This window comes from Prionailurus bengalensis, chromosome B1, assembly GCF_016509475.1.
Source record: "Prionailurus bengalensis isolate Pbe53 chromosome B1, Fcat_Pben_1.1_paternal_pri, whole genome shotgun sequence".
Lineage (NCBI taxonomy): Eukaryota > Metazoa > Chordata > Mammalia > Carnivora > Felidae > Prionailurus > Prionailurus bengalensis.
This window is the reverse complement of record NC_057344.1, coordinates 69503115-69647293: the sequence shown is the minus strand read 5'-3', so window position 1 is coordinate 69647293 and position 144179 is coordinate 69503115. Positions and strand designations below refer to the sequence as shown.

Sequence of the window (144179 nt, the reverse complement as noted above, 5' to 3'; positions counted from 1 at the left end):
TTCACTAGGCAATTTGAGTTACAAGAATATTAAAATCATTTATAAAAAAAACATTAAAAGCTATTTCAACAGGTTTAACATGATGCTACATGCTCATTTCCAATAAAATATATGATTTCTCAGAGTTGTAGAAAATTACATCACAGAACCCGGACATGTTTTCTTATTTTTAATATTTAAGCCATGCTTAATACTTGCTATAAAGAACAAGACAAGAAGGAAATCTCACCTTAGGCACCGAACTTAATACTTATGCTCTGAGATACTCATAACAACAGTTGAGTTCATTTGCAAATATTAAATTCAGCTTCTGAGATGCAGGTGTGGCAAATACATGAATCTAACAATAGGGAAAAGAATTGCTATATAATAAACAGTGCAGGCAGACGATGGTCTCTGCGATCAAACAGCTTGTATAAAATGGTGCGTTTTTTACAGATTCACCTTAAACAAGTACTCTGTGGGACAGCAGTATTTTCAAAGTTGCTGCCATGTCCTGATACATTTGCAGACTCCAAAGAGCTGAGAAAGGACAAAGCAAAGTGGACATAGTGCACAGTTCACGTTGCTACAGGCACAAGACCAGCTGTACAACTGTGCAAGGCCCAGTGCACAACAAAAATGTGGGTGTCCTTTTTTTTTTTTTTAATTTTTTTTTCAACGTTTATTTATTTTTTTGGGACAGAGAGAGACAGAGCATGAACGGGGGAGGGGCAGAGAGAGAGGGAGACACAGAATCGGAAACAGGCTCCAGGCTCTGAGCCATCAGCCCAGAGCCTGACGCGGGGCTCGAACTCACGGACCGCGAGATCGTGACCTGGCTGAAGTCGGACGCTTAACCGACTGCGCCACCCAGGCGCCCCTGGGTATCCTTTTTTTTAAAAAAAAAAAAAAAAAAAAAAAAGGAGAGGAAACTGCCATTAAAAGTATGGAAGTATAAACCCTTTTCTTTTTTCCCATGGTTTGTATTTCTCTCTCCCGACTTATCACAGTGTTTTTTATTTCCTATTTAATATCGTTCTAAGTAAAGAGAAATTAAAATTTTAAATTATCAGCATGAATTTTTCTGTCCACATTTACCTTGTGCGATGCTGGTTTTCAGTGCAACTATAAGAACATTTAACTTGGGGGCGTCCAGGTGGCTCATTGAAGCATCCAACTCTTGACATCAGCTCAAGGTCTTGATCTCAGGGTCGTGAGTTCAAGCCCCGCATTGGGCTCTGTGCCAAAAGAAAGAGAGAGAGCCAGAGTGAGAGAAAGAAAAAAAAGGAAGGAAGGAAGGAGCACTTAACTTATATACAAAATCATCAAACTTATATGATTTGTATTCTGTAGCTCAAACATTAATACTTCATGAAACAGTGGAAACACGGCACAGAGCTAACTTAACTCGTCATGTCACTTCTTGACACAGGACCTTCTGCAATACTCTCTGCCTCTGGCTTACTAAAAATCCGAAGGGGCTGAAAAGAAAAGGAACTCTGAGTCACTCTATTTTTCACTCTCTTTCTGTGTCATGTTCTCCGGGTGAATGGTTAGCTAGTGTATGGAAGTAACAGCAGGAAACAAGGAAGCAAGGATATGCTAGGGCCCCTAGGGCACTGGTGTTTTTGAGAAGCCATTGCCTGCTTTTAGAGCAAGTCTGGTTGGAAAGGAAAGTGAGTCCTTTGGGGCGTTCAGTGCAGCCCCTCCTTAGCCATAGATGTGACATGCTTGTTCTGTACTCCCTTGAGTCTTGCTCAACTTCCTTTCCCTAAAGAATGACCAAATCTTTCTGTTCCCAGTCTCAATTTTACCAGGGGAGAAAGAGATTAGAGATTAGATTTTAGAAACTTCTCAAAAAAAAAAAAAAAAAAAAGAACCTGCTATTGTGACAATCCAGGAAATACTAGAGTTCCAGCAGTCCCTGAGGGAAACGTAGGGAAAGCAGCCACTCTAGACCAGAAGAGGGACTTAGCTTAAGTTTCCAGGGAGAGGTTTGGCTTCTGCAAGACTAGGAGGTCCACAGGATGGCAGGCTCTGTAAGTGCTGAGTCTGCACCCAGCTCATCAGCAATATTTCAAAGGGGAAGAAAAGTTCTCATGCAGAAAGTGGAGAGCTGGGTTCTGAGCCTTACACACCTGGCTTAGAAGGTAAGGGCAAACGTCCACTGTGTTTGACCTTATAGAGGAGCCAGGCTCTGAAAACAGCATCACTGTCTCAAGCGACAGGGCTGCAAAGTTGTTGACATCTACAATCACATATCAAAAAACCAATGGTAACTATGGCGACCACCCTGGACATCCAGGGTCCAGGATTCCTGTGTCATCCAATGAAGAGAAGAATGGAGCCAGGTGGGTGTGGGTGTAGAATCATATTTAATGTATTTAGAAAAGTGAAGAAAATTTAACATTTCCTGCATTGGTCTCATAACCACTTCTTACTTGAGCTCAAGAAAAAATACACCCAGTCTATTCTTTTTGACTGAGATATAATTTACATAGAACATTGTTACACACCTTACAGTTTAAGTTGTACATGTTGATTTGATACGTATTGCCGTATAATTACCATTGTAACTTTAGCTAACACTTCTTTCCTATCACATAATTAACATCTCTTTTTTATGGTGAGAACAGACAAGATCTAGTCTCTTAGAAATTTTCAAGTACATAATACAGTATTATTGACTATAGTAACCATGCTGCGCATTAGATCTCCAGAACTCTTCATCTTCTAGTTTCAAGTTTATGCCCTTAAACAATAACTTCCTGATTCCTCTACCACCCTCAAAGCCCCCAGTAATCACCCTTCTACTCCCTGGTTCTACCAGTTCAGCTTTTTTAGATTCCACATATAAATATCATAACATTATTTGTCTTTATTTATTTTTACCTTTTCACATTAGATCATTTCCACTTAAATCCAAGTTACACAATTTTTTATAAATGCAAAATTCTGAAACCTCTTTTAAATAAGATGGGTAGGCATTTAAATTAAAATGCAGAACTCAACAAAACAAACCCTCTTCCACACTAGACATTCGTAACTATTACTTACATCATTTGCTTCTAAAGAAAGAAAATCTGTTCAGCTGGTAACCACAGCCTGCTTACTTATACAACTGAAGTCACTTTTAGCTCAGTGGGAGAACCCATACATAACCTTGGAGATTCTTTAAGAACTGTGTGTATTTTTTCAATGAAGTAAATCAGTTAATGTAAATTAGTTCAGGAAATATTTCATCAGGTTGTAATATGGCATTTGGCAATAATCTTTATTCCTACAGCTATCAAAGTCACAATTACATTTGCTTCACTGCACTTAAAATGGCAACGTGATCTATGAACAGGTGTTTCACTTGGAATTAGATACAGCAGGCCCAAGTTTGGTTCCAATAATAGAGCTTGACTTTTGCGGGTGCCTGGGTAGTTCAGTCTGTTGAGTGTCTGACTTCAGCTCAGGTCATGATATCGGGGTTCATGAGTTTGAGCCTCATATCGGGCTCTGGGCTGACAGTTCAGAGCCTGGAGCCTGCCTTGGATTCTGTGTCTCCCTCTCTCTGTCCCTTCCCTGCTTGTGCTCTGTCTCTCAATAATCAATAAGCATTGAAAAAAAAATTGTTTTAAATAGAGCTTGGCTTTAGGTCTTCATAAGAGAACTTTCTAAAATTACTGGGCCTCACATGGGCTATTTAAAATACAAGATTTTTTTTGTCCCTATCAAAAGCAGGCTATGTAAAACCAGTTGCTTATATACATTTCCCCCGTTGCTTCCTACATTATTAAGAGAACATTTAACATTCTTTTTTTTTTAAGTTTATTTATTTATCTAGAGACAGATCGAGAGCAAGAGTGAGAGCAAGGGGCAGAGAGAGAGAATCCCAAGCAGACTCTGCACCAACAGTGCAGAGCCCCATGCAGGGCTTGAACCCATAAACCATGAGATCTTGACTGAGCAGAAGTCGGAAACTTAACCAACTGAGCCACACAGGAGCCCCAAACATTTAATGTTCTTAAAATTCCTTCATAGGTTCCTAAGACATATTTTCAAAAATAAACAATTAACAGATAAAATAGTTTTTATTTCAAGCCACTGATTGGTCTTCTAGACTACCATCATTTTAATTTTTAACCACTTTCAAAAATGCATTTTTCTGGAAATTAAGTAAACATAATTTTCCCTGAAATCTTCCTGCATTGTTATTGTGGCTTGTTTTCCACATTGCCAACTTGAAAAGTCGCCATAAAAGGAACTCTCATTGTTTTTGTTTAATGATCTGTGCTGATGGGTATTCTTGAGCAATGTGGTTTTACCCATTCAAATGAGTGGGACTTCTACTTGAGGACAAAAATTCGTCACTGTTTTTTCATGGGTCAAATGAGACAACACAGATCTCACACCTTCTAGACCAACATTTCTCGAACCTAAGTGTGTATCACAATCACTTAGAAAGCTTGTTAAACCACAGGTGAGTGGGCTCCACCCCTGAATTTATGAATCAGTAGAAAGGACTGGAGAATTCGTGTTTGTAACCACTTCTCAGGTCCACACTATGAAAAACCACTGTTAGAGACTGTCCTAGAGGTCCGAAAAGAAACAAAAAGTGTTTACAAAACACCTTTAAAATACTACTGAAGAAAATTAAAACATTCATACTTCTGATTCTAAAATGTATCAACCTCATAATATTTCTTAAAAGAATTTTAGTAAATAATATTATAAATATCCATTCTTTCAAATAAAAATATGTCTAAAATTATTATACTGTATTTATTTATTTTTATTTTTTATTTTTTTAATTTACATCCGAATTACTTAACATATAGTGCAACAATGATTTCAGGAGTAGATTCCTTAATGCCCCTTACCCATGTAGCCCATCCCCCCTCCCACAACCTCTCCAGTAACCCTCAGTTTGTTCTCCATATTTATGAGTCTCTTATGTTTTGTCCGCCTCCCTGTTTTTATATTCTTTTTGTTTCCCTTCCCTTATGTTCATCTGTTTTGTCTCTTAAAGTCTTCATATGAGTGAAGTCATAGGATTTTTGTCTTTCTCTGACTAATTTCACTTAGCATAATACCCTCCAGTTCCATCCACATACTTGCAAATGGAAAGATTTCATTCTTTTTGATTGCTGAGTAATACTCCATTGTATATATATACCACATTTTCTTTATCCATTCATCCATCAATGGACATTTGGGCTCTGTCCATACTTTGGCTATTGTTGATAGTGCTGCTATAAACATGGGGGTTCATGTGTCCCTTTGAAAAAATATAACTGTATCCCGTGGATAAATGCCTAGTAGTGCAATTGCTGGGTCATAGGGTAGTACTATTTTGTTTTTTGAGGAACCTCCATACTGTTTTCCACAGGGGCTGCATCAGCTTGCATTCCCACCAACAGTGCAAAAGAGATCCTCTTTCTCTGCATCCTCGCCAACATCTGTTGTTGCCTGAGTTGTTAATGTTAGCCATTCTGACAGGTGTAAGGTGGTTTCTCATTGTGGTTTTGATTTGTATTTCCCTGATGATGAGTGATGTTGAGCATTTTTCATGTGTTGGTTGGCCATCTGGATGTCTTCTTTGGAGAAGTGTCTATTCATGTCATTTGCCCATTTTTTCACTGGGTTATTTGTTTTTTGGGAGTTGAGTTTTATAAGTTCTTTATAGATTTTGGATACTAACCCTTTATCTGATATGTCATTTGCAAATATCTTCTCCCATTCCATTAGTTGCCTTTTAGTTTTGCTAATTGTTTCCTTCGCTGTGCAGAAGCTTTTTGTTTTGGTGAGGTCCCAGTAGTTCATTTTTGCTTTTGTTTCCCTTCCCTCTGGAGACGTGTTGAGTAAGAAGTTGCTGCAGCTAAGATCAAAGAGGTTTTTGCCTGCTTTCTCCTCAAGGATTTTGATGGCTTCCTGTCTTACATTTAGGGCTTTAATCCACTTTGAGTTTATTTTTGTGTTTGGTGTAAGAAAGTGGTCCAGGTTCATTGTTCTGCATCTCACTGTCCAGTTTTCCCAGCACCACTTGCTGAAGAGACTGTCTTTATTCCATTGGATATTCTTTCCTGCTCTGTCAAAGATTAGTTGCCCATACCTTTGTGGTTCCATTCCTGGGTTCTCTTTTCAGTTCCATTGATCTGAGTGTCTGTTCTTGAGCCAGTACCATACTGTCTTGATGATTACAGCTCTGTAGTATAGCTTGAAGCCTGGGATTGTGATGCCTCCTGCTTTGGTTTTCTTTTTCCAGATCACTTTGGCTATTCGGGGTCTTTTCTGGTTCCATACAAATTTTAGGTTTATTTGTTCTAGCTCTGTGAAGAATGCTGATATTATTTTGATAGGGACTGCACTAAATATATAGATTGCTTTGAGTACTTTTGACATTTTAACAATATTTGTTCTTCCTATCCAGGAGCATGGAATCTTTTTCCATTTTTTTGTGTCTTCTTCAGTTTCTTTCATAAGCTTTCTATAGTTTTCAGCATATAGATTTTTCACCTCTTTGGTTAGATTCATTCCTAGGTATTTTATGGTTTTTGGTGCAACTGTAAATGGGATCAATTCCTTGAATTCTCTTTCTGTCGCTTCATTATTGGTGTATAGGAATGCAACCAATTTTCGTGCATTGATTTTATATCCTGCAACTTTGCTGAATTTGTGAATCAGTTCTAGCAGTTTTTTGGTGGATTCTTTTGGGTTTTCCATATAGAGTATCATGTCATCTGCGAAGAGTGAAAGTTTGACCTCCTCCTGGCCGATTTGAATGCCTTTTCTTTCTTTGTGTTGTCTGATTGCAGAGACTAAGACTTCCAATACTATGTTGGATAACAGTGGCGAGAGTGGACATCCCTGTCTTGTTCCTGACCTTAGGGGGAAAGCTCTCAGTTTTTCCCCACTGAGGATGATATTAGCATTGGGTTGTTCATATATGGCTTTTATGATCTCAAGGTATGCTCCTTCTATCCCTACTTTCTAGAGAGTTTTTATCAAGAAAGGATGCTTTATTTTGTCAAATGCTTTCTCTGCATCTATTGAGAGGATCATATGGTTCTTGTCCTTTCTTTTATTGATGTGATGAATCACGTTAATTATTTTGCAGATATTGAAACTGCATCCCAGGTATAAATCCCGCTTGGTGGTGGTAAATAACTTTTTTAATGTATTGTTGGAGCCGGTTGGCTAATATCTTGTTGAGGATTTTTGCATCCATGTTCATCAGGAAATTGGTCTATAGTTCTCCTTTTTAGTGGGGTCTCTGGTTTTGGAATTAAGGTAATGTGGCTTCATAGAAAGAGTTTGGAAGTTTTCCTTCCATTTCTATTTTTTGGAAAAGCTTCAAGAGAATAGGTGTTAACTCTTCCTTAAATGTTTGGTAGAATTCCCCTGGAAATCCATCTGGCCCTGGACTTTGGTTTTTTGGCAGATTTTTGATTTCTAATTTGATTTCCTTACTGGTTATGGGTCTGTTCAAATTTTTTATTTCTTCCTGTTTCAGTTTTGGTAGTGTATATGTTTCTAGGAATTTGTCCATTTCTTCCAGATTGCCCATTTTATTGGCATATAATTGCTCATAATATTCTCATATTATTGTTTTTTATTTCTGTTGTGTTGGTTCTGATCTCTCCTCTTTCATTCTTGATTTTATTTATTTGGGTCCTTTCCTTTTTCTTTTTCATCAAACTGGCTAGTGGTTTATCAGTTTTGTTAATTCTTTGGAAGAACCAGCTTCTAGTTTCCCTGATCTGTTCTACTGTTTTGTTGGTTTTTTTGTTTTTGTTTTTGTTTTTTGGTTTTGATAGCAATTTCTGCTCTAATCTTTATTATTTCCTCTCTTCTGCTGGTTTTGGGTTTTATTAGTTGTTCTTTTTCCAACTTCTTAAGGCATAAGGTTAGGTTGTGTGAGATTTTCTTCCTTCTTTAGGAAGGCCTGGATTGCTATATACTTACCTTTTATGACCGCCTTTGCTGCATCCCTGAGGTTTTGAGTTGTAGTGTTATCATTTTCATTGACTTCCATATACTTTTTAATTTCCTCTTTAACTTCTTGGTTAACCCATTCATTCTTTAGTAGGATGTTCCTCAATCCCCAAGTGGCTGATTTTGAGTTTCATAGCATTGTGGTCTGAAAATATGCACGGTGGGGCGCCTGGGTGGCGCAGTCGGTTAAGCATCCGACTTCAGCCAGGTCACGATCTCGCGGTCAGTGAGTTCGAGCCCCGCGTCAGGCTCTGGGCTGATGGCTCAGAGCCTGGAGCCTGTTTCCGATTCTGTGTCTCCCTTTCTCTCTGCCCCTCCCCCGTTCATGTTCTGCTCTCTCTGTCCCAAAAATAAATAAACGTTGAAAAAAAAATTTTTTTGAAAATATGCATGGTATGATCTTGATCCTTCTGTATGTACTTATGGCTGATTTGTGTCCCAGTATGTGGTCTATTCTGGAGAATGTTCCATGTTTCCTGGAGAAGAATGTATATTCTACTGCTTTAGCATGAAATGTTCTGAATATATCTGTTGAGTCCATCTGGTCCAGTGTGTCATTCAAAGCCATTGTTTCCTTGTTGATTTTTTTTATTAGATGATGTGTCCATTGCTGTGAGTGGGGTGTTGAAGTCTCCTATTATGGTATTACTATTGATGAGTTTCTTTTTCTTTTTAAAATTTTTTTTTAATGTTTATTTATTTTTGAGAGAGACAGAGACAGAATGCAAGTGGGTTGGGGCATAGAGAGAGGGAGGCACAGAATCTGAAGCAGGCTCCAGGCTCCAAGCTGTCAGCACAGAGCCTGACATGGGGCTCAAATTCACGAGCTGTGAGATCATGACCTGAGCCAAAGTCAGATGCTCAACTGAGCCACCCAGGCGCCCCTTGAAGAGTTTCTTTATATTTGTGGTTCTTTGATTTATATATTTGTGTCCTTTCACATTTGGTGCATAAATGTTTACAGTTGTTAGGACTTCTTGGTGGATAGACCCCTTGATTATTATACAATGCCCTTCTGCATCTCTTGATACAATATTTATTTTAAAGTCTAGATTGTCTGATATAAGTATGGCTACTCTGGCTTTCTTTTGTTGACCATTAGCATGATAGATGATTCTCCATCCCCTTATTTTCAATTTGAAGTATCTTTAGGTCTAAAGTGGGTCTCTTGTAAACAGCATATAGATGGATCTTGTTTTCTTATCCATTCTGTTACCCTATGTCTTTTGATTGGAGCTTCAAGTCCATTGATGTTTAGAGTGAGTAGTGAAAGATATGAATTTATTGCCATTAGGATGCTTATAGAGTTGGAGTTTCTGGTGGTGTTCTCTGGTCCTTTCTAATCTTTTGTTACTTTTGATATATATTTTTTTTTTCTTTTTCATCTTTTCTCCCCTCAAAAAGTCCCCCTAAAAATTTCTTGCAGGGCTGGTTTAGTGGTCACAAACTCCTTTAATTTTCCTTTTTCTGGGAAACTTTTTATCTCTCCTTCTATTTTGAATGACAGCCTTGCTGGATAAAGAAATCTTGGCTGCATATTTTTCTGATTCAGCACACTGAATATATCCCGCCACTCCTTTCTGGTCTGCCAAGTTTCTGTGGCTAGGTCTGCTGCAAACCTGATCTGTCTTCCCTTGTAGGTTAGGGACCTTTTTTTTCCCTTGCTGCTTTCATGATTCTCTCCTTGCCTGAGTTTTTGTGAATTTGACTATGATATGCCTTGTTGATGGTCAGTTTTTGTTGAATCTAATGGGGGTCCTCTGTGCTTCCTGGATTTTGATGTCTGTGTCTTTCCCCGGGTTAGGAAAGTTTTCCACTCTGATTTGCTCACATAACCTTTCTACCCCTATTTCTCTCTCTTCCTCTTCTGGGACCCCTATGATTCTGATGTTGTTCATTTTTAATGAGTCACTAATTTCTCTAATTCTTAAATCGTGCTCTTTTGCCTTCATCTCCCTCTTTTTTTTCTGCTTCATTATTCTCTATAAGTTTGTCCTCTATATCACTGATTCTGTGTTCTGCCTCATCCATCCTTGCCACCACTGCATCCATCTGTGATTGCAGCTCAGTTATAACATTTTTAATTTCATTCTATTTTTTACTTCTTTTATCTCTGCAGAAAGGCATTCTAATCTATTTTTGACTTCAGCTAGTATTCTTATCATCATGATTCTAAATTTTAGTTGAGACCTCTTGCTTGTATCTGTGTTGGTTAAATCCATGGCTGTCGTTTCTTTGTGCTCTTTATTTTGGGGTGAATTCCTTCATTTTGTCATTTTGAAGGGAGAAAAGGAATTAATGAGGTAGAAAAATGGAAAGAAAAAAATTAAAATTAAAAAATATTAAAATTAAAAAATTAAAAACACACACACATAAAAATATAATAAATGATGCTATATCCTAGGTGTGTTTTGGTCTGGGTGTTGAAAGTGGTTTGGCAGATTAGAGGGAAAAAAGGTGGGGGAAGAAAGGGAAAAAAAGGAAATCATTTGAGAATTTGAAAAAATGAATACAGTGAAGTAGACTAAAATGAGACGATGGGAGTGAAACAGAATTTGAAAAAGTATACACAAAAGTAAAGAATATAGTAGAAAAAAATTAAAGAAAAATATTTTTTTTTAATTTTTTTTTTCAACGTTTATTTATTTTTGGGACAGAGAGAGACAGAGCATGAACGGGGGAGGGTCAGAGAGAGAGGGAGACACAGCATCGGAACCAGGCTCCAGGCTCTGAGCCATCAGCCCAGAGCCTGACGCGGGGCTCGAACTCACGGACCGCGAGATCGTGACCTGGCTGAAGTCGGACGCTTAACCGACTGCGCCACCCAGGCGCCCCAAGAAAAATATTTTTAATAAAAATTAAAAATACAAATGAATTTTTTTCTTTTCTGTATTCAAGAAAAAGAAAAGAGGGCACCTGGGTGGCGCAGTCGGTTGAGCGTCTGACTTCAGCCAGGTCACGATCTCACGGTCCGTGAGTTCGAGCCCCGCGTCAGGCTCTGGGCTGATGGCTCGGAGCCTGGAGCCTGTTTCCGATTCTGTGTCTCCCTCTCTCTCTGCCCCTCCCCTGTTCATGCTCTGTCTCTCTCTCTGTCCCAAAAAAAAAATAAATAAACGTTGAAAAAAAAAATTTTTTTTTAAAAAAAGAAAAAGAAAAGAAACAAAAAAGAGAAAAAGGAAAAAAAGAAAATTATTCAAAAATTTGAAAAAGTGAATACACTGTCATAGACTAAAATAAAATGATGGAAGTAAAATAGAATTTGAAAAAATTTACATAAAAGCAAAAAATATAGTAAAAAATTAAAGAAAAATATTTTTAATAGAAATTGAAAGTAAAAATGAAGTTTTTCTCTTTCTGCATTCAAGAAAAAGAGAAGGAAATCATTTGAAAATTTGAAAAGGTGAATACACTGAAGTAGACTAAAATAAAATGATGGAAGTATTATAGAATTTGAAAAAATTTACACAAAAGTAAAAAATATAGTAATAAAAATTAAAGAAAAATATTTTTAATAAAAATTAAAAATAAAAATGATTTTTTTTTCTTTCTGTAATCAAGAAAAAGAAAAGAAGTATAAAAGAGAAAAAGAAAGAAAGAAAGAAAACTGAATTGATGGACCTGCTAACAGATTGAAGTAGGACTGAAATTACTTCGTTTTCCCCATAGGGGAAAAGTCATAGAAGTCAGACTATGTAGCACTTTATAGTCCATAAACTAAGCAGGCAGTGAGACTTGTGTTCTTGAAGAGCAAGGTTGGCCCAGTTGGGCGGGGCTCAGTGTAAAGACTCCGTTCTCCACTAGATGGCGCTGCTAGTCTACTGGGGTGGAGTGTTGTGGGGCCCATAGGTGAAAAAGGCACCACCCAGCTATCCAGTCTGTTCTCCCGGATCAGCAGTTGCACACCTGTCCTCTGTCTTCAGCTCTTGTCCACTACCCGCTTTTTCACTGTCCGTGACCAGGCCCCAGGCAGTACCTCTCTCCTGAGTTTTGTCTCAGATGCAACTGTTTTCCCTGGCCCCTTACTTCTGAAGGACTGCGGCTTTGGCCCGTTCCGCCCCTCTGAGGGAAGGTCTCACGGAGCAATGGCCGGATGAGTAATGGCTGAATGTCGGCTGCACCCAGGAACGCTTGCCGGACCCTGCTTCTGCTGGTGCCCCGAGACTGCGGCCAGGTGCCAGGCCGCCCCGGAAAAAGTTCGCGAGATAGTGTAGCAGCAGCTTTTCAGGGATTATGGAAAATCACAACACACATCTGGCACCGGGCTTCACCCTTAATGACCTTGTTCCAGCACCAGCGAACGTGGCCATTTTCTGGGGTCTGCTGGGACAAGGTGGCTTCAACAGTCTCTACCAAATGTCCTTACAGCAGTGGAGCCGCTTTTCCCCGTGTGGCCTGAGTACCTCCCAGACCCCACTCTGTTCCTGGAGATTCGCGCTTCCCACCAGAGCACCACAAGGTATGGAGCTGCGGATTTGCAGCCTTTGTGCTCCCCTTGTTTACAGTCTTAATGGAATTTAAATCGTTTCCTTTCTCCTTTCTCCCTTTTTAGCTTAGTCCCTGCGGCTGTTTCCAATTTTCCACTTTCTCTGCAGCTGCTTTTGGGGAGGGGTGCTTTTCCCATATTCTCCGCCCCCCCCCAGTCCTCTCTCTGCTCGCAAAAACACCTCCCTTACCGCTCCCCAAGTTAAGCTTTCCGCTCCGCGTACCTGCTGAATTCTGTGGTTCAGGTTGTGAAGATTGTTGTGTTAATCCTCCAGTCAGTTTTCTAGGTGTGTAGGATGGTTTAGTGTTGCTTGGCTGTCTTTCATGGACGTGAGACACACGAAAGATTTCCATGCTGTTCCGCCATCTTGGCTCCTCCCCTCTACCATATTTTTAAGTTTAAGCACAACAATTTATTTTACCTCAGTTTTTAGACAGTTTCCAAAGAACAAACGTATTTTTCATTTCAGAATAATACAAAGTTAAAGACACTGTATAATTCTTAAAAAACAGCTTAATTAACTGAGTTAAAATTGACTCCACATGTTTACAGATCTTCCAAAAGTTACAAAGCAAACTCTAACTACATGTAAAGTAAAATTTTTCTAAAGGTGTACATGATTATGGGTGTGGTTTGCTACCAATTATTTGTACCTCTTTTTAAAACAAAGTCACTTTTTTTTTCATTTCCAGTTTGTGCAGTGTATTCTGTCACCAATTATGTGATAATGTAAGAAATGGAATTTAATCAAAAAATCAACATACCTTAGCATCCTAAATGCACATCATATGTTAGAGAATAAGTAAGTGTAGCCCTTGTAAAAAATTACTGCCCCACATCAGTTTCCTGAATCTTATGGTGTAACTTAATGTCTAAAGGAAATATTTTTCATTCAGTAATGATTTGAAACTTCACATTATTAAATATGTGTGCCTAAGAACTGGATTTTAGTTGACTTTACGCCCTGTGTATTTTCATGTTAATTTGAAGCACTTTTTAAAGCTAACAAGTTTATTGACTGCCTCTCACTGTCTAGCTCTCTGAAAACTAACCGCTCTGCTGCACATTGACTAGGGCAGGTAAAGAGAATTTTGTGGCGAGGATAACTTCAAGGTGACAAGTTTACTTCTCAGGACTTTGTATTGCTTTTCTTATTGTGTCATTTAATAATCAAGTGTGGTCTTAATAACAACCTTCTCGAGAAGCTCATTTTAATGATGCTAAGAACACCAGTTCTCCCAGCCTTTCCAAAGGAAGGGACTTACTACTATGATGTGGAGACTTATAAAGTCTAAATTCTAAATTAACTTATAAAGTTAAATTAACTTTAAAATTAAGAAAGATGAGAGGCTCCTGGGTGGCTCAGTAGGTTAAGCATACGACTTTGGCTCAGGTCATGATCTTAAGGTTCGTGGGTTCGAGTTCTGCGTCGGGCTCTGTGCCGACAGCTCAGAGCCTGGAGCCTGCTTCAGAATCTGTGTTTCCCTCTCTCTCTCTGCCCCTCCCCTGCTCACTCTCTGTCTCTCTCTGTCTCTCTCTCAAAAATAAAATTTATTTTTACTTAACAAAGATGAGTAAATTGCCGGAGGTAAAGAATAGTTACTACTTATCTTAGAGAAAGAAAAAAAAGGGGCGCCTGGGTGGCTCAGTCGGTTAAGCGTCCGACTTCGGCTCAGGTCATGAGTTTGAGCCCCGTGTCAGGCTCTGTGCTCACCACTCAGAGCCTGGAGCCTGTTTCAGATTCTGTGTCTCCCTGTCTCTGACCCTCCCCCATTCATGCTCTGTCTCTCTGTCTCAAAAATAAATAAACATTAAAAAAATTTTTTTAAATAAAAAAAGAAAAAAGATGAATCCAATAACAATCATCAAAGATATGCGAGAAAATAAAGGTAACAATCAATTGACTAATTTGACATAACACACCTGGATTCATTGTCTCTTCAGCCCTATTCTACCCAATCCTTTAGTGCATCACTATTTTCTCAAGCTTCTCTCCAGGAAATCACCAGGAATCAGGTACCAGACATATACCGGTATCAACAACAAAGTCTAAAGTGTCCCATCTCCTCACTAATAATAGCCTCTGAGGCAAGAGGTCCATCCTACAAGGTTGACTCATTAAGCATCTACTTCCAGAACCTCGTTCTCCTCCCACCTGCCTTTTTTTCCTATTTATTCATTGTTAGTGCCCAATAATTGTTAGTACCTTAACTTTTTTTAAGTACCTGTTTGATTCTTGGTACTTGCGGTGTGAATTTTCATGATTCCCCTTAGCTTCAGTCCACAATTTGTCCCCCTATGCCAGGATTGAAGCTGTTGTTTCTCTAGTACCTCCTTGCCACCTCCCCCTTGGTTCCAACAAGTACACATGTACCACAATATTCCACCCAGAAAATTCCTGACTTCCCTACAGCAGATTTGGTATGGCATTTGACCCTTATAAATGTATGCCTATTTGATATATTTACAGATTGGCACATTGTGGAGAAAACCCAACTTCACATTTCAAAATGAAATAGCAAGCTATAAACATGTAAGGAATCAGGAGCTGCCAAAAAATGTCTTCATTAAGATTTTTACCCCCAGACCCAAGTTCGATTAGTTTCTAGAAGGGGGAATAGCTGAGAAATTCCCTGAAGCTATTTCATGACAAGCTAACACGGGCCTGGAACATAAATTAGAAATCCCAGTTGACCTCTAGTAATTCTAAAAGAAGATTAAACGAGAAATAGGAGACACATTTTTGTTTTCACAACTAGGATTTCTTATTCCAACACCTTCTTACTTTAGTCACACAGCCTGAAGAGTGTTATCTCACCAGGAGAAGAGAAATATGACAGAACTGATCTGTCTTCACATAGCAAAATCATAAACTTAATTGCATAATTATATGTTACTTTTTTAATATTTGCTTTTATGACTATTGTGACAATTACTTTTCATGATCTCCATGATACACCAACTCAAAAAACCTGACAACATTCTCACTCAGTTTAGTTACTGATCCATTTTAGTTACCATCTGTAAATTATTTACCATCTGTCTTTATCTTTGTCAATTTTTCTTTTTCTCAGTCTTCACCCCCAACACTTGCCCCATTTTCTTCTTACTTATACTATCTCTGAACATCTCCTAAACATTTTCAGCCTTGGTACTACTTCCTTCTATACTTACTGGCAGAGGAAAGTTCTGGATTGTGGTAGACTGTGTATCTGCTCACCAATCCTACCCATCTTCTATCTTCTGATAATGTGTACTACACTACCTTCTAATCATAAAGTAAATGCAAAACCTAGTCTCAGATAATTATAAGGTTATTTTCTCATAGACACAATGCTTAATTCATGGCCAAACATGTAACCTAAAAGTAGAGACCTGCACCAACAATTCTTTAATTAGACAAGGAGATGTTTCCTTGCTTTGAGGATCATGGACCAGAAAAGATAAGAGCCAGAGATTAACAACAGCCATTATGTCAACCACACAGAGAAAATCTATCTAAAGTAATAAAGCATAGAGAAGCAGAGATAAAAAATAGAGAAAGGAGGAAGAGACCTATGGAAATAGACAAAGAGACTTGATGAACTTGACTGAGTTGGATTTCTGTCATCTGCACTCCAGGGAATTCTGATGAATACAAAAATGGGAAGTGGATTGTCATAAATAAGAAAAGCTAAAATGCAGGCATAACTGATAATTGATAAGGGTAGAAAGCAATAATAATTCTTCCATCCCAGACTGGGAAATTGGCAACTTAGTCATTCAATATAAAATCATGCGATTAAAACTATCACCTGTCATGTCTTAGGACAAGAGTATGGCACGCCACTTTCCCTTTTTCCTACCACAACAATTGTGGAAATATGTATCAAGACAGAATATTGTCAGGTCCCTGAGTGATCATAATGTGAGAAATAAACTTCCATAGGAGATGTTTCTTACTGCAGCCCCCCCACACACCTAGCATATACTGGCTGATTCAGAAATTGGTAACTAGACATGGTGTGCTGTCATAACAAAAAGAGAACATATGGCATTAACTTAAAGGCCAGGTGGCACATAGGAAAGAAACTGTTGTCAAAGCTTTAAGGATAGTTATCCATGTTGCATAGTGACAAAGCATTTAGTAATATCGTCACCATTGATAACCTGGCAAGCAGATGGTGTACCTAAAGAATTTATAATCCTAGGACAAGAGATTATAGAAATTTAGTTGTTGCTGTTGCTGGGTGTCATTTTCTATGTTTCATAAGATTTTATAGAAAGCAAATAAACTTAGCAGACAATTGTCCAGTTTGGGGAAAAAAAGAAAAGAAAAGAAAAAGAAATAGAATCCAGAAATTCAGCCCTTGAAGGATTGGGAGAACTGTGTGCTTTTCATCCACGACCAGTAAAAAATATAATTGAAAGAGCAAAGACCCAACAAACTGTGGTTCAGTAAAGTCTTTCAGTGTGACCAAATAGCTCTGGGAGAAGACAGGAAGTGGCTGCCCCAACAAAACTTAATGGACTCAAGTTACTTGAAATTACATCATTAAATACAAAGAGATACATAGGTATGGGGGCAAAGAAAGTAGCATGGTAAATCAGGAAATTGTGTCCACAAAACTTTTCTGGGAAAAGAACTATTGAGGTGGCCATCAACACATGAAGTTAATTGGAATCAAATAAATAAGGACACAATAAGTCCTTTAGAGAGATGGACTTCTACAAAGACTATCAACCTCAGGTTAAAAGCAAAAATGGTGATTGTTCTATTTATGAAACAACCTTGGATACCCAACCATCTGAAAGGAAAAAAAGAAGATGTATAGGGGCACCTGGGTGGCTCAGTTGGTTAAGCATCAGACTTTGGCTCATGGTTCATGGGTTCAAGCCCATGTTGGGCTCTGTGCTGACAGCTCAGAGCCTCGAGCCTGCTTCAGAATCTGTGTCTCCCTCTCTCTCTGCCCCTCCCCTGCTCGGTCACTTGGTCTCTCTCTCTCTCAAAAATAAACATTAAAAATTTTTTTAAAAAAGGAAGCTGTGTATTCTGTTCAGCCCCCAACTCTAATGCGGAAGAACATATTCTTCAACATGGAAAATCATATAATACAAAGGAAGGACCCTCCAGTGTGCAGACCGAGGGCCACAGTGAACAATGGACAGGGGAGCCCCTTCCAGGGAGTAGACTCAGCCAATTAACAAATATTCCCCATCCTCAGGGTAAGGAGCCTCACCTCATCTGCCCAGCAGAATTTCAAAATTGCTACCCACAACTATCTATAGGGTTTCTCCTCACCTTCTGCTTTCTAGTAAGAATATTCATTGTGATTATCTTGTCCCTGTTCCACCACTGCATATTGGGGGAGGACAGTGTGTCTTTTTAGTTCGTATATGATTAGTCAAGAGAAGCCACAGATAGATATCATGTCAGAAGTACCCATTTTATATGTCATTCAGAGATCCTGATCTGTGGGCTTGATATTGTGACTAGATTTGACTTCTGGAATGTCTGCCTTAGAAAAGAGATTAGTGTATTATGCTTACCGGTATTCAGAAAAGCAGATTGAAGCTGTCATTAGTGCTGTTCATCATACTATTTCTGTTCCTCTTCTTCCAGGCACATAGTTGAATTGTCCCTTCCCTTATCATTTTGAAATTAGGCCAATGAAATGTGAGCAGATATGATGTATATCACTTTCAGGTAGAATCTTTAAAAGCCAGTGTGCAATTTACCATGTTACTTTCTTCCTGCCCTGATGATCATGGATGCCTGTGTCATTATGAAACCTCCATCAGCCCGATACCTGAGAGACCATAATGACCAGAGCCTCCTACTGACCCAAGATGGTCATGTAGAGTGAGAAACAAATGTCTGTTGATTTGAGCAACTAATATTTTTGTGGTTGTATTTTATAACAGCATAATCTAGTGGATATTGACTGAGAGACCTTTAGGAAAAAAGAAAAAAAAAAGTAAGAAAGGCCTTTTCTACAAAGATCACTTTTAGGTCAGATGATGATTTCTTTACAGCACTGTAAAAGTCCAATTACATACCCAAATCAAAAATTAGGGTCCAGACTAGGAAGAGGAATACTTAGAAGGAGCCAAAGAAATAAGGAAACCCTAGCTTCCCAACCTTTCTCCAAAATGCCCCACAGGATCACCTCTGAGTTACAGGGGTAACAATACCTCCCTTCATTAAGCACCAATCACTAGAATCTATCCTGGCATTAGATGAAAGATTAGCTCTGCCACATGGACCCATATATTATTCTCCTTGCTTTGAAGCAGAAGCCAAGTTAGCTGCCATTAAAACAGGGTTAGGAACTCCAGCATATACTAAAAGGAAGACCTACAAAGGCAGCCCCTAGATTGATTGATCCAGACTCTAAAAACTTTGGTTAACTGCTGAGTGCCCCAAAATCAAAGGCACTAGCAGTCTACCAGGGTTTTAAAGGACTTGAGCTACCACACAGATTCTGAGCCTAGACTAGATCAGTAGTTCCTAAATTATGGTCCACAGATAGGATCTGGAGAAGTCATTACTGATTTGCAATGAAACAAGAAAAATAAATACAATGTCATCATGTTTTATGAAGCTAATTGTGTTTAGTTTAAAGGACTGTTTTGTGTTTGAACATTGTATTTTCCCTAATTGTGCAGTAACCAAACGTCCTCAGATTCATAAAATGATGGCCAAAAAATGGTAAGTAAGGCTTTTGTTGCTGTTAATTTTTTTACTTGATAAAACTGGTTGGTAACCTTATGTTGTTCCCATTGTTTTTGTTAAAATTCTACTTACTTATAAAATGATTATTTTTATTTGCTCTTAAGATCTAAAAACTTCTGATGGGATCTTAAAGAAAACCTCTTGTGTCCTCCTCCACTGTCCTCATTGGAGCTGCACTGTCCAATATGATAGCCACTAACCACACATGGTTACTGAGTACTTGAAATGTGGCTAGCCCAAACTGAGATGTGCTGTGTGTGTAACACACATATACCAGATTTCAAAGATAGTAAAAATTTTTAAAAGGACTTAAATACCCATTAATAATTCTCATACTGATTCCACGTTGAAGTGGTAATATAGTGGATATATTGAGTTAAATAAAATGTATTATTAAAATTAATTTTACCTATTTCCTTTTACTTTCTTAATGTGGCTACTAGAAAATTTTGAATTGCACACGTGGCTCATTTTTTACTTCCATTGGACATCCCTCATCTAAAGTCAAAGTCTGAACAAAATAAATAGGTAAACAAATAGTCAAAGTCTGTTCATAATCAACCATAATTAGAACAGTTTTCTTTCTGGCAGCGGCTGATGTTTGCAGCCTTTGCAGTGACACCAAACCCGAATAGCTGACTTACATCTGTTACACAACAGCCTCATCTCTGTAGCTAAAGTCTGTTCTTTCTCATCTTTTGCATCACACGGTCATGAGACTAGTCGTCTTTATTAGTCTTTTTTTTATTATATCAATTTACTGCTCAGAAATTGATATCAACTTTTATATCCTACTTTTTGTTATCTAGTCAACCTCATGTCTGACACTTTCCAACAAGTGATTAATTACTCCATAACTTTACAATAGCATTTCTTGGTTATATTTTGGCCTAGACCCATCCAGATCTGCTGTTTGCACATGTTTACACGCACTTGTTTTTGAAGTAAAATGTTGTTTCTATGACTCCCTGTCAGCCCATGACTTTCTTTGTCTTCCATATTCACTACACAGATTTTCTTCCCTAAAGGATCATCCATAATTGACCCCACCTAGTTGTCTGTACCAGCCACCTTGACACCTTCTCATACCTTCTTTACAACACTATACTCATGGCAACAATTTACATTTGTTGAAAAATCTGGTAAAAATATATTTTAGGTAATTCATATGTATGAATTCTGTCTCCATAATAATTTGTTTTTTTTCTTTTTTTAAATTTTTTTAATGTTTATTTATTTTTGAAGAGAGAGAGAAAGCACATGGGGGAGGTGCAGAGAGAGAGAGGGAGACACAGAATCTGAAGCAGGCTCCAGGCTCTGAGCTGTCAGCGCAGAGCCGATGCAGGGCTCAAACCCACAAACCCCGGGATCATGACCTGAGCCAAAGTCGGATGCTTAACCAACTGAGCCACCCAGGCGCCCCAATTTATCATTTTTTCTGAAGCAGATTATTATATTTCATAAAATTACAGAGTTATAACTCCTCTAAAAGATCAATTGTTGGGATGCCTGGCTGTCTCCATCAGTAGAGCGTGCGACTCTTGATCTGGGGATTGTGAGTTTAAGCCCCATGTTGGGTGTAGAGATTACTTAATAAATAAATTACTTAAATAAATAAATCTTTAACAAAATAAATAAATGAAAGATCAACTATTGATTTCACAGGTGAGACAACCGAGAACCAGGGCATTTAAGTGACTTATCAGAGGTTACATATCTAATCAGTGGCAAAACTGGGAGCGTAACTTGCCATCCTCTACTGACACTACTGGAACAAGCCATCTTTACTTTTCTGATTTAAGTTTTCTTCCAGCATGTAGGAGATGCCCCTTGCATAGATCAGGCAGTCTTGGGTGAGCCATGCAGAGGCATCAGCAGCAGATTGGCAGTGCATTAAAGGGAGAACACTGGGATTAGGAAGCTAGAGCTAAGAGCAGTAAATCTCCTGTAGGGTCAACCCCATGGAGTGAAGAACAAGCTAAATCATAGGCAAGTGAGCTGGGATTAGAGGCAAGGCAGCATGGATGCCGAAGCTCCAGCTAGGAACCTGAAGCAGCTGAAGCTTATCACGACTGAGCAGGAACAATGGGCATGTGCAGAAGAAGGGACAGAGATGGCTGCTCAGAGAGCATGCAGGCTGCTAGATATGAACCAGCAGGTTTAGTTTCCAGACCCCATCTACTGGCTCAAGCAACAGACTTTATTTCTCCTTTTATACTGTTGGTCTTGAACTAGTTAGGCTCAATCTTGATACAAGGAGCCTGAAACTTGAAGGTCATCAATTACAATTGTTTGAGGAAACTAAGTAAGGCAAGGTTAGTAATACTAAATTATGCACATAATTTTCACTTAACAAAAACCATCAACTGATATCTACTGCATAAGGTGATGATTGATAGATAGACAAACAGATAGATACATACATGGATAGATGGTGTTGAGCTTGTTAACCATGTCCTCGCCGTCTTCACACCATCGGTTTCACAGAGGATTACTCAATTCTGTCACACCCCTATTATAACCATCAAGGCAACACACAAATCCACATGGGATTTGGTTTACATTTAATGGTTGATTTTCTGCTAAAATGACATAATAGCTTCCATCTAGAGTGAAATTGTTTAGATTCCGTATAAAATGTCTCTTGAAATACCTGTACCTCTTCATTGCTCTGTCCCAGTGCACATCTTACTTCATATCATTCTCCAGGAGTCATTTCATTTCAGAATTGTGTAATTAATGCTAAATTGAGATAGCTAAAATTGCCTTGGTATGACTTAGAAATGATGAGTATCTCAAGAGTATTGCCTGGTTGACAGCTGTCAATTAGGAATGGATCCATGGGATCCATGCATTTGACAGCATGCATTTTAGCTCCGGGATCACACTTAGTCTTGATTCAAGAGTTGGTTTACTAGTGCCCGAATATCTTTGAATCATGAGGCTCTGATTGAGATCTTACCAATCTCTTTCATTGAGACTTTCCCAGGTCTGCAATCAAACAAACATTTAGGGGAGCCTGAGTGGCTCAATTGGCTAAGTGTCCAGCTTCGGCTCAGGTCATGATCTCATGGTTCATGAGTTTGAGCCCCGCAACCGGCTCTCTATTATCAGCCCGGAGCCCACTTTGGATACTCTATTCCCCTCTCTCTCTCTGCTCCTCGCCCACTGGTTCTCACTCTCTTTCAAAAATAAGTAAGTAAACTTTAAAAAAAAATTAAAAACACATTAAGCAAAATGGTTCTTTCTACTGTTGGAAATGATGGTGGCAAATAGGTTGAGACACACAGACAAAAAACCTTTGAGTATCATTACAAATTTTAAAATATGATGCTAAAAATGTACTAGAATAGTTCAGTGGTAGTGGGAAGGAAAAACCACAGATTAGAAATTTGAATCTATACAGTGCACACAGGTTGATAATGCTTATCTGGCTTGACTCTAGGTTGTTCTGAGAAGTAATTTTCAAATACAAAGTTTTGTGATTATTCAGAGAGTCTCAATAAGATTTTAAAAGAGACTCCAAGGTAAGAAAGGGTGTTAACTGTTAGCCTGAATCGCCACCAAATCTGATGTGGAAAACCATGAAGTAAATACTCACAAACAGAGGGAATGACGTCACAGATCCTATCAGACCCATAATGTAAGCTTGGAATTGAACGATATGAGCAGGAAGAGAAGGCTAGGAACATACACCATCTCTTTTTAAAACTCTTTAATGTATGTCTTTAAATTGCAAAACAACAAAAGAAGAAAACACATTTTAATTAGAAGTTTGAGAAGAATTCTACTTTAATTATTAAGTAAAAATCAATAGTTAAACATTGTTCAGGCAGGGCTTTGTCTACAATGCAGTTGTCAATCAGGAGCAAGTTTGCCCCCCAGGGAACGTTTGCATAAGTTTGGAGACATGTTTAATTGTCCCAACTAGAGAGTGCTATTGACATCTAGTGGGTAGAGGACAGGGATGCTGCTGAATATTCTACAATGCAAAGGATAGCACCTCACAATAATTTTCTGGTCCAAAATCCCAATAGTGCCTGCTGCACTGTATGGTAAGGGTACTTTTTTTTCACTCCTGGGTTTTTTCCACCAATATACCTATATGAAACTAATACTCCAGATTCGTTGTATTGGCTTAAAATAAGAAAGAAGTGATATTCTATTTTTTAAAAAAAGCCTTAAATTGTTCCTCCAGATAAATATCCATTTTAGTAAAATATACTACAATCTTAGTGAAATGAGAAATTATTTTGAAGTTTAGCATGGATAATTTGAGATTAAAAATACAATGCATGTATATATTGTTAAAAGTACTTCCTGACTACTGGTCCACTAATTGTATCATCAGCTCAGACAAAATGCTCAAAGCTAACAAAATAACATCAGGATTACTTTGAAAACAACTTTCTGCTGGAAGATTCCCAAAGCAAGTGCCTCAGCTTTACTGTTGAGAAGCTTCCTATGGGCTTCCCTTCAGATATTGCCCTAATATGCCCCTTAGCATCCTTCTAGGAAACACTGTTTCTAAAATAAATTAAAAAATCGTTAATCACTTAAGTCATTTCAAGTATTATTATAAACAATAAACACTGAATGAACACTTACTGATCATTAAATGAGCATTCAAATTCAGTTAACCATAAACATTTCTACTAAAATAACAGTGTCTTCATTGAATAAATCTGATAAATAAAGGACTTATAAAGATTCCTATACCTCATTTCTCCTTTCATGGTATTAATTACTTCTACAGGAAAAAAGAAAAGTAGTGTTAATATAACCTTTTAGCCACATTTTAGAAATAAGCTTCCTAAAAGAAAGAAAGAAAGAAAGAAAGAAAGAAAGAAAGAAAGAAAGAAAGAAAGAAAGAAAAAAGAAAGAGGCTTCCTGTGATGAAATAAATGATATCGTGATGTGTAACTTACAGAGTCTATATGTAGAGAGAGATTAGGAGGCATTAACCTCATGAGCAAATTTCTCATGGCAAGGTGCTGCCCATTGCTTTAGCAATAAATTAGGAAACTGAAAAATAAGAATGATATAGCCTGGTTAAAAGAAGAAAGCACTGCATGGAAATGTTTTTCCTTGTTTTCATTTCCTTTTTTTTTCCTACTTATACAAGTCATCATCATATGAATGGCTGCCTTTTGGTAACCACCTACTATGCCCTAGAACCTATGCCAGATATTCAGTATGCACTATGCTGATCATCCCAGCCACCTTGCCTTTTTCCTCCAAATTTCTCCAGAAAACCAAAGGTCAGCCATGAGCAAGCAACTACACAACTATAGTTTGAATCAGACCATGATTCAAACCCAGGAAGGCTTTACTCCACAACCAATGACTTGTCGTGCTCTCTCCACTGCAGTCAAATTCATAGGCTCAAGAAAATTTAAGATTTGTTTTTTATTCCTTTGTATTTTTCTGTAAACAATATCCTATCATTCAAATGCCTAAACTCAGATCACAAAAGAATGCTACAGTTACATTTTAATCCTTGCCTTATAGTTAATTCCACAAAGGCATTTTGCCCCGTGTAGTTCTGTTTTTTTCCTAGTCCCAAGTCACTGAGGAGAAAAAATAGTTTTCATTTGTAATGTATCTCTAGCTCAGTTTCTTTCTAGTAGTGTGACTTTGATCAGCTCAGACATTTGTCAGTTCACACACACTCTCATTTGTACACTGCGGCAGGACATAGAAACAAGATGTTTAGAGTCAAGAAGAGCTTGTATGTTCTCTGTCTGAAACTTTGGCTCACTGCTCAGCTTTGTGTTCCCTCTTTTGTGTGTGTGTGTGTGTGTGTGTGTGTGTGTGTGTGTATGTGTGTGTGTGTGTGTGTGTGTGTGTGTGTGCGCGCGCGCGCGTGCGCACACACGTCTGCTGGGGGGGTGTGTGTGGAGAGGGTGTAAAGAAGGATATTAAGACTTTTTGCAAAGGAGGGTGGGAGGAGAGATTCTGAGAAACAGAAAGGAAGAAAGAAAAGAAAAGGGAATGGAAAGAGAGGGAGAGGAAATGAGAGAGGAAGGAGGGTGAACTGCTTTGTAGCTGCTAAGATTGCAGACAGAAATAGCACACAACCACCGTGAGCTGTGTGCGACTCAGAAACCAAGACCAAATTGTATTCACTTTTATTAATCAGTTGCTCAGAAAGAAGGAAATGACATCTGGTCCTGTCTTCTTCTACATCTTAATTTTGGGTAAATATTGTAAGTATGCTCAGTATTTAATTTTATATACCTTAATAATATTGTATGAACTAATCACAATTACAAATGTTTATTACTTACATTTATGCTTTTGAGATAATTTTTTTTTCTGATAAAATTGTAATCTCACTTCAGAATTATTCTTAAGTCATTTCTGGTATTTATATTAGAAACTGGACTATCCTGGCAGAGTCAATAGTTGAGCAAGATTAACGTGACATACAAACCTATGCTTCATAAAAACCAATTTGTTTAAGCAATAATTATTTTATAAGTAATTTTATAGTGTTTCAAGAGAAGCAGTCCTTAAAGAGATCGTGTTCAAGTAAGATGCCCATTGAAATATTCTGGGAAAGACTTTACGTGTATTCAGCTTTCTGTGTAGTTTTAACACTTTGTGGTCCCGGTCCTTTGTGATTTGATATCACAGGTGTGCCTTCTCACTGAGAAATGTATTCATAAAATCTTTTTTATTCAACAAGATCTCTTGCTATGCCTTGGAAAAAAAAAAAAAAGGAAAAGCACAAAGCAGTGAAAGGCACAGACACACCAGGAGCCCAGATGGGCATTTTTACTTTTGTTACTATGACAATTTTTGCTTTCTCCATGTATGCTGTAGTTTATTTTTCAGAAAAAAAAAATTTTTTTTAATCAAAGGAGAGGCATTCTGCATTACACCCTCTTTAAATTATATTATGTAAGTAGAAATAAAATGTTTATGTCTCTTAGGTACTAAATTATGAGACAGTCCAAGGAAATCAAGAAAGAAAACTTTCTGGGTGTCTTTAACACCTTCTGATTCTGGGAATGACAAACTTTAACACATTTAGAATTCACATGCATGTTTACACTCCTCCATGTCTTCAAAGTTTGCAGAAGGTGGTTTTCACTGAGATATTCTATTGAGAATATCTCCAAGTAAATTTCAATCCTAACTTTCCCAGTTCCGATGGCCTGTACTGCATCAAAGTGATTTTTTTTTTCCTTTCCTCTCTTGGTCTCCGGTATACCTTACTTTTAATGGTCAGAGGGTGGGAGACAGCATTGAAACCGAGGAAACAGTTCAGAATCCTGGAAAAGCATCCTACTTCTTAGCTCTCTCTATCTCTAATCTTGGTAGCTGTACTCCATTTTTCATTCCAGTTTTGTTGAGAAATACCTGACATACATCTCTGTGTAAGTTTAAGTCCTACAGAACGATGGTTTGATTTATATATATTGTGAAATGATGACACCATAGGTTCAGCTAACATCCATATTATATAAATACAGTATAAAAGAAAAGAAAGAAGAAAAGAAATATGGGTAAAAATTGTTTCCTTGTGATGAGAACTCTTAGGATTTACTCTTTTAACAATTGTCCTGTACATCATACAGCACCTTCCTCCACCTCCCACCATTATTTCTGGCAACCACAAATTTTATCTCTTTTTCCATGAGTTTTGAGACTTTCCTTTTGTTGTAGAGATTCCAGATATAAGTGAGATCATACAGTATTTGTCTTTCTCTGTCTACCTTATTTCACTTAGCATAATGCGTTCAAGGTCCATCCATGTTTTGCAAATGGTAGAATTTCTTGTTGTTGTTTTTAATCACTGAATACTACTCCATTGCATATATAGGCCACAACTTCTTTATTCTCTCATTTACTGACAGACATTTAGCTTGTTTTCATGTCTTGACTATTGTAAGTAATGCTGCTATGAATACAGGGGTATGTATCTTTTTCTGAGTTAGTGTTTTTATTACCTTTGGATATACTCCCAGAAGTGCAATTGCTGGGTCATATGGTAGTTGTATTTTTAACATTTTGAGGGTCCTTCTTTAGTGAGTATACCAATTTCCAGTTCCAATTCCATCAACAGTGTGCAAGGGTTCCCTTTCCTCCACATCCATGCCAGCTTTCTTACCCTTGTCCTTTTAATGATAGCCATTCTAAAAAGTGTGAGCTGATATCTTATTGTGGTTTTGATTTACCTTTCCCTCGTGCATGACTGGTGATGTTGAGCATCTTTTCATGCACCTGTTGGCCCTGTTGAAATATGTCTTCTTTGGAGAAACATCTATTCAGGTCCTTTGCCCATCTTTTAATTGGGTTATTTGGTTTTTTGCCACTGAATTGCATGGGTTCTTTTTATGTTTTTGGATATTAACCCCACATCACATATATGATTTGGAAATATTTTTCTGTATGTTTTCTTTTCACTTTTTTGATGGTTTTCTTTGGTGTGCAGAAGCTTGTTAGTTTGGGGCAGTCCCACTGGTTTATTTTGTATTGTGTTGCTTGTGTATCAGGTGCCATATCCAAAAAATCACGAACAAAATCCATGTCAAAGAGCTTTGTTCTATGTCTTCTCCCAGAAGTTCCATGGTTTCAGTTCCTACATTTAAGACCCATTACCCATTTTATTAATTAGAGGACCAAAAAACAAATTGCAAACCACCACCAAAAATGGAATGTTTCTCACTATAATCCAAGTATTTAAGCTACCCGAGTTTTTGACATTTGTAGCCAACATCCTCATAAATCAATAACATATTTTACCATCTCCTATTCCATTTCAATGAAATGAATAGATTAAATAGGCCAAAAAGATACTTCCAATTAGAATTAGACATTCTAATATGAGGAATTCAAGGGTATGTAAAAGGTGTTGAGGGCAGGGGTGCCTGAGTGGCTCAGTCTGTTAAGTGTCCAGCTCTTGATTTGGCTCAGGTCATAATCTCATGTTTCATGACTTTGAGCCCCACTTTGGCCTCTGTATTGACAGTGTGGAGCCTACTTGGAATTCTCTGTCTCTCTTCTTCTCTCTCTCTGCCCCTCCTGTGCACCCTCTCTCTCAAAATAAATAATAAATAAACTTTAAAAAAAAAAAAAAAAGGTGATCAGAGCAAGTTGAAAAGCAACTTTGGCTAATGTGTTTCCAGCCAATTCAGGTTAGTAAAAAATTTCCATGTTTACATATTCTCTTTTGTTAAAAAAAAATTATTTCATGAGCAGAAAATAAAAGTAGATGGTGATGATGATGATGTCAAAACCCTCCAACTTTTTAAAAATGTTTATTTATTTTTGAGAGACAGAACGTGATCTGAAGCAGGCTCCAGGCTCTGAGCTGTCGGCACAGAGCTCAACATGGGGCTTGAACTCACAAGCCATGAGATCAAGACCTGAGCCGAAGTCAGACACTTAACTGACTGAGCCACCCAGGCACCCCCCTCCAACTTTTTAAATTTAAGTTTATTTTGTGATTTAAAAAATTAAGTTTAATTTGTGATTTAAAAACAAATTTTGACAATGTACTGTGAATACTTAAGGGCTCCAATTTCTCATCCCTCCATGCCTTCAGCAAGGGATGAGGATATAAACATCTGATGCAGTTTGGCAAGCAACATTCCTCGCTATAGGGTGTCAACGGAATGGGGAGGGTGAACGGGCATTTGGCAGGGACCTCTAAAATAGCACCCCACACCCATGATTGACCTTCTAGTTTATCTCATCATCCAGCTCCACTAAGAGAGGGTTTCCTATGCACTTAGCAAAAGAAGTCAACAACTACATAAGAACAAAATCTTAAATCTCTGTAACTTCCCTGTGGTGGTGGTTGTTTGTTTGTTTGTTTGTTTCTTTCTTTCTTTCTTTGTTTTTTTAATCTACTCTTCCAGTGGCCTGGAAAAGACAATGTGCTATCATGGAAGGCTGCTGGTCTAAGGTGCTTAGCAGCACTTTATGTATCCGCTCTAAGATTTGAAGCAATGACTGACCTTCCCTGAGCCTTAGTTTGTAAAATGGCAATAAAATCATTGACCCTTAGTTTATAAAATGGCAATAAAATATTTTACCCTAACCACATCCCAAGCCCTTATGTTTGCTTCTTTTTTACATAAATTACCTCCTTGAATTTTACAACAACTCTATTATGTAGATGTAATGAAATACGTGAGGAAGGCAAGACCCAAGGACATTCAGTACCTTGTCACAAGACTCAAGCTAATAAATACCAGGATTTGAATGTTTTTCAAGTCTATACTCTTTCCCCTAGACCATGAACATTCTGAGAGATAATGTGTATAAAGACCTAAGCAATTATTAGTCACCTTGTTAACCAAAAATACTTTTTGAATGCCAATGACCTTAATAAGCAATAAGACTAAGGGGTGACTAAAGCATGATCCCTGCTCTGAAGGGGTAGAGTGGAGAAGACAGAAAGTTAATCTAGGATTCCCAAACAGTGAGACGGGCAAAAACCTAGGTGCACACAGACAGGGGCAACATTTAGATATAGAAAAGGTTTTCTTTGACCCTTGAGAATTTCTAATTCTTTAAAAATTCCTCTGTCTTGGGGCGCCTGGGTGGCTCAGTTGGTTAAGCGTCTGACTTCAGCTCAGGTTGTGATCTCCCAGTCCATGAGTTCAAGCCCCGCGTCGGGCTCTGTACTGACAACTCAGAGCCTGGAGCTGTTTCAGATTCTGTGTCTCCCTCTTTCTCTCTCCTCCCCCATGCATGCTCTGTCTCTCTCTTCTCAAAAATAAATAAACGTTAAAAAAATAATAATAATAATAAATAATAAAAATTCCTCTGTGTATAGTCTAGTTAGTTGTATCATGCCATTGTTGATTTATTAGTTCAGTAATGTACTATGATTATACAAGATTTTACCATTGGGGAAACTGGGTGAAGGGTATATAGGACTTCTCTGTGCTATTTTTGCAACTTCTTTTGAGTCCATAATATTTTGAAATTAAAAGTTAAAAAACAATCCCCAGGAAGAATTGTATCTTAAGTCCTTATCAGCAAATGCTTTACTTATTACTTAACCAGTATCATTAAACAAAAACAATCATTTCACTCAATACTTTGGATAGACGGAGAACAAGTGAGGAAATAGGAAATAGAAGAGGCCCAAACATAAACTTGATCCACTGAAGTATTTTGCCAAGAGCTGGCACAGCTGGGAACGTCCTCATTTTCTTTTTTTTTTTTTTTTTAACTTTTTTAAATGTTTATTTATTTTTGGGAGGGAGAGAGAGACAAAGTGTGATGCAGAGAGAGAGAGGGAGACACAGAATCTGAAGCAGGCTCTAGGCTCCAAGCTGTCAGCACAGAGCCCGACATGGGGCTGGAACTCACAGACCGTGAGATCATGACCGGAGCCAAAGTCGGACACTCAACCGACTAAGCCACTTAGATGCACCACGTCCTCACTTTTCAATTCCGAATGGTTACTTACAAGACCATCTGAGCTTTGCCTTAAGTCCTACGACAGGCGTACCTTCTAATATTTTTTTCTCAAACCATTCAGAAGAAGAAAGGAAAGGGTTTTCCCAGAACTGACCATTAGTATATAAAAAAAAGAGAATACTGGCATATTTACCCATATCCAAAAGATGAGAGAATAAACTTTCCAATGTGCACACTACAGAAGTATCTATTATGCCGCCCTATGTTTTTGAAGGTTACTAATAATTTTTTATTGTTCTTGCTGTGAGTTTGGAATAATATTTTTAAGTTTCAAATAGGAAGAAAATTAACAGATCTGTGCAAATACATCATCATAATCTGCACCAAGGAAACACATGATTATATTTGTGAACTAAGTATTTGTGAACAAAACTAAATAGTTTTGCAAGCATAATTTCGCACATTAGGACAAACTTGTTTGCAAAGTGAAGTGCAAAGTGAAATGCTTGGAATGGGGTATTCTAGTTAGGTGTGTTTTTTTGTTCTTTGTTTTGTCTGAAAAACTATAAGCATTCATACCATTTGATTTCAAGGACTATGATTGTGGTTATAGATGTGGTTGTTTTTATATTTACCACTTATTGAGAATTTCCCATGAACCACAAACTATGTACTAAGTGCTTTATAAACATTATCTGATTTTACCCCTATAAAAACACAAAGAGATATTCTCATTTAGCAAAAGAAGAAACAGAAAATGAGAAATATTAAGTAGTATGCCTGGCACTATTCCCTAGTAATTATTGCAAAAGAGATTTGATTCCAAGCCTGTCTCCCTGAAAAGCCTATGCTAGCAAAACATGATTCAGTTCTAATATTTTCTAATACCATAATATATGAGAATTAAAGGGTAATTTTAACAGATCCTCTAATCTAGCCCATTGGCCTACAGGCAAATCAGATATTTCTCCATTTCAGAGATTAAGCAAAAAAGAACTATTGACCATCCCAGAGTCATAAAACTAGTAAATCCAAACAACACCAGGTTGCACATCCCCAGGTGAGGCCCTCTCCATCCCAGGGAAGTTGAAGAAATCCATTCCCATTATTTATGGCTCTCCTCCTATGAGCTGGTGCCATCTGCTCTACGTATATCTCTCAGTGTCCCCCAACTGAGGAATTAGGATACACAAGTAAATAATTCGAATGAATAGAAAATTAGACTCCACTTGTATTGATCTTAGGATTTTTCTTAGAAAGCACTTTTGTTTGTACCTCATGACATGGAACTATACACATTAGAAGTACCAATAAATATTTACTCCATTCCTATGTCAGTTTACCTCCCCCTCCTCCTGGGTATATTCTCCCCTCAATATCCTCACAACCTCAGTAGCTCTACTTCTTGTACATACTCATCCAATACTCTCTCATCCTTTTTGCACCTTCACCCATCACCCTGATCAGAACAACCAAAAGCTTTGTCCTTCTTTGAAGATAAGCAGGGGCTGGCACGTCATGTATATTTCAAATTTAGGTTTTGTTCTCTGTTACAGCAAAGCTAGAAGTCAAGTTAAAAAAAAAAAAACCATAGTAAAAAGTGAGGTCTCCTGTTACTTGTGTTAGAAACTGATACTTTCCAGGGCGCCTGGGTGGCGCAGTCGGTTAAGCGTCCGACTTCAGCCAGGTCACAATCTCGCGGTCCGTGAGTTCGAGCCCTGCGTCGGGCTCTGGGCTGATGGCTCAGAGCCTGGAGCCTGTTTCCGATTCTGTGTCTCCTTCTCTCTCTGCCCCTCCCCCGTTCATGCTCTGTCTCTCTCTGTCCCAAAAATAAATAAACGTTGAAAAAAAAAAAAATTTTAAAAACAAAAACAAAAACATACTTTCCTGCTAAATAGTTGTAGTTTATAGTAATTTGTTTGATTTTTTTTTTTTTGCTAAGTAGATTCATTTTATAATTATTTCAGTATTACCTCAATTTACTAGGGTCACCTTATTTCTTAAATCCCCCATAATAATGAATATATCTTTTTTTTAATAATCAATACTCTCAAAAAAAAAAAAAACCTCCAAGGATTATCCTTTGTGAGGAGGACTCTCAGGGCCGTTGCACTGGATGCTCTAGGCCTTACCTCTGACAACTACACCAGTTCCTCTCTCCACCTCTCTCTCTCCATCATTCCTCCTCAACCTATCACCCCACCCTGATATTGTCTCTGGAACTCAAGTTCTCCTCCATAGTGAAGAACAACATAGGAGCACCTGGGGGCTCAGTCGGTTAAGCATCGAACTCTTTGTTCCTCTCAGGTCATATTCCCAGGGTCGTGGGATCAAGCCCTGCATCAGGCTCTGCTCTGATAGCATAGAGCCTGCTTGGGATTCTCTCCTGTCTCTCTGCCCCTCTCCCACTCATGCAAGAGCTCTCTCTCGCTCTCTCTCTCTCTCTCTCTCTCTCTCCCCCAAATAAATATTTAACACACACACACAGCTCTCTGGCCTGAGCCCCTGTCTCCAAACTCAACTCCAGGTCCACCTTTGGTCAAGGTGCTCTGTTGAGCCAAAATGTCACCACATGATTAGCTACAAAAAGGAACGCAGACAATCTGATACAATCTTTAATAGTAAGATTCACCCTTCTTTTTTTTTTAATTTTTTTTAACGTTTATTTATTATTGAGAGACAGAGAGACACAGAGCATGAGCATGGGAGGGGCCAAGAGACAGGGAGACACAGAATCCTAAGCAAGCTCCAGGCTCTGATCTGTCAGCACAGAGCCCAACACGAGGCTCAAACCCACAGACTGCGAGATCATGTCCTGAGGCGAAGTTGGACGCTTCACTGACTGAGCCACTCATGCGCCCCAAGATTCACCCTTCTTAAAAGGCAACTAACATTTAAAATTTTTTTTTGTTTTTATTAGAGGATTGAATATGCACTTGAACTGAAAGGCCATCCAATTATATGAGCTAATTAATTGATTAAAACATCTAATTACACTGCTGTCCCCTAATCATTTCTCTTAATTCTTATCTAATATATTTAAAGAAAAATAGTAAGTTTTTTCTGTTTCCAGCATCTGAATCTTTAGTGAATTACTATCTAGTTAGACAGTTTCATCTTCTGTCTCTCAAGTACTTTTTTAATTTAAGTCTCATAAAATCAGACTTTTGAGTTCAGGGGAAAGTCAAAAACTTATAGAGTACAACACCCTCATTTTTTACATAGCAAGAAACTGAGGCCATATAGCTGTGTTCCCTTTTGTCATCAGTTGTATTATTCTCTACTTACTCTTAAAAATGGGCCTCCAATTTCATATGCAGGGCAAGAAGGGCAGGAAATGTAGAAGGGTAGAATGTCACCTTAAAGTAGAGGGAACCTACAATGATGTTATTAAAACAAATTTATTATCACCCAAAATCCTAGCCTTAAAGATTAAGATTTTGCCAATACACTAAGCTTAGTATAATCATTATTCACATACCTGCCTAGTAGATAAACATTTTAAATCATTCTCACAGCCAGTGAGAGAATGAGCAGGGAGAGAAGGGTCTGATCACACTTCTCCAAGTCCATGCTTGCAGTCAGGCCCAGAGGAACTTTAACGAAAGGGGCTTTTATAAATCTCCAAGTGATTAAGATCCAGTGGATGTTTTCATTATCTCTATTCCCTCTCCAGTCCATACTCCCATGCTATCCCTCAGGCAACTACATTTTCCTTAAAGATACAGCCCTTTCCATCCCATGCTCCTCAGGTACTGAATTTGGCCCTCTAAGGTGGAGGAGTCTTTTTTTTTTTTTAATTTTTTTTTCAACGTTTTTAATTTATTTTTGGGACAGAGAGAGACAGAGCATGAATGGGGGAGGGGCAGAGAGAGAGGGAGACACAGAATCGGAAACAGGCTCCAGGCTCTGAGCCATCAGCCCAGAGCCCGACGCGGGGCTCGAACTCACAGACCGCGAGATCGTGACCTGGCTGAAGTCTGACGCTTAACCGACTGCGCCACCCAGGCGCCCCTAAGGTGGAGGAGTCTTGATATGCTGTAGGAAACCTGAGGCTGAAGATTGCTATACCGGTGTCAGGTGAAGCCACAGTGGAAGAAACTTTGTCAACTTCTCAGGAGTAATTTGTAAACTACCAGGATCTGCCCAACACTTCTTTTTTTTTGTTTTGTTTTTAAGTTTATTTAATTATTTTGAGAGAGAGAGAGAGAGAGAGAGAAAACAGCAGGGGAGGGCCAGAGAGAGAGGGAGAGAGAGAGAATCTCCACACTGTCAGCACAAAGCTTGACACGAGGCTGGAACTCACAGCCGTGAGATCGTGACCTGAGCTGAAATCAAGAGTCAGCTACTTAATCTACTGAGCCACGAAAGCGACCCACTTCCTGACACTTCTAGTTTCAGACAGATGCTTTCTTTTCTCCAGGTAACCCTAAATAGCTTGGTTGCCAAATACCTACACACTTGACCTCTCCCATCACCTCTCCCCCAAAAAAGAATACCGTGTCTTCTGTCATTCTGCCTGTGCCGAGGCTGGTGCCCAGAGAAGGGAGATACATTTGAGACCGTGTTCATACAGAGTCACCCTAACTTGCTCCTTCCTCCCTCGCCCTGCCTCAGCACACACACGCAATTCCCTGAGATGGTAGCCACACGTCTCCCAACTTCAAGGAGATGGCAGAGACACGTAGAGAAGCAATGCAACACATCCTCACTGCTGTGCGAAGCTACCCAAAGGCATTAACAATTCATGATTTGGTAGCAAATACATCCCACACTGGTAATAAGCTGTCTATTACCATGCCAGGCTGATTTCCTCTTTATCCTGTGAGGGGAGGCAGGCTTTGCATTGAGATGAAGTGGGTATGCCGACACTGAACACGTCTCCTTGGCCACTTTCCCACCTCCTTCAGGCTTTGATCCTGCTGCGTGCTCAGTTTCTCCTCTTTTTCATCTCCCCCACATTCAGGCTGCTTAGTGCCAAGTGGAATCAGCAGCATTTCCTTCCCTGACTTCCAAGAGGCCCAGATATCGATTTCTAATTCTGATCAACAGGCTCTTCTGCACCCTCGCTACCACCTGATTTCTCCCTTTTCATCCTAACCATTCTCTCCATTCCTCAGACTCACCATACCTCGTGACGAAACACACACAAAGGGAAACTCTCGTCTCTTGGTCGCACATCTTGCAACCAGAACTCTTAGTTCTACCCACCTCTTATCCTTAATATCCCCCCTCGTGAGTTAGGACCTTCATGAAGGATAGTTCCCTATTAAACAGGTTTTCGACAGATCACATATGCACAATCCATTCTGCAGCTACCTGCATTCATGGACATTCTGGCTCATTTTTGAAGCATTTAGTAAGATGGTGCCCCCATCTGATCCTCACGGTATAAGGGAATTATCACCCTACAGGTTCCTGTGTTGTAGCCATTCAAGCAGATAAATCTTACTTCATAGATTCGAAATTGAAATGTTATAGGATAAAACATGCTGATGGACATGAAATGTGCATGCCTGGATCTGAGAGAAATCACGTAAGTTACCACACAAAGCTGTTTTGATAAAGCTTTTGTCCAGGTTCCATGGTGCAGGTATAAATTAAGGGAAAGAACTGATTAAGCTCTCGGGTGCATCAGGCACTAGCTTCTGAGACAGAACACAACTGGCACCACTACCTCGGTCACTCGCAAAACCTCTGGTCCTTGTCTTTCCTTTTCAGCCTCTGCCCTCATCTTCCTGCTCACCCCCAGCCTTTGGATATTTAAATAGGCTTTTCCCAGCGCAGGCTAGAAATGTTTGACTCATTTTCAATGGTCCAGAAGATTTGCTCTCCTGGTTGTGGCTGATTTATTGGACACCGCAAAACTGCTTCATGGTTTATAAATGTTTCTACTTTCTCACACGTTTCCAGCTTGGACAAGAAGACGTCATCGGTCATACTTTCTGTTCGATTCTCCTAACCTCCACTTAACCTCCTTCTTTGTGGTAAAATCAGGAGAGCTGGCTAGTTTAGCTAAGTTAAATTTAGATTTTTGTTTCTTCCCTTCTGCCTGCAGCCCTTACCCCCGATCTTGAGTGCCCACAGCACAACAGTGCGGGCTCCCTGGAAAGAGGGATTGTTTTTATTTGTTGAAACCCCATAACTTTTCTCAGCAACTGAGCATTCGCCCCCAGTGTTGACCTGAAATAATGGAGCAAATCATTTGTCCATCAAATCCACTTTAGTGGCAAAAAATCTATACAAATCTTTTTGTCGTGCTCCTGGCTCTTAGGCATCTTTTTCAAAGTTTCTATACTGGTAATATACAGTGGCTTCAATATTATTCTCATGGTCCATTGTAGTCATTACCTAGGAGGAGCTGCATGAAGAAATTAAACAGACTCATTCCCTTCTCTCTAGGAGTTTACAACCTATGACAGCTTTAATGCCTGTTGTATAAGATGGATACAAATAGACACAGGCTAGAATTATCAACTTAAGATGTGAACAGATAGGTCAAGGCCAAATGGTTTGTCCTGATTAAATCCCCTCCACATTTTGCTTATGGTACAGCTATAATGAATACCTGAACAGATAACTGAGGAGTGAATGTGGTAGTGATCAAGAAGAATGGAACCTGACAAGGCAGTGTGTTGTGGAGGAATGAAAGCAAGAATGATGCCATGTCATATGCAATAAATATAAGTAGTGTTTGCAGATGGACAGTAAGTTTTAAGACATTAAAGAATTCAGTGAAATCACCCAGCAGTCTGTGACATAGAGGCAGGATAAGGAACTAATGGAGGCATTTATGTGTTGGTGGTGGTGTTAGTAACAGCGTAAACTTTATTATATGTGATCCAATCCCAGAATGGGTTCACATTTAATGACACTCATACAGAACAAGGGCGTTCCCTTTATTCATGCCTCCGAAAAATTTAGACTCCTCCATTGTATGCAATCTACACGAATCCTACTGAAGTCCCATGGCCTCTCTTCTCTATTACTCTTCAATCTCCAAGAACTTTTTGACTCCTCTCCCCAGATTTCTTTCTTGGATGCAAGACTGCATGGCCTCCCTTCAGCCTCCTGCCCCCCATCACTCAACCCTCATTCCTAACACACTCCTGACACAGCACACTCCTCTGCCACACGGTCTCCTTGGGCACAAAATGTGTTTTCTAGTCTACTTTTTTCAGGAAAATTCACCTCTCGTGTTTTTTTCCCCTCAGAAAACACAGGGTAGGGGAGAAGTTCAGAGAAGAAGGTTAAAAGGCAATGCCAACATTCTGGTCATAAAATTTAAGGGTGCAGGGAAAGGTTGTAAACTATTACACACACACACACACACACACACACACACACACACACACACAGAATAATAGCTTTGTCCGATCATTAATATTAAGTATATATCAAAACCAGACATAGTATATAATACACAAGTTTTCAATTTTAGGCCACAAATCTCAGATGCATAAAAGTGAAATTTTGTTTCTGTGACTAAACTCAGAGCTCGTGACTCCTACATAAAATGATAAACATTTAAATTTGCTAATTCAAAGTAGCTTGGTTTAAAAATTAGGAACTTTAAGGTCACCTAGGTGGCTCCATCAATTAAGCAAGCGTCCAACTTTGGCTCAGGTCATGATTTCACGGTTCGTGAGTTCAAGCCCTGCCTTGGGCTCTGTGCTGACAGTGTAAAGCCTGCTTGGGATTCTCTCTCCCTACCTCCCTCTCTGGCCCTCCCCCACTCACCTTCTGTCTGTCTCTCTGTCTCTCTCTCTCAAAATTAAATAAACATTAAAATAAAATTTTTTTAAAGATACAATCTTAATCACCTAAGAATTCTTATCCACTCCACCCATTTTCCCCTTCTGCCCAATAGCATCTAGGCTCAGAGGCAGCTTCTGAAACATGAAAGTGGAGGACAGGCGGAGAGATGAACATCTACAGTAACTTCGTCAGTCCTGTGTGAGGTTTAGCTCCTCTGTTGGATTTTGGCATCAGCACTCACCAAAGCACTCAAACACTTTCATGTTCTCCAGCTACCAGATAATCCACATGCTTCTCACCCAGCAACAATGCCCACCTACATTGACTGCTCATAGCCAGCCTTCTCGGAACAGCATAAGAAATCCTCAAATGTCCTTCATCTGCCAGGAACCCTGGGGCGATCTGAGGTTGACTCAGACCCTGTTCTGACTTACCTCTGTGCCACAGCTCCCCCGGCCCCTCACATCACTCAGGGCACATGGCTTCTGCTAGAGACTTGCCCTTTCCTTGGACTGCATATTTGGATTTGGGACAAGAATCACCTCTGTTTGGGCAATCCCCCAAGCTCCCTCAGTGATTTTCGCCTTCCCCCTTCCCCAACGGAGTTTTGGATTCCAAGTTGACAGGGTGCTTCATCCTCCCATTTGGTTCCCCCCAAGTTAAAAAAAAAACTGCTTTAAGGACATCACACATGCTTACTCACCTCTATAGGTTGGGGAAAACCTCAGTGCTCTGAGTCCTTCAGTATTTATTTATTTTCACTTTCAAGAAAATTCTAAAGAAAAATCAGAATATTCACAACTTAATGGTGGGTAGGGTTATTCACTTTATCAAAGGAATATCTTCATTTGGTGGTTTTGTTGTTTTTTAAGTCACATGAAAATGTGCCCATCCTATTTGGATCCTAATTCAAATATCATGACACAAATCTTATATTCTTTCTGGTACCATCTCCTTCCACTCTTTCATTCTGTTGCCCAAACTGGTTTCTCTTATTTCACTTACACCTACCTTTTCTGTAATTTTTATTTTTAATCTCTCTTCCCTACATTTTATTGTATGCTTTCTTTTCCTGTTCTAACAACACAATATTATAATATTGTACATTATTATAGATGAAAACACCAAAACATAAAAGTTTTATTCAGATTGTGAAAAATCGCAAATCATTGTGTCTATCTATTATCTTTCTTCCAGAATTTGTGAGGGGCACCTGGGTGGCTCAGTCCATTAAGCATCAGACTCTTGGTTTCGGCTCAGATCATGATGGGTTTGGTTCATGGTATCGAGCCCTCTCTCTATCCCTCCCCTTCTCTCTCTCTCTCTCTCTCTCTCTGTCTCAAAATAAATAAATAAGCTTAAAAAAATAAGAATCTGTAAAACAATAGAGTTTCTGATAAATATTAGGAAGGAACAAAGAGTGGTCTGACATGATGCTCTCCTCCACCAGAAGCTGTGCTATCACACATCCTCCAATCAGTCTCCAGGAATCTACACTAGTTGTAAATTTATTCCAGGGTAATTGTTGCAAAAGTTTAATATATATTATAATGTGCTGTCTTAGATACACAAAATGTACTAGACCAAAGCTACCATATTCTGATTATTAACATGAATTATTTATATTGCTGAAGTTGTAATTAGAGTCAGTTACATTATTGAAGTTCTGGTTGAAGATAAACACGTCAGGGTGTTGTCTAATTAAATCCTCACATGAACCTTGAAGGGTAATGTATTCTCCTCTCTCTACATGAGGGACTGCCTCAGATTTAGAAACTTGCTAAGATCACCAGCTCGTAAGTGCTTAATTTAGAACTTGAACTCGGGTTTATCTGGCACCCAAGTCTGAGTTCTTTCCACTCATCATACAAGCACCAAAGTCATGATACTTAATTATGGTATATTATCTCTCATTTTATAGGACAAATATTTTTATTCCCATTTACAGATAAGCAAACTGATCAAGCAATCTGAACTCAATTCAGATCTACCACTTACTGTTTCGTGGGGAAAAAAAGAGAAAGCACTGGCAGGAACAGGTAGAGTGTGGGCAGGAAATGGCATGGCAGGTTTAGGAAATGATGGGAAGTTTGGGTGGCTTAAGAAATAGGGCTAAAGCAAGTGCTTGGAGTTAGAGAAGCTAGAAGATCTTTGGAACCAGATTATGTAGTCTTTGTAAACCACGCTCAACAATGGACTTCGTCATATATGCACAGAATGATATAAAGAGATTTATCTTTTAGGAAGTTATCCCAGCAGCTTACCAAAAGTGGTTTCTAGATCACTGAGCCGTTGAAAACAACCCTTAAAGGAAGTGTCCACTGCACTCGAGTCACTAGAGAAGACTGTGACCAAGTCAAGTTAGCTGCTGGGTTTTACATTGTTTTCATAGGACCTTGATACATTTTTAATGTATTTTCTCCCTGTTCAGTACCTATAAAATACACAAAATATGTGTGGAATACAAGACAGACTTTTTGTCTACTACACTGAATATGATAATATTGGCCTTTTGTGACATTGCGCTCCACAAAAATCCAACTGTTATCTCTACTTCTAGTTCCCAAAACTCTTTTGATCCACTCTGTGCCTGTATTTACATGTTTCTTGTTTTTCATGTGTTATTTTCTCACTGTTTTCTTTAACTGCATAAAGTTTGGGATCCAATTTGAAAATAAGTCAGAAGACAAAACATAATAGAAAACATTGTTAACAAAAGTACATACGATAATGGACAATAGGTGGCCACAGTGTTTATTTGAATCAAATGGAAGGTACTATCTAGAAGTACAATCTCTACTCTTTAATCAATGAGTAACTTGGCAGCACAAAGCTGTTACTAAGAAAGTATCAGTAAACAAACTTCAGGGATTTTACTCAGCAACTCACAATACTCAGTGACCTCACCATAGTGAAAAAACAGTATTTATATAAATAACTTAAAATATTGTGTTCATAGGGCCAAGGCATAATATCTGTATGATATAATTTTACCCTTTGCTTTAATATGTTCATGTTTTAATTGATAACACTACTTGTGATAAGTTTTAGGCCCAAGTATACATTCATTACTTTATTTCTTAAAGTTTCCTTGATGAAGGGCACAGTAAGAATGGGGTGAAATGGTGCTGAAAGTTTATGGCACAAATACTGACCATGCATCAGAGAGGCCCTTGACCCTCAGCATACTTCTAATCTCCCTAAAAATTGCACATTCATGGTCATGCTATCTAGAAAAGTAGCTTGTCCAGAACATCTTCAAAATAATAGCATATTATAGTATTCCTGCAAGTTACTATTAACTCAAGCATTAAACTAAAGGAGCTACATGAGTGAGTTGGCCAGTTAGCTTAGTTGGTTAGATCATGGTGCTAAAAAGAGACACATGACTGAAAATGGGCTCTTTGGGGAAATATTGTAAACATTATGTAAAAACCATTGCTAATGGCTTCTAATATGATTAGAAATGTTACAACTACTAGTCATAGAAAACTAACAAGTAGTTTCAATACATTTACCAAAAAAAAACAAGACATTTGCTTTCAGCTGAACAAATCCTTCCACTGGATAAATTACTTTCTGGTGTAAATTAAATGCATATTTGGAAAATATATTAACTCTTAAAATAACACAGAGGGCACCTGGGTGGCTCAGTAGGTTGCATGCCCGACTCTTGATTTTGGCTCAGGTCATGACTTCATGGTCATGAGATAGAGCACCACATTGGGCTCCATGCTGAGGGTGGAGCCTGCTTGGGATTTTCTCTCTCCCTCACTCTCTCTCTCTCTGCCTCTCCCCCACTCATGCACATGTGCTCTCTCACTCTCTTTCAAAATAAATATATAAACATTTTTTAAAAATAACAGACTCAAAAAATCATATACATTCCAGAGTTGCAATATTGATGTACTATTTAGGGTTTACAGTGGTGAGCGAAGAATTCCACACGTATAGAATGCACAAAGTTCTGTTTATGGTTTTCCTTAAAAAAGTAAATTCCATGCCAATTTGTCAATTCATGAAAACCTAGCTAATATAGGAAAATTGATTTGTGTTCACTTGATTATAGTGATTATATTATTTGTTCACTTACAGATATATATTCTAGATTCTAAATCTAAAATCCAACCTGTCTTTAGGATTTTTACTATCATGGGATGACAGAATACAGCTGGAGTAAACATGGTGTTATTCCACCACTAGCTATACTGAAGAGCTAGTCCTAATTTTAAATATTTCTCTTTGCATCTCTTTCTTCCCTTAATTTTCTCTTCCGTTCCTCCCCTTGCCCCAAAAATACAACTAAGTTTCCTTTATCTAGTTGTTTCATAGACAAAACTCTGTGGTCCCTAGAGTTGTTATAGGTCTGGTAAAGGGCCTTATGTCCTTTGAGGAAACAAAGACTTCGTGGCCAACTACACTAACATCAGGCCCGGGATGTGTTTGGAGAATATTTATAGAAATTGGACCCTAACTAGCTCAAGTCAGAGTCTGGAAGAAAAGCCCAGGCCACAGCCTTTAAAGAGATCTTCAAGGCACCACCATTTTAAAATACTATTTCAAATGTTTCAAATTCATAGGCAATTATTCATTCTTCCTTTCCTTTGACTAATATTTTTTTGAGTTCTTACAATATGTCTAGCACTGATACAGGCATCAGAAATTAATGGTGGACAAAACAAGAAAGATCCCTTGCCTATGAGAATTTATATTCTGGGAGCAATATTCAAATAACGAAACAATAAACTAATAAATAAAATGTCCCTGATAGAAATAAGTGTTGTGAAGAAGAAGAAGGGCGGGGAGGGAACCAATAGTGTAATAGGAGAGTAACCAGCTAGGAATGTGGAGGGACTTGAGATAGGTGACCCCAGTTTTTGTAAGGCAGGGATATTTATGCTGAGACCTGAATAATGAGGAATAATCAGCCATGACCCAGGGGAAGAACAGTCCAGGCATCCAGGTTGTTGGAACAGCTAACTCAAAGACCCTAAAGTAAGAACAAACAGCCCATCTAGAGGACAGTCAATATGGATGAAATTAAGTGAAGCAGGAAAAGTGGAAAGAAACCAAATCAGTGAATAGGAAAGGTTCACTCAAGTAAGGTCAGAAGGGGAGGATAGAAAGTTTGGATTTTTATCCTAAGAACAATGGGGTGACATTATAAATTTTGAAAGAGGATATTTTTGTGATGTGATTTATTTTTGAAAGATCCCTCTGGCTGCTATATGGAGAACAGGTTGAAAAGAGAAGCAGGAAGTCCAAGTGAGAGACAACTACAGCTAAGAAAAGACAGTGACTGACCCTATAAGGAAAGAAAAAAGCCAAGAGGAGAAGACATTGGCACATTCAGGATAGCTATAAAGAGAGTCACCAGCCCTTGCTAAAGGATCACAGGTGAGAAGTGAGGGCAGAGAGAAAGCCATTCCTTTATCCCTGAAAGGTGAGAAAAGGCAAAAGGAATTTTAAGGGTCAGAGAGAAGCTAAAGGAATTTTCTTTTAAAGGAGAGAAGAATATGTAGGAAAATGGCCATATAATCTACAGCTTCTCTACTTAATAATTCAATTCTGGAGGAATGGTGCTTCCCCTTACCTGCCACAGATGAGCATCCAACCCATTTATTGGTCTAATGAGCTGGGTACAGATGAGCAGGTCAGCAGGCAGACACTCGGAGGGACCCCAGCTGGCAAAAGCCATGCTAGAATATGACCAAAGAAGATGAATTCTTCCTCACTGCTTAACCTGGTGACCTGAATTAGCAACCATCTCCCAGTATAGGCTTCAGCTTAATCTGAGATGGCAATTTAGACAGAAATAGGAAGTCAGTCAACAACACAAATAAGTACCCACAGATAGCTATGTTCATTAGAAATCAATCATGAAAGGTTTGAGGGTGAGGGTGCCCTACAAAAGATTAAGGAGAATATTAACTAATTCTCAGTAGACATCAGTAAGAAGAGAGAGGTATAGGCAATATCTACTTGGTATCAGAGGGGGTCTTAGCATCAAAGTGGGCTACATGTGACTCTTAGCATCTCAGCCAATATTCAGCCCATTATGCTTACAATTTCATGGGTCAATGATTGATTAGAGGGAATGGATTCTATTAAATATGTTCATGGGATGCCTGGGTGGCTCAGGCAGTTAAGCATCCAACTCTTGATTTTGGCTCTGATCATGATTTCACAGTCGTAAGATGGAGCCCAGTGTCTGCCTCTGTGCTGGACATGGGGTCTGCTTAAGATTCTGTCTCTGCCCCTCCCCTACTCATGCTCACGCATGCTCTCTCTTTCTCACAATAGAAATACTCTAGAAATTAAAAACAATGGACGTAGAAGGGAAATTCGCACGTACTACATGTGATCTCTGTGAAAGGCAGTGAGAGACTCTTTCACATCCATTAGCTTCATCTAATCATACCAAAAAACCTGGAAGGAAGATTTACTAACCCCTGTGTTCTAGAAGAGGAAATTGAGAAGTTATGAAACCTGCACAAAAAATCCACAATGGCATAACTGGGAACTCCCAACAATAACTCTCCCTGCCCTGCAGCAGCCACACTTAGCCTACACTGAGGACGTGCGGTGCTGGTGTGTGGAGCGAGTCTTGAGGATTGCTATTGTCTGAGGCTGTGATAATTCCAAGAAAAGGCAAAAGCAGGAAAATACAGTATTCAAATTTAAATAAACCTCTTTGATTTTTCTGAATAATAAGTAGTTATATGGAAAAGCATTAAAATTAAGTCCATGACAGATGTTATTAACAAAATAATAGCCATCCTGGAAATTCTAAAAAGGAAGCAATGGCATTTAACCTGTAGCCTGTGGACATGCAGTCAGTCAATAGTCAGTGGTGCCTGAAGCAGACCCTTAATGTTATTCAGAGTCTTGCTTATTGTATTTCCCCCTCAGGTATAATATCCCTACTCTGTACCTTGAGACATCTATGTCACATCAGATAAAATCTTGTGCAACTCTCATAGGGTATAAATGCCTTTGAAATTGTCCTTTGGGTTTAAGATAGGGGGAATAACTACAAACTCCATGGGGCGCCTGGGTGGCGCAGTCGGTTGAGCGTCCGACTTCAGCCAGGTCACGATCTCGCGGTCCGTGAGTTCGAGCCCCGCGTCGGGCTCTGGGCTGATGGCTCAGAGCCTGGAGCCTGTTTCCGATTCTGTGTCTCCCTCTCTCTCTGCCCCTCCCCGTTCATGCTCTGTCTCTCTCTGTCCCAAAAATAAATAAACGTTGAAAAAAAAAAATCAAACTCCAAGTCATGAAAACACAGATAATATGGAAGGACATCTCTTATAAATAATGTCTGGCATTTAAAGCTATTTGTGTCTCACACACATAATTCTCAGAAATCTTACAGTGTACATATATTACACACACACATACATACATAGTGTCCAGATAACTTCATGTTTATTCAAAAATTGTTGGGGCGCCTGGGTGGCGCAGTCGGTTAAGCGTCCGACTTCAGCCAGGTCACGATCTCACGGTCTGTGAGTTCGAGCCCCGCGTCAGGCTCTGGGCTGATGGCTCAGAGCCTGGAGCCTGTTTCCGATTCTGTGTCTCCCTCTCTCTCTGCCCCTCCCCCGTTCATGCTCTGTCTCTCTCTGTCCCAAAAATAAATAAACATTGAAAAAAAAAAATTGTGTGGGTTATGTGCCCATACACCAGATAGAGGAGAGGTTAAATATTTTTCAAATAATAAAACTTTTAAAACCTGGAAACTTTACAAAGCTTTTCAGCTATAGTAGGTTTAATAGATTACATATTTACTAAACTTTCTTAAATTTTATGTTGAAAAATTTTAAACCTATAAGACATTACAAAAGTGGTAGACAAACACCCACATACCTTTCACCTGGACCACCTGTTGTTAATGTTGTCCCACACTTGCTTTCTGTCTCTCACCAATCATACAAACTTACACATTTTTTTTCTTGCTGAATGATTTGAGAATAAGTTGCAGACATCATGATCCTTCATTCCTAAATGCTTCAAGCTGTATCTCCTAAGAATTACATTTTTTTAGCCCCCATATGATGATTAAATTCAGAAAAATCTAACATTGATAAAATCATACTATAAAGTCCATATTCGTATTTCATCAACTGTCCTAATTTTTCTTTAAAGAAAAAATTATTTTTTTTCTAATCCAAGCTCCAATCCAGGATCACACCTTGCATTCACCAACCACAGCTCTGGAGTCTCCTTTAATTTGAAGACAATGACATGAATTTTGAAGAATGTTGTTATGTAATACATTCTCAGTTTGGGTTTGTCTGATTCAAGGGTATTCTTTTATAAATACCTAAAATAATGCCTTCTGCGAACACAAGACTGTTAACAAAAGTTGTCATAGAAATATTCCAGAGGAAGCCTACATGGAGGCCGATCTCCTGTTAAAGTTCCTCTTCATATTACATCATTTTTTTGTTTCAGATAGGACTCACAGAACTCCCTGTTTCCATGTCTCATTTGTTCTTTTCATTGTCACACTTATCTATCCTAACTTTTAAGGTCATTTCTGGAGCCTTCACCGTAAACGCACACTTTGCCTTCACCTGTTGGCAATCATTTTCATTTTCCTACCTTCCTTTACCTGCCTACGCTCATAGTTCTCCTACTCCCCTCCAGGGAAGGGAGTCTGTATCATTATTTACATAAATCCCCTCTGTATTCAAAATGCATTCTAGGTGCCGCAAAGAGAAGGACCAAGCAACAGTGGCTTAAACAAATGAGAGTTTGTTTTCTCAGATGAACACTATCCAGAAGTAAGTGCTTGCTGGCACTGGATCAGCTGTTTAGGCATTCCATTAGGATCCTAGGCTCTATCTTTCACTCCACCATCTTTTGTGCATTGGTTATTGTGTTAAACACTTATCTCCTGATGAATGCAAAGATGACGACTGTAGCATCAGATCATTTTTTAAGTAATTTTTTGTTAATTTTATTTATTTATTTATTTTGAGAGAGAGAGAGAGAGAGAGAGAGAGAGAGAGAATCCCAAGCAGGCCCCTCACCATCAGCATAGAGCCAGATGTGGGGCTCAAATTCACAAACCATGAGATCATGACCTGATCCGAAACCACGAGTTGGATGCTTAACTGACTGAGCCACCCAGGCATCCCTGTAGCACCTGATATTAAGTCCATGTTCAAAGCAGGAAGAAAAGAAAAACTGACATGAAGCTCCATTTTTTCCCTTTTTATCAGGAAGGCAATAGCTTTTCCAGAAATTCCCCAAGAAGACTTCTACTTCTTAGATCTCATTGGTAGGTATTTGGTCACATAGCCCGCCTAACTGCCAAGGAAGCAGGGAACACAGGAAATTATTGTTGAGGCCTGTCATCTCATCTTCCAGTACTGACCACATTTTCACCACAAAAAAAGGGAGGCAGGATTCCATTATGAAAGGGAGAGGAAGAAATAAATAATAAGCAGGCAACTAGAAGTTCCTCTGTCTCCTCCCAATCACTATTTAACTGTATCCATTCTCTACTTCTCAATTTCATTCAATATTTCTTCCCTATTTTTCTTCATGTATCTTCTCTTCCTAGTACTTCCCCTTAAAAGATGAACTTTCAAATATTTTTATTAACACTTTATCTTCCACCCAGAATCAAATAACATTACAAGAGCTGGTACTGTCTCCTCTCCCAATATTGGAGGAAACCTCACATCCAGCAAGATGAAGTGACTTGCCCAAATTTGCCCATCAATTTAGAGGCATAGCCAAGAATAAAACATAAGTCTGCTGGACATCAGTATTTACTGTGAATATCAGAATGTATGGTGCATACTAGTCCACTTTGTTCTGCCTGGTCCCTTTTGCCCATACCTTGGCCACTGAAATATAATGTTCTCCACAAGGATTTATCAATTCAGTTGTTTATTTCTGGAGACCTCTCTAAAGAGGAAAGATAATGAGAATTGTGTTTTCCCCCTTTTTAATTTTTTTTTTTACTCTCTAAATATGAGTAAATATAAGTAAGGGGAAACCATGGGAAGAAATCCTTATCTTCACTAGAATCATTGTTCCATATGAGCCATGAGTCTGAATTCATAAACCCGCCATCTCCAATACCATCTGCCAAGAAACAATAAGAAAATGTCTGTTTAGATGCATTATGTTTGTCTTTGACCTTTGGGGAAATATCTTAGAACATCCAGGGAAACACAAATACAAAATACCCTGATAAAGCAATATCTCATCCTTGCACTGAAAGATTTCAAAAGAAAGACATTTCACCCAGAATAGAAATCCAAAAGGAAGTCAGTCAGAAAGGATAATTGATCATGAAAGGTAAGATTTAGAAAAAGAAGAAATGTGGGGACACCATCATATGGCAAAAAAGGAAGGCCAAAATCTGAAAATTTTTCAGGGGCTCATGAGCAGGTTAATATGGGGGGAATGAGTAGAGGCACCATGGTTAAGAACGCATGCTCTGGAATGAGTTGGCTGTGAGTCTGAATCAGTTTTGCCACTTACCAGTTCTTGGATCCCAAGCAACTTACTCCTCTATGCCTTCCCTTCTAAGTCTTAAAGTCAGGTAATATTGATAATTATTTAATGGAATTATTATGAGGATAAAATGAAGCAAGGCATGCAAAATGCTTAGCCTAGGGCCTAACATAAGTGCTAAAAAACATGAAAGAAAGAACTGCTGATCAGAGCAAAAGTTAAAGTAATGGATTTTTAGGTTTTAAAAAGCAGGTTATGGTGAGTTGGGGCCGTTTGACTATAAGGCTAAAGTGCGATCAAAAAAGAAACCATTAAAAATTTATTACCTGGACAGGGTATCATACGGATTGAAATAAGTTGAGACAGTAGGAATGGAAATAAGGCACTGAATGGAAGAGCTATTAAGAAATACAACTGCCCTTGATTTAAGATCTCTATTTCTTGGCTGCGCTACTAGAGTAATCAATAAAGCTTACTGCTGTTGTACTGGTGAGTAGGAATAAAATGTGATGGTTGCATAGTCAAGAAAAACAGTTTTGTCATAGTTTGAGAAATATGCTAAAAATGCATAAATAGAAAATTCAGAAATCTTGGCTGCTCTCTGTGTTGGGAAATATGTGCATCCATTCAATAAATTCTTACTGAATGCTTATTATGGCAGAATACTAAGCTCTAAAAAATGTTTACAATAACATCGCACCCAATTGTAGATCACATATCCTAGAACCCAAAAAAATTTCATTCTTGAGGCACCTGGCTGGCTCACTGGTGTGCTGACAATGCAGAGCTGCTTGGAATTCTCTCTCTTTCTCTCTCTCTGCTCCTTCCCTATTTGCTCTCTCTCTTTCTCTCTCTCAACATAGGAAAACATTTAAAAAATTTTTTTTAATTTGATTCTTAAAAACCATTAAAAAACAAAAGAAGAAGAAAAAGAATTTTGTCCTTTTCAGGATCTCATTCATAGCGTATTGACTCATTCTTTACACAGAAGTTTACCATGTCTGAGTATCTGCATTTGTAGCTACATCCAGTTCAAGTAAAAAATTAAAAATAGTAATGAAGATACTGAGACTACAGAGGCAAACAAATTAATGATGGGTGATGCAATACCTGGTGAAGAATTTTGGAGAAAAACTATACAAAGTTGACAACTCAAAGCGCAGGAGTCTGTGGTCAAATTTATAGGACACAAATTCCCTCAAAGTGCCTTAAAGGCATTCTTGTACTGTTCAACATGATAACCTAAATTCACAAAGGAAGATTAATATTGTATTCAATAGCTTCCCAACACTTTAGAGGTAAAGCTAAACACAAAAGTTATATCACAAATACCAGTATAGAAAAATTTTGACAAGTTTTGCTAAAAGGGGAAGACAAAACTGGAAATGGGACTAGTATGGGAAATGGGATCACAAAATTCTTTCTCTCTTGCTTTGTTCTGTTTTGTTTTGTTTTTAAGAAGGGAGATGTAAAAAAGAAAAAGAAGGGAGAGGTAACGGCATGTTTTCAGACTGTTGAGAATGAGCCAGGTGAGAAGTAAAATTTGATAATGCTTAGCACGAGGAAGGAACCACTGAAATGTGTCCTGAGTAGGATGGAGGAGGTGGTGCCTGGAGCTCAGAGAATGGGCCAACTTTCAGCAAGAGCACAGAGGGTTCATCCATAACAAGGGCGAAGAACATATGAGGGCGATCTGTGGGGAGACACAGCGGGAGGACCAGTGGGGCTCCTCTTAGCAGCTTTAAGAGCCCCCCAACATTTGGGTCCTGTTATGAAATGAATCATGTTCTTTTCTCTTGTCAAGTTTAGCCACAACAGTGCAGGTCTAAGAGAAACAGAATTGGATAGAACTGAAGTTACAGCTTTGCCATAAAAGTAAATCTAGAGGGGATATATTTTAAATGCTGCAAATCAACAACAGCCAAATTCATGAATCTCAACTACTCTGTTTAAAGGGCTACTACTTATTCCCTCAATGACAATTTTTCAAATGCTTCCCAGGAAGAGCCCATCACTGAGCATGCGGAATAAACCAAGCAGCTCTTTCCCAGAGATGCCAGATGAGCTAATCCTACACACTTTTCTTAAGGAGCTACCTTCTTCCAGAAAGGATTTGCGTGGCAGAACCTTGGTAGCCTTTGAGTAGATAAACATTGGTATTCTTCTCAGTGATTCTGTAATTCTGGAAAGAACCCATTTTAAATATATTTTGAACTCCACAATGCTTGATTTAAATAAGTTTTTTAAAATGCACACACAATAGAATATGCCATTTTTTTAATGTGCTCTAACTCTACAATTTAGACACAAGTAAAACAGAAGCAGTACAACTCCTTTTAGAAACTTAAGGGCAGAATAATGGAAATTCATTTCTCAGTAAATGAAATTAATCTGAATGTCCACTCCTGCATATGACAGAAAACCTAACGTACTTCCAGGTAATCCAATCACTTATTTTCTTCTCACTACTTTTTCCCTTCAGTATCTTTTGGGTAAACATTTTGCCAATTCAAAGCTCTCTACCTTCTCGTCTTCTTCTCTTCTCTCTTTTCCAGGAGTGACCAAAGCTGGGCCATAGTTTTTGTGTCATCTAGACTGTGGTGGGAGGAGCCTCTGCTTTTGGTCCTATGGTCCACTGCTGGATCATTCGCCCGGGGAATCACACCACCCGTGCTTAGTTCCTGGTCCCCTGGCTCTGTCATATCTGGTGTAGAGGCATCTGCTTCCCCACACCGTCCTGCAGTCGGCTTCACATTGGTCAGTCTGCATTATCCTCCTCCTGCTCGTCAGACCTCTCCCAGTTGGCTAGCTTCTTGGCTACTTCTGTCCCCTCTGGGGAACACTGTAAACATCAGGACACTGTTCTGTTCCAGTCTAGATTTTCATAAAATAAGAGACTGTAAAAAGGAGGCCTTGGGTCTCTGTCCTTAAATGCATCACATCTCCTTTTTATTCTACTGTGGCTTACACCGTGTGGTGGGGGATGAAAAAGGTCCATTGAGATTTGTGATCCCTTCACTCACCCAGGGCACGATTTCCTATTTTTTTAAAGGTTTTGTGGGGCTTTTTTACGTTTTTTTTTAATTTTTTTTTTTTTTTAATTTACATCCAAATTAGTTAGCATATAGTGCAACAATGATCTCAGGAGTAGATTCCTTAGTGCCCCTTACCCATTTAGCCCATCTCCCCTCCCACACCCCCTCTAGTAACCCTCTGTTTGTTCTCCATATTTATGAGTCTCTTATGTTTTGTTCCCCTCCCTGTTTTTATATTATTTTTGTTTCCCTTCCCTTATGTTCATCTGTTTTGTCTCTTAAAGTCCTCATATGAGTGAAGTCATAAGATATTTGTCTTTCTCTGACTGACTAATTTCACTTAGCATAATACCCTCCAGTTCCATCCACATAGTTGCAAATGGCAAGATTTCATTCTTTTTGATTGCAGAGTAATACTCCATTGTGTGTGTATATATATGTATATATATATGTGTGTGTATATATATGTATATATGTGTATATATACACACACACTCCATTGTGTGTGTATATATATGTATATATATATGTGTGTGTATATATATGTATATATATGTATATGTATATATGTGTGTATATATATATATATATATATAGTGTGTGTATATATATGTGTATATATATATGGAGGGTTTTTTTATGTTTATTTACTTACTTTTGTGAGAGAGAGAGCAGGGGGAGGGACAGAGAGAATCCTAAACAGGCTTCATGCTGTCAGCACAGAGCCCAATGTGGGACTTGAACTCATGAACTATGAGATCATGACCTGAGCTGAAATCTGATGCTTAAACAACTGAGCCACCCAGACATTCCTCCCACTACTTGTTGATCCTCCTTCCAGACTGTTGTTTGGTCCCAGCCCAGGGAATGGAGGTTCCCTGCAATCCATTTCCTCCTGCCTTCTGACAAATTCTTATATCTTTAGGAGGCAGGAAAATTGCCCCATCACATGCTGAATCAATCAAGGTTCTTTCAAAGAAAAAGAAGCAGTAAGATATATATTATTTTCATTTTGATCTATCTATCCATATATATACATACATATATGTGGTGATTCTTATTTTTATATTATTTGCATATATACTCATATATATATATATATATATGCACACATATATAGATTGATAGATATAGATACATAGTGATTTATTTCAGTGAACTGGTTTGCTCAGTTGTGGCATCTGTCTGGGCAAGTCTGAAATCCATAAGGCTAGAAACTCTTAGGATGGACCTAACACTGTGATCCACAGGTAGAATTTCTTCCTCAGAGAAACCTCAATTTCTGCTCTTAAGGCCTTCAACTGATTGGATGAGACCCACCCACATTATCAATCTCTTTTACTTACAGTAAAGCTTTTGTGGACATTAAACACATTTACATAATGCCTTCACAGTAATGCCTAGATTAGTACCGGAATGAAAAACTGGCTACAATGACCTAGCCACATTAACACATAAAACTAACCATCACCTATGGGTTCTCACTCTGTGGTTTATGTATAAACTCCATGTTCTAAGTCCTCCACACAAATCAGCCTTTGGAACTTAAAGGAAAAGACACTTTCTTTTCAAAATTTTGGCTCTTACAATGGAAACCCAGGCTGTCAATAATAATGCTTCATCTAGGGGCAACTGGGTGGCGTAGTTGGTTAAGCCCCTGACTCTTGATTTCAGCTCAGGTCATGTCCTCACAGTGGTGAGATCAAGCCCCACATCAGGCTCTGTGCTGAATGTGGAACCTGCCTAAGATTCTCTCTCTCCCTCTGCCCCTCCCCCACTTGCACACAGTCTCCCTCCCTTCTCTCTCTAAAAGAAAAATAATAATTCATCTAAAAATATATAAGATGATTGCAGTAGTAATGTCCTCCTTTGTTCTCAGTTATACTTGCCCACCTCATGAAGCAATGAATATCACTGAAATGGATGAAGAGCCCATGCAACAAAAAAATTTCAGGAAAGAAAAAAAAACTTCAGTCACTATTTTTAAAGGTTATCTCACCAATTTATAAGACCCCACAAATAAGCCAAGATTGTTTTCTCTTTCTCCAAATTTTTATTTAAATTCAAGTTAGTTAACATGCAGTGTATTATTAGTTTCAGGTAGAGAATTTAATGATTCATCACTTACATACAACACCCGGTGCTCATCACTGTAAGTGCCCTCCTTAATGCCCATCACTCATCTCACCCATCACCTTGTCCACCTCCCCTCTGGCAACCATCAGTTTGTTCTCTATGGTTAAGAGTCTGTTTCTTGGTTTGCCTCTCTCTCTTTTTCCACCTTTGCTCATTTGCTTTGTTTCTTAAATTCCACATATGAGTGAAATCATATGGTATTTGTCTTTCTCTGACTAACTTATTTCACTTAGCATAATACTCTCTAGCTTCCATGCCATTGTTAACCAACTGAGCCACCCAGGCAGCCCTTAAAATGTTGTTTTTTTTAACGTTTATTTATTTTTGAGAGACAGAGAACGAGCAGGGGAGGAACAGTCCACATCATTGCAAATGGCAAGATTTCATTCTTTTTTATGACTAATATTCCGTTTTATATATATATATATATATATATATATATATATGTATATACATACACACACACACACACACACACACACACACATATATATATATATATATATATATATATATATATATATATATATAGGCGTTTGGGCTCTTTCCATAATTTGGCTATTGTTGATGGTGCTGTTATAAACATCACGGTGAATGTATCCCTTTGAATCAGCATTTTTGTATCCTTTGTATAAATACCTACTAGTGCAATTGCTGGGTTTTAACTTTCTGAGGAAGCTCCATACTGTTTTCCAGAGTGGCTGCAGCAGTTTGCGTTCCCACCAGCAGCACAAGAAGGTTCCCCTTTCTCCACATCCTTGTCAACATCTGTTGTTTCATAAGTTGTTAATTTTAGCTATTCTGACAGGTGTGAAGTAATATCTCATTGTAGTTTTGATTTGTATTTCCCTGATTATGAGTGATGTTGAGCATCTTTTCATGTGTCTATTAGCCATCTATATGGCCTCTTTGAAAAAAATGTCTATTCATGTCTTCTGTCCATTTCTTCACTGGATTATTTGTTTTTTGGGTGTTGAGTTTGGTAAGTTCTTTATAGACTTTGGAGACTAACCCTTTATCAGATATTTTATTTGCAACTATCTTCTCCCATTCCACTGGCTGCCTTTTAATTTGATTGTTTCCTCTGCTGTGCAGAAGGTTTTATCTTGATGAAATCCCAATAGTTCATTTTTGCTTTTGTTTCCTTTGCCTCGGGAGACATATCTGGTAAGAAGCTGCTACATAAGCCAAGATTTTTAAAAACCATATCAAATCTAATGGAAAGATATGAAAGATATGAACTTAATAAAAATTTAACATATTTTTCCTAGCTTTTCTCAGTTTTTTTAATTTTGGTTTTTATAGGAAATTAGTTGTAACAGGCATGTTCTTATGCTCTCCTAGGCTAATGATATAGGGAGAATATGAGTGAAATAGGACATGGACTATTACGCTGGTGACAGTGAGTAGATAAGGCTAATGAAAATTCAGTCCATCTCCAGTTAATTCAGTTCACCACATATCTTTCATTCTAATTCATTCATTTATTCATTCATTCACAAATATTTATTGCCATCTTATACTATAATGTTAAGCACAGAGAATATGACCATGATTTGAGACATGGTCTGTCTGCCCTCAAAAAGCTGGGGCACCTGGGTGGCTCAGTCTGTTAAGGGTCCAACTTCGGCCCAGGTCATGATCTCACAGTTTGTGGGTTCAAGCCCCGCATCAGGTTCTGTGCTGACAACTCAGAGCCTGGAGCCTGTTTCACACTCTGCGTCTCCCTCTCTCTCTGCCCCTCCCCCACTAGCACTCTGTCTCCCCGTCTCAAAAATAAATAAACATTAAAAATTTTTTTTAAAAAAAGAAAGCTTACAGAAGAGACATGTGGGCAGCAATTACAGTATAGTGCAACAGAGGCCATTGGAATGAGATAGGTTCAGAATGCTAAGAAAATGGAGAGTAGGTATACAACCCAGCCTAAAGAACTAGATGCTTTCAGAACAAGGTAATACCTGAATCCTAAAGAAAGCACAGGATATTGGCAAGTAAATGAAGAAATCCCAGTGCCTAGGTACTGTCATTTTATTGGTAGGTAACAGCAATGTGCATGACACATTTGGGGACTGCAAACAGTCAGTCAGTTCTATGTGAGGTTTTAAGTCAAACTGGAATCAGGACAGGCAATGATAAAGTCATATTTTTTGTTATTGTTGGTGGAAGAATGGTTTCTTTGTGTTTGTTGCAGAATGTTATTTAATTGATTTATTCAATTGTAATTAGCCTACAGTGTTATATTAGTTTCAGGTGTACCCTATAGTGATTCAACAATCCATGCATTACTCAGTGCTCTTTACGAGAAGTGTACTCTTAATCCTCTTCTTCTAGAGAAAGGCCTATTTCTTGGGAAACCAAGTGTTTAATTTATCTGGAGGAGCATAAGTTATGAGAAAGATCATCATACAATATTTATAATGAGAAACTGGGCTGAAGCACTAAAATTCAGAGATATTTGTCAGGACAAATGAATTTTTTTGGCTAATTTTTAAGCTCTCTTGAGGTAGAGATGATTGAATTTTTGTCAATATTTTTTATGTGTACAGAGTACACACATCTCAAACTCTCAGATTTGAAGTCTAAAACGTTCTTTTTAAATAATATCTTCCTTAAAACATCTGTTTTGCTATTCAAAGATTCATGGAACTCGTTCAAGAGGCCTGAAAATAGTCTGTGGCCAATTCTTTCACTTTTGGCAGAATATGCTCAAATTATCTATCCAATTTTTCAAAACTTCCAGAGACTGTCTTAGTAACCCAACCCATTGTTTAATAATTCTTGCACTTAAGAAATGATTCTTTCTAGGGGCGCCTGGGTGGCTCAGTCAGTTAAGCATCCAACTTCAGCTCAGGTCATGATCTCACAGTTCATGAGTTCAAACCCTGCATCGGGCTCTATGCTGACAGCTCAGAACCTGGAGCCCACTTCAGATGCTGTGTCTCCCTCTCTCTCTGCCTCCCCCCTGTTTGCACACACACACACACACACACACACACACTCTCTCTCTTTCTCTCTCTCTCTCTCTCTTTCTCTCTCTCAAAAATAAATAAACATTAAAATTTTTTTTTAAGAAATGATTCTAACTACCATGAGTCCCTGGGACTAGTGGACATAACAATGTGCAACCTCTTTCCCAGTTGTCAAAACAATAGCAGTTGCAACCTTTCCAGAGACACAAAAGCTGCACTGGTAATGTCCATCTATTTCTAAAACCTCTTAAAAATCAATTAGAAAGTCTCCACTAGAAGGATAAACAGCCACTGAAGTAATCAATTGCCTGTTCTGCAAGTGAGCTCATGTGTTAGTCATCTGCTGGCATGGAGTGTTTTCCTATTGATTCTTCACCAATGACAAGTCCTGGGTTTCTCATCCTGGGTACTACTGACATATTAGGACAGATAAGTTTTTGTTTGGGGGGAGTTTTGTTTCCTGTGCATTGTGAGATGTTTAACAGTATCCCTGGACTCTACCTTAATTAGATGCTAATAGCAGCCCCCTAAGTTGTGACATAAAAAATGTCTCCAGACTTTGCCATTTGACCCCTGAGGAACAAAATCATCCCTGATTAAGAACCACTGATCTCATACTCACCTTCTTTCAAAAGGTCTAAAGAGAGCTAACTAATATTACAATCAGGTTTTTAATCTATAGCTAAGAAACCAAATTTTCACATGTTTGAATTGTCTATAAATAACTTCAGATTATTTTTATTATTATTAAAGGAATACTCATTTTTATTTTTTTGAATTTTTTTTTAACATTTATTCATTTTTGAGAGACAGAGAGAGACAGAGCATGAGCGGGGAAGGGGCAGAGAGAGGGAGACACAGAATCTGAAACAGGCTCCAGGCTCTGAGCCGTCAGCACAGAGCCCAACGCGTCAGCATAGAGCCCAATGTGAGATCCTGACCTGAGCCGAAGTCAGACACTCAACCGACTGAGCCACCCAGGTGCCCCAGGAATACTCATTTTTAAAACACAAGTCCAAATTTTCTTTTCTTAAAGGTATAAACTGCAGAATAAAATCTCCCATTTTTCCTGAAATTATTTGTCCCATTTCCCAAAGATGACCACTGTTAACAGTTCATTGTGAATATATCAGCATTTTATAAACACACATATAGCTTTTATTTTATATAAATAAGAACAAACAATATAGACTGTTGTTCAACATATGCAAATATGTAGTTCTGAAACTACACCATGTAATTTATTTAACAATCCTCCACTACATCCGGTATTTTTTAAGTTTATTTATTTTGAGAGAGAGAGTGTGAGCAGGGGAGATGGAGGGACAGAGAGGGAGAGAGAGAATCCCAAGCAGGCTGTGTGCTGTCAGTGCAGAGCCTGACATGGAGCCCAATCTCACTAACCTGAGACCATGCCTGAGACAAAATCAAGAGTTGGATGCTTAACCAACTGAGCCACCCAGGCACCCCCACATCTGATACTTCTATTTTTTATTTCTAAACATCTTAAATAGCTATTGATAGTCATCATTTAAGATAGAAATTATCTTTTTTAAAATAAATGGACTGAATATAGGGAAAGTTAGTCTTTGTGTCAGTTTGTGTGTGTGTGTGTGTGTGTGTGTGTGTGTATTTTACTTCCTAACAAGGTAGTAAACTACCTCTATACTTTTGATGCTGTAATTATCTAAGAAAATAGAGTATTTCATATTTTCCATAGATTGTGAGGAGGATTTCAAATGCTGGAAATAAGTTATAGAATCCAATGAAACTCCCATCTTAGTGTTTACACAAGTCAAAGTTGTACAGAAACACAATAAACATTTTAATTAAATGTGCCAATTACACTCACTACTTAAATGTAACTGAACAGAGATGCCCTGAAGGCATTGACTTCAGAGCAACCATGTTAAAATTTTCCATATTCGCATTTAAGTTTGCTACAGAGTAAGAGTTATAATTTCACTGAAGTGGCACTTTTGTAAGTGCTTGTGCATTTCTGTCAAGGTCTGTCAAAAAAGTAGAAACTAAATTTCATTTCACTAATGATAAATCACTTGGAACTTAGCCTCCAAAAAGTGTTTATTGAAACCCCTAAGATTTTAGTCCTGAGAGAGAGAAAAGGGGCTATTTAATAATGTTTGTTTGTGCAGACTCACCTCGGTGCCAACTTTCCATCTCCAGTGACAAGAGCTGTTCTCCTCCTGGTATGGAGGGAGGAGGAAGACACCCTTACAAAGGGAAATATATGTCCTGCTTTTAGGCAGATAGGGGAAGGGTGGAGGGCTCTATGTTTGCTCATTTTCAATTGTCTTCATTTTAAAACAATACTTATGCCAAAGTGGCATGCACATTTGGGAGTGGTATAAGATGATCCCCTTCAACTTCTCCTAAATTTTCCTATAACCATCACTTACCTGCCCCTTACTCTATCATTCTCTTCCTGAACAATTGAGCCCTAAAGCTATTTGGTGAACCACAGAAAGGTATTCTTCTGTGCTGGATGTGACAGAGGACCTATGGCATCCCAGAGAGGAATTTTGGGGCCACAATGGGATAAGGAGGGTGTCCACAGAGGAAGGTGGTGCCTGGCATTCTGTAACAGATGGCTAACAGGGCAAGGAGAGTGCTCATGCAGGAAAAATGTCCATTATTGGGAGTCAGAACTAAAGAGGGGTGAGGAAGGTAACTATGCAGGAAGAGGATTTGTAAAGATAATAACTATATTAAGGATAATAGAAAGCACTTTCTCATTGTCAGAAACGGGAGCTAGAGATATGTAAAGGGAGAAAACTAGACTGAACCATATGGTGTTAGCTAGGAATTGGATACCCTTCCACAAAATACTTATTTTTAATTTTTTTTTAATTTATTTTTATAGAGATATAGAAAGCAAGCAGGGGAGGGACAGAGAGAGAGGGAGACAGGATACCAAGCAGATTCTGCATTGCCAGCGCAGAGCCCAATGCAGGGCTCAAACTCATGAATCATGAGATCATGACCTGAACCAAAATTAAGAATTGGAGGCTTAACCAACTGAGCCACTCAGGTGCCCCTACAAAAATGCTTATTAATCACAAAGACTAACTTCACAATGGAAAAGTTTTGCAGATATCACCCTAACCAAGTGACCAAAAGTGATCATCATCAGTAATGGGACAAATCAAACCTTGCATAACCTGACAGGTTGAAATAAGCGTCACTTCCGTGAATTTCTTACCAAAGTTGCATAATCTAAATCTAATTTTGATGAAATATCATACAACCAAAATTTAGGGACATTCTACAAAATATTTAACTTACAATCTTCAAAAGTGTTGAGGTCATGAAAGATAAGGAAAAACTAAGAAACTATTCCAGATCAAAGGAAACTAAAGAAATGGGACAATTAAATGTAAGGATTATAAACTACATCCTTTTACTATGAAGGACATTTTTTGAACAGTATGTGAAAAGTGAATGGATTCTGCGGTTTAAATGGTAATAAGGTATTAATGTTAATTTCCTGATTTTTATGGTTCTAGCATGATTATATAGGAGGAGAACATCCTTATTTAGAGAAAAAAAACACAGCCGAAGTTTTTAGGGGTGATGGAGCATCTAGTCAGGAACTTACTCTCAAATGATTCAGGAGGAAAAATCATTATTTATACTGTATTTGCAACTTTAAATCTGAGATAATATCAAAGTTATTTTTAAAATATCACTATTTAAGACCTTAAATGTATCTTTTGAATCATAATGTTATAAAAATGTAGAACTCATTCCATGACACAATCATTGAAGGGCTGTATCTGCTTCTAAATATAAACTTAAAAGATAGGACGTAAAAACATAATATCCCTAAAAGTAAGTTACTCAGAAGAGAATTTGCAAAACAGCAGCATGAAAACACAGGCAGGTGTGTCTCATCTAGTTAAAACATCTTCAAATAGTAACTCTCAGCTGAAGACTGACAACTCATCACAGAATTTTTCTGAAATCCTTGATTTTTTTTTTTTTAAGTAAGCTGTATACCCAATGGTGGGCTCAAACTCACAAACCCAATATCAAGAGTCACATGCTCTACTAACTGAGCCAGTCAGGTATCCCTGAAACCCTTGATTTTTAAATTTTGTTCTTAAAAAATTAATTTAAAAAATTAATAAAGACATCAGAAGTCAGTATCAACACAGATTACCTTATTTTATGTACACTTGAAGTCTCTGAAATACGTGATGTCCTGCCAGGGCCATCCTGCGGCATACAAATCCTTTGATTTCATTTTAATCAATTTGTTGAAAAAATATTGATAAATAATTTTAAAATAATTTCGCAAGTGAGAGGCGCCTGGGTGGTTCAGTCAGTTAAGCGTCCAACTTCGGCTCAGGTCATGATCTCTCGGTTCATGAGTTCAAGCCTCACATCAGGCTCTGTGCTGACAGCTGGATCCTGGAGCCTGCTTCAGATTTTGTGTCTCCCCCTCTCTCTGCCCCTCTCATGCTCTGTCTCTGCCTCTCAATAATAAATAAACGTTAAAAAAAAATAAACTAAAATAATTTAAAAATTAAAAATAATTAAAAATAATTTCACAAGTGAGAACACCACTTACAACACAGCTCATTATTACATAGATTTAACTATTTCCTTCATCAAATGATGTGCTCTGAAACAACTAAGTAAAGTCAAAACCTGACATTGCTAGATTTCTTCTGTATGAAAATGTCACTTGCCCTGTTATTAAAATGTCCTGCTGCATCTTACAAAGAAAATAGTCTTTTTTATTCTTTTCACGTCTTGGTGACAGATCACAAATACATTTTTATATAATAAATGTTATTGACAATTCAAGCTATTCTGTTTTTATTTCTTTTAATTGACAATATTCTAGAAAGTTCCAAACATGTACAAACTTGGTAAGGATAGTAAGTAACAGAACTACATTTGGAGTCTCCAATAATCTTTAAAATTTATATAAATCTAAGGTTTTAAAATGGCATAGTTAACTTATATCCACACAAACACCTGCATGTGGATGGATGCTTATAGCAGCTTTATTCATAACTGCCAAAAGTTGGGTGAAAGTGAAATGTCCTTCAGTAAGTAAAGATAAATAAACTATGGTACGTTCAAACAATGGAATATTATTCAGTGCTAAAATAAATTAGTTATTAAGCCATAAAAAGACATAGAGGACCCTTAAATGTGTATTACTAAGTGAAAGAAGCCCATCTGAAAGTTTGAGCAGGAACTTTGTTTCATGCAGTGTGGTTTACACAAAATCTTGCACAGAGCCTCACACACAGGCACTATCCAGTCTGTGAGTGAGTGAGTGAGCATGTGCATGTACTTTCCTGATGTTCTCTATGTCTTCTTCCTTTAATACCAGAAGAGTCTTGATTCTGAGTAAGAATTCAATAAATTCCCGATTTTTAAAATGATTGGTTAAAATATTTTTGAAAGGGAGAAGAAGGGAATTGAGATAAACTCTAAAGTATGGGCAGACATTGCATAGAAAAAGGATGGGGGTGGAGGACATTCCACGTGGGAAACAGCATGAGAAAAGGCAAAGAAAGGAGAATCCTGGCATCTTCTGGGGACACAGAAGAGAACATCCCATTGGTGTGGAGGTTCTTGGAAAACAGTTGGCATGAGGCTAGTAAGCAAGGTGAGGCGTCCACACAGTGGGCAGTACAAGCCAGAATGAGATTACAGGTTTTAGGATACTGGGGAGAGACCATTGTTTGCCAAGCCTTTGTATTAACCTTCTCTCCTCCTTCTTCATCACAGTCCTTCACGGGAGTGGGCAGGATGTCAAGTGCTCCCTCGGCTATTTCCCCTGTGGGAATATCACCAAGTGCTTGCCTCAGCTTCTTCATTGCAATGGTGTGGATGACTGTGGCAACCAAGCGGATGAGGACAACTGCGGTGAGTGAAGCACTTGTAGTCACAGCAGGAATCAGGGCAAAATCACTGCAGGTAAAGTCTCTGAGACTGCTCATAACAAGAGAAAAGAAAAAACTAAATTGAAAAAAATATGTCACTTAAGGAAATCGTACATTTTTTTTATTAGCTTCAAACATCCATTCTTTATATTATCACCACCAGTATTTGAGGAAAGTGGTGATTGTGCACATAGTAAGTTTTGTATCCCACGAACCCATCCAGTTAACATCTTACAAGCAAAATGGTGTAGGAATTGGGAATTTGGGCGCTGGAGACGAGACTGGTTTGAATCTGGGTACAACAATGACCAATTATGTAGTCTTGAGAATGTTTCTAAACCTCTCTTTTGACTCTCTTTCCTGATATTAGAAAAGGGTTTGGAAATTGTCCCTATGCTAAGATAACTTGGGAAGATTAAATGTAAGAGGTTAGAGAAATGCAAGCATACAGCACGTACTAGCTAAGTGTGAACAGCTATTGCTCTTTCTTATTATCTGTTGCTAACTACAATTCTGATGGACAAACGAGACTGCCTAATAAAGAACAAACAATAAGTCCAGCTAACCTATTATTTACCAACAATCAAATTTATAACCTAATAAAGTCAACAAGTAGAGCTTCTGACCAAAGAGAATACCAGGAAAACTTGGCTTTTGGTTAGAATTTTGCTCAAATTTTGTTTAGTATATTCATTGTTTTCAAATTTTTAAAATTCTAGTTAGTTAAAATACAGTGTAATATTGTTTCAAAAATAGAATTCAGTGATTCATCACTTACGTATAACACCCACTGCTCAACACAAGTGCCCTCCTTAATACCTGTTGCCAATTTAGCCCATCTCCCCATCCACCTTCCCTCCATCAACCCTCAGTTTATTCTCTATCATAGAGTCTCTTATAGTTTGTTTCTCTCTTTTTCCTCCCTTCCCATATGTTCATCTGTTTTATTTCCTAAATTCCACATATGAGTGAAATCATATGCTATTTGTCTTTCTGTGACTGACTTATTTTACTTAGCATGATAGTCTCTAGCTCCATCCATGTTGTTGCAAATGGCAAGATTTCATTCCTTTTTTTATCCAAATATTTATTTAAATTCTAGGTCATTAATATTTAGTGTAGTTTTGGTTCAGGAGTAGACTTTAGTGATTCATCAGTTACATGTAACACCCAGTGCTCAACAAAATGAGTGCCCTCCTTAATACCTGTTACCCATTAGCCCATCCAGCCCCTCCCCTCCAGCAACCTACCATGTTCTCTATAATTGAGTCTCCTATATTTTTGCCTCACACTCTGTTTTTATCTTTTTATTTTACCTTCCTTTCCCCTTTGTTCATCTCTTGTTTCTTAAATTCCACATATGAGTGAAATCATATGGTATTTGTTTTTCTCTGAGTTATTTCTCCAAGTTTTTCTCCAAGTTATTGTGCTTAGCATAATACTCCCTAGTTCCATCCACATCATTGCAATTGGCAAGATTTCATTCTTTTTTTTTTTTTTTTTTTTTTTAAATTTTTTTTCAACGTTTGTTTATTTTTGGGACAGAGAGAGACAGAGCATGAACGGGGGAGGGGCAGAGAGAGAGGGAGACACAGAATCGGAAACAGGCTCCAGGCTCTGAGCCATCAGCCCAGAGCCTGACGCGGGGCTCGAACTCCCGGACCGCGAGATCGTGACCTGGCTGAAGTCGGACGCTTAACCGACTGCGCCACCCAGGCGCCCCGCAAGATTTCATTCTTTTAGATAGCTGAGTAATATTCCATTGCATATATATATCACATTGTCTTTGTCATCATCAGTTGATGGACGTTGGGCTCTCTCCATAATCTGGCTATTGCTGAGAATGCTGCCAAGGTATGCACGTCCCCCTTCAAAATCTGTATTTTGTATCTTTGGGTAAAATACCCCGTAGTGCAATTGCTGGGTTATAGGGTAGTTCTATTTTTAACTTTTTGAATAACCTCCATACTGTTTATCAGAGTGGCTGCACCAATGTACATTCCCATCAGCAGTGCTAGAGGGTTCCCCTTTCTCTACATCCTTGCCAACATCTGTTGTTTCCTGTGTTGTTAATTTTAGCCATTCTGACGGGTGTGAGGTGATCTCTCTTTGTAGTTTTGATTTGTATTTCCCTGATGATGAGTAATACTGAGCATCTTTTCATGTGTCTGTTAGCCACCTGGATGTCTTCTTTGGAAAAATGTCTATTCATCTAGTCTACCCATTTCTTAACTGGATTATTTATTTTTTGGGTGTTGACTTTCATAAGTTCTTTACATATTTTTGGATATTAACCCTTTATGTCATTAGCAAATATCTTCTCCCATTCTGTAGGGAATGTTGATTGTTCCCTTTGCTGTGCAAAACCTTTTTATCTTTATTTCAAGCTTTCTTTTTCTTTTTTAACATTTATCTATTTTGCGAGAGAGAGAGAGAGAGATTGCAAGTGGGGAAGGGGCAAAGACAGAGGGGACAGAGAATCCCAAGCAGGCTCCAGGCTCTGAGCTGTCAGAACAGGGCCCAATGTGGGGTTTGAACTCATGAACTGTGAAATCATGACCTAAGTAAGGTCAGATGCTTAACTGACTTAACCACCCAGGCACCCTAAAGGTTTTTTATCTTGATGAAGTCTCAATAGTTCATTTATATTTTGGTGATGGTCAGTTTTGTTGAATAATGGGAGTTTTTCTGTGATTTTTGGAATTCAATATCTGTTTCCTTCCCCAGATTAGGGAAGTTTCCAGCTATCATTTGCTCAAATACCTTCTGCCCATTTTTACCTCTCTTCTTCTGGGACCCCTAGGATACAAATGTTATTATGCTATAAGGAGTTGCTGAGTTCCCTAAGTCTACATTTGTGATCCAATATTTTTCTTTCCCTCTTCTTTTCAGCTTTGTTATTTTCCATAATTTTATCTTCTATATCACTGATTTTCCCCCTGTTTCATCCATCCTTGTCCTCATAACATGCATTCATATTTGCATATCAGTTATATTATTTTTAATTTTAGCCTGACTAGTTTTTAGTTCCATTATCTCTATGGCAAGGGGTTCTCTAGTGTCTCCTATGCTTTTCTCAAGCCCAGCCATCATCTTTATAATTATTGTTTTAAATTTTAGTTCAGACATCTTACTTATATCTGTATTGATTAAATCCCTGCCCCTGGCTTCTTTCTTTTCCTTCTTTTGGGGTAAATTCCTCCATCTTGTCATGTTGTCAAGGTGGAAGAAAGAAAGAAAGAAAGAAAGAAAGAAAGAAAGAAAGAAAGAAAGAGAAAGCTAGATCCTAGGTGTGTTTTGTTCTGCTTGTTAAAAGAAGCTAGATCCAAAATAATAATAATAATAATAATAATAATAATAATAATAAAATAATAATAATAATAATAAAATAATTTTAAAATAACAATAAAGATTAAAATTGCTTTTTCTGGTATCCCAAGGGGGGGCTGAACAAGAGAAGCTAGATCCTATTTCCCCTAGAGGTGAGGCTTCGTAGCAGCCTATGATCAGTAGACTTGGTGCACGCAAGGAGTTTGTGCTGATCTTCTGGGGGTGGGACCTGCTGTACTTACCCTAGGCCGACTTGCCCTAGTGGAAATGCACCTGCAGGGCACAGAGTAGCAAGGCTTGGTAAAAGGGGCTCCAGCCTCTGGTCGGTGGTGCTATTTTGCGCACTGAAGTGGGTCAGTGCTATTGGGCAGGCTGAAAATGGCGTCACCCGCTCTCTTGTCCCTGGAGCAGGGAGTTTGCAGCCACCACTCTTCAGGAAGCCCTCATTGGAGAGGCCGGGCCATCTCTCCCAAATGTACTGAAGGCAGGAGAACTGCTTCTCCCCATGTGACCCAGGAGATCTTCAGCCCACACTGCCCACTCCCAGGTCTCCACTCTCCTCCCCCACTGGAGCACCACTAAGCCTACTAGGCGTGTCCCTGGCGATGGTGCAGACTTCTGAAACTTCAAACTCTGCACTCCACTATTTATAAAATCTTGTGGTATTCTGCGCCTCTCCCTGTCACAGTCAATGGCTTTAAGGGAGACTTTTTCTTGTGTAATTCCCTGCATACACTGTCACTCTCTCTCTCCTTCTCTGGCTCCTCTCCCTGTGATCAGGGCTCCCTCCCCATTGGAGTACCTGCAGCTCTTCTCTCCCCCAAATCAACTCTCTGCAGCTCCTACCTTCCAAGATGTGGCGGTTTTTTTCACCTCTACTCTAAAAAGGGACAAGGCAAGGCTATGGTCTCACTACTCCTCCACTACCATACCTCCAAATATCCTGTTCAAATTTCTGAAGCCATAACAACACAAATTTATAAAAGAACTTCAACTGGCTGGATCTGACCCACTGGGAAAATGAGCTTTGGTTAATAATGTAAAATAATGAGATTTCTTACTCATGGGGAAATAAGGTACTATTTTTGGAGGATAAAGACATACATAATGATCAGAAATGCTGCATAAATAAGTAATACACTGAAGAGACTTGCTGTTTTCACTCCCTAGAGTATTACAGACTTTTTTAAAGACCCTACACTGAAGGAATTAACACTTCTCTAGGTGGTAGCAGTTAACTCAAGAGTAAACACACTATCTAAACTGGTGAGCTTAAGCTATGATTATCTTTGATTTGGATGGCTATACATATGTGTTGCCTTCTTTTTTTATAATTTTTTAATGTTTATCTATTTTTGAGACAGAGCATGAGTGGGGGAGGAACAGAGAGAGGGGGAGACACAGAATTTGAAACAGGCTCCAGGCTCTGAGCTGTCAGCACAGAGCCAGACCCAGGGCTCAAACCCACAAGCCATGAGATCAGGACCTGAGCCAAAATCTTTTATATATTTATATATATGTATACATATGAATACGTGTGTGTGTATATATATATATGTTCTATCTTCTTAAAACACCTGATTACCATATAAACTTTTTAAAAACCAAGATAAAAGTGTTCTGCCCACCGCCAGCCACTTCCCCCTTAAGCTGCTAGCAGTTCATATAGAGAGAGTGGCTTGAGAGTTTCCTACCAACTGATATGTTGACAGAAAGCAGGAAAAAACTTGGTAGGACAGGAAATTTGCCAGCAAAAGTAGTTTCTCAGTGAAAAATAGCTTGGGAGCTCTTTTAAAGTGCTGCATTTAAAGAAACCAAGTAACAAAATGCTGCATTTAAAGAAACCAAGTAACAAAAGTAACAATCTTCAAAGTAGTAATCCTTAATTACTCAAGTTTTTCAGGATTCACCAACCAGCAAATTCAGATGGAGGCGATATGCATTAGAATGCAGAGATCAGGCTTGGGTGACCTGGATTTAAAATCTGGCTCTGAAGAGGGTAACAATGGCTGTTGTCTTTTCTGTGATGTGGGAATAATAAAAATATCTGTGTCCACATGTCTTAAAAAGATTCAGTGAGATACTGTGTCTAGGATGCTTAGCCCAGCACCTGACACAAAATTGGCATTCAGTAAAATGTTAACTTGTGTATCAGCCAGTTGTAGCTACCTTACAAACTTAATGACATAAGAAGTAATCATTTCTTTAGCTTGCAATTCTGTGGGTCAACAACTCGGGCTGGGCTCAGCTGAGATCAGCTCCACAGTTCTCAACCTAGTTGGGACTTTCTCATGTACCCTCCATTATCTGTGGATCAGCTTTGTCATCATGCCTGGGACCTTGGCTGAGATAACCAGAGTGACTCAGCTCTGGCCCTCCAGTAGGCTAAGCTTTCTGCTAGTGGTAGAGACATGGCACCCATGGGTAACTGGAGGTGTAAAAGGACTCTTGAAGCCTATGCTCAAAAAATGACCCACTTGCCCCACATCCTTGTTGAAGGGAGTCACGAGACCAGTCCAGTTTCAAGGGATGAAATTGACTTCTCTTGCTGAGAGGAGCTGCAAAGTCACACTGCAAGCGGGTTGGGCTGAGGGAGGGCAGCCACTGCAACCACTTTTGCAAATTCTACCCCAGTTGGTATTATCATTGCGTTTCCCACAAACGTTGATATTAACTCTCGGTGACTCAGAGATTGCTTTTCCCACAAACGTTGATATTAACTCTCGGTGACTCAGAGTCCCCACCTGTGTGACTTTAGGAAGTCCTGTCTGTTAAGCAATTTAAATATTTCTAGGAACAACCATGGTTTGTCTATTTACTTATTGAAACAGCAGCTCATATTTGAAGGAACACTATTTTTCCATATTCTTGTTTTTGTAGTTTTATGTTTATATAAATAGCTCTGTGTGTGTGTGTGTGTGTGTGTGTGTGTGTGCGTGTGTGTCCTATTGATTATGAGATAGTCAGGAGGTGGGTAAGCTTTCCCCCATTTCCTGAAAATGTAACTATAGTTTATTTGGGCAGGACCAAATAAACTATATTTTATTTGTATATTTAGACCTTAATTATGTTAATTATCCTGCTTAACTATCCTGTTGAATTTTTTTTTAATTTTTTTTTCAACGTTTTTTATTTATTTTTGGGACAGAGAGAGACAGAGCATGAACGGGGGAGGAGCAGAGAGAGAGAGGGAGACACAGAATCGGAAACAGGCTCCAGGCTCCGAGCCATCAGCCCAGAGCCTGACGCGGGGCTCGAGCTCACGGACCGCGAGATCGTGACCTGGCTGAAGTCGGACGCTTAACCGACTGCGCCACCCAGGCGCCCCTTTTTTAGTTTTATTTTTTTAATTTTTTTTTCAATATCCTGTTGAATTTTAACAAAGAAAATATACATTAGAGAAAATATTAAGGCCTACATCTTTACTCTTAGAATTTGAATTCTGATGACAAGCAGGGGCTTAACTCTTGTGAAAACAATACCATTGGAATAAAAATCAGGTTAGAGATCCATCATGGTTTCTTCTTTCTTCCACCTCTTTGCCTTTATCTCCCTCCCAATTTCCCCTCCCCACCCCCCACTCTCTGTGTATCTGAGGGCCATTCTTTCTTTTTCTGTCTCATTCCCATGTGTCTCCCCACTTCCATTCTGCCTCCCTAACTGTCCTCATCCCTTTTTTCACTGTCTCTCAATTCCCTTTCTACTTCGTGCTTGTCTTTTCCTCTCTTCTTTTCTCTTTCAAACCAAGTCCATCACAGTATTCGTAAATTAGACTTTAGTTATTATTCTGTTCATCCCATTAAGTTTACAAACTGCGTTGTTAATATTTTAATATCATTACCTCCAAAGAAAAAACCCAAGCAGTTGCTTTTAATTTCTATGTAGCACTAAATAGATTCCTGCCCCCACCCCCCTTCTCTACCCTTGGACTGTGTATCTCAGAATAGTGGCTTGTATTTTACGGTCAACAATAATGACTTTTCCTTACCCTCTTTGATTTCTTTTTAAATAGAAACAGAATGGTTGGAAGACTTCTCAACCTGACATCAGAAAGTTCAGGCTCAAATCCTGGAAGTGTCTTTTTCTATCTGTTGATACTTAGACAAGTCATTTCTTTTGGCTGTCTCACTTTCCTTATTTGTGAAATTGGAATAATAAATTTGTTGTGAGAATTAAATTAATTGCCTGTATAGAAATGCATACACACACACATAAAACAGGTACTCAATAAATCTGTGTGGGTCAGATTATTGACCACTATACTCAGTAGTTACTCTGGAGTTCACATCTTTTTCACTCTATCCCAGGAATAGTTTATATTTGATTGGACTTCAAACCAGGGAAATCCTGGTTTGTATGCATGTAGGGAAGGGTGAAGCAAGTTGAGTCAAAGTAGTGTAAGCAATCTGTTCCAAAGGTTTTGCAAAATGGTTATCTTAGGGACCCCTGATGTGAGCAGGGAGTGGTGTGCACCACCAGCATTCATAAAAATAAAATAGGGCACAGATGAAATAAGTCAAGTTCCAGCTATAGGTGTATATGGCATATGAAAGTGAACAGCATTTTGTTTAATCAAAAATACTAATTATTAAAAATGCAGGCGACTTGAATAGCAATTAATATTAAAATATTTTTATTAGACAAAAAAGATTCTGTTTATTAGACAAAAAAAAATATTGTTTAATGCCATTAAATTTTTTTTTTTAATGTTCACTTATTTTTGAGAGAGAGAGCCAGAGGGGGAGGGGCTGAGAGAGAGGGAGTCACAGAACCCAAAGCAGACTCCAGGCTCTGAGCTGTCATTACAGAGCCCGACACGGGGCTCGAACCCACGAGCTGTGAGATCATGACCTGAGCCGAAGTCAGACATTCACCTACAGGTGCCCCTGCTTAATGCTATTTTAAACCTCCTTTATTCACCATTGTCAACATCAAAAAAATAAAAAACCCAAGTCCAGTTTTGGAAATATGGGCAAAATCATAATCTATTCTTATGAAAACATGTCTATGTAACAAATACTATCTTAAACTATTCCTGGACTTCTTATGTCAGAAAAAAAGTACTCTCCTGAAATTTATCCAGGCCAGCACATCTTCCACTGTAGTTCTGGACCAAAGCCATCAGCATTAGCCACGAAGCTATTAGGAATGCAGGTTCTCAGTCTCCATCCCAACCCGACTGGATCAGAAACTCTGCCGGTGGCTCAGCAATGTTTCTGAAAGCTCTTCAAGTCACCCCGCACACTACATTTTGAGAACCACTGACCTAGACCCAAGTGAGTGGAAAACAAGGAATGCAGGTGAGATAGTAGCAAGAGTAGAAATAAACTAGAGCCAAACTCTCAATATGGTATGCAGACTTACTAACTTGCTAACTCCATTATCATTATTACCAATTTGTTAGCTTTTATAAGAAACACTGGCACTGTATTGGTTGCAGTCATCTAGAAATTAAAAAAAGAAGAATTTAAGTTGAACTCTGGTCAAAACCTCAGCAATGGTAAGTTGACATGTTGCTGCATCCATGCATGTACAGGTTGGAACATCCCAGGAAGGAAAACAGAATTTTATCATCACCTTTAGGGTCCAGGTGACAAAAATTATGAAATGCAGTTATTTCCTCTTGCTTCTTATTACTGAATTTCCTTCACTGGCTGTGAATTGTTTTCTTTTTTTTTTTTTTTTTTTTTTAATTTTAGAATATCTACATAATTTGTGCTCCCCTGGCTGTTCATTTTTTTAAGACATTCATGTTTACATTCTGTTTAATGCTAATTAAATTAGGTCAGAAAGTTGGTTCTTTTCAGAATATGTGAACTTCATGCATATTTGAATAAGCAGCATTAAATATATTTACAATCACATAAAATATAGTATCTTAACATATGAATAAAAGAAAAATCCACAGGTAAAAATCACTTTTAGAGTGCTCATTTATAAGTTAATAATGTATTGCCAAATAAAAACTCTTTCTGTAATGGAAGGGAGGAGACTTTTCCTTAATTAGAATTTTTAAGATACACCCTAAAAAATACCTCCAAGCTGTTACCATTGACACCAGTAGTAATTATTAAAGTGGAAAAGTAAGTCAAATCAAAATAGTAGCTATAAAATTTAGCAGAGTCACCCCCAAAATGAAACACCATTAAATAAATTAAACTGACTCCCCATATATTGAACTATAATATGAACTAAATATATTTAGGGAGAAAAATGTGACTTTTGTATTGTCACAGGCATTTTAAACAAGCACTCCTATTTGCTTATTGAGTTCCCACTTTTCTTTACAAAAATAATTTCTCTATAATGGAATAGTTTACAAAAATAAAATATCTCAGTATAAAAAGTATAACACATCTACTCACTGAACATTTTTCAGTGACACAAGGCAAGCAAAAGCAATAGATTTGAAGTTTTCCATTGAATTCATAAGAATCCCTTTCTTTCTAAAATATTTGGGCAATACAGAATTTATAGACATACATATATCAAAATTGTTACACCATTTTTATAATAACTTTGATCCTTACTGATAAACTTCAATATGAAATGTAAAATTTTTTCCCCTGAAAAATTTGATACAATTCCCATACAATTTCCATACGTGTTTGCTGTGTATCCTAACCCACTTTTCATCTCTACTCAGAACTATCTAAGATGCAATCAAACAGACTAGAGACCCAAAAGAGTCTCAAAGAGTCCTTAGAGTAGTACTTGGTATCACAATGGCAAACCAAAAGAAAAGGGACCTTTTGCTTTTTCAGCTAAAATTCTTGAGATACCTGGATGAACACATCTGGTAAATACCAAAGAAATCAGATTACAAAAATGTTAGGACCCTCATTCAGAAATCACTTATGTCCATTTTAAACTGAGCGTAACTCAGTAGTAAACATGAAATGTTAAAGTAGTGTCAAATTCGCAGATACTATGGCATTTATTCACTACCTCTAGATTTTTATTTAAAAGGAATTCCGCATTTCCAGATGAGAATTTGTTAGCATTTCTTCTGCGTTATAAATGGATGGTTGTACAGAGAGGGCTCCCCTTCGAAGTTACACCAACCCAACCTCATCCCCCAGTTGGAGCCAAGTTGAGTTACTCTACCATGAAGACCTGAGTTCTGACGCCGCCCCTCTGTAGACTCTTTCTCTGAACACTCCTCACTTTAGCAGAGGAAAAGGATGTCTACAGGAAAAAAGATGAAGACTTTTGTTATTCCATTTCCATGTTAGTTTTTCTATAATCCACAGGGGAAATAGAAATCTCTTCTAATACATTTTGGGTAGTGTAGTAGGTTAGTATCTGCTAAAAAGGTATGTCCACCTCAAACCTCAGAATGTGACCTTATTTGGAAATAATGTCTTTGCAGATGTAATGAAGTAAAGAGTTTCTGGTTTCCCCCAGATTCTGCTGTCTAGGGAAATGGGAGGACAAGAAGACCCTTCTACTCTCCCTCTCTGGTCCAACTGTCTTGTGCAGACTGGGAATAGCAAAGCTCGTTCTTCTGTTATGTTTTTCCAAATTTCAGTGCTCAAATTAGGCCTTTGAAAATCAAATACTAAGAATTTGATTCCTTTTGTTATCTGCAAGCTTCTGTGTCATCCTTTCTCCAAAACAACAAAAGTGGAAAACTTTAGCTGCCTGCTCTAGGAAAAGGGACAGAGAATGAGAAAACTTCAAGGGAAGAAAAACTTTGTTAATATCCCAAAATATTTTTCTGCACTTACTAATCTATAAGAATTAGATAAACAGTATTTATTTATGAGTGTGATGGTGATGATATGTATTTTTAAATATAATTTTTAAATTTTTAAGTGGGCCTGCATTTAAAACTCTGGAATACCAAATATTCCTTCATTTCCTAAATACAGTTTTTTATACAACGATCAGAATGATGGGAAAGGCAGGCAGTTTGATGTAGAACTTAGCTCTTCACATTTTAGAATATTCCATTAAAGCTAGTGGTCTGCCTTTTTCAAGGTTAAAAACACAAGAGGAAAAGTGACATGGGTCATAAATATGTATTAATACACAACCATGCATTGTCTGTTCAAAAATATGTGGTTTTCTATTTCTTATTCTCAAAATAGCACTGGAAATACCTAAGGAACTGAAACTTTCACTTTTCTCTACACACAAACCTCATTTTATTTTTTTTAAGTTTTTATTTAAATTCCAGTTAGTTATCATACAGTGTAATATTAGTTTCAGGTGTAGAATTTAGTGATTCAACACTTACATACAATACCTGGTGCTCATCACAAGAGTGTTCCTTAATCCCCATCACCTATTTAACCCATCCCCCACTTACCTCCCCTCTGGTAACCATCAGTTTGTTCTCTACATTTAAGAGTCTGTTTCTTGGTTTGCTTCTCTCTCTTGTTTCCCTCTGCTGGACAAACCTCATTTTAACCTCAAGCTCGTTTATCAAACAATGCTTAAACAATGTTTGGGTTAACTTCACAAAGATTTTCATCCCAGAACACTTCCTACTTGATAGGCCACAAAAGGTAGTTTCTTCAGTGGCCTTAATTTTCTTTAAATATGCCCAGGATAATGTCACACCCTTTAATTTCTTCAGAGCTGCCTCCAAAGGTATTAGGAGCCTACAAAGAGGCTAATACTTTCTGTCCAGCAAATTACTATTGTCATTCAAATTCAAGGAGATCCCACACAGTTAGTTGGATGAATTGTTCTGCCTGGCCAGTCGGCATCCAAAGGTTTATTCTAATGGCCCAGGGCACCTTTACTCTGGGGATCATTCCTTTCTGAGAAAAAGATACTCCCAAAAATGGGTGCTGAGGTGAGTAAATGTCTCAGAATCAGGAATGCTCCACTTTACATAAACCCAAACTTTATAAATTATCTGTTCATTCATTAGTCAATAAACATGCATACTTTGTAACCCATAAGATTTATGCCTTCATTTTAATAATTAAAAAAAAAAAAAGGAGACCATTTGACACAGCATTATTACATCATCCTTTGTTTTGGCCTCCTCTCTGTCAGAGACACAAGTCCCTTAACCTTGGATTATTCCAAACCCAAACATCAGGGTTGCCCAGGAGTGGCTGCTGAAAATTGATGGGAACTTTTGGGAATCCTGCTCTGAGAACTAGAGGCAGCAGCCTCCCCTGAGGGCTGGCAAGAGGTGCTGCAGTTCTGAGCTCCACCCCCAGAAATGCTGATCTCCTAGGTAGTTTTGGAGCCCAGAAATCTGCATTTTTAACAAACATGGCAGATGAACATACTTGTTAACGTTTTGAAATGATTCACTTCCCAATGCACAGACAATATTATTACCCTGTTTAGAACACCTAGAAAGTGGTTAATTAGTGTAGAGCAGTGGTTTTCAAAGGCATCAGATCAGGCTTGTAAAAACCTAGATTGCTCCTCCCTCCTCCCCCCATCTACAGTTTCTGATTCAATGTCTCTGGAGTAAGACTCAAGAATTTCCTTTTGTTTGAAGTCCCCAACTGATGCTAATGCTGCTAGTCCTGGATCTACACTTTGAAAACCAAGTGATCTAGACAGACTCTTTCTTGTGCAAATGAGAAAACAAACACTTTCCAAAATGTATGGCATCTTAGGGGTGCCTGGGTGGCTCGATCAGTTAAGCATCCGACTTCGGCTCAGGTCATGATATCACGGTCCGTGAGTTCGAGCCCCGCGTCGGGCTCTGTGCTGACAGCTCAGAGTCTGTCTGGAGCCTGTTTCAGATTCTGTGTCTCCCTCTCTCTCTGCCCCTCCCCTGTTCATGCTCTGTCTCTCTCTGTCTCAAAAATAAATAAACGTTAAAAAAAAATTTTTTTTAATAAAAAATAAATAAAAAAACAAAATGTATGGCATCTTATAACAAGAATTAAACAAAATTAAAAATACCTCTTTTTAAAAAAAATTTTTAACGTTTATCTTATTTATTTTGAGAAAGAAATAGAGCAAGCAGGGGAGAGGCAGAGATAGAGGGAAAGAGAAAATCCCAAGCAGGCTCAGTGCAGTCAGGACAGAGCCCCACAGGGGCTCGAACTCATAAACTATGAGATCATGACCTGAGCTGAAATCAAAAGTCAGACACTTAACCGACTGAGCCACACAGATGCCCCTAAAGATATTTCTTTAATGCCTGTGTTCTCTTTCATCATATTAGCATGCATTATTAATCCTAAGTGGAGATATAGGATGCAGCATTTCCAAATGTATTTCACCACAGAGCTCTCTCCTCAAGGAGGATCCTGGGAAACTATTTGAGGAAAGCCCAATATAGCATCATAACAAATTAGTGCATTTTAAGAAACTTGGACCTTTCCCATTCCCATCCAGACCTCATCCCTCAAACCACCCCCACCCCTATATTTCTGCCCCAGTGCCAGAAGAATCTGAGAGCATGGGAGGGGCAGGTACATTGTCCAGAATACAAATCATTGTGTAATCCACTTTTCCATAAAACTAAAATTATAACGGGTACCTGGCAGGCTTGGTCGGTGGAGCGCGTGACTCTTAAACTCAGTGTTGTAAATTCAAGCCCTACATTTGGGTGTAGAGATTACTTAAAAATAAAATCTTTAAAAAAACTAAATTATGGGGCGACTGGGTGGCGCAGTCGGTTAAGCGTCCGACTTCAGCCAGGTCACGATCTCGCGGTTCGCGAGTTCTGGGCTGATGGCTCAGAGCCTGGAACCTGCTTCCGATTCTGTGTCTCCCTCTCTCTCTGCCCCTCCCCCATTCATGCTGTGTCTCTCTCTGTCTCAAAAATAAATAAACGTTAAAAAAATTTTTTTTAATAAAAAATAAAAAAAAAAAATTATAACATACTTGATGCAAGTGAAATGATGTTTTAGTATTTCATATACTTCATATACTTTAGAGGAGCTAGTAAGAGCCATATTTTAAATATATTTAAAGTAGCTTTGTAGTCACTGAAGTATATAAAAATGCATAGGTTTATAAGATTATTTCCTACTATACTGCCATAAGGAGATAAAATGCATATACAAATAAGTAGAGTATGAAGCAGATTACAATAAGCATAATAAGAAAGATATAAGCAATTTAAGTAAATTATGAGTAATTATATAAATAACTATATATACATATGTAAATTAAGGACCACTTGCAATCTTATTGGAGTGTTTGAGCTACTCATTATTAACAATCAACAACTTTGCTAAAGAAAAGAAGTATGCCTCTTCTGATGGACAAGATTTTTGTGTGACTAAATTAGCTGTGCTCTACTGCAGTGGGAGAAGGGCTCCAGCTAACTAGGGTGAATTTCATAACGCAGTTCTCCCAAAACTTGTTCTAAGACTCACATGGGACACCAGTGGAAACTATGGATTCCTAGACCCCATACTAACCAAACAAATCAGAATCCACAATAGAAGATCCTGGAAAACTGTGTTTTTGATAAGGGCTCCAGTTCCCAAATTTTATTGTAGAATAAGAGAGACTGGGTTTTCTCTGAGGAGTCTTTGAGGGTAGAGCCTCATTCATTCATTTATTCATTCACTCACTCAGTTAGCAAATATGTACTGAGCTCATGTGGCATACACCACCAGATTTTTCTTCATCTGTGTCATTAATTTTTATTTACATTGTTAAATAACAAATATTCAACTGAATAAACTGATCAAATTGGCTTTATGTAAGGATTCGTGAATCAAGCAGCATCCAATATAGCAGGTAGAAAGAAGTTCCTTTGAGCTGCAGAAAAGGAAAAGTTTCTAAAGACAGAGGAGGAAAAAAAAAAAAAAGGAAATAATTAACCAAGAATGCATTGTTTTAGGCAAGGTTGCCCTACTAAGAGAAACAGAGGGGGTTTATCAGTGGATTATCTCCTAGTGCTGACCAGGAAATTTCAAATTGACTGGTTAAAGGTCACATTCCTGGGGAGTTAAGACTACAATTAGGTTAGGTATTAAGTCTTGCTTTGCTGATTTGGGGATTAGCACAAGTGACATTATTTGGAGTCTGCTGTCTCATTTTTAACAATAGTATCATTCCATCATTTTTTAGCTAGAAAAAATTCTTTTTCAATAAACATTTATATTGTTAATCAACACTATTATTCACTCAGCAATACATAAGGAAATGATACGCCCTAACACAATGGTCTTCTAGTAAAGTGCTCATTATATGACCTTATGATGCACACAAAAAAACCAGACAACCAAACTTTAGTGGGATCATTACCAAAGTATGAAAAACCATTCTGCTCACTGCCCCAAACATCCTTAAGAATGAAGGATTTAAAATATAGAAGCACATATTCCAAAAGCTGTTTTCTTAAAAATGCTAACTTTCCAACTTTGCAATTTTGGCTATAATTCCTATGTTCTATATTCCTGCCTTCTGGTGGGGGGAAGTAATGAGTGGGAAGAAGCAAATGCTTTGGGAAGGCAGAAAGAAAGGTAAAAACTAATTCCTAAAAAGCTTGTGTGTTTGAAGATGTTGCTGTTTAAAAAGAGATCGTCCCAAAAAAGATATGCTCTATCTAGGGAAGTATAAGCAGGTTTGTCTTGCTTCTTTCTGCATTCTAAAAGTACCCACATCTATACTAATATCACATCTCTTTCCTTTTGTTTTTTTTGACTGTGTGTGTGTGTGTGTGTGTGTGTGTGTGTGTGTGTGTGTGTGTGTGAGTGTGAGTGAGTATGTTGTGTTGAGGTACAATAAGGTAGAAAAGGAGAAAAAAGGGGTAGGATTAAGAAAATGAAAAGAGAAGCAGCATAAATAACTACACATGTCAATTTGTTGGACTAAATCATTGCAACCAAGGCCACAGAGTGAACCTCTTAAAATAGAGAGCAATGGTGAGGGACAAAGTATTAGCACAGGGTGCCGAGCCCATGATTTTAAGCACTGAACTGTCAATTAATGGTAAAAAATGCGGCAAATTGAAATAGTTCAGTTGTAAAAATTCAGTTCCATACAGGGCCTGCTAAAGAACCAGAGTGAAAGAAAATCAACATCTACTGGCACTCACCCCATCCCTGATCTCATAAATTTCCCAGCAGCAGTGAAACACTAACCATAGAAACAGCCCTGTGTTTCTGGAATGCTGTCACCTCACCTCATTTCCATTGCTGTTTTCTGAGGTCTGGGCGGATGTGTCAGGAACATGAACATGAACATGAACGTGGGGCAGGGGGTGTCCTCCTCCTCCTCCTACAAAGCCAACAAGGCGCTGGCAGCCTGAAAGGAGAAATTCTTCAGACCTTTGCAAACCACTTCTGCCTTTGCTCTCTAGATACACAACAAGCTTGTTTATAAAAATAATCAGTGCTTCAACATATCCAGAGCCAAATGACTTATCTTACATGTCTTATTTATAACATGTAAATGTATAAAAAATCATAACATAAATCTATAAAAAAATTTATTTTTTAAATTAATGTTTTAGTAATACTTTAATGATTTACAATGTTTTCATTGATTCCATAAGTAGCAATAGTGATGAGCTTAAATTCCAGTTAATAACTACTTCTGGTTGTTATTTAAATGAATTTTTGGGGATACCTGGGTGGCTCAGTTGGTTAAGCATCAGACTCCAGCTCAGGTCACCATCTCATGGTTAGTAAGTTCGAGCCCTGCATTGGGCTCTGTGCTGTAAGCTCAGAGCCTGGAGGCTGCTTCGGATTCTGTGTCTCCCTCTCTCTCTGCCCTACCCCTTCTCACACTCTGTCTCTCAAAAATAAGTAAATGTTAAAAAAAATTAATAAATGAATTTTTGTATAATTCACACAATTCTGATATAAGAGCCTCAATAATGGAAATGAAATAGACAACAGAAAAATAAGCAATAAATCGTATTGGTTAAATATTTAAAGCCAATGTCACACAAAAGCTGAAATTCTGTAGGTAGACTATGTATTGATAAATCATCTATTTGGCCTAGGAAAGAAAAATTTTTAATTATTTTATTATTTTAACTCTTTAGTAAATTTTGATAATCTGTTTCACTTAAACATCTTAGAAGCAGCTTTTCCATCTGTAAATGAAGTGACAATAGTGACCAAATAGAATTATGAGGATAAAATAAAGTACCTAGTACAATGTAGTAGGTATTTGCTAAACACAAGTTCTCTCAGAGCTAAGTGCTAATATTCAATTTCTCTGTTAAAATGGGAGAATTAAAATCTCTCAGAGAATCCTCCTTTCTTATACCTAAAGATATTAACCAAGTTTTTTAAAGCAAAACCTTGCCAAAAAATCAACAAACACAGCCAAACCAGGAAAGGGGGAAAGCCAATGCCGTAAACCAAAACCGGACAGCCAAGGAAACAAATAGGTAATTCTGAGCCCAGAAGAATAGATCATTTTGTAAGGCTCTTAAACCTATCCCTAGAACTCATACTGGAGATGCAGAAAAATGTTGGAAAATGTCATCATTTCTGTAGTGAGACCACAAAATTAAACTACACCGAAGCTCATAGTTTCAGAAAAAAATGCACTACTTTGTTTTCACACTTGAGATTCCACCTGGGCTCCCAAAATGCTATAAATGTCCAACCACACTTAAACCATATTTTAATCCAATAATTCAAAAGGTCTCTGTATCTATCAGGGTTTAATGGAAAAACCAGAACCCATTCTAGGTATGTTAAACAGAATTTAGATACAAAATTATCCTGGTAAGGCTGGAAGAGTGGGCATCAGCAAGGCTCCCATTGGTGCCATTGAATCCAAGAACACATCAACATAGCCGCAATCCAAAGACTGAGACAGTGACTACCCCAATCACTGCTGATCCTGCTGTCCCTACCACTAACACAACTGCCTCTTCACACCCACAGAGCTGGTAATACTCGAATTGTCATGCTGCTGCCATAAGTGCCTCTTAACACAGTGTCTCTGTTTTAGACATAGCAGCAGGAAAATGATCTCTACCTTTCTTCTATCAACCAAAATATGTGTGAGTACACATGATCCTGGCTGTAAAGAAGATGTGAAATGCTGTGAGCTTTGCAGTCTCTACTTTCCAGGAACACACCAATGAAGGGGGAGTTGAACAGAGGTTGAGCAAGCCAATCTACAGTATCCACCATAGGTCCATTTCAGCTCTGCAATACATGGGCCATGTCCCTCATAATCCACCCCTTTGGTGACTCAATGCCCATAAGTGTTTGCCTCTTGACTTTATTTAGTCTAAGGCAACAATGAGTCTTGATTCCCATCAACAATCTGGCAAACTACTGCTTGAGCCAGCACACTGAATCCAGAAACCTGTGTTAATTAGCTGTGCTCAAAGTTATAGTCCCTCCTCCTAGTATAGTACACTTAGAAATTGTTCCCAAACAATTCCCTTGAGTTTCTGCTTATTTAAAATAGCAAAATCTTTTGGTATGTAGATCTTCTTTTTCTGAGTCCAACTTGTGCTTGGCTTCTTGGGTGTGTTAGGATCTGACTCTAGTTGTAATAGTCTGGGAAGCAGAAAAGAATACTCAAAATGTGGGGCCCTTTGAAGAGACCTCAAAAGTTATTCACCTCAAGTAAAGTAACTAGCACGTCTCCAACAGACTACGACCAACCTTATGGGACAGGGAAGGGAGAGGTTTTTGCTGACAGGAAAGGTTCCATGGGATGGGGATTCAAAGTATTTAAATTCAACTCAACGTACTCAAATGTCCCGTTATAATTTGCAGGGCTTCTCTCCTTCCAAATCAGTGTCTTAATGTTCACTTAAAAGAAATAGCAAAACATGAATTCAGCTTATGCTGTAACCTTTGTAATCCACTGGATCAGAGTCTATCAGATTTGAGGTTACATCAATCCTGAGATCATAAGAGATAAAAGATTATCTTAGAGTGATCATGGAAGCTCAGTAGTTCTCTGAACTTTTTCATACTGATAAGATTGAACCTAAACCCTGGGCTTATCATTTTCTAGCTTTAATCTCCCCAGGACATCTCCATAGCTATCTTATTCCACAACTCTAAAAATTTCTCATTTTCATTCTAATGATTTACCATAGCAACTACTGTGTCAGAGTGTAGCCTTCTAAGAGGCACATCATAAGGAAGCCATAAGTGATCATTGAAGTCACTTCTTTGTCACAGTGTGACATAAACTTTGAGAGTCCCATTTTCTAATAGTAACAGTATTGCCATTATCTTCAACACCAACCAGTTCAAATCATCAATCTAATGTTTCCATCCTTGAGACCATTATCTGCAATCCCTTCTAGAAGGAAGAAACAGAAACCACTCTCATTGGGGGGAGCTTAAGAAAAAGCAGATTTCATGCTAGGAAGAACGTGTTTATAGAATCACTGTTAAGGCTATAGAAGCAAGAATCAGGAGTGGAGAACAAATCACCATAATTGCAAGCCCAAGATCAAGAAGTACTAGTGACATTCTGTCACTGTCACTAGTACTGCTAATAATCTCTTTACTTGTGAAACTGAACCCTGAGACTGGTTGCAGTAGCTGCCCCAACTCCCACTATATACCCACAAGACTGGTATCTATAAACTTCCGATCTCACATGCGTGCATTCAAATGGAAGAACTTATCTGTAACAAGAACCCTAGTTGCTAAAGGTATGGAAAACATAGATTTGAGCTACCAACTTCTAAAGAACAAGAAAGCATTCTAAACCCAGTATAGAACAAAGGAGAAACAAACTGCACAAAATCTACCACAGACTCAATAGCTTGTAGTCTCTATTTGGCTGTATAACCTCAGTCTTTCCAATTTCCTCCCATTCTTCCTGTTTCTCTAAGATACCATCCTCATGGTGTCAGAGCCTGGGGAGGCACCTTGAACTGATACCTGGGTATTCAGTGGATGGTATTTTCTGTTCTAGGATGTTGTTCCTGGCCACCTAGTTACTGGTACCCATCTGGGGTCTCATGCTGAAGAGTGTGGTTGGTAAACTTGAGGGCCATCACTTATCTCCCTCTGAACTGAGATCTCATTATATTATTTTGCTACTTCTATTTTGAAATCTTCTGTAATAGACAAGTTTTAAAACTAAAGAGGCATGCTAAAGGAAGAATATTTTAAATACAATGTTTAAATAAACTTGTATTCAATTTTTCACTTTTAGTGGGATTTCTAAAAGCAAGACTAATTTTACAAGTATAAATAGCATTTATGCTAGACTTAATACTAATTTATAAAAACAGGAAAATTTTGGGGTGGCTGGGTGGCTCACTCGGTTAAGCCTCCGACACTTGGCTTCAGCTCAAGTCATGATCTCATGGTTTGTGAATTTGGACCCTGCGTCAGGTTCCATGCTGACAGTTTAGAGCCTGCCTGGGATTCTCTGTCTCCCTCTCTCTCTGCCCCTCTTCTGCTCTGTCTCTCAAAATAAATAAACTTTAAAAATTTTTTTAAAAAACAAGAAAATTTTATAGGTTTTGTCATCTTCTCATATGTTTATACATCCTTAAAGAGTCTTGGCAACATTCTGAAAAAATTTTAAAACCTCTGGAAAGAATCTCTGGAAGGCTTGTACCATCTGCAAAGATGTCCAGAGAAGTTGCTCCTACACCCCCATGCAAAGTCCATTCTATCACATGATTGGCTTCCTTGTCTCTTATGTTTAGTATTAACTAAAAGGTCATAAGGAATTTTGTACGGTAAAATTATTTCTTTGGTTTTCTCCCCAAAGAAGGACTTTTATAATTTTTATGTTTTTTAATTTTGTTTATTGTTTATTTATTTTTGAGAGGTAGAGACAGAACATGAGCAGGGAAGGGGCAGAGAGAGAGGGAGGCACAGAATCTGAGGCAGGCTCCAGGCTCTGAACTGTCAGCACAGAGCACGACACGGGGCTCTGAACTCATGAACCATGAGATCATGACCTGGGCCAAAGTCAGACGCTTTACCAACTGAGCCACCCAGGCGCCCCAATTTTTATGGTTTTTTTAAATGATACAAGAGCTTAATATCAAAATCAGAAAATATAAATGAGAAAATATGTAAGCACTCAGAAGATAATTCCTGTTAAAACCATCCATGACACCATGGTGCCCTTTAAAAGAGAGAACGGGGGGCGCCTGGGTGGCGCAGTCGGTTAAGCGTCCGACTTCAGCCAGGTCACGATCTCGCGGTCCGTGAGTTCAAGCCCCGCGTCAGGCTCTGGGCTGATGGCTCAGAGCCTGGAGCCTGTTTCCGATTCTGTGTCTCCCTCTCTCTCTGCTCCTCCCCCGTTCATGCTCTGTCTCTCTCTGTCCCAAAAATAAATAAACGTTGAAAAAAATTAAAAAAATAAAATAAAAAATAAAATAAAAAAAAAAAATAAAAGAGAGAACGAACGAACGAACAAGAGAAAAAAAAAGAAAGAAAGAAAGAAAGAAAGAAAGAAAGAAAGAAAGAAAGAAAGAAAAAAGTAAGCAACGTGATCATGCTGGTCAGGTTCTTTTTTCCTTTAACAGTCATGATCATCTATCCATGTTAATACATCTCCAATATCAGTTTAAATGATAGAAGAGAGAATCATAATTAATATGCTAGGAAGAGTATGCTGTGTTTCAGTACTTAAGAAAGCACTGTTTCTCAAAATGTGGTTCAAACATTACTTGCCAAAGAATCACCTACAGTGCCCATAGTGGAGATGTGGGGACCCATCTCAGACATGTGAAATCAGGACCTCTAGGTGGGGGCCCAGAAATTTCCATTTCTCAACAAGCTCCCAGATGATGCCTGTCTCTCTTGTGACAATCACCTGTTTATTTTAAAGAGAGGACCTATTTTTCCCAACACACCAGAGTATTTCTGTTTTCTTGAATTTTCTGCTTTCTGATTTTTATTTTAGGAGACAACAATGGATGGCCTATACAATTTGACAAATACTTTGCCAGTTACTACAAAATGACTTCCTTGTATCACTTTGAGACACGAACATCTGAATGCCGTAAGTGATCAGAGGGATTGAGTCTCCTTTTCCACGAGTTCATAATAAGATATCATGTTTTTAAAAGTTGGATCCAACATATTTTTTAAAAGGTTAATTATAGTTTTCTAACTGCAAACTCTATCAGACATGTAGCCTTAATTTGAGAATTCTATTCAAAAGTGACTCAGGGATCCCAAGTAAAAAAAACAATACATTATGCCAGATACTGTTGTGAACAAAATTAGTGTCTGTCAGTCAGGGTTGCTATTATATGTCCCTTTTTCACAATCACTATAGACTCTGATGCAAAGGGAACTGTAGAAACAGAAGGGCAGAGAAGCTGTTTGGATTTTAATGTTTGCAAGTGAAAAAGCTTCTGGGATCTAAACTACTTTAGAAATACAAAAAAGTCTCATCAATACAAGAGCTATTAATACAAGAGCTATAACCTGCTATGTTTAGTCGCATACTGAAAACTTCCAACACACAGGAGGGGCTGTGGGAGGGTATGACCTTAGGACGGACTCTGCAATATTTTAGAACATGAAGATCTTGTCAATTTTTCCTTTTAAATAATTTGTGTTTATTCTGATAAATTATGCAAATGTAAATTTGTGCCAGGGAGTTACAATTGGATCTTAGCTCTGCAAAACCTTGGTTAAATAGTTGGGGGTGGGAGTGGAGAGAATCCTTTACTACATTATTTCCTTTATGTTCTATTACAAGTTGTAAAGTATAGTTTTTTTCTTAAGGTTTAATATTTTTTTTGTCTTCAGCATTCAGATGAGAATAATAAAAAAACTACTACTAACAGTCCCCAATTTAAGGACCATACTTCTATCCTGCCAATCCACAGATTACAAGCAATCTGTCTCAGTCTAACATTTTCTCCTTGTACAGAAACCAAATTACTCGATCGTTGAAAAGCTAAAACTTTTTGAGAATGAAAAAGGTAACAGGTATAATTTAACTGCTAATAGAATAAAAACAAAAAACAAAAAAAAAACTAATGAATTATGCTATGTTATCTCAAAACATGGATTTTATTTTTTTTTGTTTTATTGTATAGCCTTTCCTGAGTCTATAAACTCAGAGGCTACCAGCACTAATTTGCTGGTGCATTACTTATCTTTTTTATTTTAACATTGTTGAAATATCCTGTATAAACCATTTGTATCATATTTTCACTTAGCATTTTGACATAATCAGGTATCCATGCTATTATAAGCTCTTTTTGAATATACTATATATTTTTAAGTGTCATAATTTGCTTACTCATTCTTTGTTGGATATTTTGGTGTTATTTTTTTTTTCATTTTTCCCTATTACAGGTAACCCTGTAATCAACGTATATGAATTATTTTAACTCTGTCAATATAAAGAGAAAAACACACTGGAAGTAATGCTAATTTCACTCCCTCCATTTTAACCCTTCCTAGTCTCACTCTCAGAACCTTCATCTTCTTTCCCAACCCACACCCTTCCTTCCCCACAACACTCACGTTAGACATGGCTGTAACTTGGAGACAGAATCCATTTTCAGAGATCCATAGCCAAAATGGTTACTTACAACCATAAAACTGTTTAAAAGTTCTTGGCGGAGACTGTTTACAAAAAACACAAAACCTAAGTTATGATTTTGATCTCTTGTAATCCTACAAAATAGTCTGCAGAGTTATTTGGGAGGAGAGGTAGAACACCTGTCATCCCATAGCTGAGCAAAGGGAAGTTTAGTAGGTCAAAGTCATCCACCAGCTTTGTCATGGAAATCTCTAGTTTGCATTAAGACACTTTTCTACTCTCTGGAGGCTTTACAGTAAAGGTAAAAAACTGGAAGCCTACAAGCAGAAAATTCTCATAGAAAGTTTTCTTTGTTCGGTGATGTTTTAAAATATTTTAAGTTGGCTATTATCATTTTTTAAAATAGGTACATAAGTACCTATGTATGACATTGTATTTCTGGCTTCTTTGAGAAAGTTGGTTGACTTGGCTACACATGTTCTTATCCTAATATGGCAACAGTTAGGAGAAGCTGTTCCACTGGGACATCTGGACAATGCCTACACCTATTTTGCCAGTCCCCTGGACATAAGAGTCTGTACCTCTACCATACAGGTTAGGGTTTCAAAGTAAACGTAGAGGGAAAACACTCCTCATTGTTCTCATTAATCAACCATTCCTATTGTACTATTGAGCTATATGAACACATCATTGAAAGTCTAACAGACATTAGAACTATGAGGTCACATCTTTAAGACCATCACTACAGCCCCACAAGATGGCCAAAGAGATACATTCAACTCTTCCTCTTCCCAATGGCAGCAGTGAGAATAGAATGGCTGGCTATGCATTAAAAAAGTTCACTCCCAGGGGGCCTGGGTGGCTCAGTCAGCTCAATGTCTAACTTTGGCTCAGGTCATGATTTCACAGCTCAAGTCATGATCTCACGGTTGGTGGGTTCAAACCCCACATCAGGCTTGCTGATGTCAGCATGCAGCCCACTTTGGGTCCTCTGTTCCCTTCTCTCTCTGCCCCTCCTCCACTTGTGCGCTCTGTCTCTCACAAATAAATAAAACATTTTTTTTAAAAGTTCACTCCCATAAATGACATTTTTGACATCCTTACATCCCTGTGTAATCCAATCCAAAAGAAGATCATAAAAAATCCTTTAAAGAACTCCTGAATTTTCCAGAAAAAAAAAAAAAAGAATTCTACCAACACTATAATTCATGTTTAGTTCTCCTCTTTCTCGCTAGTTAAAAATGACTTAGTCTTCCATTAAGGGTTAGATTATGCTATTAATAAATACTTTATTTTTTAATGTTTTATTTACTTTTGAGAGAGAGAGAGAGAGAGCAAGCATGAGTGAGAGGGGCAGAAAGAGAGAGGGACAGAGGATCTGAAACAGGCTCTGCACTGACAGCAGCAAGCCCAGTTGGGGGCTCAAACTCATGAATGGTGAGATCATGACCTGAGTCGACGTCGAGGCTCACCTTTACTGAGCTTCCACCAGGCACCCCGATAAATACTTTATTCTTAAGTAGCAGCTTTAACATGGACATTAAAGCCCATCACACACTGTCAGTCATGTGACCCCTGGACATAACCACTCTCCTTGTATGAGTAAAAGCAGATGACTTCATTCATTTTTGCAGCAAATGGAGAAGGGTAGTCTGCTATTTAAAAAAAAACAAAAAATGCGTGGGTTTGTAAATTGTATGTGTTTTCTCATCTTAGTGTTCTAGCATCATTTTAACATTAAATTAAAAGCAAACTTTGTAAACTTAATTTAAAGCAGTGCCCAAATTGCTTAGGTAAAACAGGACATACTTTTGTACTAAATAATTTTCTCATAGTTTCTCATTTCTTTCTTTTCATTATCCTCCTCTTCCTGGTCCCTCACTATCCCCATTCCTTACTACTTCCTCCTTATTCAGTGGTCGGTTCTGTGCCCGTGCCATGTCTTTGCCGAGGTTTAGAGGTTGACTGTGATGAGACCAATTTACGAGCTGTTCCATCAGTTTCTTCAAATGTGACTAAAATGTAAGTAGAAAAGAATGGCTTCAACCTGACAGCCAGAATAGCACCTGGAAAATTGTATCATACTTAAGGCCTTGTCATTATTACTGCATTTTTATTCAAAGATGATATCATTGTTCTCCATCAATTATAATGATTGCTGATATTTATTTTACATTTAGTAAATGCTAGGCCCTACTCTAAATTCATCTATATATTAATTTCTTTGGTCCCTGATAATAATCCTATCAAGTATTTAGTGTCTCCACGTTTTACCTAAACAAAAAATGTCATCATTTATGTGCAAGTAAAGAGAAAAGACTGCCAGTTAAACTATGATATAGAATTTTCTTATTACAAGAATGGACATTTATTGAAAGAGTTCTTTTAGACTTTGTTAGAAACATTCCTATCTACAAACAAGCAAAAAAAGAAAAAAGAAAAAGAAAAGAAAAGAAGGGACAAAAACTGGATAAAATATTCCTAGAACTTCACATTTAAAATCTAACTCTTCTGAATCACATCTGACTGAGAGAGGTTGCTATTGTTTTTTTCCCAAGTAACTCAAGCTTATATATATAAAAGAAAATTATCTTCACAATAAGTGGTTTGTTGATCCAGTAATAATTCCAATTCAACAAACTTTAGGAACACAGTCACACACATTTGGCTGAAACTTTTCAAAAGCAATCAGTGGAGGATAGATATTTTCATCCAATATTTTTGCTGAGTTTTTTGTCTCACCCAAGTGTTTTAGTGCCTTATGGTTCTGACTTTTGAGTATATGAAGACAAAATCGGAGTAATTCTTAAATTTACAAATACGGGTAAGTCCTGCCTTTGTCAACCCAAACCACCTAACACAGCAACTCATATGCTTGAAGTATAAGAGGTGGGGAGAGCTAGAGTTCAGAGTTCCTGTGGATAGTGGTGCCATCAAATTAACAGAATCTGGGAGGGTTTACTCAATTGATAGTGACCTGAGGAGTTTATTCAACTTGGTAATCTAAGAATATCAAACGGGTGAAACCACAAAGACTTATTTTCCAAGGTAGGTGATAATCCCACCTGAACTAAGGCAAGCATTCTACCCTATCCCCAACTCACCTCGCTCTTTCTCGATAATTAGTCTTAGTATTTTACTAGAATTAAATAACAATCTGAGATTCCGTGGAGAGTTGCCATGCTTTAAGTCATGACTGGACCTGTTTGGTATAAAAATTGATGATGATTGCATTCTATTTTCAAGGAAAAACATTGATCACCCCCACTGCTTGTATCAAATTAGCAGAAAATCAAAGAATACCCTGATGCTGCCGGTCCCATTTTTCACTTTCCTACAAGTAAGATTTGAATCTGTTCTTCTGCAACTTAACTAAACTTTGCATAAGAAAGGAAGAGATGGACAGAACTGGAGGAATGGAAGAAGATAGGCAATGACTAACCAGACAGTGTGTACCCCTAAAGAATACCTAAAGGCATTCTGATCCAAATTTAAATAAAAAACTGTTTTGGCTCAATGCATACATTCACACATCCATTCACACAAACGTTCATAAAGAGGTGTGTGCAGTCCTATGGACCACCAGTTTTTAACCCTTGGTACAGAGAAAAAAAAAACTGGGATCAGCTCCTTGTGAATGACTGACTACAGGAAAACGAGAGAGAAGGAAGAGTCCAAGATGATTTCAGAGTTTCCCTCCTGAGTAAATAGAGTGATCCAAGAATGGGGACACTTGGTGACAGTAAGTGGCTAAGATTAGGACTCCAATTTTAGATGGATTTTTCAACTTGAGGTTAACAGGTCACTCAGCAGAAATTTTCAACAGACATTTGGAGATGTAGAAATAAAGCTCAGGAGTTTATTTCTGTAACACTTTCTTTTCTGTTTTGTTAAAAAAAATGCATTTTCTTGTGCCTTGGATTGAGCAGTTTGATTCAAGTTTCTCATTTCTACTTTTTTCTGCAGAAAGCTGACTCAGCATCATACTCACCCCAGTCTTTATTCAATTCCATAGAGAAAAGGAACACTAGGCTTTACAACAAATACATTAAAAGAGTAAATATCAAATTTTATTACTGAGTTCATTCCATATTTTGAATTGGAACTCTCATAGGGAAATGTCAGAAATGGACTAAATCATATATAAGTTTTAAAGAAACCAATAATCCAGATAATATTTATTAAAGTTGGGGGGGGTACCTGGGGGGGCTCAGTTAAGCTTCCAAGTTCGGCCCAGATCATGATCTCTTGGGTTTGTGAGTTCGAGCCCTGTGTCAGGCTCTGGGCTGCTTCAGATTCCGAGTCTCCCTCTCTCTCTGCCCCTCCCCCGCTCTCACTCTTCTCTCTTCCTCTCAAAAATAAATAAGCATTTAAAAATGTATATATATTTACTGAAGTTGGGATTTTTAAGACATTTCACATAAATGCTAATGAGCAAAAGAGACAAACAGATAAACATGATTATTTATGCATTGTTCTAGCTTCCTAAACATTAATTTTGACTGCATGAGAGCTGACGATAAGACTCTGGAATTTAACCACTAAACCACATAATCGATTGTAAGAGCTTTCTTTATCAAAACTGCAGCTAGCTTTGACAATAGTAATTAAACTAAGTAGCTTCTCTCTTTCACACACACACTTCACTTTGTGAAGAGTCAGACTTGGAATATTACATTTTAAAACTCAAGAATTTATTATATTAAAAAATTTGGAGTTTGTCCTATTCCGTGAGAATAATAACACCTACCTTTTTCCGTTTCAACAGGGTATTATGAAAATATCAAGAACGCTATTTGTAAAAATACTTGACATCACTTAGAAGGAAGTAGCCTATAAATCCTAGGCACTCTTAACAAAACACCAACTTCCTAAGAAACCATAGTTAGGAGTCCTTAAATGAGCTTTCCTTTCCTCCAGAATAACCTTCCCACTCAGGTGAATTAACTTTTCCTCTTTTATTCTCTCATTGAACCTCACCTGTGTCTCCTTTAAGCACATCAAATTTCTTCCTTGTACTACAGTGGTTGGGGTTCTAATCTCTATCAGAGAAAGGGAAATGCCATAAGCTCCATGGGGGCCAACAAAATGGTTTTTCTATATATCCTCCAAAGTTCCCAATAGAGTATAATAAGCTCTTAACACTGTTTTTGAATTGAATTTATAAGAAAATATATATAATAAAAATAAAACAAGCTGATTGCCTTTTTAGCCTTGGGCTATAAAACTGAAGTTACTTTCCAAAGAAAAATCTCTATTTATAGATAAAATATGTTCTTTTTCACCCCAATAGAATATAAGCTCTGAAGAGCAGGGATATTACTGGTTATTTTCCAAAGTGCAAATGAAAGGCATTTAACATGTTTGTTGAGAAAATGAATGAATGCATGAATGGATGAGCACATTTTTGAAAGCACACTAAGATTTTGTCAATATTTTTAAATCAAACCCAAATATTCAACAGTTTATTTGTATACAACACAAACATTGAAACAGGATGTAAAGCAGAATTGAAGACCCAAGCCAAGGGAGAATGATTAGTAGGAAGGGGATTCTCAATTAGCTAACATAAGAAATGAAAGAACATTTAGTGATAGCCTGGCAGCTAAGAATGATTTCAAGAGAGGATTAATAGTTAATCAACCTTTGGCACTCATTCATTAAGAAATTACCAAGTGACTGGTGTTTATATTCTAGAACAGTGTGTCTTAAATTTTTTTTTCTTTTCATTACTGCACCCCCCCCCAAGCCTTTTTAGACATTGTTTTTCTGTTTGTCCCCTCCTGTGAAATTTTAATACTATATATCTGTTTATGTATACCTGTTCTTCATCCATTTAAAAAGGTAAGACTTTTTAAATTTTTTTTTCATTCCTTTAGAACCAATTTTCACACCTTGGGGCAATAATACCTCCATTGAAAATACTTGCATTCCTAAACTCTAGAATAGCATTTCTCAAATTAGATTCCAAAAATGTGTCCTGGGGAATCTGAGAAACTATTTTTATTTAAGAAGATTTCATTACCAAGTTTAAGCAACACTGGTCCAAAACCAACATAACAACTAACATTGGTAGTGCCTACTATACAACACTGTTATAACCCGAGTCCTTTATGTGGATCAAGTATCTCCAAGGGTTTATCCCACAGTGGTTAACCTCCAGACAATCGTCTGTTCCATTGTATTATATAAAGATAGTAATAATAATTGCATCATATTATTACAGTTCATCTAGTCCAAATCCATGCTTTCACAGTTAAAGACACTGACAAGGAATGATTACGTATGATTCATGATTCATGCAAGGGACTCCAGCTGTAATGATTTGCGTTTTGCCCTGTTTAGTTTGCTTGTTTGCTTCTTTAATTTTGTTCCTACTACCTTACATTGCTTTTCCTTAACAGATTAAAGGTTTAGGTCCATCCCAATACAGCCACAATTATGTGGACCTGATTTGTGTCAAGCTGCATATCAAATTGTGATACAAGGGGAAAACTTTCTATACAATTTACTAGAAACAAATAAAATCACTTATTGAATAAAGATGGCTCAATTGTACTTCCCAACTGACAGTTTCCTTCATAACTAATTTTAAAATGAAATAGAAATAAAACAACACAACACAAAAAAGCAAAAAATAAAGTGGGATGTGAGCAATGAAATATTGAAGAATATAAAATTACTTACATACTTGAATGTGCTTTGCAGAAAACACTACTTTTATTGTCACTTCAAAATTGAGGTTATAAACCTAATGTTTATTAAATAAAAAGAGAAAGGGAAAATGTAACTGAAAATTATTTTCCCAGTTTAATTATTTTTGTGTTTTGCCAGAATTACAATGTTGTAACCTAAATTTAAGAAAAGATAAATATCTTTAGTAACACAAAATTAACAGTTAGATCCAATTCAAATGGTACTATGGATATGAACGTTAACGTCATGAAATAAAATGTTTCCTGAAAGCTGGTACCAAAGTAAATAAAGCTTATAATTATTTTATTTTAAATTTATTGTATTATTTGTAGTTTAAAAGTAATGAAGAAAAACTTTAAGAAACTTTAATAAATTTACATTTATTTCAGGTCACTTCAGCGGAACTTAATAAGAAAGCTTCCTCCTGATGGCTTCAAGAAGTACCATCACCTTCAGAAGCTGTAAGAAAAAGTTTAATCCCCAGTATTTAATTCACTAACATTGTTTTGGCATGTCTGTTTCTTCTTACATCTGCGGAGACCCAACACTGTTCCGGTGCTTAAGTCTAATTCCTCTTCAGGAACTTATTTAGCTGTTAGCTCAAGACTACCAGGTAACTTTTTTTTTAGAGGTTCTAGAGGCCATTCTAGAAAAACCTCAGATACTTATTCCCAAAGAAACTAGAGCATATGAGCTATGACTTCTCCTGCCACACACTAGACTGTGAAGAACTTTCTTGCATATGTTTGCAAATTCAGTCTCCAACTAAGAGAGCAAGTCATGGTGGTTTGATACCCCAGAGCATGTTGTCTGGGGAACTTGATTCTATTTTCACATCTGCCATGTAGGTTGAGTTTTCTTTTGGCCTCAAGTAGTATCTGACATGCTAGATTGCCATTAGTTTAGCATTTTCATACATACTCCAAAAATCCATAATGGTCCGGGGTATGTTTACCTAATATCTAGGCCAACTTTGTGACTAAATCATATCATACTTGAACTGCTGGGTTTAAATATCTTGTTCATGAATCACGCTATCTAGAAAAGATCTCAGAATTCTTCATTTCATTTTCATACCTATGTTGCTTTTGATTCTATTTTATACTGAAGAAACTTCACACATAGATGTATATCTGTATATTCTTCTTTAAGATAACAAATATGAGGCATGTGGGTGGTTCAATCGGGTAAGTGTCTGACTCATGATTTCAGCTCAGGTCATGATCTCAGGGTTCATGAGTTTGAGCCCCACATCAGGCTCTGTGCTGACAGTGCAGAGCCTGCTTGAGATTCTCTCTCTCTGCCTTTCTCCCACCGTATACACTCTCTCTCAAAAATAAATAAATAAACATTTAAAAAATTAAGATTAAAAAATAGAAAGCAAAATCAGAAGAAATATTAATCTACTTCATTAAATGAAATGTACTCAAAACCCAGATAATCTGAAAAAAAAGTATGTTTCATATTTAAAAATAAAAATTTCAATAAAAATTACTTTCAAAACTTTATTCTGGATGTTCAGCAATCAGCAGAGAAGAGCTTTTCAAAATTAGGCATTATATAAAATCTTCAAGAGGATGCTTCTGTATTTTATTTCCTGATTTTTGGAGTATGAAGAATTTTTCTGATCTGTAGCACCACCTTATGTCCACATGTTTAAAAGGAATTAGGACTTCAAATTTAAATATCAAAATTCAGGTTTATGTAATGGTAGTTTAGCATTTTTCCATAATAAACATTTTAATAATTTTTTTAAGATTTTATTTTTAAGTAATCTCTACACCCAACCTTACACCCACAACCCCAAGATCAAGAGTCATATGCTCTACTGACTGAGGCAGCCAGGAGCCCCAAATTAATTCTCAAATAGCCAATTTGTTATACCTAATAGATCAAAATAGCCTAATTACAACAACAAAAAAAATTCTACCTGGTTATTAGAGATAAGCTTTGCTCAACCTCCACACAATACAGTCTATTGCTTAGCAGATTATTAAAATAGTTAGAAACAAATAATACATGCTAAAGTTTCTCTGTGTATTAGTGAGGAAGATGCATCCCCTATTATGTGATTGGAACCATAACATGTTCTGTGAAATTGTTATATGCACAATAAACTTATAGTTTAACATAACTTATTGTGTAACATCATACAATCAAAGTTAGGTTTTCTTGCATGTTGCAGAAATAGAGGATCTTTTTTAGTCAAAATTTCTAATTAACTAGGAATTTGTTTGTATTGGTTTCTTCCTTATTGCTCCTAATATTTATAAATATATATATATATATATAAACTTCAGAGTACCCTCAAGGACAACGATGGCCTATACTCAGAACAGGAAGTCAGGCTCAAAGCCTTACCTTGTCATTCCCTACAATCTGGGGCCAGTGCACGCAGAAATGCAAAGCTTTACAAGGATGCAGTTGATGCAATTTCTTGTGCTCTGGTCTCTGTTTCCCTTGACCTCCAATTAACACAGGCCAATCTAGTTAATTATATAAAACTACATTCTTGTCTTGACATGCTAGTCTAATTTATATTCTTCTAGTCTTTATTTTTATTCCTTTTTTTTCTTTTGTCATAAATACTTCTTATAAGTTTCTTCAAACACTTTTTAAAGCAAGACTTGGAGTGTCAAATTAATGAAATTGGAGCTGACTTGCTTAGCAGATTTGTGATTAACATGGAATATGATTTGGGGCCTTAAAGGTGTCACATTTTGTACTTTTGCCAGCACTATGCTAAACACCTATATTTCCATTATAGCAGGAAATGTTAAAAAGTCTGACTTCTGAGCCTGTTTGATAAGTGAGTGCCTTACTGTGCATTAAAGTTTCACTTATAGAAAATTCAAGGGGAGGAGTTAAATGGTGGAGCAGTAGGAAGACCCTCTGCTTGCCTCATCCCTCGAACACAGCCAGATAAATATCAAATCATTCTGAGCACCCAAGAAATCTATCTGAGGACTGAGACAGCAAAACTGCACAAGTAGAGGGAGAAAAACAGCCGCATCATGGAAGTTAGTTGCTGCAGAGAGTTGATTTGGGGGAGAAAAGAATTGCAAGGGCTGCAGAGGGGTAGGAGCCCTGATCATGGAGAGAGGAGAGAGATAAAGAGAGAGAGAGCATGAAAGCAGTGAACAGGGGATTGCACAAGAAAAACTCTTCCCCAAAACCATTGACTCGGAAAAGGAGAGGGGCTGACAATCACAAGTTTTTATAAGTAGTGGAGCTCAAAGTCTAAAGTTTTAGAAGTCTGTGAAATCACCACGGTCATTCCTAGTGGGTTTAGTGGTGCTCCTGTGGGGAAAGAGGGCAGAGGCTCAGGAGCAGACAGCATGCTCTGAGGATCCCCTAGGTCACACAGGGAGAAATAGTTCTGCTTGGAGTGCATTTGGGAGAGGCAACACTGCCTCTCAGGGGACAAAAGAGAAGGTGGGCATCATTGAATGTTCCCATTAATTAGCATAGCAGCAGAGGCACTTACAGAAGGTAGCTAACCTAGAAGCCAGCTTTTGGGTGTGCTTTGTCATAAACTCCTAGCCCCCACGGTCGTGCATCTGCTTTTCTGGGAAAAACCAGCCCCAGCCACAGTGTGGCAAGACCCTCCTCCAGAGGATCAGCGTGGGTCTGTGCTATACTGCATCCCTGAACTTGGAGCTTTGAAACTTACTCACATGCCTGAGATAAAACACGGGAGTACTGTGCTGCCAGAAGAATAGACGGCTTGGAAACAGAGAGGATGAACGCAGGGTTTCTGATGGAAGAAGCCTGAGACACAAGAGAGGAGACTGTTTTCTCTTCTGTAAAGGTTTCCTGAACAGGCATAACTCCCCTCTCTAGAGATGACAGAGTGGGGGATGCCATTTTCCCTCTGCCCATCAACACTTCTGTGAGCAACACAGCACCCCCAGCTTACACTAAGCCTCATCCCAATATGTCCTGCAGGGTCATCTTTACAAAGGCAAGTCTGCCTGAGAGCCAGTTCGGCAGGCCTCTCCCCCAGAAGATTAGCACAAACCCCCCTGCAAATACCAAGTCCACTGATCATAGAGTATGCAAAGCCTCAGCTCTGGGGGATATAGGATCTAGCCTTTTTTTTTAATGTTTATTTATTTTTGAGAGAGAAAGAGAGAGAATGAGTGGCGGAGGGACAGAGAGAGGGGACAGAGGATCCAAAATGGGCTCTGCACTGACAGGCTGACAGCAGAGAACCCAATGTGGGGCTCAAACTCACGAACTACAAGATCATGACCTGAGCTGAAGTTGGAAGCTTAACAAACTGGGCCACCCAGGCACCCCAGGATCTAGCCTTTTCTAACAAGCAGACCAAAACATCTCTAGTTAAAACACACCAAACACTGGACCAGGTCCAAATACTCCACATTGCAGGCAGGGAGAAACTCTGCAGAGGACTGATCTAAGAGAAAGAGCAGCCAAATCACAATAGCAGAAAGCACAGAACATAACACCAAAAAAATGTCCTGAAGTACCAGGCCGTGGACAGTATGACTTCTTCTTAATATAACCATTACTCTCAGAAGCAGGAAACAAAACAGGTTTTCCTAACACACAGTAGACAGAGGTCTAGGCAAAGGCCAAGATGGACGACTTCATCCAAAAAGAAAAACTGGAAGATGTAATGGGCAGGGATCTAATCGAAACAGATATAAGTAATATGTCTGAACCAGAATATAAAGCAACAATCATGAGTATACTAGCTGGCCTTGAGAAAAGCATAGAAGAAACCAGGAGAACCTTACCACAGATATAAAAGAACTAAAAACTAGTAAGGCGTAATAAAAAAAATGTTATAACCGAGATGCAAAACTGACTGGATGTAGTGACAACAAGGATGGATAAAATGGAGGAATGAATCCATGATATAGAAGATAAAATTATGGAAAACAATGAGGCTGACATGAAGAGGAAAAAAAAGATATTGGATCGCAAATGTAGACTTAGGGAACTCAATGATTCCATTAAGCATAATAACATTAGTGTCATAGAGGTCCCAGAAGAAGAAGGCAAGGAAGAGGGGGCAGAAGGTTTGTTTGACCAAATTATAACTGAAAACTTCCCTAATCTGGGGAAGGAAATAGACATTGAAATCCAAAAGGCACAGAGAACTCTCATCAAAATCAACAAAAGCCAGCCATCACTAAGACATATTATAGTCAAACTGACTATACACAAACAAGGACAGAATCTGGAAAGCAGCAAGAGAAAAAAGTCCTTAACCTATAAGGGAAGACACATCACGTTTACAACAGATCTATCTACAGAAACTTGGCAGGTCAGAAGGGAGTGGCATGATTTTTCAATGTACTTGATGGGAAAAATATGCAGCCAAAAATACATTATCCAGCAAGGCTGTAATACAGAATATAAGGAGAGATAAAGAATTTCCCAGACAAACAAACACTAAAAGAGTACAACCACTAAACCAGCCCTGCAAGAAACATTAAAGGGGACTCTTTGATGGGAAAAAAAGATCAAAAGCAACAAAGACTAGAAAGAAACAGAGAACATCACCAGAAACACCAACTTTACAGGTATCACAATGGCACTAAATTCGTATCTATCAGTAATCACTCTGAATGCAAATGGACTAAAATTTCCAATCAAAAGGTATAGAGTAGGGGCACCAGGGTGGTTCAGTGTCCAACTTCAGCTCAGGTCATGATCTCACAGTTTATGAGATTGAGCCCCACATCAGGCTCACTGCTGTCAGCCTGTAAGTACAAAGCCCACTTCAGATTCTCTGTCCCCCTCTCTCTACCCCTCCCCCACTTGCACTGTCTCAAAAATGAATAACATTAAAAAAAAGACATAGAGTACCAGAATGGATAAAGAAAATAAGACCCATCTATATGCTGCCTACAAGAGAATCATTTAGACCTAAAGCCACTTCCAGATTAAAATTGAAGGGATGGGGAACCATATATCATGCTAATGGACATCAAAAGAAAGCCAGAGTAGCCATACTTATATCAGACAAACTAGATTTTTTTTTTAATTTTTAATATGTATCTATTTTTGAGAGACAGAAACAGAGCACAAGCAGGGGACAGGTAAAGAGAGAGGGAGATACAGAATCCAAAACAGGCTCCAGGCTCTGAGCTGTCAACACAGAGCTCAACGCAGGGCTCAAACTCAGGAGCCATGAGCTCATGACCTGAGTCGAAGTCAGACACTTAACCGAGTGAGGCTGAGCTGTCAGCACAGATCCCGACGCAGGGCTCAAACTCACAAATCGCGAGATCATGACCTGAGCCAAAGTTGGAAGCTAAACAGACTGAGCCACCCAGGCGCCCCTGGACAAACTAGATTTTAAAAAAGACTGTAACAAGAGATGAAGAAGGGTAATACATCATAATTAAGGGGGTCTACCCATCAAGATCTAACAATTGTAAATATTTATGCCCCCATATTGAAAGCACCCAAATACATAAATCAATTAATCAAAAACATAAACTCACTGATAATAATACAATAACAGTGGGGGCTGTAAACCCACACTTACAACAATGGACAGATGGTCTAAGCATAAAATCAACAAGGAAACAGTGGCTTTGAAGGACACACTGAGCCAGATGGACTTAACAGATATATTCAGAACATTTCATCCTAAAGCAACAGAATATATATTCTTTTCAAGTGCACACAGAACATTCACCACAATAAGTCACATACTGGGTCACAAACCAGGCCTCAACAAGTACAAAAGGACTGAGATCATACCATGCAAATTTTCTGACCACCACACAATGAAACTTGAAGTCACATCCTATTAAAGAATGAATAGGTCTACCAGGAAATTAAAAAAGACATAAAAAACATATATATGGGGCAAATGAAAATGAAAACACGACAGTCCAAAACCTTTTGGATACAGCAAAGGCAATTCCAAGACGTAAGTATATACTAATAAATACCTACCCAAGAAACAAGAAAAGTCTCAAATACACAACCTAACCTTACACAAAGGATCTAGAAAAAGAACAGCAACTAAAGCCTAAAAACAGCAGAAGAAGGAAAATAATAAAGATTAGAGCAGAAATAAACAATACAGAAACAAAAACCCAGTAGAACAGATCAACAAAATTAAGAGCTGGTTCTTTGAAAGAATTAATTAAATTCACAAACCTGTAGCCAGACTTATCAAAAAGAAGAGAGAGAGGACCCAAACAAATAAAATCATGAATGAAAGAGGGGAGATCACAACCAACACCACGGAAATACAAACAACTGTAAGAGAATATTATGAAAATTATATGCCAACAAACTGGGCAGTCTGAAAGAAATGGACAAATTGCTAGAAACATACAAATTACCAAAACTGAAATTGGAAAGAAATAGAAAATTTGAACAGTCCCATAACCAGCAAAGAAATTGAATTAATAATCAAAATCTCCCCACAAAATAAGCCCAGGGCCAGATGGCTTCCCAGAGGAATTCTATCAGAAATGTAAAGAAGAGTTAATACTTATTCTTCTCAAATTATTCCAAAAAAAAAAAATTGGAAGGAAAACTTCCAAACTCATTCTACAAGGCCAGAATTATCTTGATTCCAAAACCAAAGACCCCACTGAAAAGGAGAATTACAGGCCAATATCCCTGATGAACATGGATGCAAAAATTCTCAACAAGATACTAACAAATCAAATTCAACAGTACATCAAAAGAATTATTCACCACCATCAACTGGAATTTATTCCTGGGATGCAGGGGTTGTTCAATATTTGCAAATCAATCAATGTGGTACACCACATTAATAAAAGAAAGGATAAAACCATTTGATCCTCTCAATTGATGCAGAAAAGGCATCTGACAATATAAAGTATCCTTTCTTGATAAAAACCCTCAATAAAGTAAGGATAGAAGGAACATACCTCAACATAATAAAGCCCATACATGAAAGACCCACAGCTAATATCATCCTCAATGGGGAAAAACTAAAAGCTTTCCCCCTAAGGTCAGGAACATGACAGAGATGTCTACTTTCACCACTGTTGTTCAGCATAGTACTGGAAGTCCTCTCCTCGGCAATCAGACAACAAAATGAAATAAAAGGGATCCAATCTTCAAGGAAGAAGTGAAATTTTAAACTCTTCACAGACAACATGCTACTCTATGTAAAAAACCTGAAAGATTCCACCAAAAAAAATCGCTACAACGAATACATGAACTCAGCAATGTTGCAGGATATAAAATCAATGTCAGAAATCAGTTGCACTTCTATACACCAATAATAAAGCAGTAGAAAGAGAAATCAAGGACTCGATCCCATTTACAATTGTACCAAAAACCATAAGATACCTAGGAATAAACCTAACCAAAGAGGTAAAAGACCTGTACTCTAAAAACTATAGACACTTATGAAAGAAATTGAAGAGAACACAAATAATGGAAAAACATTTCATATTTATGGATTGGAAGAATATTGTTAAAATGTCTATACTACCCAGAGCAATCTACACTTTTAATGCAATCCCTATACCACCAGCACTTTTGACAGAGCCAGAATAAACAATCCTAAAATTTGTACAGAACCACAAAAGACTCCAAATAGCCAAGGCAATTCTGAAAAAAGAAAAGCAAAGCTGGAGGCATCCTGATTCTGGACTTCAAGCTATGTTACAAAGCTGTAGTCATCAAGACAGTATGGTACTGACACAAACACAGACACATAGACCAATGAAACAGAATAGAAATCCCAGAAATAGGGGCGCCTGGGTGGCGCAGTCGGTTAAGCGTCCGACTTCAGCCAGGTCACGATCTCACGGTCTGCGAGTTCGAGCCCCGCGTCGGGCTCTGGGCTGATGGCTCAGAGCCTGGAGCCTGTTTCTGATTCTGTGTCTCCCTCTCTCTCTGCCCCTCCCCTGTTCATGCTCTGTCTCTCTCTGTCCCAAAAATAAATAAACGTTGAAAAAAAAAATTTAAAAAAAAAAAAAAAGAAATCCCAGAAATGGACCAACTTCTTACTAGACATATCCCCAGAGCCAAGGGAAATAAAAGCAAAAATAAACTATTGGGACTTCTTGGCACAGAGAAGGAAACAATCAACAAAACTAGAAGGCAGTCTATGGAGTGGGAGAAGTTATTTACAAATGACATATCTGATAATGGGCTAGTATCCAAAATATATAAATAACTTTTCAAATTCAACACTCAAATAATAATAATAATAATAATAATAATCCAGCTAATAAATGGGCAGAAGCCATGAATAGACACTTGTCAAAAGAAGGCATCCAGATGGCTAATAAACACATGAAAAGATGTTCAACATCACTCATCATCAGGGAAATAGAAATGAAAACCATGATGAGATACCACCTCACACCTGTCAGAATGGCTAAAATTAACAACAGAGGAAACAATAGATGTTGGTGAGGATGTGGAGAAAGAGGAACCAACCCTCTTACACCATTGGTGGGAATGTAAACTGGTGCAGCCACACTGGAAAACAGGATGGAGGCGCCTCAAAAAATTAAAAATAGAACTACCCAATAACCCAGCAATTGCATTACTAGTTACTTACCCAAAAGATACAAAAATACAGATTTGAAGGGTCACATGCACAGCAATGTCTATAGCAGCACTATCAACAATTGCCAAACTATGGAAAGAGCCCAATGTCCATCAATAATGAACGGATAAAGATGTGGTATATACATACAATGGAATATTACTCAGCCATCTAAAAGAATGAAATCTAGCCATTTGCAACTATGTGGATGGAACTAGACTGTATTATGCTAAGTGAAATAGAGAAAGACAAATACTGTATGATTTCACTCATATGTGGAATTTAAGAAACAAAACAGATGAACATAGGGGAAGGGAAAAAAGAGAGAGGGAAACACTCTATAAAAGACTCTTAACAATAGAGAGCAAACTGAGGGTTGATTGAGGGAAATGGGTGGGTGATGGGCTAAATGGGTGATGGTATTAAGGACGGCATTTGTTGTGATGAGCACTGGATGTTATATGTAAGTGATGAATCACTAAATTCTGCACCTGGAACCAATTTTACCTTATATGTTAACTAACTAGAATTTAAATAAAAACTTGAAAAGAAAAAAAGAAAAAGAAGAAAGTTCAAATATTAAATTTTAACTATCACATGTTTATCTTTACAACTAAGTTTCTAAATAAAAACTAGCCTAATCATACACGAATTTAATAGCAAACAAAATAACATATCTAGTTTCACTATTTTGTTATGTTTACCTTTTTTAATTAAAAAAAAGTCTATTGTGGTAAATACATATGCTGTAGAATGTACCATCTTAAACCAATTACATTCAGAGCCATTAAGTACATTTATATTGTTGTGCCACCCTCACCACCACCCATCCAAAGAGCTCTTGACATCTTGCAAAACTGAAATTCTGTTTCATTATGTTTTTTTTATAATTATGTTCACAGGTGCCTGCAAAACAATAATATTAGATCCATATCCATCTATGCTTTCAGAGGACTATACAGTCTTACTAAACTGTAAGTACCAGTGCCAATTAGTTTGCCCATTCCACTGTGGTCTGTCAGGCTGACCCACTGCCCTCCATGGTAGCCCTCCTGCCTACAACAGTTGAAGGGGCACGCAGGGCACTATGGTCGAGGGCATGGAATTCTGACTTGAACAGGCTTCCACTTAAGTCCTGATTCACCACTCCCTTGGTCCATAAACTTGAACAATTTATTTTCCTTTCTAGGCATTGATTCCCTCTAGCGTAAGATACAAATTATAACAGTACCTTCCTCAGGATTGTTGTAAGAAACAAACGAGGAAATCCCTGGGAAGAATTAGGCACACTACATCTGACGCATAAATAGAACTCAATACATACTGGCCATGGTGACAGGAATGATGGCCATTAGAACTTATTCAAAATAAGAAACGCTGATGATAATTAGAATCTTCGAAGGAAAAAACCCAGACTTTTCCGGTAATTCTTTTTCCACTACTCCTGCTTTTATGAATACATACAGCGCTGTAAGGTTAAAAGAGTAAAGCTTTTTTATTGTGATTAAATACATATAACATAAAATTTATCATTTTAACCATTTTTAAATGTGAAGTTCTGTGGCATTGAGTATATTCACATTGTTGTGCAAACATCACCACCATCCATCTCCAGAACATTTCATCTTCCCAAGCCGAAAGTCTGTACCCACCAAACGTAACTCCTCCTCCTCTGACCCTTGGCAATCACCATTCTACTTTCTGTATCTCTGAATATGACTACCCTAAGTGGAACCATACAATATTTGTCCTTTTGTGTCAGGCTTATTTCATTTAGCATGATGTCTTCAAGGTTCATCCATTTGTTTTTCCATGCATACCCATCAGTGAACATTTTTGGTTGTTTTTATCTTTTGGCTATTCTGAATAATGCTGCCATGAACATTGGTATATAAATATCTGTTTGAGTCTTTGCCTTCAATTCTTTGGGGTATATACCCAGAAGGGGAATTGGTGAGTCACATGGTAATTCCAGGTTTAACTTTTGGAGGAACCACCATACCGTTTTCCACAGCATCTGCACCAACAACATACAAGGGGACTAATCCCTTCACGCCTTCACCAGTACTTCTTGTTTTCTGAGGTTTTGTTGTTTAAGAATTTGTTTGTCTTTTTAAAACAGCCATCCTAATGGATATGAAGTCGTATTTCATTGTAGTTAAAAGCAAAGCTTTTTAAAATTGGTTTTCTTGGGGTGCCTGGATGGCTCAGTTGTTTGAGTGTCCAACTCTTGATTTCAGCTCAGGTCATGATCCCAGAGTCATGGGCTCAAGCCCCACATCAGGCTTCACACTCAGACTGGAGCCTGCTTGGGATTCTCTCTCTCTCTCTGCCCCTCTCCCCTGCTCATGCACTCTCTCTCTCCCTCTCTCTAAAAAATTTAAAAAATTAAGTAAATATATAAGTAAATAAAATAGTCTACTAAATGTTCCATTTCAGCATCTGAACCTAACCTCCTATAGGAAATAATTGTATGGAAATATAACCAAAAGGCACATAAATCAACAACTCCCTATATTTCTATTTCTGTGGCCTTGTTTTCTATCCTACACCACTTTTTTTAATCCTAATCCAAGAAACTCATTCCAGTCAGATTCCTAGTTTGTGGCATCAGGGTTTAGGATTGAGAGACAGCTGTCTAATAATTTTACTAGCAAAATGGAAGAAGGGCCCTGGAGACTCAGAGTCTTAACAGTAACCACTTTTACCAAGTCCTTTTCCCTTCTATCCCATCCCTGCTCTTTTGTGTCTTGGCAAATCACCCAAAGTCAATATCGGATTCATTCCCATCAGGCTCCTATCTTTCTCTCCAACCCCGCATAAATCTGTTCAAAACTTATAAGCAGTGTCTGCTTGGTTTAATGTTCAATGGGTGTGAAAGATACTACAGTCTTGGTTTAGTATCCAACGGATGTGAAGGGTAGTACCACAAATTTTAAAGAGTTCCCCATCTCTTTCCATGGTTATTCATAGCACTGGACTATTGTTTAGATGTTAAAGATGTCACATACTTCTGGGTTTTCATAGATAATCATTAGATTCCTCCTTTCCATTCACCTGTAAATATTCATTAGTCCTTACAATGTGCAAATTTTTCAGCAAGACACCATGGGGAGGTGGCACCGAAAGATAAGTCAGACATGCTGCCTTCCAACAGTTTACACTTTAATATTTCAGGTAAAGGGCTTTGATACCACTGGGGCAAGGCATGCCTCTTGCTCTCCAGAGGCTTATGATCTAGGGTGGGAAACTATGCCAATATACACACAACCATTAGAGAACAATTAGAGAACGATTAAATCCGAAACCCGTGTTGTTCAGACCAAAATTCTTGTTAAGTTTCACTGAAACAAGTGACCGTTTGGGGTCTGGAGCAATGAAGGATGGCTGGGGAAAATGAAGAGGACTGGGAAAAACAGATGAGTATAGAGTACAGGGGTGGATCAAATGCTTTTACCTGAGAGATTGCTATTGGCTTTTAACGGAGACCCCTGAGGCGGTCATAGGGAAGTATTGTAGCTATTCTTTACCCTTCCTGTGCCCAAATGGGGTTCTAGACCTACAAGGCAAGGAGAGAAGTGGCTCTAACATGGGGCATCATCTCCTGTTACCCCTAAGCAAAAGTCAAATATGGTGGGAACGGGGAGTCTCCCAGCGGGAGAAATTTTATAAGCTGTCAAATTATAAGAGTAGAGAAAAGTGCAACATCAGTGTGGTCCATATATCTGTGGAAGTGAAATTTGAAGTAAAACTTGCATATGAATCATAGGCAGAAGGGAAAAAGAAGACGGATATAAGAATGGGAGGCATCGATCTTGCGGTCCGTGAGTTCGAGCCCCGCGTCAGGCTCTGGGCTGATGGCTCAGAGCCTGGAGCCTGTTTCCGATTCTGTGTCTCCCTCTCTCTCTGCCCCTCCCCCGTTCATGCTCTGTCTCTCTCTGTCCCAAAAATAAATAAACGTTGAAAAAAAAAATTAAAAAAAAAAAAAAGAATGGGAGGCATGAATAGAGGCGTCATAAATAATATGTACTGAATGCTTATGACGTGTTACAACCCAATAAAGTAGGTACTAAGATTACCTCCATTTTAGAGTTGGGGAAACTGAGGCTTTCAGGAGTTAACTGCTTAAGGTCACACTATTAATAAGTAGCAAAGCTAGGAATTGAACTATCTGACGTGAGAGTCAGAGCAGCAAACTGCTGTATGGACATGGAGGTAGAAATAAACATGGCAAGGGGTACCTGGGTGGCTGAGTCAGTCAAGCCTCCGACTTTAGCTCAGGTCATGATTTCCTGGTTCAGGATTTCAAGCCCTGCATCAGGCTCTGTGCTACCAGCTCAGAGCCTGGCACCTGCTTCGGATTCTGTGTCTCCCTCTCTGCCCCTCCCCCACTAGTTCTCTCTCTCTGTCTCTCTCTGTCTCTCTCTCTCTCACTTTTCTCTCTTTCTCTCAAAAATAAATAAAAACATTAAAAACAAAGAAAGAAACATGAACAGAACAGAGTTGACTCAATCTGCAGAAGAGTAAGAACTGAAAAGGTGGATGTCAAACTCCTTAACAAGCATACAATGTCGCCATGTCCTTTTTTCCAGAACAGTCCCTGCCTGCCTCCCAGGTTCATCCCCTGTCCCTCTTCACAATGCCTTCATGGTGAGGCCTCACTGAAATACCTGGTGATCCCTCACCTTGTTGTTCTCTCTCATCTCTCTTGCCTTTGCATAAGCCATCTCCTCTGCCTACGTTAACTCCTACCCATTCTTTGCTTTGTGAATGGTATCTTCATCCGAATCTCTATCTATCCAGTTGTGCATTCTCTAGTAAAGCCTTCTGTCTCCTGACTCTCCCGAGCATTGCAGTCCCTGCCCCCAACAAAGGCAGATGCCTTCTCCTCTGCAATTCAGAGCAACCCTACATTATACGCTTCTCTTTTCCCCATGTTGCAGTAATAACCTGTTCATACTCTGTCTTCCCTCTAGACTCAAAGCCCCTCAAAGAAAGAGATGATATGCCTAGCACACTGCCGTAGAGTATAGGTACCCAAAAAAGTTTAATGAATAAAGGCATAAATGAATGGAATGACTGCTTGATTGATTGATTGATTGTGGGGGAATTAAAACCTAGACATGAAAAGGTAAGTGATAAAGAACTTTTAGAGACCCAAAAGAAGGGGAAAGATCTGATAAGAATAGTATACAAGAAAATCTAAGATGGATGATTATTGTTTTTCCTTTCCTTATTGTTAGATATCAAGAAGGTAACACATTTGGGGTGCCAGGCTGCCTCAGTCAGTAGAGCATACAGCCCTCCGTCTCAAGGTTGTGAGTGTGAACCCCACATTGGGTGTAGAGATTACTTAAAAATGAAATCTTAAAAAAAGAAAAAGAAAGAGATAACACATTTACTGTAGTCATTTCTCTTTTTTCAGGTATCTCAGTCATAACAGAATAACTTTCTTGAAGCCGGGTGTTTTTGAAGATCTCCACAGACTAGAATGGCTGTATGTTTAATTTATGCGTCATTTTATAGTATTAGTTTGTATATTCTAAATATATAAATGAATCCATTTTTTCTTCTGGCTGGCAGGATAATTGAAGATAATCACCTCAGTCGAATTTCCCCACTAACATTTTATGGACTAAATTCTCTTATTCTCTTGTAAGTACTAAAAATTAAGACAACTATTTCAATGGAAAGAAAAGACATGAATAAAGTTACTGCCTTAAGTTTAACAGCATTAAATTTGGAATTGTTCAAGCCCCAGAAAGGCCTTTCTGACTAAAAATCATCTCTTAATCATATCCTATGAGGCTATATTGTAGTTTTAACAATTATATAAGACCTTCTGTCCTCTAGAACATCAGCCCCTCAAAACTGAATACAGCCTCACTGCTATATTTTATTGAAATATTCTCAAGCATACCACTACTTCCATGTATTCATCTTAATAATAATAATAATAATAATAATTTAAAATCACCTCCTTCTCACTACCCACTTTTGAAGGGTACAGTTCAGTTACTGTACCCTTTTTTCAGTTACTAACATTGCTGTTTCCTCCATATGACAACTATCATTTGTTGAATTTTATTACTAACAAGCACTCAAATATAACAAAACTTACAGGAAAAAAAAAGAGAAGATAACTAACTTAATAGATTTTCATGGTTTCATAAAGAATAATGATAATACCATATTTGACTTAAGATGAAAAAAGAACCAGAAAAAGGTGACTTCTCTTTCTTTTCTTTTTCAGAGCACTGATGAATAATGTCCTCACCCATTTGCCGGATAAACCTCTTTGCCAGCACATGCCAAGACTGCACTGGCTGTAAGTTGCTGTACCTTTCCTTAAAGGAGTCAGCTAACTTTTCTGGTTTTGCCTAGTTCCCTTTGGATATTAGGTTTTTTAAAATGATAGGTTGTTAATGTCATATCATATTTCCTCAGATTACTTTAGCATGTTTTTGCTACTGAACAGCCCCATTGACTAAACTAACTCCTCTAGATTCTCGCCAACATAAACCATCTTTAAAAACAAAAAAATTGAGAGGCAGGAAGAAAAAAGACAGAAAGGATGTCACAGTAGCTATAGAACATCTCCTCCTCCTTCCCTCTGTCAATCTATTTTCACCTTTTAATTTGATACAGAAAGACTAAATCACTTTAGCCTCATTCCTAAATTCTGCATAATGAGAACATGATATTTAGAATTTATATTTAACTCTAATCACAACAGAATATGTTCCATAAAGTTTTTTACACAGTAGCTTTGCATATGATAATAAGAATCACTCTACCTATTAAGAACCAGTAAATTTGCCCATTTAAAACACAGTAAAAATGAAGAAATAAGTGACCAAAATAACTGTTTAAAAGTTCAACAATAAACCGCATATACAGTATTATATGAAAACCTCCTCCGTGTCTCATTTTGTGTGAAATTCTCAGAAGTTTTGTTTGCTGTTTAATTTTTAAGCTCACAGCAGATTAGAAGTGCCAGATTAAAAGTAGAGGGGAAAGATGAAGTTCAAAACATCAGTGAGAAGTGACAACTATCAACCTGATAATAAAGCAGGAATGGGAGTGCTATAAAGAACAGACATAATAATTCAAAACACACTAGTTTGGAACCATTTAGGGGAAGACAAACATCCCCGGAGTCATTACTAAGTCCAGAGGGCGTCTTGGTATGACAGCACAGTACCCGCATTGATGACAGCTAAAGTATTCAAGAAAAGGGCAAATTAAGTTCAATCTCCTTGTTGTAATTAAATTTTGTTTCAAATGAGCACATTAACAGTTATTATGTGCTCAGTAATCCAAACTTAATAATAAAGCAAAATTGGTTAATATTTACATACATAAATTAGCAATTAAAAATTCATGCACTGACACCAGCAGCAAATGTAGGAGATATTATGCAATACACTAATAAACATTTCCTTTGCCTTTAAAAAGGCAGTCAAATATACATCTCAGATAAAGATTTAAATGATTAAGTTATACTACTAAAGAGGTGGACTTTTTACAATTTCATCACTAAAGTTACCATCTTTAAATTTTAGCTATCTAAAATAACTCATTTCATATGAATTCCTGATAACATTATCCCAATTTTAATGCCAGTAATAATAATTTTTGCTTTATAAGTATTCATTTCTTTTAAAACTAATCACAGTGCCATAGCCAGTAAAGACATTGAATCAGTAATCAAAAATCTCCCTCCCAAACAAGTCCAGGGCTGGATGGCTTTCCAGGGGAATTCTACCAAACATTTAAAGAAGAGTTAACGCCTATTCTTTTGAAGTTGTTCCAAAAAATAGAAATGGAAGGAAAACTTCCAAACTCATTCTATGAGGCCAGCATTACCTTGGTTCCAAAACCAAAGACCCCACTAAAAAGGAGAACTACAGACCAATTTCCCTGATGAACATGGATGCAAAAATTTTCAACAAGATACTAGCAAACCAGGTCCAACAATACATTAGAAGAATTATTCACCACAATCAAGTGAGATTTATTAATGGGATGCAGGTCTATTTTAATATCCACAAATCAATCAGTGTGATACATCACATTAAAAAAGAAAGGCTAAGAACCACATGATCCTCTCAATACATGCTGAAAAAGGATTTGACGAAATACAACATCCTTTCTTGATAACAACCCTCAAGAGAGTAAGGATAGAAGGATCATACCTCAACATCATAAAGGCCATACACAAAAGACCCACACCTAATATCATCCTCAATGGGGAACTACTGAGAGCTTTCCTCCTAAGGTCAGGAACACAACAAGGATGTCCACTCTCACCACTGTTATTCAACACAGTGTTGGAAGTCCTAGCCTCAGCAATCAGACAACACAAAGAAATAAAAGGCATCCGGATTGGAAAGGAGGAAGTCAAACTTTCACTCTTTGCAGATGACATGATACTCTATGTGGAAAACCCAAATGACTCCACAAAAAAACCTGCTAGAACTGATCCAAGAATTCAGCAAAGTCACAGGATATAAAATCAATGTACAGAAACCAGTTGCATTTCTGTACAGCAATAATGAAGCAGCAGAAAGAGAAATCAAGGAATTGATCCCATTTACAATGTGCCAAAAACCATAAAATACATAGGAAGGAATCTAACCAAAGAGGTGAAAAATCTATACACTGAAAACTATAGAAAGCCTATGAAAGAAATTGAAGAAGACACGCAAAAAATGGAAAAACATTCCATGTTCATGGGTTGGAAGAACAAATATTGTTAAAATGACTATACTTCTCAAAGCAGTCTACACACTCAATGCAATCCTTATCAAAATACCACCAGCATTTTTCACAGAGCTAGAACAAACAATCCTAAAATTTATATGGAAACAGAAAAGACCCCGAATAGCCAAAGAAATCCTGAAAAAGAAAAGCACAGCTGGAGGTGTCACAATACTGGACTTCAATTTGTATTACAAAACTGTAATCATTAAGACAGTGTAGTACTGGCGCAAAAACAGACATGAAGATCAATGGAGCAGAATAGAGAACCCAGAAATGGAACCACAAATGCATGGATAACTAATCTTTTTTTTTTTAATGTTTTTATTTATTTTGAGACAGAGAGAGAGACAGAGCATGAGCAGGAGAGGGGCAGAGAGAGAGGGAGACACAGAATCCGAAGCAGGCTCCAGGCACCGTCAGAGCTGTCAGCACAGAGCCTGACACGGGGCTCAAACTCACAGACTGTGAGATCATGACCTGACCCGAAGTCAGACGCTCAACCAACTGAGCCACCCAGACGCCCCATATGGGTAGCTAATCTTTAACAAAGCAGGAAAGAATATCCAATGGAGTAAGGACAGTCTCTTCAGCAAATGGTGTTGGGAAAACTGCACAGTGGCATGTAGAAGAATGAACGTGGACCACTTTCTTACACCATGTACAACAATAAACTCAAAATGGATGAAAGACCTAAATGTAAGAAAGGAAGCCATCAAAATCCTAGAGGAGAAAACAGGCAACTACCTCTTTGACCTCAGCCGCAGCAACTTCTTACTTGACATGTTTCCAGAGGCAAGGGAAACAAAAGCAAAAATGAACTGTTGGGAACTCATCAAGATAAAAATCTTCTGTACAGTGAAGGAAACAATCAGCAAATGAAAAAGCAATTGACAGAATGGGAGAAGATATTTGCAAGTGACATATCAGATAAAGGGTTAGTATCCAAAATCTATAAAGAACTTATCAAACTCAACTCCCAAAAAACAAATAATCCAGTGAAGAAATGGGCAAAAGACATGAATAGACACTTCTCCAAAGAAGACATCCAGATGGCCAAGCGACACATGAAAAAATGCTCAACATCACTCATCATCAGAGAAATACAAATCAAAACCACAATGAGATACCACCTCACACCAATCAGAATGGCTAAAATTAACAACTCAGGCAATAACAGATGTTGGCGAGGATGTGGAAGAAAAGGAACTCTTTTGCACTGCCGGTGGGAATACAAACTAGTGCAGCCCCTCTGGAAAACAGTATGGAGGTTCCTCAAAAAATTAAAAATAGAAGTACCCTACGACCCAGCAATTGCACTACTAGGCATTTATCCAAGGGATATAGGTGTGCTGATTCGAAGGGGCACATGTGCCCCAATGTTTATAGCAGTGCTATGGACAATAGTCAAAGTATATATAGAAAGAGCCCAAATGTCCATTAACTGATGAATGGATAAAGAAGTGGTATATGTAAATATAATGGAATATTACTTGGCGATCAAAAAGAATGAAATCTTGACATTTGCAACAACATGGATGGAACTAAAGTGTATCATGCTAAGCGAAATAAGTCAGTCAGAGAAAGACAAGTATCATTATGATTTCACTCATATGTGGAATTTAAGATACAAAATAGATGAACATAAGGGAAGGGAAGCAAAAATAAGATAAAAACAGAGAGGGAGACAAACCACAAGAGACTCTTAAAATACAGAGAACAAACTGAGGGTTGCTGGTGGGGTGTTGGGTAGGGGGAAGGGCTAAAGAGATGAGAGGCATTAAGGAGGAGGACACTTTCTGAGATGAGCACTGGGTGTTACATGTAAGTGATGAATTACTAAATTCTATTCCCAAAATTATTATTACACTATATGTTAACTAACTTGGATTTAAATAAATAAATAAATAAATAAATAAATAAAGTGCCTCTACCTTGCACATGAACTTTTATTTAGCAAAGCATAAACTAAAATATCTGATAGATGTGTGGGTAAAAATATATATATATTCTTTCACTGATTTAGTGGAAATATACACATAAAATAAAAGACATATGACAGCCCAGGATAATTTGCTTGCAACATACATGACAGGCAATAGATTAAGGCCTTTATTATAGTTCTTTCAAAGCAAAAAATAAAAACTGTAAACACCACAACAGAAGTTGGGAAATTCAACAAGTTAGAAATATAAGTAATAAATAAGCACATGAGGCAATAGCCAAAGGTAAACTAAAGATCAAGAGGGTAAATTAAACTTACTCCTATATGAGACAACGCAAGTTTATTTGTAGGCAGGAGAAACGGGTATAAAGAATTTGAAAATACAGACAATGATAGGGATACACTATGGAGAAAGGTGCTGGAGATGTGGAAACAGACAGAAAAAATAAAATGTGATACATATATCACATTTAAAATGAATGAACCAGCCCTACTTCAATCAACATGGCTCAGTTTCAAGAACATAATATGAATTATAAAGAAAAAGTCATCGAAGAGATATGTATTACAATTCTATTCCAACAATAATATGCTTAGGATATAGAACTGCAAAACAACATTGCTCCCTTTCTACTGATGAGAAGGAACTTTATCATCTACAAAATAATACTGAAAAAAAAATAGACTTTAGAACAGGGACGATAACCAAGGATAAAGAGGTATATCACATAATGATAAAAGGGTCAATTCAGCAAGAAGACATAATAATAATCTTAAATGAGTAAACAGTTTCAAAATGATTAAGATGATAACCACAGAAATATAAAGAAAACTAACTAGGAGTCATAAGACACCAGTTAAAACCAACAAATCCACTAAAATGCAGATATTTGATATTCCTAAGGTGAAAGATTCCTAAAGTGAACATTAATAAAAAGCATATAACTGATCAAAATCATATGGTGGGAGAGAAGTAAAAGCAGAAAGGAAAATAATATATACTCATTTTATCATTTATTATTATAGGAAACTAATAAATATTGTTATTCTCTAAGAAAGACAATGTATTGGGGTGCCTGGGTGACTCAGTCCATTAAGCACCTGACTCCGCCTCAGGTCATAATCTCATTATTCGTGAGTTTGGGCCCAACATCAGACTCTCTATTGTCAGTGCAGAGCCTGCTTCAGATCCTCTGTTTCCCTCTCTCTCTGCCCCTACCCTACTCAGGTTCACTCCCCCTCTCTCTCTCTCAAATATAAATAAACACTTAAAAAAAAAAAAAAAAGAAGAAAGACAGACTGTACTGGGTAAAATTATCATTATAAATATAACCAATAGAATATACAAACCTTTCTAAATATTAAGAGTTTTTATTTGTTAAAAAAATTTTTTTTAATTAGTTTTCTTTATTTTTGAGAGGCAGAGAGAGACAGAGCGCGTGTGGGGGAGGGGCAGAGAGAGAGGGAAACACAGAATCCGAAGCAGGCTCCGGGCTCTGAGCTGTCTGCACAGAGCACGACGCAGGGCAGGAACCCACGAACTGCAAGCTCACGACCTGAGCCAAAGTCGGACGCTCGACTGACTGAGCCACGCAGGCGCCCCAAGAGTTTTTATATTTGTTGAAAGCTTTTTAACCTATAAAACCATATAGTAATATTTTTAAATTTTTTTAATGTCTATTTTTGAGAGAGTGAGCGCACGTGCATGTGCATGTGCAAGCAAGGGAGTGGCAGAGAGAAAGGGAGAGAGAAATACCAAGCAGCCTTGGCACTCTCAGCACAGAGCCCACCACGGTGCTGGATGAATGAGATCGTGAGGTCATGAGATCACGAACTCATGAGGTCATGACCTGAGCCACAATCAAGAGTCAGATGCTTAACCGACTGAGCCACCCAGGCACCCCACCACACAGTAAGATTTTTAAATAGAAGACTTAAGTCAGATATATTAGTCATATCAATAAACTTAAGTGGGCTTAACTTACCTATTGAAAAGAAAAAGATTTTCAAATTGGCTCACAAAACAAAACCTAATTCAGCGCTATTTACAAAAAACAAACAAACAAACAAACAAAAAACTATATCTAAGTGATTAAGAAAGATCAAAAATAAAAGGCTGGCCTAAAGTATTCCATGTAGATGCAAATCAAAATTTAAAAAGCAGGGATCATATTTTTTATCTAAATAAATAAAATTCTGGCCAATTTGCATTAAGCAACACTAAGTTCATTTAAATGCTACAATGTACAATTTCTTTTTTTATTATCTTTTTCATGTTTATTTATATTTGAGAGAGAGAGATAGTGCACAAGCAGGGGAGGGGCAGAGAGAGAGATGGAGACAGAATATGAAGCAGGCTCCGGGCTCTGAGCTGTCAGCACAGAGCCCAAAGAGGGGCTCAAACCCACAAGCCGTGAGTTCATGACCTCAGCCAAAGCTGGACACTTAACCGACTGAGCCACCCAGGCGCCCCAACAGGGTGCAATTTCTAATAAAAGGCATTACATTATAAGTATATGCGCACCAAATAATTCATATAGTAACCAAAGGGAATAACAGGCATACACAAGGAATAAGAGATAATAATCCACCTCTTTTCATCCGTGAAATATCAAGTGTAACCAAAAGGGATATGAAGAACTAAATAACATAATTAATGAACTAACTCTAATTGATGTATATCAAAGTGCAATGTACTTCTCAATAACAGAACTGATCTATTTGGGCACAGCTAAAATACTACATTCCCAGACTTCCCTGCATCTTGATGTAACCACATGACTAAGCTCTAATTAATGATGTGGAAGAAGTATCATGTGGACTTCTGGGGAATCTCCCTAAAAAGAAAAAGGCATCCCCTTCCTCTCTTTCGCTATCCAGAAAACATAGATATAATGGCTCAAGCTTAGCATCACCCTGGACCATGAAGACAAGGGCATGTAAACAGTGAATATGAAAGATGTTTCTAACAACTTTGTAAAACTACCATACTAGCCCTGGACTGCTTAACAGTAGATGTGTATTTATGCTGTTATAGTTGGGTGTCTGTTATATGTGCCTGCACCTAATTCTGATAGAAATAAACCTGAAAGCAAAGAATGTCCAAAGAACATTCACCAAAATTGACCATATATTTTAGGACATACACATACATAAGCCAAAGTCAAGAAAACAGATGGAGGGATTAGCCTAAAGCGGGAAAAGGGTCATCTCTTCCTCTTGAGACTAGAAGGAGACCAGGTGCATATACAGGTAAGTTTGTAGATGTTGGGCAGAAGGTCAAGGGCTTCTCCCTGCTTCATCACCTCAGTTTTCTCCACGAAACAGGAGCCAGAAAGGTTTTGGAAGGTAGGGGAGGAAGTAGAGGTTTACGAGATTTGCATGTTTAGAATGCCACTCCATTCTAGGGGATAAGAGAGGAAGTTGAGAAGAAACAGGCAAGATTGTTGATGCTTTGGGGTTTTGTTTTTGTTGTTCTTCAGATCAAAGAACCATATTTTCACTTTCAACCAATGACCAGATTAGCCAAACTTAATGACCATGTATAAAGGGAAAAAATTAAATGGGTAAATTCAGAGGCTCATTAAGTTGGAAAAGTAATCTAGACATAAAGTAATGAAAACACTCCTTGTCAGCTCCCTTAGAGCTTGGAGCTAAGGAACAAGAAGCAGATTTGTATGCCTCAAACCAGATCCCTGTGTATCAAGGATAAAAACCTCTAATTGTGGGAAGAAAGTCAAAACAAATTCCCAAATAAATGTTAAAATAAACTCAAAATTAAACTAACAATTTAGTCAAAAGTCCCTAATTTATGGCTCGGTGTGTACCTCTTACTGATTTATACCAATGATGAATTAATACTAACTTAAATGCTTTTGTTCGCTTAATAGGAAAAAGAAAGTTACAATAGTAGCTAAAAAGAAAAGTGTTATCAACTCACCTTAAGAATACTGTGTGAGACTTAAGAGAGCATCACCATCTGGTGGCAGACTCGTGGTAACGACAGTAAAAGAGGAAAGAAATGGACAGTCTCTGTTACTGACAATATATATTGTGAGCGACCAAAAGCTTAGACCAAAGCTGACAACCAAAAAAAGCAGTACCATAAACACTTAATTTCCAATTTAATAGATTAGTAGAATTTTTCTTTAGAAGGATGACCTAGAATCAAGATTTAAGACTTAATGTAATATTCTGTATAGTACAGAAATCCTATCTACAAAATTCTTGGATTACAGTATATTTCCTCTGCTAAATATCTGTAGTGATAATAAGCTTATTCCCTGGACACTATAGATTGTGAGCTTGAACTTTAAATATTTTGTGTCATTCAGCCAGAAAATCTAATTTTGCAATCTGATGCAACATAGGAGAACCCTATAATATCTTCTACAGCCTGACTTCAAATATATCTCTCTTATTTCGCTCTTTTCCATTACAAATACACCCTTTTCCTCAACCGACTTGGTTTCTAAACCCCTTACATCTTGGTCTTCCAGATTGTTCAAATATCCCTTGATTTGTCAACATTTATTTTTATTGCAATGCCCAAAATAGAACCAATTTTCCCACATGTAGCCTAGCCAGCAGAATATAGGTACTTCTTTTAATGCTGCCCATGTTTCCCCTGCAGATTTTAGTAGCTGTGTCACACTTCAGCTCATATACTTTCGTCACAATTATTCTTGAATAGCTCTATATTATATGGTGAAGAGTAAACTAAGTGTTGGGGTAGACTGAGTAGATTTAAGGACAAGTATTTATTCCTGAAAGTATATCCCTAACCTCAGCTAACTCTTTCCTACAAACTTCCACGATAAACCTAACAAAAGATAAAAGATGGGCAATAAAAGGATGCTTTCATGATCACCACGAAGAAGAGACACTAAACATAAGTTTTTTGACAAGTTTTACTGCTCAGACCAGACTTCTGATGGTGACATAGCATCACACAGCAAGGGAGTGTAATTAGGGTCTACATTTATCTCCCTGAATTAGAAATTGTAAACCAAGGATAGCATTGGCTTGTGTGGCAAAATAATAAAGCAAACAGTGGTGTTCTCAGTGGTAAAATGCTATTGAGATTTTTTCCAGGGGGTGTTTAGGCAAGGGAGTTAGAGGTGAAATATTTTTTTTGGCAGCAGGATAATAAAATCTTCTGCAGAGTGTAGCAAATAGGGTCACCCCACTTAGAGCAATGCTATTGGTAACTCTCTAGACAGATGTTTAATACAGATCACTATTAAATGTCTGTTAAGTGGATATTTATCATAACAAAGTTTTTTAATTTGACTTCTCATTCTCTTCACATTTCTCAGGATAACATATGTGCCTATATGAACATATGATACAGATATGACTCAAAACATTTTTACTATGAACACAGAAAAAGAAGCATTACATATATATATTATTTCAGCTATTATGTAAGTGGCTACATATGAGAATCTATATGAAACAAACAGTATGTGAAAAAAAGATATTTTATTAGAAATCAAATAATTCTTGATCAATTTATTTCTATGATTAAAATTTAGCTTTATTATTTTTGTTTTTATGTTTCAGGGACTTTGAAGGCAACCATATCCATAATTTAAGAAATTTGACTTTTATTTCCTGCAGTAATTTAACTGTTTTGTAAGTAGTGTTTTATCCTTTTGATGGCCTATCTCTTTACAAACAAAATGAATCATTTATGTGAACATTAGTTAGCATAAACATGCACAGTAATTATGGCAAATGTTCACTGATGACTTAAAATTTTCTGAAACTGAAGCATATTGGCAAAATTATTGGAGTTCAAACCAAGCTTAACAAAGATTCACAACATAACATGGATCATCGCAACGGTACTGTATTATTTGAGACCTGTTTTTCTCGAACTTAAGTGATACCCACTTTAATGGAAAGAAATGTTCACAGACCACCTAAAATCTCTCCTTGGATCTCAGTTTGAGAAACACCAAATTAGTCGTATTCTATAAGAATGTTTGCCCTTTGCAAATTATTACTGTAAAGATTGTGGGGACAAATTGAATTACAACTAAATTTTTTTAAAACACTGCAGAATGTCTACACCCCTGACGCTATAATTGTGGACACCAGGATAAACTCTAGAATGTTACTGGGTATAATTTCTCCATCTGCCTCTCTAGCCTATTTTTTTATTTATTTATTTTAATGTTTATTTACTTTTGAGAGAGAGAAAGGGACAGAGTGCTCATGGCAGAGGGGCAGAGACAGAGGGAGACACAGAATCTGAATCAGCTCCAGGCTCTGAGCTGTCAGCACAGAGCCAGACGCGAGGCTCGAACTCATAGAATGTGAGATAGTGACCTGAGCCGAATCAGACACTTAACGAGCTAAGCCACCCACGCGCCCCTATTGGCCTATTTTAAATTCACATGGCTTTTCCCATGAAAGTGAAGGATGCTGAGGTGTCTTGCAATATGAAAACACAACTGCCTCATTTACAGTTTCTCAGATCAGTGTTTTTCAAACTGTGGGTTCAAACTCACAAGTAGATGATGAAAGCAATATGGTACCTCCTGATTAGCTTTTTTAATGAAAGTTGAATTGAATTGGGTAAAAATGTCGTAGCACAATTTGGATCATTAAATGTATTGTTTTATAAATCTTGGCTCGTATGGGTGTTTGTCGTGTCCCAACGTAAAATGCATTTTTTTAAGTGTAGTTACCATGGGAAAAGTTTGAAAACCATTATACTAGAATCCATCTGGAAACCACACTAGAATCCATCTAGAAATCCATACTAGAAACCAAAATACTAGGACCCCTGTGTACAGGCAATGCAATAGTTACCACTGATACAATAACTTTTTCTCCAGTATGCTCCCCCCATTCCAATGGGTTCAGGTCCCTGAGATGTTTGAACTCTTGTGCAATGAGCTCAGCAGTCTTCGGGTGCAGGATGCTTATATATCAGTCATGCAAAAAACAGTTCCTACTAACTGCCCAAGGGAAACCAAATTGGAACTAAAGGCCATAGACCAAATAGATATTTGAAAAACTTACAACTTCTTTGTTGTTCTACTTGTATTTGTTTTTAAAGAAGCCTCTTTGTGAAGATATCATTTGTGAATTTCCTCTTGGCAGGTGCTTGCTCTTTTCTGGTCTAGAGATCCTGGCAGGAGATGATAATGGTTTGGAGAGCTGAGAGGAAATAAATACTTTAGGATGGGACAAGACCAACCTCCAGGGTCGTGCCTCACAATGTTTAAAGAATTGGAAACATTCAGAACACATAAGATCAGTGCAGAAATGAATCAAGGGGTGCCTGGGTGGCTCAGTCTGTTAAGCATCCAACTTCAGCTCAAGTCATGATCTCACAGTTTGAGGGTTTGAGCCCTGCATCGGGCTCTGTGCTGACAGCTCAGAGCCTGGAGCCTGCTTTGGATTCTGTGTCTCCCTCTCTCTCTCTCTCTCTCTCTCTCTCTCTCTCTGCACCTCCCCTGCTTGTACTCTGTCTCTCTCTCTCTCTAGAAAGAAAGAAATGAACTGGTCAAGAATTATATACAGTCTGATTCAACATCCCAAACTAGAGATCTTCTGAATTGGTCCAGCTTAGATTACACTTCCTTAGGTAACTCCACTCTAAATCACATCAACTCCAATGTGTGTGAGTGCTCGTGTGCAGGGTATTCTGTTAGAGAGACATCCGATACAGGCTGGAGAAGAGGCAGTTCTATAACAGCTCCCTGTGCTCTCGGTTGCATGATATTCGGTCTGTTTTCTCAAGCGTTGAAGTTTTCGCTAACTCCCTTGCAGAATTCTTCCCTACCTCACTTAAAAAATCAAATAATTTTTTTTCATCATTAAAAATTTTGAGAAATTTAAGACTAAAACAAGACTGGGTAATTTCTCATACTACAAGATACTTGATGTGCAAATCACTATATATAATTATTTCCTTTTTTTAGGCTGTTAATCCTCTCTCCAAAAACTCATTTATCACTTACCTCAAAGAGCTACAACATATTTTTCTTTTTACTTTCAGGGTAATGAGGAAAAACAAAATTAATCATCTAAGTGAAAATACTTTTGCACCTCTACAAAAGCTAGATGAATTGTAAGTTTGATTATGCATATATTGATAAGACTTTTCTTTCTGTTGTTTTAGTTCACACTTGTTACATATATATGCTTTTATACATTTGAGAAATATTTATCTCTTTTCCTAGCATTATCTGTATACACTTTGAACCATAAATGAACTCAGCTTAGAAAAATACACTTTAAAATATATATAAAATAAGTATTGAGGAAAATGAGATTTTTTTTTCTTTTATTTTTGAGAGAGACAGCATGAGCAAGGGACGGGCAGAGACAGAGGAGGACATATGATCCGAAGCGGGGTCTATGCTGACATCAGCAAGCCAGATGCAGGGCTCGAACTCACAAACCACGAGATAACGACCTGAGCTGGAGTCAGATGCTTCACTGACTCAGCCACCCAGGTGCCCTAAGGAAAAGGAGATAAAGGAAACATAGCTAAATAATAAAGTCAGGGTAAAATTAATAAATAAAATACATCCTCTGTCCCATTGCTAGAGAGGAACAGCACATTTGTTTTTAAGTTTCCTAAAGAATTAGGATTCAGGGACCTTAAAACAAAAAGACATACTTTGCTAATTCTAGAAACAAAAGATAATCTTGGATCCAAAAGAAATCAGACATCCTTGGATAACATCCCAGCCTATAAAAATGGAAGAGAGATATAAGTTGAATCAGCTATTTATAATGTCCCTTTTTTAAGATCAATGACAGAATTCCAAAGAGTATTAAAAACAACTCTCTCATAAACCAAAGCTTTGTGGCCCAAGCACATAGTAGCTGATTGTCAGAATAAAATATATATTGAGCAATGGATGAAGTCCGTGTTCTTCGGACAATTTTTTTTATGTTTTAGTATTAATTTTCTCAATTGGATTTTTGCTAAAGTTTGAGCTAACAACTACGGTTGACCCTTAAACAACATAGGTCTGAACTGTGATGGTCCACTTGTACCTGGATTTTTTTCAGTAAATACAGCACAGAACTGTAAATGTATGTTCTCTTCCTTATGACTTTCTTAATAACACTTTATTTTTTTCTAGCTTCCTTTATTGAAATAATACAGTATATAATACATATAACATACAAAATATGTGTTAATTCACTGTTTATGTTATCAGTAAGGCCTCTGGGCAACAGTAGGCTATTAGTAGTTAAGTTCTGGGGAAGTCAAAAGTTATATGTGGACTTTCAACTGCATAGGGGTAAGGCGGTCAGCACCCCTAACCTCCACATTGTTCAAGGGTCAGCTGTAGTTTGGTTTTGTGTTTTCTGGAAAGAATCTGGATTGTGGGCACATCAACATGTTTTGACAATAAGCTGGGCAGAATATTAAGTTATTAAAACTTTTCCATAAAAAAAACTAAAGAATGTAAACTAGAATGTTTCTCTGAATACCTTACCTACATACTGAGACAGATGGAGGTAATTTATATGCCACATTCTGCTTGAAAACATCAATAAACAAGCCATTGAAACCCCCAATTTTTTCATAACAATTAGCCTGAAACATTTTTTGGTAGGCAGTAGCAATCATTCACTAAATGTGCAAGAAAATCTCAATAGGTATTAGACCCAAGCAAGTTTTGTAACAACTCTTGGTATTTGGCAACTGAACCACATCATCAGTAAATAGGAAATTATTTTATTCTCAATACTAAGGAGACGTGCAAACAGGTGATCCAAAGTTATTATCTAGGTATTAAAATACAAGTTAGTCATGGGATCCATACTTTTCCTTGTTTTATCCTACTTGCAACCACTGTATGAGTATCAGAAAGCAATTCTCCAAGGGCGCCTGGGTGGCCCTGTCGGTTGAGCGCCCAACTTTGGCTCAGGTCATGATCTCACAGTTTGTGAGTTCAAGCCCCGCATCGGGCTCTGTGCTGACAGCTCAGAGCCTGGAGCCTGCTTCAGATTCTGCGTCTCCCTCTCTCTCTGCCCCTTCCTCGCTCATGCTCTGTCTCTGTCTCTCAAAAATGAATAAACATTAAAAAAAAAATTTATAAAAAAAAAGAAAGCAATTCTCCAAATCCTAACTTTCATGATGACATTAAGGTGCAGGTTCTATGTGAGTATCAATAACCAGCAGGGAACATGAAACACAAACAGTGAAGTCCACAACCAGTGCTAATCCAGGTTCAGGGGTAAAGGAATGAGCAAGAAAACTTGCAGAGAGAATAACCAAGGCAAATCATTAGTCCTACCAAAAGCCTGCTGAATCCCATATTAAACACTGGCTTGAAAAATCCGATTCCAAGGATGAAAATGGCATGTTTTCTAAGAGGCAATGGTTTAAAACGGGTGGTTCTAGGGGCGCCTGGGTGGCTCAGTCACTTAAGGAGCCGACTTCAGCTCAGGTCCTGATCTCACAGTTTGTGGGTTCTAGCCCAAGTTGGGCTTTGTGCTGACAGCTCAGAGCCTGAAGCCTCCTTCAGATTCTATGTCTCCGTCTCTCCTGCCCCTCCCCCATGAACACTCTGTTTCTCTATCTCTCAAAATATAATTAATTAATTAATTAATTAATTAATTTTTAATTTTTTTTTCAACGTTTATTTATTTTTGGGACAGAGAGAGACAGAGCATGAACGGGGGAGGGGCAGAGAAAGAGGGAGACACAGAATCGGAAACAGGCTCCAGGCTCTGAGCCATCAGCCCAGAGCCTGACGCGGGGCTTGAACTCACGGACCGCGAGATCGTGACCTGGCTGAAGTCGGACGCTTAACCGACTGCGCCACCCAGGCGCCCCAATTTTTAAAGAACTTCAAATCTAAAACTATCATGCCCTTCAAAGTTGAATAATCTCACTTTTGATTTATAAGCACTCCAACTCATGTAACAAATACATACATTCTCCTACTTTTCCTTGTGGCAACTAATAGGATTTGGAGATGGGTAGGGAAAGTGGTTAGGCTTTATCTTAGCATCTCTTGATCACTTTGGAGAACTAAAACCTATTGAAATGTTATCTTGGTTAGAAGAATCTGAACCTTTTTCATGAGTGCTGCCACCACCTAAGCTACCACAAGATTTGTTACCTTCACAACCCTTCTTACAGGGGCTCCTGGGTGGCTCAGTCAGTTGAGCATCTAACTCTTGGTTTTGGCTCAGATCATCATCTCACAGTTTGTGAGTTTGAGCCCCACATTGGCTCTGCGCTCACGGTGTGGAGCCTGCTTGGGATTCTCTCTCTCTCTCTCTCTCTCTCTCTCTCTCCTCTCTCTCTCTCTCTGTGCCCATCCCCTGCCTGCTTTCTCTCTCTCTCAAAATAAATAAATTTAAAAAATAAAACAAAAAAACCATTCTTACAAGGTCATACTAAGCTACAAGGTCATACTATGCTAGGCAGCCCAACTTCTACACATACACCTAAAGTATCCTGCCCCAAGAGCATATGAGATCCCATGCATGTCACCTGTGAAAGATGCTTGCCCCCACAAGAATCCACTTCCATTTGGTAATCATAATAAACCCAAGCAAATGAAAAAATTAAGGCTCCAAATTATACTACTGCTCTAACGCAAAAGGTTGAAGGGAATGAAGGAAAGGGGAAAAGAGGCACAACACATATATTAATTAAATTAGAAAATTGGATCTGTTGGGATAAGATCAAATACCATCAAGCATTTGTCTCTGAAAAAGTTACGAAATGGGTTATTCTTCAAATATTTTTTTTTAACGTTTATTTTTTTATTTTTGAGACAGAGAGAGACAGAGCATGAACGGGGGAGGGGCAGAGAGAGAGGGAGACACAGAATCGGAAGCAGGCTCCAGGCTCTGAGCCATCAGCCCAGAGCCCGGCGCGGGGCTCGAATTCAGGGACCATGAGATCGTGACCTGAGCCGAAGTCGGACGCTTAACCGACTGAGCCACCCAGGCGCCCCCAAAATGGGTTATTCTTATATTTTCCTGTTATACTCCTTTTTTAAAATGTTTAGACTTCTGGTAATTAATATAACTCACTAATAGCACTGTTTAAAGTTGTATAATGGTTCCCTAACAAATTGCAGTACAATCAATAAAGTCTTAAGAAAATAATATGACATGGTTGCAATTATTTCTCTAGGGATTTAGGAAGTAATAAGATTGAAAATCTTCCACCGCAAGTATTTAAGGATCTGAAGGAGCTCTCACAATTGTAAGACTGATACTAATTTTGTCACTCCATTTCTCTATTTTTAATTTCTTTTATTTTTTAAATTGTAATAATATCTGTAACATAAAATTTACCAATTTAACCATTTTTAAATGTACAGTTCAGTGGCATTATGTACATTCATATTGTTATACAACTATCACTTCCATCTCCAGAACTTTTTCATCCTACCAAACTGATACTCCATACCTATAAAACAATATTTCCCCATCACCTCCCCTGACTGACATCTCTCTTCTGTATTTATTAATTTGACTACTGTAGGTACCCATTAGGTGGAATCATTCAATATTTAAGCTTTTGTGACTGGCTAATTTCACTTAATATAATGTCTTCAAGGTTCATACTTGTTGTAGCATGTGTCAGAATTTCTAGTTATTACTCTGAATAATAGTATTAATTAGCAATAATACTATTCTAAATAATTCATTATGTGTGTGTGTGTGTGTGTATATATATATACATATATATATATATGTATATATATATACACATAGAGAGAGAGAGAGAGAGATACATATATACACATATAAACATAAACATTGTGTTTATGCATTCACCCATTCATGGATACTTGAGTTCCTCCCACCTTTTAGCTATTGTGAGTAATACTGCTATGAACATGGGTGTACAAATCCCTGTTTGAGACCTTTCTTTCAATCCTTTTCAGTATATAGCCCCAGAAGTAAAATTGCTGGATCATACGGTAATTCTATTTTTAATTTTTTAAGGAAACAACATACTGTTTTCCAAGCAGCTACACCATTTTACATTCCCACTAGTAGTGCACAAGAATTCCAATTTCTCTACATCTTCAACAACACTTTTTTGGATAATAGCCATCCTAATGGATGTGAAATGATATCTCATTGCGGTTTTGATTTTCATTTCCCTAATGGTTAGTGATGCTGAGCACCTTTTCATGGACTTATATCTTCTTCCATATATCTTCTTCGAAGAAATGTCTATTCAAGTCTTTTGCCTATTTTTTAAATTGGGTTGTTTTTTGGTGTTGAATTATAGGAATTCTTTATGTATTTTCGATATTAAATCCTTTTCAATATATGGTTTACAAATACTTTCTTCTATATTCTGTAAATTGCCTCTCCACTCTGTTGATGGTCTCCTTTGACACACTGAAGTTTTTAATTAAGATGTAGTCCAATTTTTCTGTTTTGTTGTTGTTGTTGCCTATGCTTTTGGTGTCATATACAAGAATAATGCTTAATCCAATGCCCTGAAGCTTTTCCCCTATGTTTTCTTGTAAGAGTTTTATAGTTCTAGCTTTTATATTTAGGTCTTTCATCCATTTTCAGTTAATTTTATACATGATGTAAGGTATGGTTCTAAGTTCATTCTTTTGTATGTGAATAGCTATCTGGTTTTCCCAGCACCATTTGTTGAAGACTGTCCTTTTCCCATTAAATAGTCTTGGTGCACTTGTTGAAAATCACTTGACCGTATATACAAGGGTTTATCCCTGTGCTCTCTATCCTACTGCACTGGTCTATATGCCTGTCTTTGTAACGGTACCACATTGTTCTGATTACTGTAGCTTTATAATAAGTTTTGAAATTAGGAAGTGTGAAGCCTCCGATTTTGTTCTTCTTTTTCAAAGTTGCTTTAGCTATTCAAGGTCCCTTGAGATTTCATGCAAATTTCAGAATGGATTTTTCTATCTCTACAAAATATATTAGGATTTTGATAGAGATTGCACTGAATCTGTGGGTCACTTTGGGGAGTATTGACATCTTCACAACATTAAGTGTTCTAATCCATAAACATAGAATGTCTTTCCATTTACTGGTATCTTTGTAAATTTATTTCTGCAACACTGTACTTTCAAAGTCAAGTCTTTCACTTCTTTGGTTAAGTTTACTCCTAAGTATTTTATTCTTTCAATGCTATTGTAAATGGAATTATCTTTTGAATTCCTTTTTTGGATTGTTCATTGTTAGTGTAAAGAAACACATTCAATTTTTGTGTGATGGTTTTGCATTTGGCAACTTTCCTGAATTTTATTATAAGTTCCAACGGTTGTGTGTGTGTGTGTGTGTGTGTGTGTGTGCGCGCACGCGTGTGCGCGAGCATGCAAGCTTTAGAGTTTTCTACACATGGTTTCATATCATCTGCAAACAGAAATAATTTTACATCTCCCTTTCCATTTTGAATGCCCTGTTTTTCCCTTGCCTAATTACTCTGACTAGGGCTTCCAGTACTACGTTAAATAGAAGAAAAATGGATTATCCTGGTCTGGTTACTGATTTGGGAGGAAAAAATTTCAGGCTTTTACCATTGAGCATGATATTAGCTGTGGGCTTTTCATAGACAGCCTGTATTGTGTTCAGATAATTTCCTTCTAGTCCTAGACTGTTGAGTTCACTTTGTTCCTTTATACAACTCAATTTGCATTTGTCTTTCTTCCTCTCTTTCCTTCTTTCTGCAATCACCACTCCCCAACAGCTCCTCCATTTAACTAATCGTCTAATCTAGAATAAATTTCTAAAAGAATTTGCCCTGAGAAGCCCCTTTAATCAATGATTCTTGTTTCAATGCTTCTTGTTTGTTTTTTGTTTTTTTCAAAAAGGATTATGAAATTTTTTCCATCAGAATTCAGCTGCACTGTCATTCTGGTCTGTATCTCTTTGTTCCCAGCTCTAGCCTTTCACTGTTCACTTCATGCCTCACAAATCATTAGAACAAACATCACTCTTTGGAATAAGATTTATTGGAAAAAGTATTCAGGGTAATTCTATTAATTCAATTTTTGACAAAATGAGATTGTGTTTTCATTTAACTAAATGAGAACCTAGGCAAAATGTGAGGTATGTGTGGTTTCTCTCAGGGTACCCTATCACTTCTTTGGTGAGAGCCATTTCTTGACTAGTTCACTTCCATTCTTATGTTGTCTTAGCTCCCTCTCTACACTAACAAAATCCTAAGAGCCAGGCACTATTCTAAGTGTTTTATCTCCATTAATTTCTGTAAATATTTAATGAGCTCTGTAAGGCAAGTGCTATTACAACACTTGTGTTTTTTTGGGTTTTTTTTTTTTTTTTTTTTTTTTTTTTTTTTGGTACCAAAGTCGAGATACATTTTCTTTTTACTTAAGAAGTTTCTAGAAATGACCCACTGCTGCCTTTTTTTTAAAAAACAGGAATCTTTCCTATAACCCAATCCAGAAAATTCAAGCAAATCAATTTGATTATCTTGTCAAACTCAAGTCTCTGTAAGTATATACCTATGGGGATAGTTTTATGATGAAATCATTATTTATATACTGACTAATAAATTCTGTAAGATTTGTAGAATCTTTCAAATCAGAAGCGCTTTTCCAGGATGTTAGTTAAGTGCCACCAAATCATGTGAGTGCTCACTATAAACCAACAGGTAGCTATTAGTTTTATCTTACATGTTTATAAACTAAGAATTAGGTAATGATTTTATATTTTGCTGTAATCACCAGGAGTTTATATTGGATCATTTATTTTGATCCTCTGAAGGCATCTCTGCATATCTATTTCTCTACTAGCACTGGTATCTAAGAATTTATTATAGCTACTTTTAGCCAAAGATGCAATATTCTCTTATATAAATCATTATTTACACCACACACAAAAAAATCTTTTATGGTCTAACAATTGCCTCTAAAAGATGTCTCAGTTAATTTAATTTAAATGTCCCTCAGTTAGATGGCATCTTACTAGAAAAAAAATTGTTATTTAAAAATTATTAGAAAAATTTCAAAATGTAAAACTCCTCTGCTATTGTAACGTTGTCTAAAAGATGTTTGCTCATTTATTCTACAAATATTTATTGAGTAGTTACTATACACAAAGCATTGTGTTATGATCTACAAGGATCCAAAACTTCAAATAGAAGAGATATATGTGTATAAATGCTAGAATCAGAAAGGAGTTGGGGAAGTAAGTGTGTAGGGCAGGCTGAGGATGAATGTTTGGTTCACAATCAGTGTTGACTGACAGTATCTTATTAATTGTCCATCACAAAAAGTCATTTTATTACACCCTTATAACATATGTTATTTTGATAATTAATTTGCTATTTTTAGCAGCCTAGAAGGAATTGAAATTTCAAATATCCAACAAAGGATGTTTAGACCTCTAATGAATCTCTCTCACATGTAAGCAGATGTTTTCCTTGTTTTTCACCTTGATTTTAATCTTTTATGTTTCCATGTGCACTATGCTAATACATCCATACCCAATGCATCCAATCTATCAAATTTTCTACTAACTAATTTGCCTAAACAATATTATTCTTAATGTGTTGCTATGGGGTGGGATGATTTTTACTGTTCCATGGTTTGGTAGAATCAAAGGTGATTTTTTAAATGTCAGAGAACATGAGTGTGGACGGAACCCACCCATTCCTATAAGCTCTCCTCAGCACTGACACCATTCATACATATTGATGTTTGCCTGAGGAGCTAGTAATTTGCACATATGGTATAAGTGCTACCAGATGAAAAAATAAGAATTTACATAAGCAACACAAAATACCTATAAATAAGTAATTGCTGTAAATGGAGGACAGTATGGAGAAATCCTCCTCAGTAAAAATTGCCTCCAATGTTAGGACATGATTGGAGCAAGTGTGTATGGATAAGCTGGTAAACTTTGAAAAATCTTTTATTCAAACAGTGTGTATTATAGTACCATTGATTCCATGCTTTGGGAACATTTTCTTTAATTGAATGCAATCTTACAGAAGATATGAGAATGATCTCCATGCCAGGGTAATTAATTCTCAATAATTTACAAAGTGTCATGTCACCACTCTAATTTCGCTTATGTTTTAAGTCTCACACGGGACATTCTTTTTGTTTTTCCTAACTCCTCACAGAGGATGCTTTTAAAAGTTTCTTTGGTTGCACACAACATAAAACACTCTGACTAAAGTAAGCCAATGGTGTAGCTCACAAAACCCAAGAAACAACTCAAGGAATAAACCTGAATTGGGACAGAAACCATATCAGATCTAAGGGACTCAGGAAGGAAGGGTTAAACAATAGGACAATATTCTGTGATTGACATGCTTTTATCTTGTATTGCTACAGCTGTCTATACTATAAAGATCATTTCTATTTTTTTGCCAGAGTACATAGCTTTAGAGCTATGTACTCTAAAGCTCTAATTAGATTTGAACTTCAATTTCTACATTTATTAGAAATTTCACAGCAAATAATTTGCCTCCATTGAATATTCATCTCCTTCTATGGTGTTGTTAATACCTGTCCCATGGAGTTGACTGGAGAATTTATTCCTGATACGAAGATGCTGAATACGTGGTGTTGGTGTTGGTGGTAACAGTCATAATTATTGATCGACTTTATCAGTAAGATTAGTCTATTAATGAGATAATTAACTCAACAAAACTTATTGAACACTCATCTAGGTACCAAAATCTGGTTGAGAGATAAGCATGTTAACACGTAGTTACAGATCACATAACTATATAGTGGAAAAGCCATGGAAGCATAAAGGAGAAAACATATGGCTGTCTCTTCCCCGGAGGGCTAGACTGGTTTCAGCAACAATAGGAGCTGTGTAACAATGCACTCACCTGTACGAAACACTAAAAATGCAATAAAAGTTTCCTTTAATTCTCTTGATCACATGCTAACGGCTTGTTTATGTTTCAAGACACACCTAACACTTGTATATTCATGATGGCCACTTGCTGCTCTGACCCTCAAACTCTTTTACAGTGAAATCAAGTTCACTTAGTGTCCTTAATGTTTTACATTCCTGTGAGTCTCCTATTAAGGTATTTTCTTTCTATTGAGAAAATGTAGGAAAGAAATATTAATGTATAATGGCACTGAATTAAATGTAAATTCTTCTTGTACTCTCGCTTTGTTCATCAGATATTTTAAGAAATTCCAGTACTGTGGGTATGCACCACATGTTCGCAGCTGTAAACCAAACACTGATGGAATCTCATCTCTCGAGAACCTCTTGGCAAGCATTATTCAGAGAGTATTTGTCTGGGTTGTATCTGCAGTCACATGCTTTGGAAACGTCTTTGTCATTTGTATGAGACCTTATATCAGGTCTGAGAACAGACTGCATGCCATGTCAATCATTTCTCTCTGCTGTGAGTATTTCCTGGTTGAAGAGGAATTACACTTTTGCAATATATGAAAGCACTGCTATTCAAAAATGAGTAAAAAGAGTGGTGGAATTATGAGATTTTAAGTCTTTCTCCTTTTTGCTTATATATTGTGTTCACATTCATTGCAATGAAAATGAAATTCCTTTAGTGAGAAGAAAATACATTTTTAAAACAAGAAAATTCAATTACCTTATACATATTAAAGAAGCTGTCATTCATTGGTTTTCTTCTCTGAAGACATTTTGTTAAAGAAGGTAAAATATTTTACTGTGAATAAAATGGCAACCTTTAATTTTTACATCCAGAGGTGTATTTACCGTTTTGTTTGCATGTCCAGATATAGACATAGCTGTTTTTCTGGTCTCTGAGCTACTAAAATCTTTTCCATTCATAATTTGAAATATTTAAAAGAATTTTTTTGACATTTACGTTTGAGAGAGAGACAGAGCACTAGTCAGGGAGGAGCAGAGAGAGAGAGGGAGACACAGAATCTGAAGCAGGTTCCAGGCTCTGACCTGTCAGCACAGAGCTCGATGTGGAGCTCAAACCTATCAACCGTAAGATCATGACCTGAGCCGAAGTCAGATGCTTAACTGACTGAGCCACCCAGGCACCCCCATAATTTGAAATATTTAAATAGTAAAATGTTTTTAGGTAGAATTAAATATTTTTAAGTTTTTGAAATGTGATTGCGAGGTATTATGTTAAGTGAGGACTACAAAGAAAAATAAGCAAGACCAGTCCTCAGGTTGTTTATAGTGTGGGTCAAGTGGTCCATATTTTCTCCAGTGAGTATCAATCTATACAATGTTCTACTTTATGCATGCTGTCCATGTCTTACCCCCAGCCTCATTCAAAGTCTAATATCTAATTGTTTTTTTCACTGCAAGCTATCTAAGAAATAGAACTCAGAAATTGTTTACTACGTTGTATCATTAACTACAAAATTTTGAGTATGCTAAATTTCCCTGGTGAAGGCTAGAATATCACAGCAATATTTAAGGATTAGGGCCAGCCTTATGATTTATACAGTGATGTGATTTTGGAAGGTTTGTATAAAATACTTATAAAGTCAAAAAAATCTCACCTACTCTCTGACATGAAATGTTCATTTAAAAAGCAAAATCACCAAGTAGTGCATCACATTGACAACTGATTTGGGGGATGGGAGAGCCTAAAAAGAGACAGAGAAAGATGTAAAAATGGAAGAGAGAATCAGAGAGAACAGGTTTGCTTAGACCAGCTCTGGGTAAATAACTTAAGCCCTCCAAAATTATACTGACTACAGAGCACTTCTTAATTATTCCTTTCTTCTAAATTATAGACCCCGAAATTCATAGTCATTAGTCTATCACAGCAATTTCTGAATTACTTTCTCTAGGATTTTGGATGATATCCCTAGCATGTTAAGCTGGGAGCATTTCACTGGAAGAGGGGATCCAAATAACAACATCCCCATATTGGTCCCTAATCAAACGCTCAACATAATTGCATTTAATTCATTTACTCAACACTTCTAGGTGATGGGACCAGAATGGAAAACAAAATACACAATATCCCTGCTCACACAGACTTGAAAATTAGAAAAAACAAAAACAAAAAACAAAACAAAAACAAAAACAAAAACAGAGAAATGATTACATAATTAGCTGTAGATGGTGCTATAAGAGTACATATTGAAGAGAGCTGATGAAAAGGTCCTTATCCATCAACAAATTGTTAGAATAAAAATTACCTCCCCACAAAGGGCACCTGGGTGGCTCAGTCAGTTAAGTATCTGACTTCAGGCTCAGGTCATGATCTTGGGGTTCATGGGTTCAAGCCCTACTTGGGTTCTGTGCTGACAGTATGGAGCTTGCTTGGGATTCTCTCTCCCAAAATACATAAATACACATTAAAAAAAAATTACCTCACCCCAAAATAGAAGTAAATTAGGTATTTTTTGCTAATACTAAAAATATTACTGTTTGTCATTAATTCTATTATACTTACTTATTTCTCTAAATTCGCAACATTTACTGATCCTATAGGTGCTGACTGCCTAATGGGAATATATTTGTTTGTCATTGGAGCCTTCGATCTCAAGTTTCGTGGAGAATACAACAAGCACGCGCAGCTGTGGATGGAGAGCATTCACTGTCAGATTGTAGGATCTTTGGCCATTCTATCCACAGAAGTATCAGTGTTACTTCTAACGTTTCTGACACTGGAAAAATATATCTGCATTGTCTATCCTTTTAGATGTTTAAGACCTAAAAAATGCAGAACAATTACAGTTCTGATTCTCATTTGGATGACTGGGTTTATCGTGGCTTTCATTCCATTGACCAATAAGGAATTTTTCAAAAACTACTATGGCACCAATGGCGTGTGCTTCCCTCTTCATTCAGAAGACACAGAAAGTACTGGAGCTCAGATTTACTCCGTGGCAATTTTTCTCGGTAAGAAACTGTGTATTATAAGCCCTTTCATTCAAATATTAGAATAAATCACATTTTCAATCTCATTATTTCATCTAATGTTTATACATTTTTATTTCAGAACTTCTAGCCAGTTTTTCTCATCAACATTGGGGATGGATTCTGTCAGAATCCCCTAAAGGGATTTTTCCCCCCTGAATTACCACTTTCTTATATAAATTCCAACATTCTCCTTAATAAAAGACAAAACAGTGAATACTTGTAGTTCATGCATTCACCCTAATAATACTAAACAAAATATATATTTAACTCTTTGCCCTTATAAGATAAATAAACTCAAAGTAGCCACCCACACAAGTCTTTGGCTTGAAAATAGACATACAAGTGTTTTTCTACTGTAAAAAATGTTTCAGGGGTAAGTTAAAAAAAATGTGTGTGTATATATATATATATACATATATATGTATATATATATATATATACACACACACACATATACTAATTGAATTATTTTAAAAAATTATAAAGATTAATTTAGAAGGCCCAGGATATTCACTGAATCACTCTAATCTCATTTTAATATGCCATTTTTGATTTTTTTAATGTTTATTTTTGAGAGAGAGAGAGTATACGCAAGCCTGTCGGAGTTGGGGCAGAAAGAGAGGGAGACACAGAATCTGAGGCAGGCTCCAGGCTCTGAGCTGTCAGCACAGAGCCTATTGCAGAGCTGAAACACACTAACTGTGAGATCATGACCTGAGCGGAAGTCAGATGCTTAACGGACTAAGCCACCCAGGGGGCCCTAATATGCCATTTTTAAATTAAAATTTCTTCATTCCACATTAGTTCAACAAAACTTCAAATTTTTTTTAAAAATCATTATTTTTCTTCATAATTCTTATAAAAAACAAAACATATGTTGTTCACAAACAGCTAAGAGTATGTGTGTTTGTTTTAAAAGAATGATCATCACATTAATAATAATCTTTGTGTTCTAAATAGGTATTAACTTGGCAGCATTTATCATCATAGTTTTTTCTTATGGAAGCATGTTTTATAGCATTCATCAAAGTGCCATAACAGCAACTGAAATACGGAATCAAGTTAAAAAAGAGATGATCCTTGCCAAACGGTTTTTCTTTATTGTATTTACTGATGCATTATGCTGGATACCCATATTTGTGCTGAAATTTCTTTCATTGCTTCAGGTAGAAATACCAGGTACAATGTTTTTTTTCTTTCTGTAAAGAAATAACAAGTCTCTTTCTGCAGTGTTCCTCCAAGAAAGAAAATTAAGATCCTTAACATCAACTCATTTTAAGAATTATAAGTCAGAGTTATATGTACCTTAGGCTCTGTTCATCAGTCAAATGTTTACCAGGAGTAAGCTGTTCAATTATTTCCATAAATGCCCCAAAACCCTATTACCATTGAAGCAAAGAACAACTCAAATAAATAACACTCTATACTTTGTAATTCTGATAATCCCATGCTTAAGATGACCAAGCAGGTGAAAATGATTATCAAATATTTACTTCATTTTTTTTTTGAGAACATAAGACATTTTTCTTCCTAGAACACATAGCAATTTAGAGAGTATGACGCCAGAGTGTGAGAGATGATTGAAGAATGCATTATTGGTATTTAAAAATAATGTACATCACACTCATTAGGATAGCTATTATCAAAAACACAGAAAGTAGCAAAAATTGGTGAGGATTTGGAGAAACTAGAGCATCACTGGTAGGAATGTAAAATAGCACAGCTGCTACAGAAAACAGCATGGTGGTTCCTCAAAAAATTAAACATAGAAATACCATATGACCCAGCAATTCCTCTTCTGGGAGTTAAAGGAATTAAAAGCAGGAACTCAAACAGACACTGGTTCACCTATGTTCATAGCAGCATTATTCACTATAGCCAAAAGGTAGAAATAACCTGTGTCCATCAATGTATGAATGGATAAGCAAAATGTATCCTATACACACAAAAGATTATTACTCAGCCTTAAAAAGGGAGGAAAATCGGAAACATGGTACCATGAATGGACCTTGAAGACATTATAGTAAGTGAGATAAGTCAGTCACAAAAACACAAATATTGTATGATTCCACTTATATGACGTAACTAGGATAGTCAAATTCATAGAGACAGACAGTTTGTGAATGTGTTATCAGGTTGGGAGGGAAAGGGCATGAAAAGTTGTTGTTTACATAGATGTGTAGTTTCAGTTTGGGAGGATGAAAAAGTTCTAGAGACGGACGGTGGTGATGGTTGTACAACAATATGAATGTACTTAATGCCACTGAACTGCACACTTAAAACTGATTAAAATGGTAAATTTTACTTTATGTATATTTTACTACAATAAAAAAGTGTCCAAAATGCTATTAATTGTAATACAGTATATATTCACATTCTTAAAATTTATGAACATACAATTTTAATTTTTTTTACCCCATGGTTAGGGTGATATTATCTTACATTTCATAAGCAACAAAGAAGGAAAATAGCATCAGTAAAATTATAATAGCAAATATGATGAGTTACCTATGTACTACAGTGATTTTTTACGTTTTTTTGGTTTTGTTTTGTTTTGTTTTGTTTTATTTATTTTTGGGACAGAGAGAGACAGAGCATGAACGGGGGAGGGGCAGAGAGAGAGAGGGAGACACAGAATCGGAAACAGGCTCCAGGCTCGGAGCCATCAGCCCAGAGCCTGACGCGGGGCTCGAACTCACGGACCGCGAGATCGTGACCTGGCTGAAGTCGGACGCTTAACCGACTGCGCCACCCAGGCGCCCCATTACAGTGATTTTTAAGATAAGTTTAGCCAAAGTTTTTTTACTGAAATAAATATCTAGCCAAAAGCCTAAAAATGCATACCTGTTTTTAAAACCAAAAAAATAGCAGAAAAGAAATCTTTTAAAGACTGTATATTCTCAGAAATACTATATGTTCTATCCAGCAATTAAAATATTGGGAAAGGTTTGATCTGGATGCTAAACAATATTATTTTTCCTAAAATGGAATCATATCACAATAATATGTAATCACTTGGTAGAAAATGGTTCTACCTAATGGAATACTTTTGTTGATGTATTCAAGAAAAGCTACTTAGCAAAGAACCCTGTTTTTTTGCTCTACCAGCACTCCCTTCAAACACTGACACCCTGGAAAGACGTTCTGGAAACACATTAGATTTGGTATTTAATTATGTGACATCAAAGAGAAAAAATTAAGACTCAAAAGAGGACTGGGGGAAAAACAAGGAAAAGGGGCTTCTATACCTTGTAAACATCCACAAACACTAAAACTATCACATTTTTCTCTTTCAGGTACCATAACCTCTTGGGTAGTGATTTTTATTCTGCCTATCAACAGTGCTTTGAACCCAATTCTGTATACTCTGACCACAAGACCATTCAAGGAAATGATTCATCAGTTTTGGTATAACTACAGAAAAAGAAGATCTATTGACAGCAAAGGAAGTCAGAAAACATATGCTCCGTCTTTCATCTGGGTAGAAATGTGGCCGCTGCAGGAGATGCCACCTGAGTTAATAAAGCCAGCTCTTTTCACAGACCCCTGTGAATTGTCACTAATTTCTCAATCAACTAGACTCAATTCCTATTCATAACGGACTTTGAAACCCATTTCTACACAGAGAATATTATGGGATGCTTCGTGATGGATTTATTAGTATAAAATGAATGCCACAAAATTAATAATTTATAATGGCTGAGATAAAACCATTACAAAGACATGAGGTTATTTGGGAAAAATCAAAGTGACTGATGCCCATATAAAGGGAAATAAATTATACTGATAATGTGTATATATTAGTACATAGTTTGCATAGGAAATTAAGAGAAATCTATTTCAGAAAGACTCATTCATTCTTTTACTAGGCATTTATTGAGTACCCAGTATGTGTATAGCACTGCAGTAAATTTCTGCAAGTATAGAACCTGGAAGTATAGAATAGTATGGAATCTTTTCAATTTGCAATGTTAAATTATGTTTAGCTACAACAGAATAGATGCAGCTCTTAGATGAAGGTAGAGCTTTATCTGTCGTGCACATAGCAAACATAATAATCATGGACACTTTTAAATAAAGGTTTAAGGTTTTGTAATACTCAATGTAATGAAAAATGAGAAATGAGAAAATGTCTGATTGTTTGCAAAATATTTTGTTTTAAAAATTCATCTTACCTCTCAAGTTGCTGTACATTTGAGAGGTAGTACAAGATATCTATTTCTATGAAAAAAGATATTCTGATAAACTCAAAAAAAGCATTTTACAGTCAACTAATTTTCAACAAAGATGCCAAGACAATCAAATGAGGAAAGTAATGTCTGTTCAAAAAACGATGCTGGGACAACTGGATATTCACATGCAAAAGAAGGAAATTGGACCCTTACCTTACACCATATATAAAAATTAACTCAAAATTAATCAACAACCTAAAAATAAGACAAAACTCTTAGAAGAAAACATATGAGTAAATCTTCAAGACCTTGGATTTAGCAATGGTTTGTTAGGTGTGTCAACAAAAGCATAAGCAACAAAGGGGAAAAAATTGATAAAATGGACTTCATCTAAATTAAAAACTTTTGTGTACCAAACAACACTATCAAAAAAGTAAAAAAGACGGGGCGCCTAGCTGGCTCAGTCAGTGGAGTGTACCTCTCGATCTCGGGGTTATAAATTCGAGCCCCACGTTGGGTGTAGATTACTTAAAAATGAAATCTTTTTTAAAAAAGTAAAAGGACAACCTACAGAATGGAAGAAAATATTTGCAAATCATATATCTGAGAAGGTTTTAATATCCAGAATATATAAAGAACTCCTACAACTCAAACACAAGATGAGCAAGCCAATTTAAAAGTGGACAAAGAACTTAAAAAGCCATTTCTCCAAACAAGATATACAAATGGCCAATAAGCACTTGAAAAGTTGCTCAACATCACTAATCATTAGGAAAATGAAAACTAGAACCACAATGAGATTACACTTTACACCTACTAAAAAGGCTGTAACTAAAACAACAAAAGACAAAGAAAAAAAGAAAACAAATACTGACAAGGATGTGGAGATTGAAACCCTTCTGCATTGCTGGTTGAAATGTAAAATGATGCAGCTGTTATCATAGACAGTAGTGTGGTGGTTCTTCAAAAGCTTATCATAGGATTAACATATGATCCAGCAATTTCACTCCCAGGTGTAAACCCAAAAGAATAGAAAACAGGATTCAAACAGACACTTGTATACAAATGCTCACTGCATTATTCACAGTAGCCAAAAGATGGAAACAACTCAAGTGCCCATCAACTAATAAACAGAAAAACAAAATGTGGTATATACATACAATGGCTAAAGCCATTTATAAGAAATAATAAAGTTCTGACACATGCTACAATGTGATGAGTATCAAATAACCCAAACACAAAAGGACAAATACCATATGATTCCACTTACATGAAATATCTAGGATAAGCAAATTCATAGAGATAGAAAATAGATTAGAGGTCACTGGGGATGAGTGGGTCAGAAGGATGCTGCCTAAGAAGTACAGAGTATTTTCCTGGACAAAAAAAGTTATAAAATTGATTGTGGTGATGGGATAAACAACTCTGTGAAAATGCAAAAAGCCACTGAATTGTAGATGTTAGACGGGTGAATTTTATGGTTTGTGAATTAGATCTCAATAAAGCAGTTAAAGGGAAAAAGAAGAGCTAGAATGCAATGAAATGATTCAGGAACTTAAGGAAGGAAAGGTCTGCATGCACATGTTTTACTTCAAAGACAAAGTGGCTGTCATCAAGAGATGGATTTACCTTCCTTTTGCATGGCCAGTCAGTTCATAAGATACTAACTTTTTGGCTACTTATTCTTCTGGTCTCTAACTGAGCTATTGGAATTTTTTTGGTTTAGTAATTTGAAACCTTTAAATAGGAACAAAATGTTTTCAGGTAGTTTTAAATACACTAAAAATGTTTAACACATGAAATTACTGGAATCAGAAATGTATTTATTAAATATATAATTGTATAGATTTCTTTGGAAAGTAAGTTACCTGAAACTTACATCTATTAAAAACATGGATTACTTTGAGTCCTTTTTGTTCTTACTTGGAATAATGACAATAAATTTTCTACATGAGGAATATGGTTACACTTCCAACAAAAAATCAGAAAATAATAGAAAGCTATAGTTCTGCTTATAATATTCAATTCTCTAACTACTGAAACTATATAATTTTTAAAGCTCACAAAAACAAAAATATTTAAATTCTTATAAGTTTATTTTGGGATTATTTGTTATTCTTAAATCTTATTGCTAATAAATATTACAATAGAAAAGTGGCTGAGTTGGTTGAGCATCTGACTCCAGCTCAGGTCATGATCTCACAGTCTGTGAGTGCAAGCCCCATGTCAGGCTCTGTGCTGACAGCTCAGAGCCTGAAGCCAGCTTTGGATTCTGTATCTCCCTCTCTCTCTCTGCCCCTCCCCCACACTTGCTCTCTGTCTCTCTCTTTCTCTCTCTGTCAAAAATAAACATTAAAAAATTAGAAGAAAAATATTTTTCTTAAAAATAATTTCTAAAAAAAAAAAGCAATAATTATGAAGACAAGATAGATAAAATGTAATACTACAAAAATCATGATCATAACCTGTGTTTAAGGGTCTTAGAAATGCATGAATTTACAAAATAATCTGAAACAACTTTTTAGCATTAAAATATTTTCCAATAATTTTCTAGAAGCCATTTAGTTTCCTGTTTATTCAGGCTACTCACTCTTCCATTCTTCCACCTCTCCAAATAGGGTAACTTCTATTTAACTTATGTTGGTAAGTAATTACTGGCATACCACATAACTAGTTCCTACTAACTTCGAAGGAAGGTGCAATAGAAGCACTAAGTTAACGCAGATAGAAGTTATGGTTTTCTCTCTTGCAAAAATAACTTTGGTCCAAAACTCATGGCCTATGCTTCTAGGTCAAATCAATGCCTCTAAGTTAAACCAAAGTATTTTAAAATTTAAAAATAAATACCAGGAAGACTTCAACTTTTTTTTTTTTTTTTTTTTTTTTTTTTTTTTTACTATTTTCAGTTTAAGGGTTCCTAATGCATTTGGCTACTACCTAATCCCTCACAAAGCAATTACTGCCTTTTAGCAACTTAGATATTGATAAAATTGAAGGAAAACAAATAAGAAAGAGATATATGCAGCCAGAATACTCAAGTCCATGCATTTTACTGCTTACCTAAGTAATAAGTAAATTGATACTTGAATGTGATGGAGTGAACCACTCTAAGAGACTTCAAAAATACATTGAATTTTTAATGCATTTTTTTTTAAGTTTATTTCCTGAGAGAAAGAGAGAGAGAATGAGTGGTGGAGGGACAGAGACAGAGGGAGAGGATCCCAAGCAGGCTCTGTGCTGTCAGTGTGGAGACTGACGTGGGGCTTGAACCCATAAACCATTATTAGATCATGACCTGAGCTGAAATCAAGAGTTGGATGTTTAATCAACTGAGCCACCCAGGCACCCCAATGTACTCCTCTTTTAAATAAAAATCTTTCACTAGAAGCCTCATTTACTGTTTTAAATCCTTTTCTTATCTTTTCTTAAGACTTTTTAAAACAAAAGATTTTTTTAATGTTTTTTTCTTAATTTTTTAATGTTTTTATTTATTTTAATGTTTATTTTTAAGAGAGAGAAAGAGCGTGAGCAGGGTAGGGGCTGAGAGAGACCGAGACAGAATCCAAAGTGGGCTCCAGGCTTTGAGCTATCAGCACAGAGCCTGATGTGGGGCTTGAACCCACAAACCATGAGATCGTGACTTGAGCTGAATCCAGATGCTTACCCAGCTGAGCCACCCAGGCTCCCCTTATCTATTTCTATGGTTTCAATTACTTTATATACACTGATGATTCCCACATTTTTGCCTTTAGCCTATTCTCTCTCCTAAATTAGTCACTTATGCATACAACTGCCCACTAAACATTAACATTTGAGTATCTCTCTGGCTGTTTCATGTACATTATGTGATGGGGATTTAGAGTGGTGGGGGTCCAGAGCTGATGGCCATTAAAGAATTCTTGAGATGTCTTTGATGCAAAAAGGTGATTTTATTCAAGCACTGGGATAGGACTCCTGGGCAGAAAAAGATGCACTGGGGTTGTGAAGAGTGACTGATTATATGCTATGTAGTTTGGAGAGGTAAAGGCAAAAAGGGAGGCTTTCAAAAGGACTTTCATATGCTAAAGATACCAGAGGCCTTGCTATTGTCAAGCTTAGGTTGTTTTCCCTCTGGTAAGACATTAAGATAGTAGAGAGTCCTGGAGAAATGTTACACATACTCTGTATTTACCTCAAGAATTTGTCAATGGGCTGCAGGTTATAAAGAAATTTAACTATGCATATCATTTCCTTCTTGTCTTTGTTCCCCACATCACTATGGAGGGGAGGGTGATGTTAGGGCTCCAGGAAACTGAGTCTATAGGTTTTTGGAGATTAAGCTATTTATAAGATTGCCTTTTTCCTATAATTTATGAAGACTTTTTTTTAATATAATTGTCAAGTTAGCTAACAAATGGTATATACAGTGTACTCTTGGCTTTGGGAGTAGATTCTCATGATTCATTGCTTACATACAACACCCAGTGCTCATCCCAACAAGTGTCCTCCTCAATGCCCATCACCCATTTTTCCCTCCCCACCATCCCTCCATCAACCCTGCTTGTTCTCTGTATTTAAGTCTTTTATGGTTTGCCTCCCTCTCTGTTTGAAATTATTTTTTCCCTTTCCCTTCCCCAATAGTCTTAAGTTTCTCAAATCCCACATGAGTGAAAATGTATCTTACTCTGACTTATTTCACTTAGCGTAATCCCCTCCAGTTCCAGCCATGTTGTTGCAAATGGCAAGATTTCATTATTTTTCATTGTCAAGTAGTATTCCATTATATATATATATATATATATATATATATAATGTATATATTATATGTATACACATGTATAGCATATATATGTGTATATATACACATATATGTATGTATGTGTATATATATATATGTGTATATATATATATATATGTGTGTGTGTGTGTATATATAAAACATCTTTATCCATTCATCAGTTGATGGACATTTGAGCTTTTTCCATAATTTGGCTATTGTTGATAGCACTGCTATAAACATTGGGGTACACATGCCCCTATGAATCAGCACTCCTGTATCCTTTGGATAAATTCCTAATAGTGCTATTGCTAGGTTGTAGGGTAATTCTATTTTTATAAACTAATGGAAACTCATATCCTGCAGGACTATGATCTCCATCAGTTAACCATTTGTTTCCCCCTTTCCTTTGTTCTTGGGCAGCCAAGAGTGCCTGAGGAATGTCACACATATCCCATCAGGTGAGTAGGAGGGGGTGGGGGCGGGGGATTGTTATTCTTAGCTTGAGCTTTGCCCTCAGCTTGCCTTATGCTCCTTCATCATTATGGACTCTGTCTTACTAAGACTCTGTACTGACACCTTATCTTATCAACAGCTTAATCTCCAAAAACGTATAGAGTCCTTTCAGACCCTGTCTTAGTGAATGGTACCAAAAGCCCAACCTAGAAATCCTAGAATGAGTCTTTAGCTCTTCCTTCTCCTTTATCCATCATATCAAATCACCTAGCCCTACCTTTATTCTACCTAAAAAACAACTCTTAAATCTATCCACTTGGCTTTATCCCAATTTCCAGTACCTTAGTTTGTGTGGACATCAGGTATTGTTGCCGTATTGGCAATAACCTTCTAACAAGTTTCTATACCTCTAGTTGTAATTTGTTCAAGTGATTTTTATCCATATTTAGAGCTCTCAAAAAATTAATCTATGGGCTCTTGGGTGGCT

General features: G+C 37.5%; 1 protein-coding gene and 1 long non-coding RNA gene across 7 annotated transcripts; one reads left to right on the top strand and one right to left on the bottom strand.

The window, feature by feature from the left end:
- The first annotated feature begins 25011 nt into the window (after positions 1-25011).
- Positions 25012-139517, top strand: RXFP1 (relaxin family peptide receptor 1). 6 transcript variants are annotated; one of them, XM_043566575.1, is made up of 18 exons: positions 25052-25372; positions 62692-62829; positions 84939-85037; positions 88457-88562; positions 93626-93697; positions 103674-103745; positions 108197-108268; positions 108355-108426; positions 109025-109099; positions 119045-119116; positions 121497-121568; positions 125619-125690; positions 128866-128937; positions 129781-129852; positions 131599-131828; positions 133877-134287; positions 135269-135487; positions 137605-139517. In XM_043566575.1, exons 1-18 carry the CDS (start codon positions 25324-25326, stop codon positions 137904-137906), a joined length of 2277 nt encoding a protein of 758 aa, XP_043422510.1. In that variant the 5' UTR covers positions 25052-25323; the 3' UTR covers positions 137907-139517. The 6 variants fall into 6 exon arrangements, with proteins under 6 accessions (XP_043422529.1, XP_043422510.1, XP_043422539.1 ...); XM_043566594.1 differs by lacking the exon at positions 108355-108426 and having other exon boundaries at positions 25012-25372; XM_043566604.1 differs by lacking the exon at positions 103674-103745 and having other exon boundaries at positions 25100-25372.
- On the bottom strand, positions 71818-88540 carry LOC122475040. The gene is made up of 3 exons (XR_006295077.1): positions 88439-88540; positions 79249-79370; positions 71818-73364 (listed from the first exon to the last, which is right to left on the bottom strand). It is a non-coding gene; the product is annotated as an uncharacterized LOC122475040 (long non-coding RNA).
- Positions 139518-144179: the final 4662 nt, after the last annotated feature.

What these genes read in the sequence shown, in the direction of transcription:
- RXFP1 (XM_043566575.1), top strand. Translation starts at nt 25,324, where the DNA reads ATGACATCTGGTCCTGTCTTCTTCTACATCTTAATTTTGGGTAAATAT. An exon ending in CTCCACAGACTAGAATGGCT is followed by an intron (nt 108,269 to 108,354) that starts GTATGTTTAATT and finishes TCTGGCTGGCAG; the next exon opens with GATAATTGAAGATAATCACC. An exon ending in CTAATGAATCTCTCTCACAT is followed by an intron (nt 129,853 to 131,598) that starts GTAAGCAGATGT and finishes TTTGTTCATCAG; the next exon opens with ATATTTTAAGAAATTCCAGT.